This window comes from Xyrauchen texanus, chromosome 2 (genome assembly GCF_025860055.1).
Source record: "Xyrauchen texanus isolate HMW12.3.18 chromosome 2, RBS_HiC_50CHRs, whole genome shotgun sequence".
Lineage (NCBI taxonomy): Eukaryota > Metazoa > Chordata > Actinopteri > Cypriniformes > Catostomidae > Xyrauchen > Xyrauchen texanus.
In genome coordinates, this window is record NC_068277.1 from 7,557,526 (window position 1) to 7,701,704 (window position 144,179).

Sequence of the window (144,179 nt, forward strand, 5' to 3'; positions counted from 1 at the left end):
AAATGCATACGCAACTTGCAATGAAAGTCTATTCAGTGAAAATGTTGACGTCTGTTGCACATTCATGGACGTTATGGGAGCTCGTTCACAATGGAACGTGTTCCTAAAATGTGTAATTTCAAGTGTGCAATTTCAACACCACTAGCGTCACCAAAGATTTCCAAAAATAATCACTGCTTTCAAATTGATTACAGAAAATGTCTTCCATTGGTTGTAGAAACAGACATTCCCAATACAAAGTCTACTACTTTTAACATCAAAAACATTACACATCAGCTTTAACATTAAAAATATATTGAAATACACACAAACACACAAGTAATCTTAAAGCCTTTTATTTCAGAAAATGCAATAACAGTCAATCAGGGAATGATTGCGCAGTTATCGTACTATTAGAGTTGATTCAAGTTCAGCCATCTATTGAATTCACAATTTGCTCTATATGAAGCTATATGCCTCAGTCGATGTGGGGATTCTCTGTTGCTCATCTCTAGACCAGCCTGGCTTTGTTCAGGTCATGCTGGCTGCATTAAACACTTCTTGGCGCTCTGGTGGCTCTGGTTCTCCAGTTTCCCTGTGTGAAAGAATGGGGAGGGGTGAGGTTAATGGTGATTCAAGTTCCAGTGACCTTTTCAAAGCTCCCTGTCAAACAACGAAAAGCTGCCCTGCTGAGGTGAGGGTTGGGATCAGGAAGGGGAATTTATGAATCCGTTTACACACATGCACACACTCCCAACACATGCTCTGTTATCATACATAGAGTGATTGAAATTCTGTAAATGTCATGCTGCCACTTCATTACAATCTAGATGATACATCTGTTACATGTAGTCCATCTGTTACATGTAAAGGGTGCAAGAAATTCTGAGAATATTGATTCAACTAGCATATAGTATATAACAGCAACAGTTTTGAGAATGGTGCATGGGTGGATGGATGGATGGATGGATGGATGAGAGTGGTGGGTGGGTGGATGAATGGATGGATGGACGGATGAGAGTGGTGGGTGGATGGATGGATGGACGGATGAGAGTGGTGGGTGGATGGATGGATGGACGGATGATATTGGTGGGTAGGTGGATGGACGGATGATATTGGTGGGTAGGTGGATGGACGGATGAGAGTGTTGGGTAGGCGGGTGGATGGATGGAGGGTGGATGGATGGATGAGTGGAGGAGGGTGGGTGGATGGATGAGGGTGGGTGGATGGATGGATGAGGGTGGGTGGATGGATGGATAAGAGGAGGGTGGGTGGATGGATGGTTGGATGAGATGAGGGTGGGTGGATGGATAGATGGATGGGATGAGGGTGGGTGGATGGATAGATGGATGGGATGAGGGTGGGTGGATGGATAGATGGATGGGATGAGGGAGGGTGGATGGATGGGATGAGGGAGGGTGGATGGGATGAGGGAGGGTGGATGGATGGATGGATGGATGGGATGAGGGAGGGTGGATGGGATGAGGGAGGGTGGATGGATGGATGGGATGAGGGAGGGTGGATGGATGGGATGAGGGAGGGTGGATGGATGGATGAGATGAGGGTGGGTGGATGGATGGTTGGATGAGATGAGGGTGGGTGGATGGATGGATGAGATGAGGGTGGGTGGATGGATGGATGAGATGAGGGTGGGTGGATGGATGGATGGATGAGATGAGGGAGGGTGGATGGATGGGATGAGGGAGGGTGGATGGATGGATGGATGGGATGAGGGAGGGTGGATGGATGGGATGAGGGAGGGTGGATGGATGGATGAGATGAGGGTGGGTGGGTGGATGGATGGATGTGATGAGGGTGGATGGATGGATGGATAAGAGGAGGTTGGGTGGGTGGATGGATGGATGAGAGTGAAATGTTTCATTTATTTTTAGGACTTGGTATCATGGGTAACATTATGTTGTTGTTTTTTCCCCAGACATGTTATATGGTAATACCATAGTATACTTTGAAGTACCTGGGAGAATGTAAATACCATGGTAAATGAATAAGGAAATCATTCATCAAGATAGTATCTGTCAAAATACCAATATGTTTGGTCCATTTTCCCAGAAGAGAGGGACTGTAAATTTAAATGCATATATCTCCTTAAGGTGTATTTTGTCAACTTTCTGGAGTAAATTCTCATAAAGATAACCTAAAGCTATAAGCTAATGTACTTCAGAGCTAAACCCCACCACAATTTTGATTTCAAAAGGTACCTGTGTGGAGTAGACTAGAACAGGTAAATGCAATTCCATTCACGTGTAGGGGATGTGTATATGCAATTGTTGTGTCTAAAGTAGACCCTCAAGGCATCTCCATTGCAGACTAATATGATCTGAGGGCTCAGGTCAGTTGTCCTCCAACTGTGTATGCTGTCAGATCCTGCAGTGGTGAGACCTGCCTTCACTAATACTGCATTATTGTGTCTAAGAGAGGCCTGTTCAAAGCTTTCAGCAGTCTTCATCTCTGAAAATGGAGCCACAGAATCAATAGCGAGGGAGATGAGGCTGATCTGGCTAGCATCATCATCTCTATTCTGGGAGAAAGCGCACACACTTATTTCCACCCTCAATCTTGGCTGGCTGCCTCCCCCCCCAAAGACAACGCATCAGATGTAAAGCCATAGCATCTGTTGACCTCCGACCACAGAATCTAACCCACACTTATGACATCAAAACTAGCTCATCAGTTGTTTTCTTTTTGTCTACCCAATAAAGCGGAGCTTTAAATAAAAACCAGTAAACAACATTTCAGAAAGATATGAATACAATGTTAAATATATACACTCACAGAGCATTTTATTAGGAACACTAAGGTCCTAATAAAGTGCCAGATGTGGTCTTCTGTTGCTGTAGACCATCTGCCTCAAGGTCAAAATGTTGTGCATTCTGAGATGCTTTTTTGCTCACTACAATTATACAGAGTGGTTATCTGAGTTACCGTAGACTTTCTGCCAGCTCGAACCAGTCTGGCCATTCTCGTTGACCTCTCTCATCAACAAGGTGTTTTCGTTCATAGAACGAAATATAGATCACATATAATAAATAATATATATTTATAAATCCCCAAACAGACTCATTTTTTGTTAAAGAGCAGCCTATCCACTGCATTAAATATGCTGTTGGGTTCGGAACAATATGTAGGTAAGTGAACTATCACTTAAAAATGACGAGAGCGCTTAAATCCAACATCGATGGAAAGACAAAACATTGCTTACTCCATATTAGCACAAAGAAATGTTACAGCACAAATGCAAATTGTCAGCAACCTAACAGGAGATGCACTTCTAGAGCTAATGGTTAGGTTGATTCTGTATTGCCTGGTGAGGCAACTTCTAAGAGGCCAGACATCGATCTGGCAAGATAATTTCCCACTGATTGCTCTGTTTGGGGGCTGCTGTGAAGCAGTTTATTTCACATGCTGCAGCAAGGGAGCCATCCCAATAATAGGCACAGTGTGTCCAGAGTCTTGCCGGGACTCCATCATCCACCTGGCTCTCTCCCAACAGCCTGTACACAGATCAGGCATTGAAATCCAGCCTACATGTAATTTTGCCACCCGATAGAATAACAACCTAGCAAACAGCACTAACATAGACCCAACCTGGTCTCATCTTAAGAGCCGTCACTGTTTGTTGGAGTGTTATTTGAAAGTAGAATGTAGCAGGGTCTCCACTGGAGTTTAAAGGGATTTTGACCCAAAAAATTGTATTCTGTCATCAACTCAACTTCATGTAGTTCAAAGCATATTTTCCCCGTGGAACACAAAATTAGTTATCTAGTAGAATGTCCTCTTTTCCATACAACGAAATGGCGATCAATGGATGGTAATCCCTAAACAGTACCATAAAAGTGGTCCATACCACTTGTGTGCAATATTTAAATTATTTTAGCCATATGATAGCCATGTCTGAGGAACAGGCTGAAATTAAAGTTGTTTAACATATGTCGTACCCTCTATGCTGCATGGTGGCCTGCTTTGTTCTGCATGTACACAGCCCGAATGCTAGTGTATTGGGAGAAAATTCCTTCATTTCTGAAATACAATAATATGTGGATTCAAAAGTATTTACAAAATTATTGCTGCATCAAAATATGACAAAGTTGAGATTTAGATGCATATCATTTAGAATACATGTTGCCTACCATGCAGAGAGAAAATAAATTATACTTGCTTAAATTATTAATAATAATTATGTTGGCATGTGAAAAAATACAATAAAATGAATGAATAACCACTAACTTGACCAACACAAAAAAGGTGTCTTTTTAAAGTGTAGAAGCTGGACTATACATTAACCTGCTGACAAATTAGAAGTGTTCTGTTTTCACAGCAAATATGATTATTTACTGTACACCATACTTGTCAAACATACGATCAAAACAACATACAGTTTGGAAAGGTCAGACTGGAAATATTGTTTTACTCCGACAAATAATATAATTAATATAAAGCTGTGAAAGCACAGAGTATATAAGTTGTAAACATATTTATTGCATGAAACAAACAAAATAAGTAGAATAGAAAAACAGCAGATGCTCCCGAAGAAAACAAGCTCAAATATAACGTGATATGTTTAGATCTTAAAATAATTCAAAGCTACCTCAGATATCCTTTTAATCATGCTGGTGCAGGGTCTCTTACAAAGCGGACCAATCACAGCCGTTGTTGTCTGCGTAGACTTGATGCATTGTTCGATTTTTGTAGAGGTTCGACTCTACGAGAAGTATAAATCGACCTTTAGGTCCATTGTTCTCCGTTTAGGCAATATTATTAGAAAAAATACACAAGCTTAGCTTTCATTGTAATGCTGATGATGCTCTGCTTTATATTTCCTCCAGACTAAATGGAATTTCAATGTGTAGCCAGGTTCACAATGTACGATTTTGGCCACGATTTTGCCATGTGAAAAAATTCAGGGATTTTAAAAGATTTCTCTTGTGGTATCATCAGTCAAACAGCTATTCCCCAAAAAGCAGCTCTACAGGAGAGAAAACTTGCATTCCTGTTCCTGCTACCGTTCATGTTTGTAGCTTGCTATCCTGCTTAGCATTTCTTTTCTTTCCATTTTCAGCATTTAATCTTTAATCTCCCATTTTTTTTCGCACACATTGTTTTTTCTGCTTTTATACTTTTTAAAGCAATACAACTACATGCCTTATACCGTGCAAGCCCACCTTTCCACTTCTATCAATCTCAAACCACTGGTGATCAGGAACCACATCAACAACAACAATTACGTAAGGGATTCATATCGATCTCAAACCATCGCTGATCAAAAACCACCACCACTACAACAACAACAAATAATTATATAGGCATAGTTATGGCATCTGCTCATATTATCGCTTTGTGCATTGCATTATACATGTTTCCTATAGCTCTTTCCGTCAGAAGTGAAGGATTGTCATGTGATTATTGTAAGGAATTAGTCAGGCTGACAGAGAAGTTCAATGAGTTAGAAACACACATTCGAATGCTAGTGGAGGTCAGGGAGAAAGAGAAGCAAGTGGATACTGTTTCGGATGCGGGTAGTACAGCGAGCAACACACACACACACTTTGATTCCAGCTGTAGAGTCCCCGCAGTAGGGCATCTGAATGATGGCTAAACAGCATACTCGTAAGCAAAGTGACACCACTCTCCCATTCCTGTTAAGATTTCCAATCGATTCTCCCCATTCAGTGATGCACCCACTGAGAATCATAATAAAAGCGCACTTGTTATTGGTGACTATTGTAAGGAACGTGGAAAGAGAGAGACTCTCTTTCAGCCACTATTGTTAAATGCATTTCCGGTGCCAGAGCGACTGACATAAAATTTACAAATGCTGGCTAATGCTAAACATAGATTTTCTAAGTTGGATTTTCATGTTGGCACTAATGATGTTCGGCTTCGCCAGTCAGAGAGCACTAAAGATAATGTTAAAGAGGTGTGTGAACTTGCAAAAACTATGTCAGACTCTGTATGTTCTGGCCCCCTCCCTGATCATCGTGGTGACTAGGTTTATAGCAGATTAGTGTCACTGAATGGCTGGACATTGTCTGGAGAATAGCATTGGATTCATAGACAATTGGAAGACCTGACCTGAAGAAAGACAGACACCAACCCTCCATGGAAGGTGCCGCTATCCTCTCTAGTATTGTGTCTCATAGTCTTAACAGTGAGAGTATTTCACTAACTAGGGCCCAAGTCAGGAAGCAGACAAACTGGCTGATCCGAACGTCTGCTAGCTGCCTTGAGACATCACACAGGTCACATAAACTACAACACATAGAGAATGAATCACCTGTATATCATATAGAGACTGTGTCTGTTCCCCGAACTACCAAACAAAAAACCTATTGCTATTTAGAAACAATTTGCCTAATGTCAAAATTGAAAATAACAAAAATGAAGATAAACATCATATAAATGTAGGATTACTAAACATTAGATTGGTTTCATCCAAATCACTATTTGTAAATTATTACAGATCATAGTTTGGATTCACTTTGTTTGATTGAAATTTGGATAAAAACAGATTAAAATATTAGTTTAAATGAGTTTATTCCCTCATGTTATTGTTATAATCATGAGCCTCGTCTGAAAGGTCAAGGAAGAGGTGTTAATACAATTTACAGTGATATTTTCAGTGTTACTCAGAGGAGAGGATATAAGTTTAATTCTTTTGAACTGATAATGCTTAATGTGACATTGGTCAGATATAAATAAAAAAATCTTTGTAGTCATTTGTTCTGGCAACAGTATATAGACCACCAGGGCAATATTCCGAATTCCTTCGAGAATTTGCTGATTTTCTGTCAGTTCTAGATGGTTGCTGTGGATAGAGCTTTAATCATCGGTGACTTAAACATCCACATAGATAATTAAAATGATACACTGGAATTAGCATTTATCGATATTCTCAACTCTGTTGGGGTTAGACAAAATGTGACGGGTCCAACCCATCTGCAAAACAATACGCTAGATCTAATTATGTCATATGGAATTGATGTTGATAATATAGAAATTCTGCCACAGAGCGATGATATCTCAGATCATTACCTCACCGCTAGTATGCTGCGCTTAGCAAAGGTATCTCAATCTACGCAACATTATAGTTCAGGTAGAACTATTCTTTTAACTACTAAAGATGGATATTCCATCACAGCATAGTATTAATGACATTATGAATTTCTTTACTGACAAAATGGAAATCATTAGAAACAAAATTGGAATTATGCATCCGTCTGCCACAGCACCCCAGAACACAAAAAAAATTTGGTCGATAAATACCAAACCGTCCCAAAACAGTGACCCTAGAACCATGAGAAATTTGAACCGTTACACCCCTAGTACAGTGACTGCATTTATCAGAGTTACAAATGACTTGCTCTTATCATCTCATTGCAGCTGCATTTCTCTTCTAGTGCTTTTAGATCATAGTGCTGCATTCGACACCATAGATCATGACATTCTCTTGGATAAGCTTGAGAATTATGTTGGCATTTGTGGACAAGCATTAGCTTGGTTTTGGACCTATCTCTCTGACCGTTACCACTTTGTGTAAATGAGGAACAGCCAGATCAAATTAAAGTTAAGTATGTAGTGTCACAGGGATCAATTATAGGGCCTCTGATTTTCTCCCTATATATGCTACCCCTGGGAGACATTATCAGGATACACAACTGTATATTTCTTTGAAACCCGACGAAATTTCATAATTTTCCAAATGAACAGTGTATAAATTATATCAAAAAGCAGATGGCTAAAAATGTCCTTCTATTCAATTCTGATAAAACAGAAGTACTAATTATTGGACCCAAACCTCAAAACATCATATGAAAAAATATAATCTGACTCTTGATATACTGTAACATCAACTTCGACAGCAAAAACGTAGGTGTTACAGTATATATGATCGCAACATAACCTTTTAAATTTTTTTTAAATATTTGTAGAACTGCATACTTCCACCTCAGAAATATCGCCAATTATTAATTTGCCAATTGCCAAAACTAATTAATGCGTTCTTGACCTCAAGACAAGACTTCTGCAGGTTTAGTAAATAAACTTCAGTTGGTTCAAAATGCAGCAGCGAGAGTGTCAACAAGAAATACGATCATATCAGCCCCATTTTATCAGCGTTACATTGACTACCTGTTAAGTTTCGTATTAATTAAATTCTGCTAATTACTTAAAGCTTTGAACGGTCTTGCTCCAACATATTTAAAAGACATTCTGTCACGCTATAATCCATCAAGCTCATTAAAATGGAAAAACTCCGGCCTGTTAACAATACAGAGAATATAAAATTCCACAAAAGGAGGGAGATCCTTGTCATATTTGGCTGGAATGGATTATATTTTAAAGGTGTTCAGAACTCAGACACACTCTCTCAGTTCAAGGCTAGACTAAAGATGTATCTATTCATCCAGGCATACACCTAATTTATCCCTAAATTTATAGATATGCTGCTTTAGTTAGGTCTGCCCAAACCGAAAACACTTATTCTTCAATTCAATTCTTTACTTCATTGCCATACCAAAGTAGCTGTCTGGAATTTTTCTTGGTGAGTAGGGCTGGGATAAACGATTATTTTTTAAACGATTAATCTAGCGATTTATTTTTTCGATGCATTGATTAATCTAACGATTCATTTTTTTCAGTCCGATTCGATTTCGATTCGATTAATCGACTTGTGACAACACCGGTAATACCAGTTTCATCGGGGGTGGGGGTGTATAAAATGTAAAAAAAAAAAACATTTGCCGGGAGTTTGATTGACTGGCGATCTGATCAATCAACCATAATACGCCATTTTTGTCCGACAAAGTAGTCAGGAGAGAGAAGATTAACGTCGGTGGATCTGAATTTGAATAATGGATTGTAGGCTACCGTACTGACGTCTTTCCGCGGTTAAAACAACAGTCCTTCTGATGTAGGCTACATTCATGTTTAGCCTATTTGATGCTATAAATTAACCAAGGAAAAGATGATCGGTTCACGAGCAGCTTTAACTGAGGCAATCTGTCACGACACATTAAAGAGCCACAAAATAGTAGGCTATTTATGGTTTAATTTTCTTTGAATGACCAAATTTGAAAGTTGAGACTTTATTAAATGTTACCTGCTTGGTCCTGTCTGTCAGCGCGTTGTCAGTGTCCTCTATGTATTTTTCACGACATTCATAGCTATAAGCGCATTATTAATAGCTATAAGTGAAAACTTTAGGAGTCGACAACGTATTATAGCCTACTCCAACATCGAGTGCAAAGTGGGGAGTTGAAAAAAAACTTACGGTGCTCTGTCATCTGCAGCTGCAACCGGGTGGCGCCTCTTCAGATGCTGGTGCATTGCCGTGGTGCTAGAATGGAAGGCCATCTCCATTTTGCAAAGACGACATATCACGGAATTGTTTCCTTTTAAATTAAAGAATTCCCATACTTTAGAGGAACGAGTGCATGCCGCCTTGCACTTCTGATAGTCTGAGGAGCCACTCGTGTTGCTACTACTCGCCGGCGCCGCCATCTTTGTTTTGGGTCCGACGAATCGACGCGCATATTTTGCGTCTAAGTATTTTTTGCGTCGACGTCATCGATGACGTCGACACGTTGTCCCAGCCCTATTGGTGAGCTCATAACAAAGATAATAGGGTACACATAAATTACAACAGATATTATATCAGCAACATTGATAACAACAATAGCAGTAAGAGCATCAGCATCAATGCAAAATAAGGACCAGCATCATCATAAAGGATCAAGATACCAAGTACTAAATACAACACAAAATCATACAGTCCATCTTTGTAAAGTGTTAGATGTAGTGTTGCCACCTGTCCCGGTTTTACCGGGATTGTCCTTCTTTTTAATAACCTGTCCCGGGAAATTTATCCACTCAAGGCTACGTGAATATGTATATTCAACTATCTATTTTCTCTCCACTTGAAATAGCCTATGCGTTGTGCACAGAGTGGTCCGTGTCTCTTGTGTATAGAATCCGCTATCATTGGCTCTGGGACGTGTGACGTGACGTAGGCTACGTCATCTAGCGCGTCTGTCTTCTTGGTAGCTAGCCAGTACAGGCGGCAATTTGAGAAGCAGTGTGAAGATCGTCGTTCGTTAGCGTTAACATGGGTGGCGACGAGACGGAAGACGAAGATGACAGTGTGTTCACAAAGACGAACAGGCCAGTAAAAAAGAAAATGAAACGTTCGACATACTTTAATAATGACTCCACATGGCTAAAGCCAACACCAGGCGACCCACTTTATGCTACCTGCTCCGTATGCCCAGTTAAAATTCTGGTTAAACATGAAGGCAAAACTGCTTTGGATGACCATGCTAAAATGTGGACTGTACTTTAGCTGAATGCATCCTGGCATTCATGCACAATGTGATGCAAGAATTTGATTCATCTATTACGGTGCTTGAGAGTGACAGTGCTACTGTGATTGACGTTTACTCTGTGATGAACCGATTGCGCAGTCAGCTTATCGCAAGGCGCACAGACAAATTCTATGGCAGCAAAGCAAAACAAATACTGAGGAGCCTTTTACCCCAGCAACAGGAACAGTTCAGGAGCCTGGTAGACAGATTTTTTGAGAAGGCAGTGCTGTATCTTGAGGATAAATTTGACTTCAATGACCAGGTTCTTGCACACATTGGCTGTCTCAGCCTTCACGGAGGACAATCACTCCAGTGGTCAGAGCTGGAAGTTTTAGTGGAAAAACTGGCCTTGGATGTTGAAGAAGACAAGCTGTATGGTGATGTAGTCATTCTGAATGAGGCATTACACACCATTCCAACAGACCTTACCCCAGACAGAAAGTGGGCCTATTTTTTTAGCAAGGCAACTGAATCCACTGAGCTGTTGAAAGTAGTTGCTTTTGTTTTTCCATACCAGTCAGTAATGCCTATGCAGAAAGAGTGTTCAGTCATATGGAGCGATGTTTGGTCCGATAAAAGAAACAGACTGTCAGTTGCAATGGTGAAGTCTGAGCTTCAGGTCAGATTGAATTTCAAATTGTCATGCACTGAATTCAAGACATTCATTGAAGAACAGAAACCACTGATAGCTGCAGCAAAGGAAACGCCAAGTATAAATGGAAGACTAGGTAAGCTAAGGCCCATTTATGTATGATTTTGTTATTCCAATGTCTGATTGAGACATACTAAATAAAAGTGGCTATAGATGTGGCTAAGGTATGGTAAATGCAAATCTAATGTCATCCCTCTACTTATTTCTTTAGCAAAGCAAAAGCAAGCACAAGCACCAGTATCTAAGCAACCAGGTAAGCTATAAGTCAAGTAAGATAAGTGAGAATACTTGAGATGTTTAAAATATTCACGACTATGCACAATCTTACTGCACAACGACCAATTGTGTCTTCTGAGTCTAATGTCTAATGGACATTTTGAGCAAAGCGGTGGCCGGGTCATTGATTTGTCCAGGTTTTTTATCAGACATAGGTGGCAACCCTAGTTAGATGCAGATATATAAATGCCAGAGGAATTAAGTATGCAAATAATATTACAGTAAGTACAATCAAGGAAACTTGTGGACTTCGATGTAATAGCTCTAAGACGTTTTCCTGAGGGAAGAGGGGTTTTTGAGGTTATTGGCAGGATGAGTAGGATCTTGCAGAATTTTCTTTCCTTTGCGCTACATATGGGCCACATAATGGTCAGAAATGGCAGTGAGATTGCATCCAATAATTCTTGAGGCAGAGTGTACAATGCCACTAATTAGCTTCCTCTGCTGAGCTGTTGGAGTTGCCAAACCACACTGTGATTGAGAAAGTTAGTGCGCTTTAGATTACTGCCCTATAGAAATTAAGCATACCATCCTTTGATACTCCAAATGTTGAGTTTTCTAAGGAAAAAGAGTCTTAGGTGATCTTTTTTGATATGGGTTAAATTGTCATCCCATTTCAGAGATGCAGAAATTTCAGAGATGCTTTCAACTCAAGGTCATTTATGGTCAGTGGCAGATGGACATTTTGTCGCCGCTGCAGGTCAATCGCCATTTCTTTTAATAACCTCAGTGTGAGGTTATTAACACAGCACCAGTCAGTCAGGAAGAACACCTCATTCCTGTAGGCTGATTTGCTGTTATCCATGATCAAACCAAACAGAATCCATTGAGCAAGGGAGTGATGAACCTCCAGTTGACTTATCAAACAGTTTGAATGGGTTGATTGTATTAAACGCTGAGCCTCATAGTCCACAAAGAGAACAAACGCATAGGTGCCAGGATCTTCTAATTATTGCAGAATATAGTGGAGGCACAGAGACATAGCATCATCCACAGGCCTATTAGCAGATTCCTGACTTCATATTCCTCAATTTTGAAAGGAGTCGGAGAACTGGTCAACATTGGCTGACCGACCGAGCTTTGGGTTTTGTTGTCAAATCAACAGTATCACACAATGAGATCATCCGGCAGTGACAGGTTATCAGAGATGACTGATGCTCTGGACTTATGGCGTGTGATCTGCTGCAGGCCTTTCCATACGTCCCTCAGGGGGTACAAACTATTCATGCGCCCATGCTCATCAAAAACCACTCTATGCGCGACACACATCAGGTTCACAGCGCAACAGCAGAGGGTCGTGTGAGTCGACGCGTCTGTCGCATTGTGCGGTTGAGCAGATGACATCCTACAGTTTCTTTTAATATTAGTTGCGTTTTGCTTTCAGAACAATAGCCTACTTGTCTGTAAATAAACTTTTTATTATAAAGAGATTATAAAGCTGGCATACATGGTCTTTAACATTCCACACAGCACTTCATATCACTGAACCTGCTGTACATTATTTTAATGATTACTTCAAAAGCTTTGCAATATAAACATCTTAAAAGTATGCACATACAATAATATGGTAGCCTACCAAACACGTTTTTATAGGCATTAAACGCAACACTCAATTTTATGCAATATGTAACAGGGGTCCCAGCTCTGTCTCTCTACCCACCAAGGGGTCTTTGGTCCAAACATGGTTGAAGACCCCTGCCATACACCATGAGTATCACTGGCCTTGAGTTTACTTTCCATCTTGTTCTTATAGTTAAGTTTTGGTTTAGATTTAGTTTCCTTTTTGATAGCTCTTACAAACTCGTATTTGGTAGCTTTGTACAATTCCTTCACTCCTGAATGTATTATATCTGAGTGATGATGACCAACTGCAGCACGTGCCAGACAGACTTCACTTCAATCTACTAAGACAGACTTCACAGAGGATGAATTGATGCAAACTCCAACATGGGATTCTTCATGAGCCGCTGTCTGAAGCATGGGCTCAGGATGGAGTTCACCAAAATGACATGCCATAAGCTTCCAGCCAGACTGCAATGCTCCTCACTTAATGATACCTATATCATCTTGGTCAAAGGAGAGACAACACTCTCTAAAGCTAGAAAATGAATTAACCACTAAAAAAAATAAAGCCTTCATCAGGCAAAATCAAAGGACAATGCATCTACGTGTATATCCTCTGTTAATTCGGGATGACTTTAAGGACTTTAACACTAAAATGTATTCATATTAAATCATTTTGTTTAATCATTGACCACAACACTAAGTTTACTCATTTTAACCACTAATAGTTCTAAACATAAATAACTAATATTGGCATTATATTCATTAATTTTCTGTTATAGCATAATTTCATGTACAGCTGCTCTGAAACTACACCTGTTGTGAAAAGCGCTATACAAATAAATTTGACTTGACTTGCCTCTTTATTGTATTGTCAAATTGTGTCTTCAGAAAAGGCTATTTTTCTTGAAGACGTGAGCAGTGAAGGGCTTTTTAAAGAGGGGTATCAACAAATGCACTCAATTTGGGGCAATAAACCGACAGCTGGTTTGTTGTGATGTAGCTCTAGAAGTATTATCCAGGTTAATGAGTTAAGTTGGCTTTGAATAAATGACTAGGCATAATAATGTGAGAAAGACAGGCTTTGTTGTGTTTATGAGATTGTCAAGTCAAAGCCTAATCACACACATCAGACAAACTCAGTTTCAATCATGGATGACGCACAGCAGAGCCAAGGGAGAAATCGCACTATCGTCTGGAGAAATCCATCTCATTTTCCCCAATCTAACTCTTAAGTACCTTAATGATTAGAGCATGTAACGAATGCTCATACACACTCACCGCTCCCTCAGTGCAGAAAATTCAACGTGCAAAAATCTCCTAAAAGGAAAAGCTGGTTTAATCGTAGGGAATTTATTGAACTTCCTCTTTCCTAGCAGCAAGACTGGACCACAAATGAAAGGGGAAAAGGCCACACAGAATGTGCACTTTTTGTTTTTCGTTTTCTATGCTGAGCATGCAGGAAAATCTACAGAATTCTTAAAATGGATTTAAGTATAGTGTGGTAAAGAATTAAATGAAGCTAAGAGTACTACACCGCCTTACGTAACAACACAAACGCTGAAACTGAGAAAAATAGATTCAATTTTGTTTGGTTGTCCAACAAAAATTTAGCATAACCCATCCAAATAAATGGGGTTGCATCCTGTCTCACCCATGCATGGTCGCAAATTCTAGTATGGAAATTACTGAATGCACAGTGTCAAATAAAAAAATGCATCTCAAGGCACCTGCATTCTGCATATATTTTTTTTAATGCAAGAATGCGTTCTGTCCAAATGGCTCCTATAAGACCTGATTTCAGTCATAACTCAATTTGTACAAACTGTGACATGAAATATGCTCAAATTAGTCAAAATATCTGGGTATGATGACTTCCAGAGTCTTAAATAGCTTGTTCCATAAAGCCCAATACAATTTCCCATTTTAGAAGCACACACATACATAATTCAGTACAGGTATGCAGGGGAATAGCAGTGCCTGGACATTTAAAACAGGGACACACTGTGTTTTATAGCACTATCTAAAACGCTGTGACATTAATCAATTCCACATGCCACAGAGAGTTTGGAGTTTGCCAAAATGTCAAGTAGAGGATGGGAATTTTCCAGACACATAAAGAGAAAAGGAAGAACAGAGAGTGATAAAAAGAAACATTGAGTTCAGTTGTGCAAGCTGCCAGGGAGCTCCAGACCGGGAGAAAAATCTGAGCCACCAGGGTCGCCCATACTAATGGGCCAAACAGAGAAAACAGATTAATCCTGCAGCCATTAATAATTCTTGCAACTGTTCCCTGCGAGGCAATTAATCAGCTCCCCTCTCTGACAGCAGCAGAGCCTGGGGCTAAGCACTGATCAAGGGCTACTGCTGGAGACACGACTAAACTCATTCACAATCACAATCATACCCGCACGGATCCCTGGAGCAATGTAGACATCATGAAAAAAGAAATCTTCTCAGATAAATGTACAAAACATCACTTCTGAAATAAAAAACATAACATACTTTTATCTTTGCAACGTATATCCATCTATCAAATCTATTCATCTATAAGGATGGCAATACCATGGAACAGTGATGATATCAGATGGTATATTTACACATACTATATAACACTGGATGATTACCGTAATCATTTACCATGGCATTTATATGCTCCAAGGTACATCAAAGAAAACCACAGTATTGCCATGCTACATGTCCAAAGAAACGTGGCACGACCATGATACCATGTCCAAAAGAAACATTTTCACCATGGTGCCATGTCCAAAAAACATGGTATTAACAAGATATCATACCCAAAACAAGGTTTTACAATGTAAAACTAAATGGTTTCGTCATAATAGCATGTTCAAAAACATGATATTAACAGGATATCATATCTGGTATTAACAAATGCCATGTCCAAAGCAAAAGTAGAAGCATAATATAATATCCAAAAATAAATGATTACCATGTTGAAAAAGAAACCCCATGGTATTACCATGATACCACATCCCAAAAAGTTTTAACCATAACACAAAAATAGTATTAACATGATATCACATCCAAAAATATGGTTTTACCATGGTACAGGGTCAAAAAAAACATGGTATTTTCATGGTACCATGTTCAAAAAACATTGTATTTAACATTACATCATATCCAAAAAACACTGTTTTACCATGAAAACCATCTAAAAATGGTTTCACAATGGGAGCATATAAAAAAACATGGTTTTAAAATGGTATAATGTTGAAAACAATGATATTTCCATGATATCATGACCAAAAAAATTAAATAAATTGTATTACCATGGTACCAATTCCAAAACAAAAACATAATGGCATAATATAACATCTAAAACACTGGGGGGGGGGGCATATTACCATGGTACCATGTCCCAAAAAGCCATGGAACAAAGTTTAAAAACCATGGTTTTAGCACAATGCCACGAACAACAACCAAAAAAAGGTTAAATCATCATATCCAAGTTTTTACCATGGTCCTGTGTCGAACCCCCGGTATTATTATGGTACCACGTCCAAAAAAAACTTTAATAAACATATCATATCCCCCCCAAAAAACAACATTTTACAAAGCTATCATCTCCAAGAATAATATACTAACATGGTACCATGTCCAAAAAACATGGTAATATCAATGTGCTTTTTATTTGTGAACAATCTACAGCTACCACCATGTTTAATATCATAAAGATTAAAATATCATTCATATAAAATCATGAAACAAATGCTAATTAGGCAAGTGCCTAAATGTTTCAATGGCAGTTGCTCTCTTTAAAGGACAATCTCAGAAAACTGTTATTCAAATCAAAAACCAGGTGAGAAAATCTTACATAAATGTGTTGTGGACAGTGACTCACTAAAGTCTTTGCAATGGAAATGAGGCAGATCCTCAGAGCAAACAGGGTAGCACAATTAGTCACCGCGCTCTTTACATGGGATATGATGGCTCCATTATCATTCATTAATGAGCACATAGGAGAACACAAGTGCTCCCCCACACTCAAACACACTGCTCAGCTCTTTGTTCCGCTCTCCTGCAAGGGGGATGGATGAAGGGAGGGCAGGAGAATGTTCATTAGCAGTGCAGTGGCAGAAGAAAAAGGAATGAGAGAAAGGGGAATACATTGAGGCTGATCTGGTGTAATATATTTCGAGGCACTGAGATCTGCAAATATGTGAGGTAGATATGTGACAGCACTGAGAGCTTCCTGAGAATGTTTAAGCTCAGTGTGGGCGACTCACAAACCACAGGAGCCCTGCTAACAGCCGTTAGGGGGTCAGGATGAGTGCTTTTTTTGCTCAGCCATCCTATAGCAACCCAGCAAAGCATGTTTAACGGTCAACTCAAGTGCAAAGCTGCTCTCTGGGGGGGGGAACCTTCCTGCTGCAAGGGCAAATGGACATATGTGAGCGTGGGTCAGAAACAGAGAAAAATGGCTTTTCTTTTAGTTTAAGTGTGGATTTAGCCGTTAATGCAACGGCTACGCTCAGAGAGACTCTATTTCGGTCATAACTCAATCTTAACCTCCTATAATGTTCGGGTCATTTTCTTTACCTGCTTAAAATGTAAAAACTGTGATAAATCAATCTTACCAAAATGCCTTTGGAGTCTTCACAAGTAAAAAGAATATATTACATTGCAATGTCAGAGTGGTTGATCACTAGGGTGTTGCTAGGTGGTTATTTACTAGCCCAAGTCAAAAGAGACCATCCCAAAGTCTCTATGACTCAGTTTCCACCTGGTATTACGATGTGTTCCGGGTGATCTGATCACATGTGGTTGTTAACACCTGTTCACTTAAATGCATCTCATGTGGCCACTTGTGTTCTGATTTGGAGGGGTGGGTCTCAGTTTCATGATGACACACATCAATCACTATGTTAGTGTGTTACTGCATGATAATGAAGCGCAACGATTTCAGAAAAGACAAAGCAAGCAAGAAAAAAAACGGCACGCTGTTCCTCCCAGATGCGGTTGAAATGTAATCTAAGCACAAATGTCAAGAACTATCCATTATTTTATAATATTACCTTGTAGAGCGGAGGAGGGCAGGGCCGGCCTGGAACAATGCACGCCCGGTCCCCAATCAGCCTGATGGGGGCGCGTGAGGAATAAAGGCGGCCGGTTGGAGAGAGAGAGAGAATGACACGCAGCTGCTCCATGTGTGTTTTTAGTTCAGTTTATTATTAAAACTATTATTTATATTGCCAAGCCAGTTCTCGCCTCCTCCATGCCCATTAACTACTTTACATTAGTGCCGAAACCCGGGAAGGAGGAGGGATGCCTCGTGGAGTCCTCGACAATGCCGACCACCCAGGGGAGCGCCGCTGCCGTCCGCTGGGGGACGGAGTAGCCCGACCGCGTTAAACGGCCCCCGTCCGCGAGGCGAGTGGGGACTGGACTCCACGACAGCCTGGTCAAAATAAGCCTATGGGATTTTTTGCTCCATTTTCATCCATCAGGCCGACCTTTATATTATAAGATAAACATGTTTTTGAATAAAAAACATGATTCTGTATTTTTGTCAAGCAGATACAATTTGTAAGTATTCTAATTATCTTTTTTTTATACTAAAAATGACACATCCACACTTATCCAAGTTTGAAACCACTTCTTTCAGTTTCCTAACATCTTCATTTTCCAAAATACGTGCTTTTGGTGAACACTTTCATCCCATTGATCCCATCTGAATAGGCTCCAGTTCGCTTTGTAAAAGAGCATCTTCTATATAACAATGTAAATGACTAAACGTTTTCAAAAGTCTCCGTTTTCGGTTGAGAAAAACTCCAGTGTGGATAAGAAAACGTAAATGTAGCAAAATCAATGAACACAGCCAAAATGAAGGGGTTACTGTATATTTACTCTAAAAGAATAGTGGTGTGTATATATAATAGGGAGTGGTGGTGGCGTAGTGGACTAAAGCACATAACTGGCAATCAGAAGGTCGCTGGTTCGATCCCCACAGCCACCACCATTGTGTCCTTGAGCAAGACACTTCATCCAGGTTGCTCCGGGGGGACCCATGTAGGTGGTTCTGTAATACAAGCGTTAAAATGCATAGTTTTTCAAATGATGGGTTAAAGTGTTTTGAAAGAATAACATTGCAGTGTGTAAGTAATAGTGTGAAAAATAAGTCTTTCTAAAGCCATAATCAGCCATAGTACCCATGATTTGTGCGAAAGTAAATAAAATGCACAGTTGTTGTAGTGCAGCAAAATGTAGAAAGTGGCACGTAAAACTTATTGTGCAAAAATGTAGTTATAGTAACGTTCATTCTGAGACTAGGTTGCCAAAATGACAATTCTGTCATCAATTACAATTGTCATTTGAATCCCATATGAGTTTCTTTGGAGTCAGATCTTTTCTGATCGATTTAGTTCACAAAACCAATCTGATTCAAACATAGCTATTTCTCTCACGAATGTGTTAAGGAGATCTAGAAGGGATGTCAAGGGTGTGTTTCACACCCAAACATTGCTTAGCAAAATCGAATGAGTTCAGAAAACTTGGAATATAGCACACAAGTCATATGGACCACTTTTATGATACATTTATGGTACGTTTGCATCCTTTTTAAAGCGTGAAAGGTACAGTTCCCATTCATTGATGGCTGGGTAAAGACGGCAAACCAGAATGATTTTTACAGAATTCCTGTAATCTAAACCTCTTCCAAAGATCCCATGAGTCCTGTGTCATATAGAAACCACACAAAGAGAGAGTAGTAAAGCTCAGCATTCGGAAGAAGTCACAGTCCTACTCAAGTCCCACAAGATGATGAAGAGAGCCCAGTGCATGCACGCAAGCCTCTGAAAAACACTCTGATCTAAATCCATCATTGTGAATGCAAAATCCATCACGGCTTATCCCGGTTACAGTTTGAGACATCTGAGAAAATATATTTTGGGGAGAGCCAACCCAACTTACTACCAGGGGTCCTCGTCTCGCTGGCATATGTGAACACAAATCAAATAGCAGCAGGAGAAGTTTTCCAAACACTTCTCCAACTGTTCGCTTTTCTGGGGTAATTTCTGTCAAGCATGAAAACTACACCATGTTGTTCCAAACCCATATGAATTTCTCCCATGGAACACAAAACATTATGTTTGGCAGAACGATCGCCTCAGTCACCATTTACTGTCATTATATGGAGAAAAACAAACATCAATGTAAGTGAATGGTGACTGAATCTAAAATCCTGCCTAACATCTCCTCTTGTGTTCCATAAAAAAAAAGAAGTTAATTGAGCTTGGAACGAAATCAGGGTGAGTAAATTATTTTCCATTTTTGAGTGAACTATCCCTTTTGGGTTTGTTCAAATTCAAAGTATAAACAATAATAACAGTGATGACTGCCATAGATGAGTGCAAGCAGCACTAATTAAATTAATTGCAAGTACGGGAGTAATCAGTTACCTGCAGAGAAGAAATCACTTTGTAGTGGCTATTAAATGCTATTGCTTCTTTGAGAAGACCTTGAGAAAGGTAACATGCAGTATTTATAGCGCTTCCTGTTGGGAAGTGTAGGGCAGGAAGCAGTTAACGGTGTGCTTGTGGTGGCTCTTTGGCATGCTGGAGGCAGAGTGACATTGATCCACCGGCTGCCGTCCATCCGTCTCCCTGACAGAGGTAACAGGATTGTTAATAAAAATGGAAATTGAGCTGCACTACCCCCTCTCTCTCTCACATACACACACACACACTCTTTGACCACATCCAGGGCTCGTGCTCAGCTGGCCTGCTCTGCCTGACATCTCCTTGCAGTGGCTAATCACTGGTTGCACTCTCTGCCGTGCAATGCCACTGAGCCAGAGATTGGATGCACACGCACATACACACACTATATAACCTGGCAATGGTGGAGAGGCGGGTCCCACTGATAAATGTTTGGTTATCACTACACTTATTAAAACATTTAAGGATAACAATTCAATCCAGCAGTGGAATATTACTCGTGGAATTCGATTAGGTTAACCCTGTTAACACAGGGTTAGCGAAAAAGAGTTAAAATTAGTGGAAACCGATGGGATTTGTAATGTCTGTTGCTGATATCTAGAAATCAAGGTAGCTGATGGCTGATATAATGATGATGCATTTGCAGTATATAAAAAAAATAAAAACAGTGAGATATACAACAACAGAAATAAAATAATTAAAATGTGCATTATGTTTTGATTAGGCTGGTTGGAGCTTTGGGAACTGACAGAAGTTGGGTTAACACTTCTGTTTATCATCCAGGCAGGAGCCGTAATTAACTGATGCGATATCAACACCAAAATGGCCATATATTAGCCAATTAATTGGAATGCCAGTCTTGCACTAGTTCAAATCAGAAAATGTATTAACAGCTGTGATGACCCTGTGTCTCCTCCTGATTCTATTGGGGCAGAGCTTGGGAGATTTGTATTGGTTTTCCTCATGTTAATTGATAATTAGTTAGAGTATATTAGAGTGTTGTGTGTTATTTGGGGGGAACACTCTCTGTGGGATAGTTATTCTCAGGATATGTAAGAGCTGACTGACTGATGTTTTTCTTATATCTTGTAGCTTAAAGATTTTGTCATGGTTATTTTGTTTATTGTTTCTTTGTTTTTCCTTCAGTATCCCTAGACTTATGTTTAATAATTTTATGGTTGTTGTGGTATTTGTTTAATTAAAATAAAACAACTTGTATTGATTTCGATTTTGTTGTCTGATCCCTCTCATGTTGCGGCTTGAAACGAGCTGGTCGTGACATAAAATTGGGGGCTCGTCCGGGATTGCTACATGTGTAGGTAAATGCATAATGTTAGAGTGTCCTCAGCTGTGTTTAAAATCCTTCCATTGAGACACTGTTTGTTATTTTGCCTTTCTTATTTTTTTTAAGGTTATTCTGGACGGAGGTTTTAAATCTCTGTCGGGGGGACGCTATGGGCTTTTGGTCTGAAATGCCAATTGTCTTCGAGTTCAGCGTTTAAATGCCGCCCCAAGTCCGGTACACCTTTGAACATTAGGTAGGTTTAGTTTGTTTAGTTTATAGTTAGGAACTGGAGTCTCTCATTTTTATTTAAGGTGACACTTTGTTGTTTTTCCAAATCTGTGTTGTTTGACGCCTGCTGGGTATGTAGATAATTTGAGGAATGACTTGTGGCAAGTCTTTATCTCATAACTAAGGTGGTGTTTGCACCCGGAGCGTGTATGTGTGGCGATCCCTCGCAAAGTGGCTGATGGTTGTATTTCCAACGCTCTAGTTTAGCATGTTTGTATAGTTGTGTTTGCTCTGTTGCCTCTTTTAGCAGAAATCGAGGATTTCTTTGCATTTCCTTCCAAAAATATGATTGTGTCACATATACAGTGCTTTGATGTGGAGGTAACGAGTAATGATAAGAAGCTTAAAGAAACAGTGAAAGGCGCACTTTTCCAGCGGGGTGTTTTAGAGGTAAGAGCTCAAGTTATTCATTCTGAAGTGTCTTTAGACTCTCCTCTTTATGATTCTGACAAGTTTAGTGAGGTGTCTTTGCAAGAGAAACAGTTATGTGTTGATGCGGATAAACTTCGTGCTGAGCGTGATGCTTGTACACCTGAAAGAGAAAGGGTTACGTAAACTGGAGTTACAGTTTGAAAAAGGGATGAAAGAGTATCAGCTGAGGAAACCGGAATTAGAGCTGAATGCACAAACAGGCCTCGTTTTAGCAGTTCAACATTTTGAGGTATATGCTAGTTCGGTCTGTGGTCCTATTATTGTATATACGGACCATAATCAGTTGACATTCTAGCTCGAATGTGTGGTAAGAATCAAAGAATTATGAGATGGAGCCTTGTTTTACAACCTTTCCACTTACAGATTAAACACATACGTGGCAAGGATAACATAATTTGCTGATGGTCTCTCACGGGTGTAAGATGTCCCATTAGTGTTGGGCATCTTTTATTATCTCCATTCTTTCTTTCTCTCTCTCTCTCCCTCTCTCTCTCTCATGTCCTAGGGCCCAGTATTCTGAGAGCGAAATGGAGTGGGATTTATGGAGATAAGTACCAATGCTATTGTATATTCATATTTAAACAGTTGTTTTGTATGTGTACTATGTTTGTTTTGTTTTTTCTTCTTTTTCTTTAGAGAACCTCCTTTTGGAGTGGGAGGTGTGACAACCTTGAGTCTCCTGATTAAATTGGGGCAGAGCATGGGAGATTTTGATTGGTTTTCCCCATGTTAATTGATAATTAGATTCATCTTAAGGAGACAGTAGTACAAAACGTGCTCCATTACAAAGTTTCAACTGCATCAGAATAATAGTATCCAAGACAGATTAGAGTGCAACAAGAATATATACACTGGTGGCCAAAAGTTTTGAATGATGTACAGATTTTGCTGTTTCGGAAGGAAATTGGTACTTTTATTCACCAACGAGGCCTTCAACTGATCACAAAGTATAGTCAGGACCATCACTATATTCAAAAACTATTTTTTTTTTTTTTTTAAATCTAGACACAAATTTTAACTATTTCGCTAACCCTGTGTTAACAAAGCCTAATGAAATTCCACAAGTAATATTCCACTGCTGGATTGAACTGTTATCCTTAAATGTTTTAATACGTGTAGTGACAACCAACCATTTATCAGCGGGACCCGCCTCTTCACAATTGCCATGTTATATAGTGTGTGTATGTGCAAGTGTGCATCCAATCTTTGGCTGAGTGGCACTGCATGACAGAGTACAACCAGTGCCCCATTTCCAGCAGCCATCACTCAAGTCAAGTCAAGTGGTTTTTATTGTCGTTTCAACCATATACAGTTAGTACAGTACACAGCAAAACGAGACAACGTTCCTCCAGGACCATGGTGCTACATAAAAACAACAAAGGACCAACATAGGACCACATGAGACTACACAACGAAATAAAATACCTATATAAACTACCTATATATACCTATATAAAGTGCACGTGCAAACATGTGCAAAAAGTACAGGACAGTACAACAAATTACTGACAATGAACAGGACAATAGACAGTGCAGCGCCGACCAGTACTCAGTAGTGCAAAAAGATGACAGTTTCTAAAAATGTAAACATAACATACTATGAGATAATGTTCTATGCACATAGCAGTTATTGAGGTAGCAGACAGTTATAAAGTGACAGTTATTAAAGTGCAACTCAGGACACGTGTGTGTGTCAAACCAGTCTCTGAGTATTGAGAAGTCTGATGGCTTGGGGAAGAAGCTGTTACACAGTCTGGCCGTGAGGGCCTGAATGCTTCGGTACCTCTTGCCAGACGGGAGGAGGGTAAAGAGTTTGTGTGAGGGTGTGTGGGGTCAGTCCACAATGCTGGTTGCTTTTGTGGATACAGTGTTTTTTGAAAATGTCTTTGATGGAGGGAAGAGAGACCCCAATGATCTTCTCAGCTGTCCTCACTATCCTCTGCAGGGCTTTGCGGTCCGAAACGGTGCAAGTCCCAAACCAGGCAGTGATGCAGCTGCTCAGGATGCTCTCAATAGTCCCTCTATAGAATGTAGTGAGGATGGGGGTGGGAGATGTGCTTTCCTCAGCCTTCGAAGAAAGTAGAGACGCTGCTGGGCTTTCTTGGTGATAGAGCTGGTGTTGAGGGACCAGGTGAGGTTCTCCGCCAGGTGAACACCAAGAAATTTGGTGCTCTTGACGATCTCCACAGAGGAGCCGTCGATGTTCAGCGGAGTGTGTTCACCTTGTGCTCTCCTAAAGTCAACAACCATCTCTTTTGTTTTGTCGACATTCAGGGACAGGTTGTTGGCTCTACACCAGTTCGTCAGCCGCTGCACCTCCTCTCTGTATGCTGACTCGTTGTTCTTGCTGATGAGACCCACCACGGTCGTGTCATCGGCGAACTTGATGATGTGATTCGAGCTGTGCATTGCTGCACAGTCGTGAGTCAGCAGAGTGAACAGCAGTGGACTGAGCACACAGCCCTGGGGGCCCCAGTGTTCAGTGTGGTGGTGGTGGAGATGCTGTTCCCGATCCGGACTGACTGAGGTCTCCCAGTCAGGAAGTCCAGGATCCAGTTGCAGAGGGAGGTGTCCAGGCCCAGCAGGTTCAGCTTTCCAATCAGGTGCTGGGGAATGATTGTGTTGAATGCTGAGCTGAAATCTATGAACAGCATTCGAACGTATGAGTCCTTATTGTCTAGGTGGGTGAGGGCCAGATGGAGGGTTGTGGTGATGGCATCGTCCGTTGAACGGTTTGAACGATCACGCAAACTGCAGTGGGTCTAGTGAGGGGGCAGCTGGGTCTTAATCTGCCTCATGACGAGCCTCTCGAAGCACTTCATGATGATGGGTGTAAGTGCGACGGGACGATAGTCGTTGAGGCAGGACACTGAAGACTTCTTTGGCATGGGGATGATGGTGGTGGCCTTGAAGCACGTTGGAACGACGGCGCTGCTCAGAGAGATGTTGAAGATGTCGGTAAGAACATCTGCTAGCTGGTCTGCACATCCTCTGAGCACTCTGCCAGGAATGTTGTCTGGTCCAGCAGCCTTCCGTGGGTTGACTCTACGTAGAGTTTTCCTCACATCTGCCGTGGTAAGACAGAGCACCTGGTCGTTGGGAGGAGGGGTGGACTTCCTCGCCATCACGTCGTTCTGCACTTCAAACCGAGCGTAGAAGTCGTTCAGCGCATCTGGAAGGGAAGCATCTTTGTCACAGGCAACTGATGTTGTCCTGTAGTTGGTGATGGCCTAGATGCCCTGCCACATGCGCCGCGTGTCACCGCTGTCCTGGAAGTGACTGTGGATTCTCTGGGCGTGTGCGCGCTTTGCCTCTCTGATTGCCCGTGACAGTTTGGCCCTAGCTGTTCTTAGGGCTGCCTTATCGCCTGCTCTGAAGGCAGAGTCTCGGGACCTCAGCAGCGTGCGCACCTCCGCAGTCATCCACGGCTTCTGGTTGGAGCGTGTGGTGATGGTCTTGGAGAAAGTGACATCATCAATGCACTTGCTGATGTAGCTGGTCACTGATGCTGTGTATTCCTCCAAGTTGGTAGAATCGCCATATGTTGCAGCCTCCCTGAACATGTGCCAGTCAGTACACTCAAAACAGTCCTGAAGAGCAGAGATGGCTCCTGCTGGCCAGGTTTTCACCTGCTTCTGAAGCGGTTTTGTGCGTCTGACGAGCGGTCTGTATACTGGAATTAACATAACAGAGATGTGGTCTGAGTAGCCGAGGTGGGGCGGGGCTCCGCCCGGTACGCGCCTGGGATGTTTGTGTAAACAAGATCAAGCGCGTTAGCCCCTCTCGTTGCAAAGTCCACATACTGATGGAATTTAGGGAGCACTGTCTTGAGATTTGCATGGTTGAAATCTCCGGTGACAATAAACAGTCCGTCGGGGTGAGCGTTCTGCAGTTCAGCTCATAGCCCCATACAGTTCACAGAGCGCTTCCTTAGCGTTAGCGCTGGGGGAATGTAAACTCGGTTATGCAAACAGTGGTGAATTCCCGTGGTAGATAAAAAGGTCTGCATCTAACAGTCACAAGCTCCAACAGCGATGAACAGTAACTAGAGACTAGCATAGAGTTCTTGCACCATTCCGTGTTGATGTAAACACACAAGCCACCACCGCGAGTCTTACCGCGAGAGAGCTGTATTTCTGTCGGCACGAAACGAGGCGAGCCCGTCTAGCTGAATGGCGGCATCCGAACTCTGTCGCTGAGCCACGTCTCCGTGAAAACAAAGACGCAGCAGTCTCTAAACTCACGCTGCGTAGCCTGCTGGAGTCGGATATAGTCCAGTTTATTGTCCAGGGAGCAAACATTTGAGAGCAGGATAGACGGGAGAGCCGGCCGGCTAGGGTTTGTTTTTAGCCTAGCATGGACCCCGCCCTCTTTCCGCTTCCGCTTTCGCACACCGCTTACGACGTCCTCTCCCCGGCCACCGGCATCAGGCGACGCCGAGGGCTGGAGGCCTGGTCTCCGCAGCAAGCCGAGTACGCGTAGCGCCTCCTGCAGGTCATCATGCAGCTTGGTTTTTGCATGAGTCTTATATTTGAGTAGTGTCTGGCGATGGTAGACACGAACACTGGTTGCTCCGATGTCCATGTGTTGCAAAAGTCGGGCTTTTTTAACAAAAATAGCACCATTGTGGATCCGGAGTGGCCGCTGCGTGCTACCGCGCCGCCATCTTGGATATTCATCTTGGATACTCCAACACCTTATCCTTGAGTAATCATGCTAAATTGCTACTTTGGTACTAGAAAATCACTTGCCATTATATCAAACACTGCTGAAAGCTATTTGGTTTGTAAAACGAAGCTTAACATTGTCTTTGTGTTTGTCTTTGAGTTGCCATAGTATGCAATAGACTGGCATGTGTTAAGGTCAATATTAGGTCCAAAATGGCAAAAAAGAAACTCAGTCAATCATTGTTTTGAGGAACTATGCTTGAAATTGCCAAAAAAGATTTCATACAAAATGTGTACACTACAGTCTACAAAGACAAAGGACAACTGGTCTCTAGTTTGAGAAATAGACGCCTCACGTGTCCTCCGCTGACAGCTTCATTGAATTCTACCCGCTAAACACCAGTTTCACGTAAAACAGTAAAGAGAAGACTCAGGGGTGGAGCCTTATGGGAAGAATTGCAAAGAAAAAGACACTTTTGAAACAGAAAAAAAAAAGAAAATGTTAAAGATAATTGGAAAAGAGTGTTATGTATCTTAACCCCATTGAGCTTTTATGTTATCTATTAGACTGTAAGGTGCGTGAGAAGCCCGACAAGACAGACACATCTATGGCAAGTGCTACAGGAAGTGTGGGGTGACATGTCACCTGAGTATCTGGACAAACTAGTTTAAGGAGTTCTGAAATTATTTTTTTCAAATTGTAATAGTAATGTTTCATGTTATTAATGTCCTGACTATATATTGTGATCAGTTGAATGCCACTCTCCAAACTTTTGTCCGCCAGTGCACATATGTGTATATATATGTGCATGGTCAAGTGCTCATGGAAAAGATGTGTCTTTAGCTGTTTTTTAAGACAGAGAGTGAGTCTGCTTCACAGATGGAGTTGGGAAAGTCCTTCCACCAAGGAGGTACAGTGAAGCCGAATGTCCGGGAAACAGCTCAGATCAATCGTACAATGGTAGCAATGGGCCAGCACGATTGGACTGATATCTCAGCCTGGCCGATTAATCTGCCGGTATTTGGCAATGTTGATATTATCGTATCGGCCAGACTGAGATATCAGTCCATCATTAGCTAAAACACTTCTGAAAATTTATTTACCAAGAAGTCACCATTAACAGCTTATTTGACCATATAAAATACCATCTACTATCATTAGTAAAAAAAAAAAACTTCAGACAATATATTAACAACATAGATGCAAAAGTAGATTATTGAAAAACAGTTACTGTGGCTGATGGGATAGTATCAAAATTACCAAAGATATACAAAGCGAACAAACTCCAACCACAATATCTTTGGTTTACTTCATCTGTCAAACGCCGATATGGTGGAATAAGTCCCGCTTCCTAAATAAAAGACCCAATCGTCAATTGGTAAAGTCATCACATCACTACAGATGTTAAACAGAAAAAGGACCTGAAGTACAAGAATGGGACCCGACCCGGACCCGGCTGACCATTTAAAATATGGACCCGGGTCCTCGGGTTTGGGTGGAACTGTGAAGACCTCTACTGCAAGGCATTATTGGGTCATGACCCACCAGTTGAGAACAACTGGGTTAGTATATACTGGTTATCAGCCATAATAAAGACAATTATGGTTACCGTTGTTGGACAAAACAGTGCATCACTATAAACAAAACTAATGTTTTCGTTTTAAAAAGCACTATAAGCCTTGCATTAAATGTAGGAGGCATCAAAGCTTGGTGTCTGTATCATTTGCTTGTTTATCAAGGGGGAGATCAACGAAAGATGATTTTACCCCACAAAGCCAGTCTAAATGTGGATTTACACACAAACTGGGTCAGTTTGGCTCCCCAAAGGCTGTGCGCACAGACAGTGGAATTAAACGCACTTGGTAATCATCAAAATGGACTCTCGGGCTGGAAGGTTACATGTTGTGTGCTAAGTAATTGACTGGCAAGGTAACTATCACAGTCTGCAGAGAAAAGCTAATGGCAGAGTGCAATTCAGAAGCATAGCTGATTTGTTGGGTGGAGAGGAGAATAAACAGAGTGACGTGAGGAGCTCAGCAGACGGTGTGACGCTTCATTGAGCAGCCCTGGAAACCTGCTAGTCTAATGCCACAAAGCATTATTATACACACACAGTCCATGTGAGTAGTGCATTACTAACTACAACACAGTCACTGCTTTTACAAATCAATGTATCTTAAGAGTGCACTCAATGACGTACGGTTACTTTTTAGACATACAGATGGAAACTAAGGCGTGTTTCCAAGAATATTAGCTACATTACTACAGTTTTATTTACCACAAACATCATATTTTATACTTATGAGTATTAAAGCCCATATGACTATGGATGAGTCACCATTCACTTCATTACATCTTTTTCCTTACAATGGAATTAAATGGTGACAGAAGCTAGCACAAAAAACTCTGTGTAATGTGGCCTTCAAGTAAAGTCGGAAAATCTATTATAACTTGCTCTGTCTCCGAAATTACCTTTTTGGCTGAAGGCACCAAGCTGTATAATTTTCACCCAACCCCTCATCCAGCCAAATGTCTCTATATCCTGTTATTTAACACCCACAAAACACATTTTAATCAATTCCCGATAGATAACATGTAGTCCTGACCACGATTGTTTTTATGGATATCCTTAAATTGTAAATATGGCACATTACGGAAGTAAAATGGGATGCGAACGCCGCATCATGTCTACTTTAAAAATTGTTATCGTGAAATGGGGTTTACAAAATGGGTTGCATGACTACTGGCTTTTAATAGTCGACTAGTCGAGCTAATTAGTTGGGTCGAATTCGACTAGTCGTGACATCACACAAAGTTGTGCTGATCATGTTGAAAATTACTAACTCATCTTTATCAAAGAACATTTGAGCCACTTCGCTCTTTCAGTGCAGAGATATCATCCTCCGAACCTGCTGGCATGTTGCCGAAACATAGGATTGCAGGGGAAGTGTCCTTTACAATCACGAGTAAAGCGATAACTGATTGGACGAATCAGTAATATTCATGAGGAAAGCACTACCTGATTGGTCAGGAAAACTATAACCCAACCCCTAACAAATCAGGTAGAGCATTCCTCATTAAAATGAACGCGCCTTCCCTAGCCATCCTATGTTTCGGAAATCCGCCACTCACTGTATTTCCTACAGAGGTTTCGTAAACCATGTGGAAAGCGACTAGTCGACTTTAGGCTGACAGTCTTGACAACATTAGTAATAGTCGACTAGTCTATGCATCCCTTGGTTTAGAAAAAAGATAAAAAAATCTCAATCTTTCTTAAACATCATGGGAAGCAAAACACATCGGCAACAACAAAAAAATGAAACGTGTCAGAAATCCTCAAACTCTTCAAAACGTAAAATTCCACAAGTGCTGTTTTCAAAGCGTAAATGTTCCAGCCAGAAAACACAAAGCCTGTAGGCAGTATAAACATGAGCACTCAGGGCCTCTTCAGCTGAGAGAACTAGTCCATACATGGGGACACAGAAGCAAGGTCCCCTCCCCCACCCCACTGTATACGCCACAAAGACAGAAAGATCCGGCTGCTATGTAGGGGGTGAGGAGATCAGACTGCAGATTATCCTGCTGAGAGGGGTCTGGGCTGAGCCGAGGTGGCTGCAGACAGCTCTCCGAGTGTAAATACACTTCTTTCAAGGGCACAACAATAAGCTCAACAAGAGCTATGGAGATTAAAACAAGCTCTACACAATGACGGGCCAGAGCTGTGGGAAGCGCTGAAATGTAAAACAAAGAGTCATTCTGAACATGGTGTGGTTTTTATCTGTGCACTTTCAAGGGCACCGAAACGAAACATTGTAGATAAGATCTGATAATTAGCATAGGGAAGTGCGTGCTTGTGTGTAAGCTTAGTCATCAAGATAGCTTTCTTCATGCGGAGTGCATTGGGAAACATCAATAAGAAACTACTCAAATTATGTGATCATTTTTTAAACCCTGAAAGAGTTGAAGAAAATGTAGGTGATAAATTGTTAAAATTGTAAGAACTATAGATTTGCTATATTTCATGACACAAAACATACACACTGCCTGATAATATGTTCATATGAGACATGTCAGAATACATAGTTCACAATTTTAAGGCCCATTTACAATGAGCGCCAATTTTCGCCACAAAAAAAAGACAATCTTGTTTACGTTAGTGCACTTACAAATGGAAGTCTGCTTACAAAAGGAAATTTGACCCAGGTATTTAAGCAATTTAATTCTTCTATACAAAAATGTGTTTTATTTGAGTTGTAATTTCTAAATAGTCGTTTTATCAATGGGACTAAGGTACTGTTCTAGGCGGATGAACTTCTAGGTATACGCTAATGCAATTGCTTGAGCTGAACAACTTTACAACATTGCATGGACAACGTTAGTTACTGATTCTCCACACTAGTATCATGTTAACATGATCTATCTTTATGTCTTGTGACTGTATTTTTCCAGTCTTCAACTGTCCAATTTTGGTGAGCTCTTGCAAATTGTAGCCTCTTTTTCCTATTTGTAGTGGAGATGAGTGGTACCCGGTGGGGTCTTCTGCTGTTGTAGCCCATCCGCCTCAAGGTTGTGCATGTTGTGGCTTCACAAATGCTTTGCTGCATACCTCGGTTGTAACGAGTGGTTATTTCAGGCAAAGTTGCTCTTCTATCAGCTTGAATCAGTCGGCCCATTCTCCTCTGACCTCTAGCATCAACAAGGCATTTTCAGCCCACAGGACTGCCGCATACTGGATGTTTTTCCCTTTTCACACCATTCTTTGTAAACCCTAGAAATGGTTGTGCGTGAAAATCCCAGTAACTGAGCAGATTGTGAAATACTCAGACCGGCCCGTCTGGCACCAACAACCATGCCACGCTCAAAATTGCTTAAATCACCTTTCTTTCCCATTCTGACATTCAGTTTGGAGTTCAGGAGATTGTCTTGACCAGGACCACACCCCTAAATGCATTGAAGCAACTGCCATGTGATTGGTTGATTAAATAATTGCATTAATGAGAAATTGAACAGGTGTTCCTAATAATCCTTTAGGTGAGGGTATATTTATTTTCAACTATTTGTGTATTCATATCATTTTAAATGCAAGTAAACCACTTGCATCTGTGACTACATATATGAGATTTCACTCACCAGTGTTTGAGATCTTTTCACTCTGTGCTGAGAGCAGCCTAAATTTGGTGTGACTCTCACCATGTAACGTGTGTCCAAATACGAGATCCACGCATTTGTCATTGAATAATATCTTTTTTAATATACGTTATGTTCTTTGCAGTCAAAATAATCATTTAATCCTAATCACACACTGCACAGATTCTGTAAAGAAGCTATTCGACCAAAACAAACACTTCTGTCAAAAATCACTGGTCTTAAAGAGAGAGTACCGTTTTAACACTTGTTCTACATATCAATGTAAATACTTGTAAATAGCATAAATGATGCATGTCAACAACAAATACATAACAAATACATAACTAATATATATATATTTATGCCAAAAACTGTAGTGAGCAGAATAGCATCTCAGAATGCATGTCGAACCTTGAGGAGGGTGGGCTACAACAGCTGAAGACCACATCGGGTTCCACTTCTGTCATCCAAGAACAGAATTGTGCATTCCGAGATGCTATTTTGCTCACTACAATTGTACAGAGGGGTTATCTGAGTGACCGTAGCATTTCTGTCAGCTCAAATATATACACCGATCAGCCTCAACATTAAAACCACCTGCCTAATATTGTGTAGGTCCCCCTCATGCTGGCAAACAGCGCCAACCCGCATCTCAGAAAGCATTCAGAGATATTATTCTCTCCACAATTGTACAGATTGGTTATCCGAGTTACTGTAGTCTTAGGTCAGTTTGAGCCATTCTCTGTTGACCTCTCTCATCAACAAGGCATTTCCGTCCGCAGAACTGCAGCTCACTGGATGTTTTTAGTTTTTGGCACCATTCTGAGTAAATTCTAGAGACTGTTGTGCGTGAAAATCCCAGGAGATCAACAGTTACAGAAATACTCAAAGCAGCCCGTCTGGCACCAACAATCACCCATGCGATAATCTAATCAGCCCTAATTTTAACGAGCATTACTTTAAACACAAATTACTTCTTTAATAACTTACGAATTAGGTTGTACTGACCCTGGAACTTCCATCAACTGAATCAGAATGCATTCCGATTCATATCGGAGGACAAACAACATTTGTTTCCTCTTGAAAGTGCATTTGTTACGCTCGGCAAAACAAAACCTCAACCAATAAGATGAGTGTTTGGGTCATGTGCGTAAAACCAGCATTCAAAACAGATGGGGAGCTATTGATATAAGAGTACAAGCGACATAAAAGCCCTAGCATTAACAAACAAGTAACAAATATGGGGGATTGTTTAACAAAAGTTTTGAATATTTTTGGGGTGACAATAAAACAATTTTGAGCATCAATTAGATTCATTTTGTCATTTCGCTCTTGGCGTTATTGCCCTTAACGTGTTTAAAATAGGAGGTGAACAGCTGATGCACAGCAGCAGAGCAGTAGCAGCTCTCCCCTCCAGAGACAAGCATGATTGCATTTCCAAAAATAAAGCAAAAGGCTCTCTAATTACTGCAGTCATGATCTGGACCTGGATCTTCAGTTCAAAATGCTGTTTGATTGCTTAACAAGGACTTATTTTCAAGTCTTCCCTGCCACACTTCAATTATGAGTCTGATTCACATGGAAAACCATGTCTAGTTGCTTTCAACTACTAGAGAGATTCTTGCTGACAGTTTGAGAAAGGATTTCTCTTTGACTGTGAAAGGCCAATTAAAAGAAGGGAATGTCTGCCATGTTGTCTTGTTTACTGCAGCCTTTTGGGGAAATTCCAGCCATATCTCAAGTTCCACAAAGCAATGCATTCCTCTCACAGTCCAGGCAGTGGCTGCTGTCCAGGTAAAAGAGAAATAGTCTAAATTAAATATGACAGCAGAACTACAAGATATTTCGAGCTCCCCAAATGCATCCAATATGTTTTTCCATTGTGTCAAATATGACATGCAACAGTTTATAAGCAAGGAGCTTTTTCACCTATGCAACCAAAGAAGGGGACGAGAATATTACATCGTTTCTCAAACAGACACAACTTGACTATTTTCCAGTGAAAATACATATTTCTGTCCTCACCGATATCGAAATGCTGCATGAAGCGTAAAAATCAAAGCCAATCTAAATGTTTGTTTTTCCTGACGTTTTCTGCAATGTGGAGTGGGATTTTAGACCAATGGAAGCCAAGTGTTATAGGAGTGGTGGTGGCGTATGGGCTAAAGCACATAACTGGTAATCAGAAGGTCGCTGGTTCGATCCCCACAGCCATGTGTCCTTGAGCAAGGCACTTAACTCCAGGTTGCTCCGGAATTGTTTTTATTGGTAAAACTATTAGATATGCACGATAAACTATTATCAAACATAAAATTAACCTAACATGAAAAAGTTCTAGTTTTAACTCATTTCACAGTCAATAGCCGCTTTTCCATTATCGGGCCAGTGAGACAGGGCTACCAACTGATCAGCCGGGGCCAACAGCCTCGGACCTCAAACGGAGAGATCAAAATCGATCTGCATTCTCACCATCGGGCCAATAGCACTGCAGCGGTGCCTTAAAACCCGCCCTTAATATGCCGTCCAGGTGCCAACTTCACACACCCCACCCATTTCACACGCAAGAGGTAAAATCAAACCGAGGGTATCAGACTCTGGAGAAAACTTAGCACACAAAATGAACTTGGCTTTGTACTGTGCCCGCAAAATTATAATTTTTTTCCTTATGTGCTCGATACACAAAACAACTCGGCAATTTCGGCAACAATATACTTAAATCGCGTTTTCGTTCGTCTACTGGCCAGCACTGACGATTCTCCCTTCTCTGTTGAGGTAAGCTGGTAGCTAGATATGAAAAATTGGGGAATGAGTTTCTTGCTGCTGAAACCTCTGACCTGACTCAGCAAAACTTCGTCTTTGACATAGACTCTGCCTCAATCCCTGTTGGGCTTCTTTGGCCCAAGGGTAATTGGCGGGCCAAGGCACTTTGCCGTTGGCCCAGAGGAAGCCCAGAGGCGGCACGATGAAGATCCGGATGTGACAGTGGGAATGCAACTGGCCCTGGCATGCACTACATTTGGCCTCAATTGTGGAAAAGTGGCTAATGTGAAGGTACCTTTATGGATGTTAAAATTAGACAGTGTAGAGTAGGTTTATTCTGAAAGGTAATCTGGAACTTAACAATTACACAACAATTGTAATTATTAACAATCTTTTAGATCACACTTTTTAGATAATCTAATATGATTACTTAGAGCATGTTTGATGAAAACCACAGTTTTTGTGTATTAAGTACCAATTTATACTCATTATACATGAGTAAAAATGAGATCATCAAACAACTATTTTTTTTTTGAGTATCTGAATCCCCATATGTAATCATGTAGCCTATAAAAAGTACCTGTAATCTTATTACACGCATTATAAAATTACTCTTTTTACAAGTACTTTATTTTTTGTAACCTGATTACATATTAAAGATGACATGTAGTCCATTATAACCCGACATGTAGTCCATTATAACCCAACACTGCAAACAGACAGCTGACTTGTTTCTCTGAGTCTCCAGTGAAAACTGGTCCCTGGGTTCATTCAAGCCTGGAGTTTAGAGTGAACAGAAGGGCCAGCTGCTCAGAGATAAGTGCACATTATGGATGGTAATGGACACAAATTTGTTGTGCAATAAAAGACTGTGAAAGTAGCCAAAAGCCCAACTCACTAAGCACGGGGAGCATAGGCATAGTCAGTGCATGAGAGAAGGGGTCAAAACCTCGACTAGACCCGCTTTGAGATTGATAAGAAATAAGCCACAGAAATCGATCAGAGCACGCTAACATTATTGAGACCATAAATCAAATCAGCTGGATGTGTTTGAATATCATCACTTTGGAAATGCCAGGATTTCATTGCAAATAAGAATCTTTTTTTAAATTAAAGCTGACAGAATTAACACGTTAACACATACGATTAATTTAAAAAGCTTAACATGTTAATTTTTCTTAATCGCGATTAACGCATTTATCATTAATGCAGCATAAATGCATATTGGCCAGGGCGTAACCTTTGTAATGTGTACGACTGGAGTCATTACACTGACACACACACACACACACACACACACACACACACACACACACACACACGAAAGCCCCTATACCAAGGTAAGTCTACAAGCTTAGCATAAAATAGTGTAACACGGCGGTCTGTTATGCTCTCTCATTTGACAGAGCCGCGGAGACACAACAGCGCTTCTGTGATAAAAAGATGGAAAAGACCTCTTAATGCTATTTGATGTACAAAACAAGCTTTTTAATTACCACAGAAGTCTTAACTATCATGAACACACAATGATAGCGCTGCTGGCGTTGATGCCCTGACGCAAATCATGAACGCAACTTAACGACTGCTGTAGGAAAACCGATAGCAACAGTCTAACGGCAGATCAACATTGTGGAGGATGAGAATTTAAGAGATGTAAAGCCCATTGCAATGAATATGCAACCTATGGGGAGACTAGTTATTTTAATTAGTCAAACTCGGTTAGACTTTGAGAAATGTTTGATGTTTCTTAAATTGGTGCTATTTTATGGCATTTCTATCTTTATACTGTGGAAGGCTTTGTTTGGAAAATGCCAAAGCATTATATTGTTTCATTTTGTTTTGTTTTCTACCCTAAGAAAATAATTATATATAGTGTCAAATTTCAGCATTTTCAAAATCTGCTTATAAAATCGCAGTTAACTACAAAACATTAGTCACATTTAGTCACGATTAAAATATTTAATCGACTGACAGCATTATGTTTAATTGATTTGTCTGGTTAAATAAAGGTAATAAAAAGAAAAAGTCTGAGGAGTGATTCTTTATAGAAACCATGAAAAGCCTACCGTTACCTTTGAAGTTTCCATTACCGTTTCATGAATAAATTGAGTTTTTAGGAATGGGTAGTTGATGCATAAAATGTCCATGAATTGTTTTTTTTTTTAAATCAATGGTAACACTTTACTATAAGCTTCATTGGTCAACATGCATTAGATATAATAAACAAACAATGATTTAGTTACATGTCATTTATCAAAATACAATAGTTAATTGTATGTTCATGTAAGTTCATATTGCATTAACTAATGATACCATACAAAAGTATATCAAGTATAAATGATATAAAAGTGTATGTAAAAATGAACTTTAACCAGTATTAATAGATGCTGTGAAAATATAGTTCATTGAAGTTCATGTTGACTATTGAATTAATATTAACAAATACAACCTAACAAGTGTAAATGGTAAAACTGATATGAATGTATAAGGGAAAGTGTATATTGCAGGTGCTGTAAGTGGTCACCATTTCTTTTAATCACCATTTTGACTCCCCTAGTTCATTTTAAATGGCTCAGTAGTGTGATATATACATATTAAATGTACTCAATTAGTGAGGTCATAAAATTTTGAATATACAGAATATGAATAAATAACATGTAGAAACTTATATTTCTAAAAAAGTGTGGTAAAATGCTGTCACAATGCAGGAAATGTCAACTTCCCAAAAGTATTTCATGTCATCTTTAACTGCATTTAACTGTGATCTAGGTGCATATTACTCAAAAAGACATAAATCTACATATTCTAATAATTTGCATTAAACCTCAGAGTATGTTTACAGTGTAGACCTGTTGTTGTTGGTAGTTCACATTGCCAGAAAGTTCTGAAATGATGCAGCGACTCTTATTGCATGCTTGAGAGCACATGCAGCAGTAGCCAGGGCACCTAGACTACATTTGGTAGGAAATGTGTTAATGCAATATTCATGGCGTGCATGAGGAGAGAGGAGCACAACGTGGCTTTGAGGACTCTCAAAAGCCTCTTTCACACTCAACAGAACAGAAACTTAGCGTGAAGGAAAGGAACGCATGATGCACCATGCCCTACATTTCACACGAACAGCAGTAAGCTTTACGATGGTAGTCGTGACCTCTGATTACTAAGTAAATTTGTAATTTGACACTGGATTCCATGTACAGATTCCATGTCAGGCATATGGGGTATCGTTTGAAAGCTTAGAATCTGAACATTTAATATTATATAAAATAACAAAATAAGGGCTGAAAACATCCACAAGTAATGTAGTAGGAATATTAATGTGAAAAGTCATTAAAATGGATACATAATGCACTTAAATGGAGAGTATTAAATATAAGTCATATATTAAATGAAAGCTCTCATTTTCATACAAACGTCTTTTTTATGCACTGATCTTAATACAGCTTTAAGCCCCAAGTAGCCAAAAACTTTATATCAGCTTTTATCTTAGACAGCTGTCTACAAAATGAGCAATTTTTTTTTACTTGTCTGTGAGCTTGCTTGGGTGATTAATCCAATTTTATATCCAAGATGTCCAGAACAAAATATGCAGTCCAGCAGGAAATGCATGCTAAACAAATCATGGGAAAAATATGTAAATCGACTATTGGTGATCGCAAAGGGGAGAAACTCAGATTTTTAATGACAACTAGATTGAGCTAATAGTCCACTCGGAGGCCGAGATATTCAATGAAACAATGGGAGTGGTTCAGAAACTGAAAATTAAACAATGTCTATGGACGAGCACATCTGTGAGAGCTAAAATGCGTTAGAGCGCCACCTACATTTCACATCTTTTTCCTAGTACTTGCTGCCATCTAGTGGAAAAAATAAGACCTTTTAAAGGGAGATTAAGTGAACAGAACAAGAATTACATGTTTAAATAGTTAAATTTTTTGCAATTAGTCCACAGTATGTGTGAATGGTGAGCTATTAAATTTGACTGTGAAAAATTGCAGGCGGCAGCCCAAAAATGCACCAGAGTTTAATATATAGCAGAGACAACTAAGCCATTTGTAAGTATGTACTAACATTGTGGCACTGTTTGAGCATTGTGACCAGCCCGACACAGCAACATAGGTTCAACAAATGGCATGAGTTTGGGGCGGGATTATCTGTTTGCTACAACCAATGAAAGAGGGGAGTACTTTTCTAGAATCTGTTAGAAAACAGTGATTATTTTCAGCAATTTTGTGCAGCTAGTGGCACAGAAAATACACACTTCAGCTTTAAAGATACAAGGTGCAAATGGGCAACAACTGTATCCAGAGACCAGCAACTCGACTCTCATCCATACTCAGCCTTTCAGTTTCCTCCTACCTCCATTCTTTTTCTTTCCCTCTCAAAAGCATTAATTTTTAAGAGCTTAAATGGCCACATTGGCAGAGACTAAGGGCACTGAGACAAGGGTTCCTACTTCCAGTAACAAAGTAGTGAATGTATTTGTCGACAGATGAGCCTGTAAAAACACGCTCAACAACACCAGACCGAGACCTTGTAATCTTTATCATCATATGGTTTAGGACTCCAATACTCCCACTCTCTCTGTTGATAATGCGTTATTGCAGTTGGCTGTTGTGTAAATTAGAATTAAATTAAGATAAAGAAGAGGGCTCTCCGCCTCATATCATTATTCAAATGTGCTGCAGTGGGGAAATTAATCTGCAGACAGCATGAGAATCATGGGAGCAGCTGGCAGCCCACACATAGACTCGGTCTCCATCGCTCTTTCAGAGTACTCAAGCTTTTTTAACAGCGCAGTCATTACTGATAACAAATGGAAGGAAACACTATGCTAGACCTGCCACTCGGGACCACTGTGGTGCTGCCATTTTGTTGGGGGACACTTTACAGTTGAAGCGTTTAATTGTTTTTAAATGTAAAATAAATTTTTCCTTTCCGGGGTTGAGGAAGTTGTAATCAAAAATTTGAATCAGATTATGCTACTCATTACATCATGGAAAAAGTAATAACATGACACAACTAGATAGATAAAGCTTCAAGACAAACTTTGATGTTGGCTTGACAAACTCTTTTTCTGAATGTTTAAATTGGTTTTAAAAGCTTAAAGTTTTGGTGAGATTTGATTGTCCGCTATGGGAAAACCGTACACTGGATTAATTTGATAAACAAAAAGAAATTAAGCACGATAAATCAGTAGTCTATGAAGAGTTTGGTGGATGTAGCTTGAAAGCTTTAGGAGTTATTACAGTCAAAGTCAAAGGGAATTTTGGCCTGTTTGGAAGTCCGCTATGGGAAAATCGTAAGTCCGAACAGCTAGAAAAGACATTGCAACCCATTTCAGAACAGTCTGAAGGTCTGTGCTAAGTTTGGTGGATGTAGCTTGAAAGCTCTGAATTATTACTGTACAGTCCGAAAATCTGAATGGAAGTCAATGAGATTTGTGGCCTGTTTGAAAGTCTGCTACAGGAATACTTGATGTCTCATCAGTTAGAAAAGACATTGCAACCAAAGTGAGAACAATCTGAAGGTCTGTGCAAAGTTTGGTGGACGTAGCTTGAAAGCTCTGAGGAACTTGGAAATTAGTTCCTGGTTTAGGGATTTTGGAAAAACCCTAATACGCTTAAAACATAGAACAGGATGTTAGCTTTATCAAACCAACATAATTACTTTACTAATTAAGTTACTTTCTAAAACCCCTTCAAACACTTTTCAAATGGAAAGATTTGGTTTTCCACTTAATTGAAAAAAAAAAAAGTATATTTCTTTCTGCCACAAGTGGCTAAAAGAAATGACACTTCAACTTTAAAGACCCCATGATATCTTTTGACGAGTGCCATTTTCCTTCCTGTGCTGGCATAAATCCTATGAAAACAGAAAGATAGGGCAGGAAATATCCAAGGGCTCATGTAAGAGTCATCATCAGTATTTTTGGTCCATTTCCCCAGTAGAGAAATACTTACATTTTAAGTATATCTGCTCAAAGTTTGCCAACTTTTAGAAGTACACTAGTATACAGATGGCCGCAAAGTAAACCGACACGAACTAAGAGACAAAACTCCAAATTTGATTTCATTGGGTCTTTGATATTTTTGAAATGGAGGTATGAATCCAAAAATGAGCTAAATTAATTTTAATTGTCAATATATTCCCTTTTGCCAAACATGGCTTACTTGGTTATACGAATATGACCTATGAAAATGGGATTTTGCGCTACTAAAAGCAAGCTTATCCAGCTATTTAATTGAATCAACATATCAATCTTCTCAAACCAGTTTTTGCAAGTTAATAATTTAGTACAAATCCCAAATTATATGCAAAGCTTCCCAAAAAGTAATTCAGCTAACCAAGAAAAGCACCTCTGAAAAATAAGACCCGGGTCTCTTTGCATTATTTACTTGCATTTAATGCTTGACTGACCCATGATGGATATGAGGAGCTAAGTCACGGTCTACACCAATTCCCAGCTAAGTGCCAACTGCATTCTTGGGTCATCGCTTGACCGCACAGGACCTTCAAAGGCTTATTTGTTTGGTCTTCTTCGACACTGTAAAATCGCCCGTCTCCACCATTCACTTTTCATGTACACATACTTTTGTGTGTTTATACAGCACACCGTTAAAAAGCCAGCAAGTCTTCTTAGAACTGAATGGTTGTTTCACAGAGACAGATACATACAAGCTCATCAAACCACTTGTGGATATTTTGAACATGCACCATGATACTAGTGAACAGAGCTTAGAAATTAGCAATTGAAAAGGTAAAATAAGTCATTTTAGTGGTAAGCTTGACGTCCATTGCATGTTTATTAAGCACTAAAAACAATCCAAGTTCTAATGTGAAGGACGTCAAGATATTTCCAGTAAAAGGCCTTACATTTTGGGTTGTTTATTACATAAACATATTAGGTAAGAAGATTGGAATATGATGCATAAAATGAATCAACGACTTCTATGACACTTTTGAGTCCTTTTAATAAGTCCTATCAACAGCCATTTTTTTTTAAAGGAATATTCATAAAAATGAATCCTTTCGGTGTTCCACAAAAGAAAAAAGTCATATGGGTTTGGAATGACATAAGGGTGCATAAATGATGACAGAATTTTCATTGATGGGACAAAAATCCCTTTAAAAAGGACAGAAAGGCAGAGAGATCCCTTCCATGAACACTAAAAGTCCTCTTGTTCACTGCATTCTTCTCCTCCACGTTAGTGAAGCAGCCAGCTCCCAGATGCCCATTAGCTGTGTGAAAGATCTGTAATAAACACAGCCTGTCACCTCTGAAGCCTGCTGCACATTTCCTGGGTAATATATAACCCAACCACCACCCCACACACACATATTCACCCTTCCCCCACCACAAGGCTCAATTGACCTGAAACCTGATTTCTGTCGAGCATCTCAGCAGCTGCTGGAGCAAGGAATTCCACCAAAGCCAGATAGCCCTGGAAAATACATGAATATCAAAAAGGAGTCCATGAATAAATCAAAACCTCTCTTTTTACTTTCCCCATGGATGAGGCTGAAAAAAGGTAAAAGAAACATGGGCACAGTAGGGAGAAAAAGAAAGAGCGATAAAAAGACAAGCGATCAATGTGCTCGTTTTCTCAGGCTACTACTGTAGACCCTCAGTATTGAGGTAACTGGTGGGTGATAGCAAAGTTGCTTTCAAGGCAAGTCAATCAACTCGGCGGCCATCTTTGTAACACTCCCGGGCAGACTGGGCAGCTATGTCAACAAGCGGCATAAAAGTACAGCTCCTATCTACTTGACTGAAGAAAGACCGAAATCTCTAAAATGGTTAGACAAGATTACAATCAAAGAAAACATTTCAACTCAGTAGTAAAATCTGAAAGCATTGTGCTTCTTTACCTCAGATCACGATAAGAAAGTGCTATTTTTCAGGCTGGTTCTGCTAAATCGCATGCACGTTCTCAAGTTGATTGACAAGCAATGTCAGTCTCTAAAAGGTGTTTGGCGTGTTTACCTATAAGGCAGGACTTCTTTTGCTACACCTGTTGGCCGTTCCAATTTCTCCCGTTCATTTTAATACAAGTGGTCCTTCTCTGTAAAAACTGTCTCGTTGGGCCATCATCAGGGTCACAAATTAAAGGGGTAGCACCCCAAAATACTGTTCAATTAATTACTCTCATGTTGTTGCAAGTGTTTCTTCAATAAAACACATAATGACAGGTTATCCAGAATAGCAGTATGTATTCACTCAGTATGATAAAAAGATGCACTGAAAGTGTGTTGTTACACAGAAGAATGAAAGTCACACAGCAAACCATCCCTTTGACAAAAATGCCACAGAAATATATCAAGTTTAACTTAAATTCAATACATTTTAAAATAAAATGTCATACATTTCATAATATTACAGATTTACAGCTACTTTTGAATTATATATTTGATTTTAGGAGTAATTATCGCCTTTTAATGCGACATCAACAATGTCGGCAACATTTTTTGTAAACAAATATTTTCTCTGAAAATTGTATCTTATGGGTCATTTCATCTCATGGGACATAACACAAGATCATTTTAAACTGCAATAATTCTGATTCTGATGATGAATATTTAATGACTTGAATTACTCTAACTAATTAAATATTAAAATAATTTAAATATTTATAAATCAAATAATCAATGTACATTTACTTGAAAAGCCTAACTGCATAAGATGTTCATACAAGTACGTATCAAGTGAAAATAAATTTGCCAGTGCCACAAGACAAAAAAAAAAAAAGTATATTCGTAATTATTAATTAAGATACATTCTCTGAAAACAAATCTAAATATATTATGCAGTGTAGCTCCTCAATTAAATTTATATTTTTTAAATTAAAAATAAAATGTTTATATTAAACTTTATAAAAGTGTTCAGTATCATTTTAAAGAAAATGTTGCACATTTTTTAAATTATATACTGTAGATTATAATAAATGGAGACTCTCAGCCTAAGAAACTGCTAAAAATATTTTTTATTCTTATTTTTCTTATAAGGTGGCTTTGAAAAACTGCTTTTGTTTTGTTTCGAATCATGTCACCTGTAGCTGAATAAATTTTTGCGTTGATACGACAAAGCAATATAAAGTTAAAACATTCCAAAAATTATTTATCCTAGTGCACAATAAGGTCTCCAAGTGTCCAAAAGCCTCCAAACAAATAAAACATAATAATTGCACATAATAACTAATTACACATGCACACACAACAATGACTAAAGCGTTTGAATAGCAAGCAGACATGATTTTAGTAATGAGATTTTACAGAAGGAGTTTCATAATGTGCCATTTGAGTCATCATTGAGTCTGTTTCATGTACTTGGCGCAATCTCCTTGTGGCCATTTTTAACAGTCACCAATCACATGTCTCTGTCCAAATATGGATGACTTTTTGCACCGATCTCAACCAATCCGATTGGTTTAGTGTTCCATGGCGCTACATCATTTACGATGACGCTACATCATTTACGGTAGCGCAAAACTGCCAGATAGTCAAATGATGTGTGCATTGTATCAATTATCTATGCATCCGATTACCTTGTGTGTGTGGGCCCATTTGAAAGATAATCGCCTCCTCCAAGTAATGCAATGCATTATGTATATTTTATGTTCTGTTTATTATTTGTGAAGTTATAAGTGAAAACGCATGAAACAAATGTCAAAGACATATAATTTTATTCGCTATATTTTACGCTTTGAATTTAACTTCCCAACAAAATATGACCCAATGGCTATTTGATGAGTTTGATGTTTTTACTTATAAGATGTATAGTGCAAAATTGTTTCATAAATGATTAAAACTGAACACTTCTGATTTGTTTGAAAATGTCAAAGCACTTGTTTATTTTTTGTCATAATATCTACATGCATTGTAAAATTAGAGCTAAGCTTTCAGACGATACCCATTCTGTGTTGGGTGAAGACTGTAGTTATTCATATTTTGACCATTTTTCTCTGGGCAGCCGGCAGGCTTAACTGAGCTTAAAGGGTTAATTGTAAAGATTAATAAATGATCAATTAAGTAAAAAAATGTCACTTAATTGATCGATTCAAATTTCACATAATTAGGCAAGACGCTGTGTGTTTTTATATGATTATAAAAAATATCCAGCCATAATTTAAAAAAAAATTGCCACTGAAAAGTGGACTTCCCACAGCCCATAATAAATGTACAAGCTGAAAAGTGGACCAGGCATGATTCAGATGATTCTGTCTTAAGTCTGGCTACATGATTATCCTCCAGAAATAAGAACTTCAGGCAGTGTGTTTATTAAAAAAGGCTTACACAGTTGGCTGATCCAGACAAAAGAGGTTGCTTTCAAGGAAATGAATAGACCCATCTAATAATTCAAGTCATCAAGGTAGATGTGCTCTGCTTGCTAGAAGCATGCTAGAACTTGCAAGGCATGCTTGTTTGGACACTGAAGCCATATTGATTTGAATAAAGAAGGGAGAGACAACATTTCTCCTTTAAAAGGCTGGCATGTAACAGAATCACAATTGTAAACTTGCAATATTCACACATGGCTGAAGCCACTCGTCAGGATATCTCTGATAGCTCTGTGCGGCAAGAGTGACCTTCAGTGCTCAGACAAGGTTAAAAGATTCAAGCGCCTCATAAGCTGAAACCTTAGCACAGCTTTTAATACAGTGGTTTTAACCAGTAAATGGAAATTTGGTAAATTTCCCACATCTAAATGTCAGCAATTCAACCAACGAGAAGGAGATGGATGGGTTTCTATTATACGAGTCAATTTTAAGTAATAGCATTGTGTTCGGAGATAGGGCTGGGTAATATAACGAATATTTACGATGTTTTCATGAAGATTTTGATGCTGACATTAAATTAAGCAACATATCTCATATTCTCATATATTTAATGTGCTTTTCTGGCTTTTAAGTTTCCTAAGAGTTGCCATCCTTCTTGTTTCTGACTTGCGAGTATGAGAGCAAAAGCATTAAAACAACGTTTTACGGTCAGCTGAATTCATTTCCCTCATTTTTTCATCAATTCATAATTGATTTAGCAATGCATTTGCGTCATCTTTTCAAAAATGTTCAGGAAAAGTCTCAGAATGGGATGTTTCATGTATTAAAATGTTTAGTATTAGAGCTTCAAAACTAATATTTTAAATGGCCTTTAAACTTAAGTAAAAAAACTACTTGTACGATTAAAACATTTATGGAGCAGTTGCATTTAACTTTGCATGCCAAAATTCGGTGGACGAAGGCGAGGGCAAATTTTGAGTGTGTGTGAAACCAGCAAGAAACCAAGCAGCCTTTCTGTTCTGGGAGAGTGAAATTAAAAATAAACTTGCCGCTAAAATAATATCCATTTCTATTGTGATTATTTAATATTGCGGTGTAACTCCGCCCAAGCCCGGCTGAGAAAGGAGGAGGGTTGGTCTCCCGCCAAGAGGCCGTATAACCTGGCAAGAAACCAAATGGAAAATGGATCAAATTCATGTGATCATGCTAACGCATCCGCGGCAACCGATGCACAAGCATTGGGTTCCCAGGGTGCTGGTGAGAAATGAAACGGAAATTCGAACGTACTGACAGGACATCACGTTGGGCAGAAAGAGATCATTGCCCTGTAAAGGCGAATTTTGAGAGTATATTCGTATATCAAGCGTTTCCATTCAGGATTTCTTATACACAATTTCAAAATGTGCAACAACAACAACAAAAGAGCAAAACAAATCAACACAACAAATTTGCCTGCCAAAGTTCAACAAACTTGAACTCATGTGAAATTTGCGAAGGGAATTACTTCCCCACCGGAAATCCAACTTGAGAAATTCACGATTGAGAGGATTCCCATTGTGATGACCATATTTCGGCCGTGTAATTTCGCCATGCAAAGGCAAATATGACCCACCTTTAAAACTCCTTGCATTTTATCTAGAGTTCATGTTTCCTAAAGAGTGTGTCAATAGTGTAGTTTTGCAACTTGCAAGTATGAGTATTAAGAAAGATAATTTAGTAGCGCCTATAAGTAGTAAAAATGGTGTCAGAGTTGGTAAGTTTGATTCATTACTGTGAATCTGTTTAAACTGTCAATTTCAATGAATCGACTCATAACTCTGATACATCGATTTGTAGGCATCATCACTGAATGTTCACCGAAGTCTTCCTTTTAGTGACATTTTGATTAATTTTAACTAGAATTTTTCTGTATTTTAATTACATGCTTTTTTTTATTAAAACATTATATTAAACATTTTAACATCTATATGACAACATTAGCTGTTTGGGTGAAATGACGGTTCTGATTAAAAACAAAATCACAGTTTTAAGCCATTTCAGAGCAAATACCTAAATACTGAGCTGTTTGTTAAATGGTCCAAAAATATCTAGATATAATCTGTTTAGCTATATCACCCAACCTTACTCAGAGACCTTAAGCATAATTTGTTTTTTATCACTAATCCATACATTGTCCTGCTTTTGGGACAAGAAAACCATAGTCATTTAAACCATAGACTGTAAAAAGATGGACGACGCCCCTTCGCTCTTTTCCATTGGTGAGAACTGAAGCCGCCAGTGTCCCGATATGGCGCTGACATCTTGGGACTTGAGTCTGCGCAGTTGCGATTTCGGGACCAGACCTGCGCAGTAGTGAGCAGGAAGTAAAGCCGCGAAATCAAGGCCCCGCCCTCACTCTCGCTGAATCAATCGCAAGCACACGCCCCTGCACTTTTGACTTTTGTGAAATAATGTGTGAAATAATTAATTATAGAAATGTAGATATTACATTTAAAGCTCCAATCTCCTCAGTCCTCCGAAGATCCCGAAAAATAGTCAGTTGGTGCTTCAGTGACTACTTCGCTCAGAGAACCTGTCAATCACAGCTGTCAATCATGATGTCACAGTGCCATTTTTATAGCATCAAATAACTAACTAAAAACAAACACTTGAAATTACATCAACGTGATAGAAACTACAGTAAATGACAGAAACTATCTTTGGAAAAAAGATATGCGAAGTGTAATTTAATTGTTTAGTTGGTCTCACGTCCCGTTGAATAACATGGGGTTTATGACCTATACTAGGACCAGTCACCGAGGGGCGATCGAGATGTTTTGGCTTCACTTTTGAGGGCTTGTGTGGCACACTTGATTTAAACCAAGACAAGGATACTACCCTGACCCTATGTTGGATAAACCATGGAAAAGACATGGGGGAGGTAAAGGGCAGGCCATCTCAGTGGTTTCTTCTCACTCTTAACTACCCCACCAGCTTATCAGTCCATATCCACCCCACCCCCCATTCACCCCATGAGGAGTTCACAGAGGTCGGATCTCCCGAGAGCTCGAGAGAATGGGAGAATGAAAATGAATGGAAAACGTTGGCAAGACACAAGGTCAAAATGGATATAAAATTCTCTATTATGATATGAAAAGCGAGAGGAGAATGGAGGGAGCTTCCAACGTTAGAGGGAAGGATTGCTTCTGAGGGTCTGGCTTTGTGGTCCTTTTATGTGAAAACAAAAGTACTCGAACAGTGAGCCGCCAGGGCTCTTGTAAAAGCAATCACCCATGCTTGTCAAGGATGCTTTCCACCCAAGAATTCACGCGTTTCACTATCGTTGAAGTTGCAGGATTAATTGATAGATGATGTTTATCTGAGAAGCTAAGCAGGTTACATCTAAATGTGATTAAGCAGGAACCGTCACACTGATATTATCCAATGGTAAATTAAATGCTTCCAGTCTTTATGGTGAAATAATACCAGCGTTGACAGTCGTGCTACTGAAGAAACACTGGAAATATCGAACATCCTCTATTTTCCTCAAATTGTTAAGATCACCAGCTTTTAAGTAGTGTTTGGTTTTCTTCTTCTCTGCAGTTTATGGCCAAAGGAAAACCAGCTGAAAGGAACAACGAGCCACCTATGGTACAGCAGTACATTTATGAATCATTCAGTCAGACAAATATTCCTATGGACCTATTCACCCCCCAAATATTCATCCGATGACGAATTATTAAGTTTAATGTTAAAACTTAAGTAGTGTTCTTTTGTTTTTTACTTCACTGCGATTTATGGAAAAGGGCAAACCAGCTGAAATTTACATTGCGACACCTAAAGTACCATAAATTTGCTATCCGTTCAGTCCGACAAATATTAGTTTCACTCTCTTTGGTCCCATTTCCACCTGGTATTATTATTATTATATAATTACTTATTTTTAAACACAGTTCACAATCGTATTTTATCAAACTACACAATGATGACTGACATTATAGATATTACAGTTTTAACTTCTGTTAATGCCTGATCTTTTGTAAAGCTGCTTTGAAACTGTGTGTGTTGTGAAAGAAGCTAAACAAATAAAAATGACTTGGCATTAAGATGCGCTTCAGGTGATCCGATCGCGTGGTCAGCCCTAAATACAGGTCTAAACAGGGTCTAAAATGTTTTGTAATCGAATCACAGAAACCAAATACGAATGTGTTCAAAAACACGTGTCCAAATCGTATTGAAGATGTAAACGCTAATCCATCCTGTATGCGTCTTAGCAGCAGTGAAGCGCCCCCCCTCACCTGTCAATCAACCATTGCACTAAAACAAGAGTTTAAACTTTGCATTTTAAAAGTTGCTTTAAAAGGAAATAATTGTCCGATCGGAAAATTTAAAAAAGCATATACATCCACAATCCCGAGTGCTTCACGGATCTCCTTTAGTGTGTCTGATATCAGCACAGATGTAAAGCACAAACACCTGAAGCTCCTTTAATACAGGTAATCCGCTAAAATAACAGATCATTCTTGACATGTTGCATTTGCGCTTAGATTACATTTCACCCACATCTGGGAGAAACAGCGCGGCCGTTTGTTTTTTCATGATTTCTTTGTCTTTTCTGACAATGTTGTGCTTCAATATCATGCAGTAACACAATGACAGTGATTGATTTATGTCATCATGAAACAGAGACCCTCCCCTGCAAATCCTGACACAAGTGGTCACAGATGATGCATTTAAACAACCAGGTGTAAACAGCCATGTGTCTCACCTGGCCACATGTGATCGGATCACCCGAGACACATCGTAATACCAGGTGGAACAGGGGCCAAAGTGAATACTTTTACAATTCACTTTATTTTTATATTTTGTTCTTGGTGTAAACAGGCTTTTAGCCCAGGTTTCTCAACCACTGGGTCGCGACCCACTTGTCTTCTGGGTAACGAGATCTTTTCTGTCATGAGTACAAATTACCAATTAGTAGGATAGAGTTGTACATTTGCAATGTTTGGGGCAACAGTGACCTCTATTGTCATGTCATGTTAATATACTCAAGGTTTACGTAAACGACCGCAAGTAAGAGGCCGAATTTCTCTGATGTCAATTATTAGCTGTCCAATTACACTAATCCAGCAATGCTACGAATCGTTCTTTTTGGACAAGGTCACTTTACGTAGCATTACATGTGCTAGCTCAACGCATTACCATGCTAGTCTGAATGCAATCCAATCTCTAGACATCATCATTTCAGAGAGGCCGTCCCAAGTAGCCACCCAGTGGTGTAGTAGTGTCTAAAGAGGTAAGCATACGGTGAACTTATGAAGATAATTGATACAATTGATATATACCACTGTTCTGTTTAATTAGTACATTTAATTTTTAATTTTCTCCCCAATTTGGAATGCCCAATTCCCAATGTGCTCCAAGTCCTCGTGGTGGCGTATTAACTCACCTCAATCTGGGTGGCGGAGGACGAATCTCTGTTGCCTCCGCATCCGAGACCCACAATCCACGCATCTTATCATGTGGCTTGTTGAGCGCATTACCATGGATACATAGCACGTGTGGTGGCTTCACACCATTCTCCGTGGCACCCTAGCACAAATCACCATGTGCCCCACTGAGAGCGCAAACCACATTATAGCAACCACAAGGAGATTACCCCATGTCTCTACCCTCTCTAGCAACCGGGCCAATTTGGTTGCTTAGGAGACCTGGTTGGAGTCACTCAGTACACCCTGGATTCGAACTCGTGACTCCAGGGGTGGTAGTCAGTGTCTTTACTCGCTGAGCTACCCAGGCCTCCTAATTAGCATATGTCTTAAAATTGTATTGTAAGGTAGTTCTGTTACCATACCATGGTAGTTTCAAAAAACATGGTATTTGAATGGTATATTGTTATGTTAATACCACATGGTACATTTTTAAAGGGATGTAAAATCAAAGGGGTTTTAGTAAAATATTAAATATTAATTTAATTAAAATGAATTGGACAACCTTTATTAAAAGCCAATAGAATTAACACAGGAACAAACTAAACTAACAGAACGAAGACTAAATTTATGCTAGTGTAATAAATCACATTTGACTGAAACAAAATCACTATTCTTGGACTGATTGTGAATAAGACTGCATACTGAGCATACTGCAGATATTGGCAGTGTCTCAGCTTGCATTTCCAGATGGAGATCACGAACCTCTCAAGTCTACATGTATGCAAGTGTGCACATGCATGCATTTAAAGGGATAGCTCACACAAAAATAAACATTTTGCATAATTTATTCACCCTCATGTTGTTCCAAACCCATATTCCAATTTCTTTTCTTTCTTCCATGGAACATAAAATGACATGGTGATTATATAATGACAGAGATTTCATTTTTTGGGTGAACTAAAAATTAAATGTGCATCTTAAGTGTAGAGAAGGTGTAAAGCCAGAGGAGCACATGAAACGAGGCAGACTGGACTTACAAATCTTGTGCTTTCCTTTCATGGGAAATTTCACCACCAACTCCAGGGGAATGGAGCAAATGAAGACAAATGGAGAAGTCGACTCCTCGCTGATCTGGGGATACTGAAGAGAGAGAGAGAAAACAATGAGCTGTGTTGAGCCACTTGGTTACAGCTCACAGAGAGCACGGCGGCTTTGAAATGCTTCTCTTCTCCATAATTGATAGACAGCACACAGGAGAGGTGAAATTGACTGGCACTTTCATAAGAAAGGTGACATCTATCTTATCTGTCGTGGGAAAGCACAGGTCATCTTATTTCCTCCTGACCATCAGAGAGTGGTATGATTGTATCATGGAATTCAGTAAGCACAAGCTTTTCACAACACCCCCCCCCCCTCCCGCCCAACCCCCCACGCTAAAGGCAAGAGAGAGAGGATGACACAATCAGGGCTTTTAAGGAGGATTGCAGATATGAGCTCCCTGTGCAGACTTGAGTTGTCTCACAGGAGATGTGGATAAATGCAGTCAGTGCAAGATTTACTTGTACTTGCATTGTGATACGCCCACATATCTGATAGCAGTGCTTGAGGAAAAATGTTAATTCAAGATCTAGCTGTTTATTTATATTTCTACATCAACATTTGTTACATATATACATGTATAAGGAAAAGTGTATATTTTTAGATGCTGTGACTGGTTGCCATTTCCTTTTGAATGATACGAACGATATAATCAACGCTTCAGAGCAGTGACGCTAACAATAATGTTAAAGGTGCGATATGTATATATTTACTGTACTAAAGCATAACATAATTATAATATGTTATCAGAGATTTAGGAAACATGCTAAGTTGAAATACTGGCTTCTCCGAAAACAATGCTACAGCCAGTATATTCTACTTCTGAAATGTCTGTTCTGGGCCAGAATATCTAATTGTGTTTTGGCCTGTGTGATCCCGCCCACTGACCATTACCCAATAGTATTTCAACACCCCGGGTTGCCAGATTTGAAATAAGTTAGTGGGCAAACACAGCGTGCTGCAGTCATGGAAGCCAGTAATATATCTACTGTAGCTAAGATGGACAGAGTTACAAAAAACTCCACATGAGCTGGTTTATAATTTGCAAACAATAAAAACATTGCAAACGTATACCTTAACTGATCAGCGTACAGTGTAAGGCTCGTCGCTTGCCATTGTCAGTTTGCTCATTCCTGTTGCGTGTCCTCAACCTGGCAACCCACATGAGCTTTGAGTCTGGGGAGGAGGGGACGGGGTAGACAACTCTCTCCAATATTTAGAATTTGGACAGCAGTAACAATTTTCAACGCTTGATGTCAATGTTACATATTGCTCCTTTAACCTGGATAGTTTAAATTAAAATTCGGTTATCATTAACTCACATTCTTATGTCGTTACAAACCCGTATGACTTCCTTTCTTATGTTTAACAAAAAGAGATGCTTGGCAGAATGTGTATTCTCAGTCAGCTATCACTTTCATTGCATCGGTTTCCAATCAATGAAAGTAAATGGTGACTGAGGCACCAAATGTTCTGACAAACATCTCCTTTTGTGTTTCACATAGGAAAGTAATGTCAACCTGGTCTCATAGCATCATGTTATTATACCTTCATTTTTGCGAACTGATTTTCACATGGCTCGTAAGCGTTGCAGCACTTTCCGGGCGAAGGTGCTACAACAACTTTTCACACAAATCACAATTAAAACAGCAGATTATCATACTGGTTTATCAGATTATTAACACTTTTTGCCCTGTTCCTTACACAATGCTACAGTATATTATGATATCTAAAAACTTTTACTATGCAAACACTTTTGCTAATAACACTTATTCATAAGAAAGGGAAGGACCCTCAACATTATGGGAATTATAGGCCAATTAGTCTTATTAATCAAGACAGTAAAATATTAGCTACATTTTTTGCAACTCGTATTTTAAAATCATTGCCTAAAGTTATTCTTGTAAGGCGATCGATTTTAACAGTTGCAACTACATTTACAAGCTTGTTCTGGCGCAATCAAATTGGCTTAACTGATAAAGCAATGCACTTGCCATGCAACAGACTGGGGTACGAGTCCTGAAGAGCATGCATGTCTACATACGAATTGAAAGTGTCATAAAACAACAAAATATGATACTGAACATTTGTGATTATTAAACCACAAAAGGCAATAATTTTATAAAATAAATTATGTCCTGTTTGTATTGTGTTCGGAGCGGTTCTGTGATCCACAACTCAGTGCTCAGAGTGACGGATGCATTTTGAGTTTCGATTCAGTTTGCTTGCGCTGAGCGAGTTATATTTAAAGCACACCAGATTCACTTTATTTTCACTTTTGCATAGTTTCAAATACGTTTGGCCACTACAAGTTAATATACAAAAATACACACAATGGCATTGGGTATTTGTGGACAGAGGAGCAGATGTTAAAATGAGGAGCATGTAATAAAGCTTCACACAGAAACATTCATGCATTTGTCCGTCAATGGTCCGCTCGATGGTTTACAATTATTTGATTTAATTGGACCACATAGGAATACCCTGTGCAATTAAGATTTATTACAGAAAGATATTACGATTATATAATAATAACACTATATTACGATAATATAATATTCAAGTTGACTGGGCTCCAAAAATATAATGATGTTGAATAAGATGATACTATCACAAAACGGACACTATGGACAAAAACAGGTAAAGAGTGGACAATGTGAAAGCAAAAAATGGCAATGTTTATCCCAAGCCTCTTGGTTTCACTCTTTAATTTATTTATTTATTTGTCTTTTTAAGAGGACACAAGTGTGGTTTTTGGGTTAACTATCCCTTTAAGTGTGTGGGCAGAGACCCATTTGATGGGTGCCAGCGGTCATAAAGAGTCCATTTGGATCTCAAATTAACCAGTGAATAAAAGTAAAAGAGGCGGCGGCTTGTTTGACCAAAGAGATCTTAAATCACAACAATTGAATCTCAAGGTAAAGAATTGGAGAAAACGTATAGACACAATGGAGGGGATTTATATAGAGTATATATGGCTCATGTGCAGAATTGTAATAATCTTGATCAAAGGCTGAACTCAAAAACCTCTCCCTTTCATCCTTGAATGGCTAATTAGGAGTTAATGCTGCAGAACCACTATGGCCGGTTCTCCCCTCCTCCATGTTATAGTTTCAATACCTGGCTAATTGCAAAGGCATGTCACATGCACATCAATCTGCTGAATGAAAGCTTACATTAAAGGCTTCAATTGTACCGAGATGATAAGATACAATTGGAACATCAAGTATTAATTGAATATTCAGAGTTCAACACACGCTCTATTGACAGCATACTGTACGTGGCTCGCACAGAAAATAATGTTGAAACAGTTTGTCAGAAAGTATGGAAAACATTGTTATTAAACAGGAGGGTTTAAGGTAGAAATGTGAAGCTTGTATTTTTATTAAAGCGTTTTTACTCTTCAATAAAAATAAATCAAATGAAATAAAGTTTTTTTGAGATGTAAAGCTGTAAATTGTCTTTTTGAGGTGGGACAGTTGGCAGTGACTCACTTTAAAGCTTATAAAAGGACCCAAAAATGTCATAAAAGTAGTCTGTGCGGCTCGTGGTCCATATTCCAATTCTATTCTCTCATTGCGCTCATGAATGCGCAACGGGCATCAAGATATTCGGTGAAAATGACTTCAATTTCAGTTTCTTAACCAAACCTGTAGTATGGCTTAAGACAACTTGTAGTCACACGGACTACTTTCATGATATTTTGGGCACGTTTTTAAGCTTTAAAATGACACTATCAACAGCCATTGTATTGAAAAGACAGACCGGAGTACTCATTAAAACATCTATTTTTGTGTTCCGCATAGGAAAGGTCATACAGGTAAATTAGGGATGGGCAATTTTTTGTCCTTTTGTAGTCGAGTAGACTAACCCACAAAAACAACAAGTAATCGATTACTCGTTGTGGCAGGGCGGATGGCGGGCCGGGTCGTGATCATACACACCCGGTCCCGTATTAGGCTAATGAAGCCTCCGAGGTATAAAGGTCGACTGCAGGGTGTCGTGCGGGAGAGAGAGATCGTTAGCGGACATGTCCGTCGTGAGTGTATGATCACGACCCGGCCCCGCCCTCCACCCTGCCACACTCGTTAATTAAAATGTAAGTTAAAAATACCAAGTTTCACACATGTGAAATTAATATTTTGTTTAAATCACAAATGTTACCAATTATTAACTGTGCAATATAAAAATAAAATACAAATTAAGTAAAACACATTTATACTCCCCTGGAGCTTACATCCTGTATGCACCAATGCTGCATACATTAGAGTATTACACATATATAAACTCAGTGTCTTCATAGTATAAAGGCTATCACATTTGTATTATTTCACATGTTAATATTCAATATTCTTTTTATCAAATGTGCTCTGCCAATGTTCAGATGTTTAACACACATACCGGTCTGATAAGCTTCAGAGTTTCTCGTACCGCTTCACCTTTCTTTCCAACCATAAAAGCAGATCCTCATCAGTTCATATGCATGACTCCATCAAGAACCAAATACCAATAGAGTATTGCTTGAAAGCACACAAAGATGCCACCATGTCTCCTCCTCTCATCCAACACCTTGAGAACACATATCCACAGCGCCCCCAGAGGACTCAATTGTAACTGCGATATTTGGCGAGAGATCCATAGGGAAAATACAGGATAATTCAGCATTGCCCACAACAGGCAAATGCGCAAAGGAAAATACATTTGCGATATTCAAGTAGTGATTTTAATAGTTGACTAGCTTGTGCAAAACATCCCTAGTGAGAGTTATGACAGAATATTCCTTTAAAGAGCCAAACAAGATATAAAGTATTTCACTGACAAGCAATGTACTTCAAAATGCTGACAAACCAGCAGAATGTGAAATGTGATCGCAGCCACAACAATCTGCTGACAAGGTGCCAGATGAGTGGAAAGGCCTTATTATTTCACTGGGCTGGGATTCTGCCAGTGTGTCACAGCAATAAGCACTGTGATGAGAGATTCAGATTGTCCAGCACAGAGGAGGGCATCATAGGGTGAGCAGCCCTTGCCAGGGAACATTACAAGATTAGTGAGCAGACACAGCCCACCACAGCCTATAAGCCTCCCAATGTCCCCAAACAAAAGCCCGGTGCTTTAACCAGCGAAGAAATTAATGTGAGACGGCCGTCTGCTCATCACTGCAGAGCTGCAGCCTTTCAGCAGATGTCTGCAATTAGACTGCCGAGGCAGGCAATCTCCTGCACTGTGGCGCAGTGGTAATAGGGCCTGCCTGCTTGGCTGCACCCAATCTAAGCCAAATAAAGAGGCTTCATTGGCACAGACGTCCTGATAAAGGAGGCGCACTAAGGAAGAGGTCCTTAAAAAGAAAAATGGAGAAAAAGCCAGGCCTTTTCACTGCTTTCATACTCAATTTCAACATAATTAAAATGTACTTCACAAGCACAAACCAATGACTTGATGGAAAATAAAAAGCTTAGCAGCCTTTTCAAAAACAAAACAAAACTGTAAACCCCTGCAAGCCAAAGACCATCTGGGAGCTACACTGAGAAAAAATGCCTGAGCTGCATTCCAGCTTCATGACAGCTAACAGTGAATAATAAATCATGTAATTGAGATGAATATTTCTAAGCTCTTTACTGCTTTTACACCTCAATATTAGTGATAGACAAGTTCCAAAAACTACAAGTAACTAGGGATGCACGGATACCACTTTGTCTCTTCCGATCCGATTCCGATACTGGAAATCTCAGTATCGGCCGATACCGATCCCAAGCCGATATGGTGGTTTTTTATTTATTATTTGCATAATCAGTTTAGAATATCTTTATATTATTGTGTGGAACTAATTGGGAGTCCTCTTAAATATATAAAGAAACAAAAACCTCTAACTACAATTTATATTCAATGTATATTTATATCTTAATAAGAAACACTTTATTGTTAACTAGTATACTGGATAATGTAGCAGCAAAATTAACAGTAATTCCAGTCTTCAGTAGAAAAGAACAAGTGTTTAATTTTTGCCTTTGTAATACAGTAATACATCTCAATCGTGCACCTTTAACTTTTAAACCCTCATGCTTTTATTTTGATACTCTGAACTCTCCAGGACGTCCTGTATGGGTCTTTTGTAGGCAAGTTCACAGTAGTTTAATTCGCTTCTTATTCAATTTCTGGTAAAATGCACCTCCGGTGCCGTTCTAAATGTATATTATAAGTGAACCGAACTATTGAGCATCTAAACCTGAGATGTTGTTCTTGAGTAACGCTCAAATATTGCGCACCGTGTGAAGGCTAAAAAAAGCCGCGAGTTTGTGTGCGCGTGTGTGTGTGTGTGTGTGTGTGTGTGTAAACAGAGCAGTGCCATTCAATAACGCGCTGGACCTGCACGTGTATTTTATATATTTATTAAACACAGCCTATTGTGATTCACAGAGGTATTATGTAAGAGGGAAGCCCCACTATTACAGCGCAATTCTGCTGCAGATTGCGATAGAAAGTTAAGGAAAAAACAGCAACTCTGGAATATAACTCTGGAAGCAACTGAGAATAAAAAAGCAAAGTCTTGCTATTATTATAAAGATGCTATATTTGTTAATTACACGACCGTTGTGGGGAAATTAAGTTGTGTTGAAAACGTTGATTACAGACCGAGCCGCATATACACAGGAGTAAAGAGTATGCCGCTTATACATTGCATGTACATAGGAAAGCCACTTTCTCGCAAAAAGCCACTTTTTGGTGTCTATGTATACATAGTCTATTTTTATTAAAATCTATTCCTACACACATTTCATTAAGCATAAGCAAACAACAATTTGCAGAATTTCCCCTTTGGCAATTTTTTAAGTCAAGACTGATAGGTAATGTAATCGATATCTAATAATGCAATCCATAAACATTCATTGTAATCTGATTATGCACAATTAAACATGTAATGTTATAAAAGTACATGATTTTTATAATCTGTTTATATTAATACAAATGACATGTAGTCCATTACAACTCATCATGAAACACTCACAGACCATTCACATAATCAGATGATTTGTACTCCTGTCGAACTCTAAATTGAGAAACCACCGTGGACAAAAAACAACAACAAATAAAGTTATGGAAACGCACTAATTTAGATTTATGGCAGGCAGCGCTAGTCTCCTTCCAATTTGAGGGTTCGACAGTGATTAATATTTAAACATACTCCTCCACACACAAACACAACTGGTGTCAAGTAGGAGTGCAAATTAATAATATAGCACTGTCCGACACTGCCACTAGTTTTTACATAATTTATGTCCCAGCCACAAGAAAATTCATGTTCGGCTATTACCATTCCACAGGCTGCCTCTCTGTCAATCAAGCCGATGGCAAACACTTACCCTAATGCATAGTGAACAGGTAACATACCTCTTAGAGGAACCTGTACAAAACTTCTACAAGCAGTTGAGCAGTAGCCTGGAGGGGTAAAAAAACATTGCGGTAACACAATGATTAGCCTTGTTAAAAGAGTCACTGAATCAGGCTCCTGCTGCAAACCAATAAGCAAAATTAAACACTAGCAGGCTTCCAGTGGAGTTGGCTGAATTGCAGGTTCTATATTATCTTTAGGCAGACCATCAGTTATTGAAAATAAAGGTTTATCTAAAAGGGAAAAAAGTTTTATAGGATGATGATAGATTTTATGATATCATTTATTTCTGTTGGTAAGATTTACATGAGCCACATTTTTTGCTCCGTTACAGGCCCATGAGCTCTGCCTATGACCTCACCTCTGAGAACAAACCACAAGCAACGAGAAAACAAGACCGCCTAAGATTCAGCCAGACGCTACATAGACGCCTACAACGCTTCTGAAACATTCTCACCTCCCATCTGGCTTTATACATTGTGCACGACAATCATTCTGTCAGGGAGGCATGTTAAACTTAATGTGCGTGCACAAAAGGGCAGAAAATATGATTAATGCATGTTAATATTCAGTAAAAGCCAGTATACATGCTATCATGAAAATACAATAATTTTGGTGACTTTAACACACCTTTGAACATCAAAAATGTCATTTTTAAACTTTGTGATTGGTTGCAATAGCAAGAATGGAAACGCTTGTAGCTGCATACATAATTAGTGAAACACAGTCTTCTGTGTTCAGTTTTCTTGTGACACATTTCTCGTTTTGGCAAGCAACATTATGAAATGTATTTTTGCGTTACAAAACCAGAAAAGTGTCCGAATATAATTCAGTACGCATTGCATTCTCAACGTTGCCACAAGGGGTGCTACAGTGGGAATTAAGCCCAAAGTATACTTCGGTCAGACTACGGGATGCGTGACGCAAATTTCGCCATAAGCAGAGTGCTCGAGCACTGAACGCACATACAACGATTTTTCTAACCCTGCGTCTTTGAACGTGCAGGTACCTGGAACTTTTTGCACTTAGTGGGTCCAAAAGGTGGCAACACTCACATTCGAGCTGTTGAAGCCACGAAGAAGTGGTAGAAGATGTAATCTCCGCTGAAGATCAGGAGACGAATATGGAAACAACAACATTTGCATTTGTATAACTCGAGTCCGTAGAATATAAAAGACATCTTTATGTGTCCAAACTCCTGAGGAGAAATAGTCCAGTATCTCATAGCAGCCGTAGCGTGCATGCGCCAACTGTCTGTGCATACAAGCTCAGTAAAATGAAGTATATTTTGACAGGCTCTCATTTGGCTGTATGCAGACATTAAGCGTTTGAGTCCAAACTGAAGTATACTTTGAGTGTAGAAGACAGACTATAACCCAGTGTTCTCATGATGTATTTCACATTTCGACATGCAACAACGTAAAACTCATTCCTGCATTTCGAAACCAGATATATGTCAGAATGCAATTAATAATGCAACACAAGTACACATTGCATTCTCAGCATTACCGTAAGGGGTGCTCTAGCGGGAATTAGTGTAGTGTAGCACTTGAGCAGAACAGAAATGCCCACCAGCTTTCCACTGGAAAAACTGCAAAGCTAGCATCAGAATAACTGTCAGAATCTTTCTTTCAAGGCACGACAGCAGCAAAACTCAAAACACAACAAACCTCAAGCCTCTAAAAGGGCTTCACATCGAGATCCAATAAAAATCACAGCATGGGTTTTCTCAAGAGTATTATTAACGGGTAGTCTTTCCATCTGGATCAAAGCTCTGCAGGCAGTTTTGCTATTAAACTTAATGCATGTTTGAAACAAATCTTATCAGCCCCACAAATCTCTGCTCATCTGTCAGCATGGACTTTGTCAATAAGTACCACTTAACAACAACATTTTGGTCCAAAAGAGTGGCCTTTTTTTAGGGTCTCACCTTGAAGTCTCAACACGAAATAACAGATAGGGTTGAGGTTGTCAGTAAGCAGAAGTGTACGTTTGCTTTGATTGTGGCTCTTGTCTAAAGCCCATATGTGTCCATTGAGAACTGCTGGAAGCCGTAGCCCCCGTGAACTTCCGGCTGCTCCCACAAAGCCCCAAAAGAGGTAGAGTAACTGTCCACGAGAGGATGCCTTTCATCCACATCCCCCATGGCTCGGTTGACACCTCATTAAATAGAACTGGAGAAAATTGGGCAAAAGAGCAGGGATGGTTTGGCAACAACCATCAACAATCAGCTGAACAGGGAAACAGTTTGAGGTCTGCACATGCATTAAGTTTAAGCCTAAGCCTGAACCTGGCTCGTATTTGAGTCTGTGGGACCCAACCCAACTGGTACGGTCAAATTATCAGCACAATGAAAAAAGGAAAAAGTATTATTTATTAGAATAATTCTGTCAATAGATCACAAAAAATAATCATGACAAACCTCGTGATTTTTTGGTGTAGTTAAGAAGGATAGTTCGCCCAAAAATGAAAATCTGGCAACCCTGAGCATGTTAAACGCTTGTGGAGACGCGTTAGGTCCCAATGCAAGTTAACTGAAATATCCAATGAAAAATAAAAACGCTTTTACGATAAATGAGCCGCGGGCCACATTAAACCATGTGGAGGGCCCGATACGGCTCCCGGGCCTGTTCTAAACCCATGATTTTCTTTCTTCCATGAAACACAAAAGGAGATATTAAAACAGAAAGTTAGCCTCAGTCACTTTTCACTTTCTTTGCATCTTTTGTCCAAACAGTGAACGTGAATGGTGACTGGAACTGTCATTCTGTTGAACATGTCCTTTTAAGTCCCATGGAAGAAAAAAAAAAAATACAAGTTTTGAACAATGTGAAAGTGAGTAAATCATGATAAAAATGTTGTAATATTTTGGGAAATACTGATAAAGGCACTTACAAATGGAAGGAAATGAGGCCAATCCATAAACATTCAAATACTCAACGTTTCAAAAGTATAACCACACGACATAAACAATGTGTGTGTTAACATGATTTTAGTGTGATAAAATGTCTTACTAACCTTTTCTTTGTAAAGCTATAGGCAATTTTGCAACTTTGTTGCCATGACGACGTAATGCATAGATTTAAACAACTTCACAGCTCAAATAAAACACAAATTGTAACAGGAAAAATGTATGCAAGGGCATTTATAAAATTATAAGCTTCAGATTTCTGCTTTTAAATGCTCTAAAAATTTCCTCCATTGACTTCCATTGTAAGTGTCTACCTGTGGTAATCAACATTGTCACAAATGCTGCCGATTGAACATGCATTGAACCCTTAATCTACTGTCCTTACTTTGGATTTAGTGTTAACATTTTTTTCTCCCCAATTTGGAATGCCCATTTCCCAATGCGCTCCATGTCCTCAGTGTGGCGTAGTGACTCACTTCAATCCGGGTGATGGAGGATGAATCTCAGTTGCCTCCGCATCTGAGACCATCAATCCGTGCATCTTATCATGTGGCTTGTTGAGCATGTTACCACGGCAATCTGGTTGCTTAGAAGGCTCGCTTGAGTCACTCAGCACACCTTGGTTACAAACTCACTACTCAAGGGGTGGTAGTCAGCATCAATACTTGCTGAGCTACCCAGGCCCCTCTTAACAGCGATTATTAGCACTTTGTTATCAGTGAATGTGGTTTCATTTGATTTTTCTTAAACATTCAAATCAATCAACGTTCATTTATAAAGCATGTTTAAACACAACATAAGTTATTCCAAAGTGCTCTACAATAGAGAAAATGAAACTATAATAAAGAGGCAAAATATCAAGAATAAAAACAATAAAACACCAAATGCATAAGAATCACAATTAATAAACATCCACCATTTAAACATTTTCAAAAGCAAAAGAATACAAATATGGTCTGCTTCATCTAATGATGAAGCAGACCTCACAAGATAGGGGAGACTATTCCAAAGTTTGGGTCCAGCCCACTGATCTATATATATAACTGGATAGCTCATGACGTCACAACAGTGAAGCTACTGCGCCGCCATCTTGGTATTCCCTAACGTTCTGTATTCCTATGGGTCTCAATGGGAAATCGTCTGTTTTGGTGAGTAATTTTTACCTATCCAGTCACATAAAAAAAATGTTTTATGTCTGCATACACTGTATCACAATGCAATCTTCCTAAATATGTAATTCATTATTTATTTTGACTTTCATTTTTCCCCTGCTTATTCTAAATGTGAGTGTGTTATGTTACTCTTTATTGCAGCAGCATTACGTTCAGCGGCGCACGTGATACGTGTTCTCAATAGAAACAAGTTTAAGAAACTTGAGGTAAGATATCAGTAGACATTTTCAAACATATTTTTAGCAGGCTTTAAAGTTTTTATTCTGAATACATAATTATGTTTTGTAGCTTTTGTTTACGTTGAACGTGCATTGTGGTTATTTTCTTAGGATAAATGAATATTAGCTATGCAGCTAACGTTAACTTAGGAAAATAACCACAATGAATAACAGTATAACTCACTAAGTTAGCTTTTTTGGTCAAGTTGAATATCTAATTGCAGATCAACACCGGTTACATATGACAAATATAATGTGGGCTTTCATTAATTCTCTGTGTGTGATTTGTACTTTTTGCAGTGCAGGCCTGAATACGGTCCAGCTCACGGGCATCATTTATAAAGTGATCAATTGGAATAGACGACGAGGAGCAGGGCTGGACTGGTAATCTGGCCTACCGGACATTTTTCCGGTGGACCGACGCACTTTGGGGCCGATCAGGGTGGACTAGCCATCGGGAGAACCGAGCGGGCCGCTGTGTCGTCTGCGATAAGCTAAAACGAGCCGCCGCCGAACACTCTCCCCCCCAACACATTTTTGGCCAGTTATGTCAAATCCCGGGCCGATTTCTCTTCCCAGTCCAGCCCTGACAAGGAGCACATGGATATTGTTGAAAATAAACAAGGTAAGAAACATATTTTGATAATTAAGATATTATTTTAATTATTTAACATTTTATACTTTTATATTTGACTGTCATTCATATGATTTTGAAGCCTGAAAAGGAAATCATACCCTTATTTTATTATATGACTCAAGCTTGTAAAAATGTGTATAAATGAATTAGTTAGTTTGTATGGTAATTATTCATCATATTTATGAAACACCTAAAACAGGCAATTAATTGTCATAATCACAATTATTTGATTGATGCCTGTCATGCAAAACATGAGCTTATTGATGTCATAAAAGATCAGTCTTCTTTTTTATTCCATTAGTTACACCTGCTCTGAGTCTTCTGTAAATTTTTAGTTTATATGTAGGGTTACGTCGTACTGAAGTTTAATGGTGCAATGCTCAAATATTTAGTAGTGCGTAAATTGTGACTTCATGCCCATTTACGCCACAACTAGGCTAAGTTTAAACTTTTGTATAGCTGGTGCAACCGGCCGCTGATCTTTATATCAAACTTTTCTTTTTTCTTCAATTTTGCAGTACAAGCTTGCCCAGAGTTTTCTTAAGCCGTTTGGAGTGTGATGCAGCACATGTTTCCTTGGCAATGAAGTGGAGGCTGATGTTTGTGCAGCTTTCTGCAATGCACTGAGTATGAAGATGTGATTGTTGTATGGTTCTAGGTTGAACATGTTTGCCTCAAGTTCCTTGAATGCAGAACCACCATGGAGATCCAGAACCTTTGTGGGGACAGAGATGGGCCTTGTGAGTGTGTGCTGTTGAAGAAATCTCTCAGCTGTCTTGCAGACTTTCAGGACGCTGTCTGACGGTCTTATAAATCCACCTCAGGACTTCATGTCGATCAGTGTGTTCATCTTGGGAAGAGCTCTCGACACTGAGTGCTGATAAACAGGTAGTGCACAGAATCATCTTCATAGTTGTTTTAACTGCAAAGCCTGCTATGTGCCCTACCACAGCCTCTTTGAACATGGGCAAGCTGGGAAGAAATACAGTGATGTTTTTCTCTGTGTCTTCTGTTTCAGGCTGAACGTCACTGCCTGAAATGCCAGCATATCAGAAGATGTTGCCTCCAGTGTCACTGTGCTATCCGGTGGAGAACTGTTGCCACTAGCTCTGATGGCATGTCTTGCTACCATTCTTTTGAAAGCTGAATAATGTGGGATTGTTGTTAAATCCATTGGCAGATTTGTTCCCACATATCTGCACATTTTTATTGTATTGTTCAGTTTAAGTCAATTTTGTGTGTACTTGGAAGCTTTTGTTATTGAACAAATAAATATGTATGATTTCCTTGTGTGCATATGTCAATAAACTTATTTCTAATTATGATTTAAAAGATCAGGGGATTGTTGAAATAATTAAATTCTCACAAGCTGGTATGTACATATTCCAGAAATGAATGCAAATGGATAATTCCATTAAGTAAAGGTAAATTAATTTATGTGTGTGTGTGTGTGTGTGTGTGTGTGTGTGTATATATATATACACATACATACACACACATACTGTATATGAACTTGTGTGTATACTACGTTTCTATATTTGATTCTTCTGGATTTAATCTGAAGAGGTACTGTCTAGTTACAATAACAACACAAAGCTAGTCGTTTTTATTAACAACTTTAAAATTTGTTGATGTGCATGCCCCCTAAATTAGTTCACATTTACTATATAATCTAGTCAAAAATGGTTAATAATGTTGGCAAATTATGCAGATGTATAATTTGTCAACATTATGAACAATGAGCATCAACAGATTTAAACTATGAAGGCAGAGAAACATTGCATCCTGTAACAATCTGCAGATGGATAACTTTGCTTTAAAAGGGGTATTAATACACTCTGGTGTTGTATTTTTACTGTTGATTATTAAAGATTATGATGGTTATGCCCACTCTACATGGGGATAACGACTAATGTGTGCTTAATATGTACATAGTCATAAATTACAACCTGTGGGCACTTTAGCCGCATCCTTAAGTGAGTGTTGTTTCGCGGTTAAACGCTGCACATGCCGCGATGCCCTCTGTCAGTAGGGAATAGTAAGATGGCCGCCAGAGCACTTCCGGTAGCTTCACCTACTGCTGGCAGTTTAGAATTCTATGAGCAATCCAGTTATATATATATATAGATCAGTGGTCCAGCCACAGAAAAGGCCCAATCACCCTTGGATTTACATCGACAATGGGAGACAGACAAAAATAATTGATTGGACGATCTGAGCACTCTGGCTGGAGAAGGTCAGAAATCTGTTTTGGTGCAAGACCAAACAATGCTTATTAAACAAAAAGGATTTTAAAATGAACCCTGAACTTTACAGGAAGCCAGTGAAGATATGCCAATATGGGGGGAAATATGAACCCTCTATTTTGAGCCTGTTAAAAACCTGACTGCCACATTTTGATCAATTTGTAAGCAAGATTAAGCAGATTGAGAAAGGCCAATGTACACTGGAAGAAAGTGGACCTAACTATGCTTCCAAGACAGGAACTGAAGACACGGGACAGCCTAAAATCAACACTTCAGTTTTACCTTCATTTAACTGCAAAACATTATTCACCATCCAACTTTTAATGTCTTCTAGGCACTTTAGCAGATTCTCAAATGGGCAATTAGTGTCTGGTCTAGCTGGAAGGTAAACTTGAAGTCATCAGCATAGCAGTGGTTGCTTGTTATGCTTAGTAAAGGGTCGTTTTTCACCTGTACCATGAATGGAGGCTGTATGGAATCCAACAGTTTTTCAGCTGGGTCTGTTAAAGAACTGTGGCCCAGTCCCCAACCCAAGAGCTCAATCACCAAAAGCAGGTGTCAGCCTCGACCACAGCCACTGAAACGAGGCGCTGTTAATGCACCTGACATTCTCCCGTTTTATTCCAGCCAGCCTGGTGTAGGAAGCCTGAAGCTGTCGGTCAGAGGAAGACACAGGCTGTGCAGGGCTCACCTCATCATCCAGTCACTGCAGTGCTATTCCATCAGCATCTGTCTTCCTGACAGGCTGAGCAGAGATACCTGCTGAGGGTGCCGTGCGTCAGAGTGTACAAACTCCACTGTGTTATTCGGAGTAGGCATGTCCCACTCAGCCAATCCCACACTGGTGGATCAAAGACGCAGGGCTGCTTTCATCCAATGTCTTGATTCTTGTCAGGGATACACCTTTTTCAGGAAGGGATGTCACACCCCCTTAGACACTATTCCTTAAAATACACCTATTAACCCTCTGGGGTCGACGGACGCGCCGGAGCGTCCTGCTGGATATTTTCGTCATTACAGCAGAAACAACTTAAAATACTCCATCATGTTTGGATATACAGATAAGTTTAAGACATCATTAGAGACTATAAAGGGTCTACTTTTATTTGTGTACACTCACAATAACAACAAAACCGTGTGCTTTTGTAAAATAAATTAAATAAAAAGGGTGAGCTTTCAGCTGTCTCGGTGTTCACGAGCATATTTCAGAAACATGTCACTAAAATGAACTGAAACTCCGCGAATATTTATCACACAAACATAAAACATATGTCTAAAGAAAGCTTAAAATGTCTACTTTTAAATAAAACTATTCAACTTTTTTAGGTGCTACTAGTTACAAATCAAAAAGGGAAATTGCAAATGCACGCAGCAGTCTCGTTCGGGTCTCAGGAGGTTAAATACAAGGCTACGGTTGCTGTGTGCACAACACAACCAAATTAGCAGAGCAAATAAAAGCTGAAAACACCAAGGAAATAAGCCACAACAAAACAAAAAGCCACAGCACATCGACATTGACTTCCACACGACTTAAAATACAGTGCTTAAAAATATTTATTTTCAGTTAGACGCAATGCACGAGAGATCAGGAGGCTGTTCGGAAGATGCAAAGAGATGCTCGTCCCACTGCAAGTCACTACAAGAGATCCTCGGTCAACACATCACACGAGAGCATTGACCAGGGGACTAAGCATTTCCCATAAGCGCTTCGCCATCCATGCGGGGACTACAGCAAGAATACAGACAATTTCCGTGGGAGCAAGACATCTAATAAGTGCTTCCAATACTCAAGAATAGCTGAAGGTACTGTGGTGTCATTATCCGTTTCAGATTCGAGTTATGTGCAATGAGTCTTGTTGTGTTGTGGCTTATATCCGGTGTGTTTTCAGCTTGTATTTGCTTTGCTAATTCACTCCTCGGCCAACGCACATGAAACACTGAAACTAAGTGACACTACCAAAACGTAATCCAGTTTAACATACTGTGTTCAAATTCCAGTATTAGGGTTATAAAAAGACTCAACCATTTTAAAACTATATTGGTTGACTACTAATTTGAATATTGGGCAGGGGACAGAAGGGTGCTGTGGTCATGAGTCTGGTAGACATCCTGTGGCTAGCTGAGCTTGTCATTGAGTGCGTCAAGACTCCTGCTGGCTACAATATACACAGTGCTGCGGAGTCACATGCTGCCTGAACTCTCCAGCATGGCAAAACGCCTAGCATGGGAAGAGGGAGGGGGTGTCAAAGCAAGTCTCCACACAGCAGATAATGAAGGCAGCTCCTGGAGAAATTGAATTCCTAACAACCACATCCTTCCACATTACACTGACAGGGGAAAACAATGACAGCAGGGGGAGGATGGGTAGGGCGATAAAGAGCACCGAGAGTTAGAGAGAGAGAATAAGAGCGAGAGAGAAATAGGGCTGTCTCGATTTGGCTTGGATCCAGTTTAGTCACTCCGGGTGTCTCTCCCAATGAAGGAGGGCTTTTCACCATATAAATATCACATTACCACACAAGGAAACAGAAGCATGAGCTGGCCTTCTAACCTGCACTAACGAGGGTTGCAAAAGCTCTGCCAACCAGTCTGCTGGTCTGCTAATAAGCAGCAGCTTAACAGTTTTGGTACAGTACAATCTTTTCCATAGAACCAAATAGGGCAGTCAATAAATTGAAGAATTCATTTTGATTATTATCATGATTTTCTGTAGTTAACATGATTATCTCTAATTTTGAGTTTGCTGAAATGTGTGTAACCTATAAGATTTGTTTTCTTTTTAAATGCAGTGTATTCAGCATTAAACCTCAGAGACTCAAGCATTGATATTGATGGTATGTATACATTTTCTCCTCCTTGAAAGGTCTTTTAGGAATCCACCATTTATAAAAAACGGTTACATAATTTTTTATGCATATTTTGTTTTGGAGTGAAACTATTGAGGACAATTCATATTGAGGATATATTTGCTGGTGTAATCAAAATAATATTAATAAAAAAAATACATCAATGTAATGTTGTAGTGCACCATGATTAACATAAAATAAAGTTTTTTTTTTGTTTTTTTTTAAATGGCAAAACAGAGAACATCTGAAAATCACGATATAAATAACATTATGATTTACTGCATAGACTCCACCATGACCAGCGTTGCACTTTTGCTACACTTGCAAAAATGTCTTTAAACGTATAAAGCCAATATTTGAGGTATTTGATTTCTTAATCATTAAACATGTTGAGAATTAAGAAGCCAAGCACGCTGACACATGAGACACATAAGCAAAACAAAATGACATGGTTGCTTCAGAAAATGTGCTTCACATGTCGCATTTGCTTTATTGGACACTATTGGTTATAGGTTTAGGTGTGGATTTAGGGCATGTATGTTCTGTTCTGCTAGGCTGGATCTAATAAGGGTTAATGCATTCAGCTCCACTTTTAAAGGGGTCAATTTGACATGAGGAATCAAATTATCCTTGATCTTTTGAAATATAATTTGTGCTATAAAAACATACTGTAGGTTTCAGAACTGAAAACTTCCTCCTTAATAGAAAAAGAGATTTCATTTTAACCAAGCTGCAAAAACGTCCCCTTTGTTATTTGTGAAACTTGTGATGTCACAAGAACCAAATACATCTGCCTCTTCAGGAAGACATCAACGCCCATTTTCGTCATTGCACCCTTGGCCCCGCCCACTGCTTCTCAGTCAGTCACACAGGTGAGAGGAGAGAAATTGGACTGTCATGGGAGATTCATCCAAAGGGGACTTACACAGGACAGCTTCATATGCCTATCTGGATTAAACGTGCACTAGAGGAAAGTCTTTGACCATTTTCATGCATCTCGCACTGCTTTTAAAATACGTGATGTTAAGTTATATCTCTTAAAAGAAAACCCCCCATTCTGTTTCAGCCGTTTTGCTGTTGTTCGGTTTAGAAGGCATCCTGAACCGTTATTGCACCCATCTGTGCCATTTTTAATTGTTGGTCTTCTGTAAACATGCACTAGATGGACATCTTTGATCATTTTGAAGCATTTCTGGCCATGTGCGCCCCGTTTTCAGAGCGGTACAAGCACAACTTTTAAAAACGGTCTCATTCTGCAGCTTCCACTGACTGGGAGAACCACATGAAGATATGAGATGTGAAGAGCAGCATCTCTGCTTCTGCCTGTTGATGCCAGCTGAAGCATCACTGTGGATTGGTTTACGTTTGTGTATTTAGAACAGCGTCTCATGAAGGAAATGTTACTGAAAGCTGGGGCTGTTAAAACACAATTGGACTGCAAAACCGTAAGTAAACAATTGAATTCATAAATATTTTATATGTCATGACCGTTTGATAGTTTATGCTGCTGCTTGAGTGAACGGTTTAACATATTCAGATGAAATGTGTTGGATGTCCATTATATGTTAATCCTGAAATATAGTTTAATAAATGTTGTGGTCTTGTGGAATTTGTTCATTTTCTTCAGATTGCATTTCAAATATGGCTGCATTGAAAAGGCTGCACGATGTAAGCCAATCATAACAGTGGGCGTTTACATTGAAGTCTAAAAGAAGCTTAAACTGAGCATTTCAGACAGAGGGCCAGAGACAGAGTGGAAAATGATTAGATATTACTAATATTTTTGGTGCAAAAATGTTTGACTAACATTATAAGTGGACCTCAGTGAGAAAATTATATTTATAAATGGTATGTCATGACCCCTTTAAGAAAACTAAAATATACATTACAAGGCCACAACTACATTAATACTTTTGATCATGTTATCGTTTCTATATGGCGTACTAGAGAGCATTTTTCAAAAGTCAATTTCAATGCCCATGAGAGTTGTAAACGTAGCAAAATCAGTGTTTAACCGAAAACGCATTAAAGGCCATTCACACTTAACATATTTTTGCAACCATCTGAACCATTCGAAATTGTTGTTTTTTTTCCTATGTAAAGATTTATTGAAAAAACATTTTTTTCCAGCATCTCGTAAAGGACTACCACGTTTGTAAAATGCGCCGTCAGGTTAAAATGAATGCCAGCATTATGTTCTATTTGTTGCGATCAATCTAGCTTTTGTTAATGCAAGAGCACTTTTAACCAGAGAAGCCTAAATGGCCTAAACTGGAAAGTTACAACTTTAAATTCTGATTGGATGAGCCAAATTATTATAAACGCACACCTATCAATGCACATTTAATATCAACACTAATGTTGCTTAGCAAATGCAATTTCCAACAGTTAGGGTAATGAACTATATTGCATGGAGGGAAAATTGCTATTATTAATGATAAATTTAACCGTTCCGTTTATTGACAAATTTACTGCAACAGTTTATTTAACATTGGTGTCTTTTATTATATTGCTGCCACTGTTTTATAAAAGGAACAAGCCAATCAATCTGTGCGTTACAGTGATTTTTACCATGGTAAGGGTGTTTTAGGTACTTCACTTGACATTGTGCATAATTTCACCCTTATCTGTGGTAAAATCTGTATAATGCACAACCATGGCTTACCGTTTATTGGAAAACTGATTATTCGCCACTAAATTATAATTGGATGAATCATGTTTGAAGCTGTTGTTAAATGGGCTATAAATGCTGCACATTCTACAATTTTCAGGTTTCAATGACCATAGCAACACTAATGCAAGAAAGCCCTGTAACAAATTCATTTATAGTATATCAGATATTATGCCAATAAAACAAAAATCTACTTTCAACACACTCTTTCATTCTATGCCTTAAGTGACTGCTTTTTAATCAACCCATTAAAGCAATGGAGAGCCAAGATCTTAGATTGACACCTTGCGTGCGCGACACACACACTCAATGATGGAGTACTACAGAAATAGCACAGCCTGCCAGCCTGCTCAGTCAATACAGATCAATACAGCACTCAGCTACAGTGGAGGGGAAATTGGTTCTTTTTTATGCTCATATGTGACTGAAAACAAAAGTACCATGTTGACAGACAAATGAAGGTGTCTGTTAGGCCCTTGACAAACCAGCCAACAAAGTGACATTGGACTGACAGATATTAAGGGCTTTTTTTCCTCCTTTAGATTGATACCATCAAACTGAACAGAGTATCAGATGTAGAAATGAATGGTTATCAAGAGAAGCTGCTTATTGCAATATTTAGGGCCCGAGCACCGATGGTGCGACGACACTATTGTTCTCCTAGGCGTTTATAATTTTTTTCTCAAATGAAAAATCGCATTTTTGAGGGCCTAAACATACTCGAAAACTCATGAAACTTTACACACGCATCAGTACTGGCGAAAATGTACATCTGATAGGTATGGAAAAATGGCTCGATAGCGCCACCTACAAACATTCAACTATATGCGCTTTACGTTACGTTTCAACTACATGTAAGAAAATCGGTACACATGTGTAACATGACAATACCTACAAAAAAGTCTCTTGGACCCATGACCTAAACTCAATATTATATTTGGGTATTCTAATCTAAAGGCCTTGGCGATGCTAAATTGCGAAGCTTTTGAGTTTTCAATGCACAGTGTGGCCGTGACTTTCTGACAAAGTTCGATGTTTAACAATGAAACAGGTAGTTGTTATAACTCATACATACAATGTCCAATCTGCCCCAAAATTCACATGTTTGATAATAATCCCGACCTGAATACATCTACGTGCCAATATTCAGTTATAGTCATAGTGCCACCTACTGGCAACAGCCAATTCCAGAACTTGTACTTAAACTCCTCCCAGAGATTTAATCAGATCAACATTATATTTAGTCAGTCTTAATCGAAAGGACTTGGTGATGTTAAATTGCAAAGATTTTGAGTTTTCGTTGAAGGGCGTGTCCGTGGGGCTTGACAAATTCGGTATAAAACGAGTCACATTTTTGAAGCCTAAACATGCTCAAAAACTCATGAAACTTTGCACACATCTTAAAAGTGGGGAAAATTGACATCTGACACTGGTTTTCGAATTAATGGTAGCAAAATGGCTCAATAGCGCCACCTACAAAATTTCTACGAAGCAGCCCTCACGCCACGTTTCACCCACACGTAAATTGGTAGGCATATGTAACATGTCAACACGTACCAAAAAGTCTCTCAGAACAATATCCTAAACCCAACAGGAAGTCAGCCATTGTGATTTTTCCCAGTTTCTGCCATTTCTAGGCCTCGTACTTTAACAAACTCCTAGAGATTAAATATTGGCGATGCTAAATTGCGTGTCCGTGGCGGCCTGACAAAGTTCGATGTTTCACCATGAAACAGGAAGTTGTCATAACTCAAACATAAAATATCCAATCTGCTCCCAACTTAATATGTTTTATAAGAGTCCCGGCCTGAACACTTCAATATGCCAATATTCAATTATAGTCATAGCGCCACCTACTGGCAACAGCAAATTACATGTTTTACATGGTGATACACACTTAAAAACATTTAAGTGCTAAAAAAATAAAAATTAAAAAATTAAATTGGAGTGACATTCCCTTGGCACAGCAGCCCCAACATCCACCAGGGTGCGAGGGCCCGTTCATCACTGATTGAAGCTTTAATTGTTTTTTGTTTTTCTTGAATGGAGGATGGATGGTCTTTTCACCAACAACCTTTGGTTTTGTTTGTTGTGTTTGGAAGCAAATATATATATAAAAAAAAAAAAACATACATGAGTTTCTATGGTTAAAAAACCCCAGTTATTCGGTGTTTGGAGTTCCTGTAGGCAGAGTCCAAAATTAACATTCACCAAGTGCCAAAAGACCCCAAAAACTGCCTTTGGTGGGTTACATCATCACTGGGCAGCTCAACATAATACACTGTTTAAACCGCAATCTAAGAACAATAGCCTGATCCTCACTGAAATAAGCTAATTATAATCAGAGCCAAACACTCCACTAAAAGAAAATCTCAGTGAAAGTCAACTTCTTCAAATTATCTTTACTTTCCTCATCGGAAAATGATGCTTGGCTTTGTTTCTTTCATCGTTGTAACTGCGGAACTCTTTGTGGCAAGACATTCTTGCATTAAGCACCAAAACAAACAAGGAACAAAATCACTACTTTTTGTGATATATTGACATAGACACTGGTGTCTAAATCACTGCACCAAGAGAATAAAACACACCATTTAGCACCCTTATCTCATGAACATTTTGTGACCGTGAAAACATTCTAGCGAAACAAAATTACATGTTCAATTTAGTTGTAAGACATCAGCTCACTTTTCATTCAAAGTTATTTTTGGAACCCTTTCAACTTAAATATTGTTATAAATTGCAAACAAATACTGATGACAATAATAATAATAATAATAATAATAATAATAATAATAAATTATTATTATTATTATTATTATTATTATTGAATTTTAAATACAACTGTAATACATTTAAATCGTGCACATTTTAAACCCTCATGCTTTTATTTTGACACTCTGAACTCTTCAGGACGTCCTGTGTGTCTGTTTGTAGGCAAGTTTACAGTAGTTTAATTTGCCAAATTCTGGTAAAGCACCTCCGGTGCCGTTCTAAATGCATATTATAAGTGAACCGAACTATTGAGCATCTACATTGGAGATGTAGCGCTGAAATATTGCGCACCGCTATGAAGGCTAAAAATTGCCGTGAGTGCATCACCAGCCTGTGCGTGCGTGTCAACAGAGCAGCACCATTCACTAACGTGCCGCACATACTATATATTTACTTATTAAACACAGCCTTTTGTGATTCACAGAGCTATCGCACGTCTTCAAGTGGCTTTGAATAAAATGCACGAGTCATATGAACTGCTTTAATGGTGTTTTTATGGCTCTTTTAAGTCATTTTTGGAGCTTGACAGTAACAAAAATGACTAACACACAGTATCGGATTTGGATCGGGATCATCAGACCGATACCTGATCCATTTAAAAGCTTCAGTATCGGAGCCGATACCGATCCAAGTAATCAGACTAGGTTTTTTAGGGGAATATTAGATGGAGGTTTTAATGAGTAAAACGTACCTCCTTAGCCTAAAACTTAAATCTAAACCTAACTGATAGTGTTCTAAAAGCAAATGAGAAGTACATAAAACAGACATCCTTACCCTAAACAACACCTAAACCTAAACTGTCCTAAAAGCAAATGCAACAAGAAAAACACCTTTTCTGAAGCAACCACGACATTACATGTCACCTCGATGACACTTTTGTCCAACACTATCAGTTAAGCTACTACAGAGGCTAAGAAGTATGAAACAACAAAGTGATTGTCAGCAGTGTAAATCTCGTAATTTAAATCACTGACGAAATGATTGTTGACGAAGGGTTTTTATTTCGTCAACATTATCAAATATGAGACGAAAAAAAGAGGCATCTGTAATGTTTAGGCAGGCTCAGGAGCAGGAACAAGAATGAAAACAATGACAAAGATGATGTGGAACCCAAGTGCAGTTTATTTGCAATCCAAACGTGAAATAAAAACAGAAAGAAATCAGAACCTAGACTTGACTAATAGAAAGAACAATGGCACAACGTTACACCAACAACAGCTACAAATAATCAACACACGACGTCCCAAGAAAACTCACCACTCTCTACAGCCTCTCTTCAAAGCTAACCCCATAATTCATACAGACAAAATCATCACTCATACAGAGATACAAAACATTGATGAAACGCACATTCGACCAAGAACCAAGCAACACAAAGAACGCAAGGAAACACCAAAGACACGCAAGTACATCTCCAATATTGTGCTCAAAGTGATGATGTATTAATTAAATAATTTGGGTAATCTGATAGCAAATCTATGTAGACTCAAATAAGTATAAATGGTTCTTAAGGTATTGTCAACAGACTCCATAAAGTTCATTTTCACTGTACTGAACATTTATTTCACATTCTGTCATCTTTTCACCAACCTGTCTCATGTATACATGTGTTAGATTAGATTTATGTTTAGAATAGTAATAAAGTTTGTCTGTGTTCAAAGACGATTTGACTGTGGTATATTTTGATAAATAATCTCATCCCTCTTTCTAAAATATTTAGCTTCAAAGCTGTACCTAAATACGTGTGATATTTTCAATAAGCCATGAGAATAATATCACTCCAATAAGGGAATTAATCATAATCCCCTTATTAAAGCTAATTCCTTACAGTAGAATTTGTGAGCTGAAACTAGACGTTGCTAGACGATTTAAATGGTGGAGAATCTATTAAGACCTAGTTAATAATCTAGTTATTTGTCATTTATCTAATTTATAATGGTTGTTGAACGAGACTAATTCCATGATATATTTCATTACCTAATAAGGTACAATAAGGACAGTTTAATTTAGTCCATAGCTCACATATTTCGAGACCCTAAAATTCCCTCTTGAATGTCGCATACCAAATATCCTTACATATAAGGGTGTGAGAACGAGGGCAATTTAAAGTCGCATTTCCTTTATTCCCAACATATGTGCCCTTTATTCCCTTGCATTGTGTAATGCAGTTTCCATAAAAAAAAATACACGATACACGCAATGCAATATCCTAAACGGTCAAAACATGGAAAATTAAAAACAGTATCTAAAGCATGAAGAATTCAGAATACAGTAGGCTAACTTCTGAAGAGCAGCATTACATTTATCTCTGATTTATAATACCTGATCTGTTCTAATCTGAAATTCTCTCATCTTCTGGCAACATACTGCTGAAGCCAGTGAATGCAATAAAAATGAATTATTTCCAAATATTTCTTCCTCAAATGTAAAAAACGTTAATTGAATCATTAAGGAATAGAAAACATTTGATATTTACTTCCTTATGATTCCCATCCCTAGTCCGATTAGACACTTAGAGAGGTGTTTCAATTAAATCTAAGACTAACCTCACTCCCCAGGTCAGACACATCATTTATGTCTTGATCTCTGAAATAAAGAAGGCGCAGGCACGAGCAGATGATGTGCACTACCAGTAATCCTGAGAGCTGGGGGGGCTCATTGATCAATATCCCAGTGCGCTCTAATTCTGCAAGACTGTTATATTGCCTCTAAACAGATGGGCCATGGTGTAGGCTTGTCTCTGAAAAACAACCCCCACCAGCAGCCTTCCTCTCTCCCCTTCCTCCAGGCTACCCACTGCAGCTACAAAAGCCAGTCAAGCCTATTTTCCTTGAGTGGGAGGGGGAACAAACTACAACCAGAGAGGCCACAGAGTCCACGCTAATTCTCTTTCAGAAAGGGGGTGGAGGGGGACAGGATGGAGGGATCCACACTTCTCGTTCAAGCTTTTATGGGAGGCTTTATTTATACCCACCCTCTCTCTCTCACTCTCTTTCACTAGCTCTCTCTCTCCAACCACTATTTCTGCTTCTCAGACAGGATTTATGGTTGGCCTCTGAGCTGTGAGCACTCAAACAGAGGAAAAAAAGGCGCTCACACCGCCTGCACCTCCAACACATCTTTTATGACACTCCAGCGGATCAGTGCGGGAAAAAAACCCCAGAAAACATCCACTGAGCAAACACAAGAGAGAGGATTCCAGCAGATTCCATTCGCCGATTATTACCACGGCCAAGAACGCAAGCCCAAGGCTGAAAAAAAGCAGACGGGGAGCGACTCTATAGGAATTGTCCGACAACTCTCTCGGAGCTCTACATAATCGTCCTGTGAGTGATCTAAAGGAGAGCAATTACATTTCATCAGTGCTATTTATACATCAGCGGAAAACGAGTGTGCATAATTTAGACACCAGTGTCTGTGTCAATATCTCATTAAAGCTAATGAGACTAAGAGGGTGTGGGAACACTGGCGGTGGCAGTCACAGATGTTTGTGCTGTCAATTTTGGCTCCAAATAAAACACAGAGACAAAAGAGAGGCGCTACCACTCATGCTCAAAGCCTGTCATGAATTCCAATTATAGTAATCTAAAGACATTGAAACAGTAACCAAAGCACCACTACCAAATGATTTAACCCAACAAATTGTGAAACTAGTCGCACTTAGCCGTAATTTTAACTATCAGAATAAAGTCTGGTCCATATTCTAGCTTGTTCTTGCCATTTAAAAACCACCCACACTTAAGCCTAGTATGCACTACATGAATCAAGCTCGTCTGCATTGATGTCTCGAGTCGGCGACTGGTCTGTGACAAGAAGTCTCGAATCTTTCGACAAGCGGTCTTGTTGTGCGCGCCCTCCTGCGACATGCTGAAAGTAGTCCCAGACGCTTCGACAGTTTTCAAAACTGTTTGATACCTAGACGTTTTGTCGTGAGGTTTGCACACTGTCCTGACGAGCGAGAGACTATGAGCCACAGCCAACGAAATACAAAGAGAGTGCAAGAGGAGGGCAAGGAATTAGGAAGCATAAGACCAAAAATATTTGGAAAACAAAATGAAACTTCACCCACATCTCCCTACATGCTGTCTTTATTATTTTTAGCTGTTTTTATTTAAAATAATTCCTTTGCAAATTAGCACATATACACGTAAAAACGGGCGAGAGCCATTCTTTCATGTTTGTTGAAAGATGAGACAAAAATAATAAGAAAATAAAAAATGGAACCTCACCCACATCTCCCTAATCGCTGTTTTTATTATTATCAGCTGTTTTTATCCTTTTTTTCCTTTGCAAATGGTGCCAATAACGAGCGAAATCTCTTTCATGTTTGTTGACATGTTATCAAGAATAAACTGCTCAAGTTTGTGAATGAATTTAGTTATCATCATTTTAAGAACCCGTTTGAAACGGGATGTAATGGCCGGCTTTTCGCCAGTTCCGTGCAGATTTAAAGAGAAATAAGAGTACGCTAGGAACATTTCAAAACGCGAATGCATGAACATGTACAATAGGGACACAGATATGAGCAGCATGCACATTAGAAGCTCAAATACAGATGTTGCACTAAAATAACTTTGCTCTTCTTAATTCTGCTCTAAATGTCATGTTTGCGAATTATTAATAGTTAAGAGAATAATTACTCTTTTGTGCTTTTTATCATTCAGTAAAACACAGACGTATTGATTGATGTACATCCTCATGAAACCAAAAACTATCTCCTCGAAAATCTAACACAAGTGGTCAAAAATGGTCTGCACTTATATAGCGCCTTTTTATACGGTAGTCAAAGCGCTTTTCACTGTGACTGTTTCACCCATTCATACACCAATGACGACAGAGCTGCCATGCAAGGCACTAGCCAACCATTGGGAGCAACTTGGGGTTCAGTGTCTTGCCCAAGGACACTTTGACATGTGAACTCGTGTTGACAGGTGGACCTGCGATTCGTGGCTGACCCGCTCTACCACCTGAGCCACAGCAATATTAGCACACAGTTTTGAAAGTATACCTATATAAGCAAAAAAAAAATTATCAATAGAGCACATAATTGAATGCACGTAAATCAATGGGAAAATATAAAACGATTGATCTGATGTCGTTTATAATCAATATATAATCAGTATAGAATCAATATACAGTATTTCAATTATATTGCATCAGATACTATTTATGCAAATATACAAGTAGTTTGAGAGTGTATAGAGACAGACTTGATTGCATCATTCGTAGTGCGTCAAGTGAGAGATCAGTTTGTGCTGAGCTTGTTTAGCATGTTTTGTGAAGTTGAAATAATGAACTTATGGCTTCAAAAGAAACATACACCATCGATTTACAAGCTCAGAGCTCACAGCAGATTGGGCTTTCAAGCTTTCAAAGTTGCTGTTAAAAATCCGCTCCCCTATGGAGAAAATAAGATGGATTTTTAATTCGGAACCAGACTGTTTCGCTCTATTCATATACTAACTTCCATGTTGTTCCCAACCCGTATTAATTATTTTCTTCCGTGGAACACAAAGGGAGATGTTATGCAGAATGCTAGCAACATTCACCATTCACTTTCATTGCATCTTTTTTCCCCATTCGTAACTCAATGGTGACTATGGCTGTCAGTCTCTAACATTCTTAGGATGGTAAATGAAGACCGAATTTTCATTTTTGGGTGAACTATCCCTTAAACTTGCATTGAACACAGTACATCAAGCATCTGCAGCCTGATCAGTGCATCAACCAGCCCATATGACAGAATCATTCACCTCTCCATTCAAAAACAGATGTAAAATCATTCAATGCATGGTGGACTTTGCCAATTGATGTTTGGTTTGGAGTTAGACAGACTCTGTGAGGTTCATGCAGACAGAGTAGCTGAGTCTGGCTGACATTTACCCCTGAATAAAAGGGAAAAGATCAGAGCCTGAGCTGCAGTAGACTTCATTGATTTATAATTAATCAAGGGCAGAGCTGGCTTTCAATATTGCACCTGGACATAACCCTCTTTTCAATCCCCTATTTGACATCACTATGATAATGGATGTTCGCTTCAAACATGCAGCTATCAATGTTAGTTAAGTGTGTCATACGAAAGTAACTGCATGAGATGAATTAGCACAGAAGGATTTGCTTCAGTGTGGCAACAGTCAAAATGGTAGTAGCGAGCTGCCTGAGGTTAGGGAGACAGTGGTGCATTGCAGCATCTACTGGCCGAGCAGCGAACAACATCCTATAACTATTTAACATGCACTAAAGACACAAATTAATGAGTTTGTGTGGCTTTTAGTCCACATCTGGTTTGCTTTGAAGCCACATATAAGCTAGTGTACTCAAAAAATTTTAAGTAACTAAAATGCACACATCTAAAATGTATAGTCAGTCTCTTTTAGAGAAATGGAGCAAAACATTGATGACTCATCTTGTTCGCAGGGGCATATAGAGGTGAGTTTTGCCCAATAAAGTTCAATTCCCCCTCCCTTTTATGGAGTCTTTAAAAGCAGTGAATCGAAACGAATGTTCTTCGAGAGAACATCAAGTACATTTGTAAGAAATATCTGCAATTGTATCCTCATGGACAAACACAATTTTAAATGTTTGAAGTCAGCAAAACCAGCATCTCTCAAAAAGAGTGGATGACTCAAGCTTATACATCTCGATTCCCCACAATAGAAAAAAATATATTATTCAAAAAGAAAAGGAAGCCTTTTCTAAGAACCATTAGGATGTTTTGCATTGTGACATTATATTCATGAGAACTTTCAGTATATATTATTTCCAATGCAAAGTATTTATACACCAAGGTAATATTGTTTGCACTGCCTTATCTGTCATTGTCATTACTAGATTACACTAATGAGAATTTGGGGTGAAAATGTGCTTAACTGTAGGGGTGGGTAAAATATAGCTTTTCCAATGCATCGCAATATTCGCTTGAATCTATTCTTGAATCCCAAGATAGATATTTCACTGTATGCCAAACCCTCTACTACAATTGAGAAAATAGCTACTTTCACGGCATATTGAGAGTAAAAGTTGTTTTCTGTGTAATGCGCGTCCAAAGACGAGATCCACGCGACCCATTTCTCACTGAATAATGTCTCTTAATACTCCTGTTCTCTACGGTCAGATGTTTGTCAAAAACAACAGAAAATAAACATTTTAAATCTAATCACCCGTAGGACAGACGAGATGAAGCCATTCGAGTCTCGAACATGCACTCGTTTACAGAAGCTCTTTAGAGAAATGCAGTCCTCTTAAAGAGACGGTACCGGTTTTTAAACACGTGTTCAACAAAACAATGTAAGTGCCTGTAAACAGAACAAAATACACGATTAAACAATAAACATGTAACAATTAATAATATATGCAATATATTTATTGATTGAAAACATGGATTGTCAATTTAAAAGAGCCAAAATGATGGAAAAGGAATAATTAATACAATTTATATTTTCGTATTGTACCTGGTTAGAAGGTCCCCTGTATAATTCACAGTATTAGCTGGGAGAGAGAGTTGATTTAATATGAAGGCAAAAGAGACATTATAACTGAAATATACCCTTATGAATCGATATTGAATTAAATCGAGAGCTTGTGAATCGGAAAATCTATATCAACACCGGCCCTACTTAACTTCAACTTGGTCCTTAAACAGGCAAAATATAATGTCTTGTTTTTTTTTAATCATTTGCTGCAAAAAAAAAAAAACTACAATATTTAGATTCTGGGGTGATTCATGACACCGAACCATGCAGTATGCACTCAAAAAAATGTTTTCATGCATGTTCACTTCACTTAATTGAAAGTAAACTAATGCAACACAATTATAGAACATTTTATCACAATTTATATTCATTGTGTTCTATTCATTTAAAGTTGTAAAATGGAAGTTTACTTAATCCATTTGAGTTGGGAATACACTTTTTTGGTGTTAATATAGCATTGATGACCATTCCATTTCCCAGCATGCTTTACATGGGACACGATAGGGACAGCAAACGTAAAAATTGTGTGTAATTTATGCATTTTTGTGCAAGATGAATTTAAAGAGGGACACTTGTTAATATTTTGTTTTGAGGGTTACCATTAAGGTGAAGAGTGGAGCTTCAGGTAGATGTCGCACATAAAATCGATTGCTTGCTTTGATGTTGTGCTAACCAAAACATAGTTACTACACTACACTCTGTAGTGCGTCCTAGCAGCATGCATTTACAATGCTAATATTCACTTTCACTAGTTAGTACATAAAGAAATAAACACGATTGTGGCAGGGCTCTCCTCCGCCCCTGGCAGCGGCTCCAACGCTCCAGGCGGTCAGGGAGTCCAGTCCCCACTCGCCTCACGGACGGCGGCCGTTCTCCGCGTCCGGTCTACTCCCTCCCCCAGTGGATGGCAGCGGCGCTCCCCTGGGGGAACGGCAGTGTCGAGGACTCCGCGACGGGCATCCCTCCTCCTTCCCGGGCTTCGGCACCAGTGTAAAGGGGTCAATGGAAAGGAGGCGGCGAGAACCGGCTTGGCAATATAAATAATATTTTAATGAATAACTTAAACCAAAAGACAAACACACACGACGGACATGTCCTTAAACTATCTCTCGTTGCACCACCGTCTGCCGTCGGCCTTTATCCCTCTTGAAGGCTTAATTAGCCTTATAAGGGACCGGGTGTGTATAATCACAACCTGGCCCCGCCCTCCGACAAAGATTTATTTGAGTTACAATGACATGTCTAATTTTGTTGATTTTACCCAATGCAACTAGGTTATTTTTATACAAAGTGTTTGTGTTGAGAGTGCATAGTAATTTTAAGTTAAGAAAACTCATTTCAAACAATGTCCACGATTGAATTAAGTTCAGCCAAAGAGCTATTTTAGAGTGTGAAGTACAGCAGAAGCGACCTCATGATAATGGCAGACAGTTCTACAGCAGAACTAATTACACCTCTATTACATGGAGACTGCGACGCAGGGAGAACAGGAAATGAGGCGGGACGTGTACTGTAGGCTACAGAAGAAGACTGCTGGGGAAGCAGACACAGACAGAGAGAGAAAAATGCTTTGTGTGCCAGAATACTGCTGTGTGCTGCTCACTATAAGTGCACTGTGAGCATTCACAAATGTGTTTGAGGGAGAGAGAGAATATTGAGCATGATAAATGAAGAAACATACTAAATTAAATTGAGAAACAGTGGGTGAACAAAAACAAAATAGGGCACGTTACTACTGCTGCCATGATCAGTAGAACTGGAACTCAAACATCGCTTCTAAAAACAATTCAGCTTAACGCCTGATTTCTTCGGAAGACAGTTAGTGAATAAGATGCATGTTTTTGTATTGAAATACCATGTGTTAACGTGGCACAATTTATTCATTTTTATCCCCTTTTCTCCCAATTTGGAATGCCCAAATCCCACTACTTAGTAGGTCCACGTGGCAGCGCGGTTACGCACCTCAATCCGGGTGGCGGAGGACAAGTCTCAGTTGCCTCCGCTTCTGAGACCGTCAATCCGTGCATCTTATCACGTGGCTCGTTGTGCATGAAAAAACACTGTATCCGCAAAGCAACCAGCATTGTGGACGACCCCACACACCCCTCACACAAACTCTTTACCCTCCTCCCGTCTGGCAAGAGGTACCGAAGCATTCGGGCCCTCACGGCCAGACTGTGTAACAGCTTCTTCCCCCAAGCCATCAGACTCCTCAATACTCAGAGACTGGTTTGACACACACACGTGTCCTGAGTTGCACTTTAATAACTGTCACTTTATAACTGTCTGCTACCTCAATAACTGCTATGTGCATAGAACATTATCTCATAGTATGTTATGTTTACATTTTAGAAACTGTCATCTTTTTGCACTACTGAGTACCGGTCGGCGCTGCACTGTCTATTGTCCTGTTCATTGTCAGTAATTTGTTGTACTGTCCAGTACTTTTTGCACATGTTTGCACGTGCACTTTATATAGGTATATATAGGTACTTTATATAGGTATTTTATTTCGTTGTGTAGTCTCATGTGGTCCTATGTTGGTCCTTTGTTGTTTTTATGTAGCACCATGGTCCTGGAGGAACGTTGTCTCGTTTTGCTGTGTACTGTACTAACTGTATATGGTTGAAACGACAATAAAAACCACTTGACTTGATGACACCGCAGAGACTCACAGCATTTAGAGGCTCATGCTACTCTCCGCGATCCACGGTCAACTTAACACACGCCCCATTGAGAGTGAGAACCACTAAATCGCGACCACGAGCAGGTTACCCCATGTGACTCTACCCTCCATAGCAACCGGGCCAATTTGTTTGCTTAGGAGACCTGGCTTGTGTCACTCAGCATGCCTTGGATACGAACATGCGACTCCAGGGGTGGTAGTCAGCGTCAATACTCGCTGAGCTACCCAGGCCCACACATGGAGCCCAAAGGAGTTTAAAAGATTTATAGTAGGTATATAATTACAGTGATTAATAATCAAAATACTAATGAAAAAGTCGTCTGCCATGTAATGCAGTTCATTAGCCTAACTGTATGTGATATTGTAGATATGCAGACTTGCTGTCATAATATAGAATTAAACTAATGTGGATTAGAATGAATCTGTTAGGGAAAGGAAGTGTTTTGTGTGGTTGAATGGAGACGGATACTAACCTGCTCTCTAAACTGCTCTTGAGAAAGACAATCTGTGACATTGACACATCCTAATAGACAGCCTGTAGGATACTCTGTAGGAAACTGGGGCACTGAACAATAAAACAAGACAGATATTAGAATGAATTGACAAATGCCTTTTTCCACCACACTTTTCAAAACGCAACTTCTTTTAGGTCTAACAGCTTTAGAGAGTATCATGAGCATTTATCTGAAGATATTAAACTTACCATCTTTGTAAATGTGGCGGTACATGGCCTCCACTTGTGTTATCTCCTGAGGAGTGGGTTTGTTAGCAGCAGCAGCGATCCAAAGGCGCCCCCTGTGGGATGTGTACCATGTTCTGCCTTCTACCCTGCACAAACACAAGAAACAGACTTTGGGATGAATTGTGCAATGCTAAATATACATAAAGGCTCACATTGCAAGAAAAGACAAACAAAAATATCATCATAAAGCTAATTAAACGGGCAGACAACACATAACGAAAAGACCCAATTGCAATTTTCTTACCAACATTGACACTTCCAATTGAAACAGGACATTTAAAATGGCTCGTCTTTTTTTTGCCAATAGCCTTTAGTTTAGTTAATATACATTGACTAAAAGCCACAAACCAATTTTGATTTCAACCGTTTAAAGCACATGCGTGTAATTTTATGGAATGGAATTATTTTCCTCATTTTAATATGCAAAGTCAACAAAAAGTAAGCCGTTTTTAGTGCTATTAAAGCCTGGTTTATACTCAACGCAGCGCTTATTTGCTAGGATTAATGATGTCATTAATGATGTCATCGCGGCTGATGCCTGGGCTTCGTGAGGCTCCGTTTTGCGCAGTCGTGCACATGCCAATGTTTTTAACTTTACGGGCGGTACGCAGTGCTTCAATTCCGTTGGACGATTTCGAGGAAAGCAGTAAAGGCACATGTGCCTGTTCTTTTAAGGCAGATTAAATGAATTATCTGTGGCAGCTCCTCAGTTCTTGTTTAAAAAGACAAGTTTGTTGATCCACACCTTTAGCATACTGAATAAAAAAAAGTCTAAACCAGTCACTAGGGTTTAGTTTTATTCAAATATAATTGAAAAGCACTTGTTATTTTATACTTTGTAAAATAAAGGTATCTTTATTAACCCATGTATAAATGTAACAGAGTTCATACCATTATTTTCTCTTGATTTGGCAAAAACAACAAAAGGTAACTGTAAACATCCTTGACGCGCTGCGGTGCCAGACGAAAGTATAAACAAGGCTTAAAACATTGCTGTTTGTTTGAGCGGCCTGACCAGCCCAACATCGCAACATTGGCTTGACCAATGGTGCGAGTTTGGGGCGGGACTATCTTTTTGATGTGGTCTTGCGGTCTCATGCCCTTCATTTTTCTGACCCTGTGAAGTCCACGAGATCGTAGGGTGTCCCATTTCACATTTTAGCCCTCAGATAGGTGCTCATGGGGGCCTCCTTTTTGGCTTCTGTTGGCCCTACAGCTGAGCCTGCACCGGTGCGAGCTCCTAGCGGTCTACTTCCCAACAGTCCCGCAGCTGATCCTCTTGACCAATCACAGCAGACTGGAGTTTCAGATTTACGACAGTGTATGACCCATGTTCTCCTTTCCATGCATTTGAGTTCTAAGCACCTGACTGCAACCACCCAGGTGTCTGAATAATGTTTATTTGTTCTCTAAATATTGAAAACGCTTTGTAGTTGTTGTTATATGCACACTTTGATTTTGATTACATTTTCACGTGTTCCTTATATATTAATGTCATGACTTTTCAAATACTAATTTGTAAAACTGTATGTATATCTGTCCCAAATGCATGCTTTGCAACATATGCACCCCGTAGCGTCCCATCTGTCTACACTCGCTTAAACCACTTAAATCCGGACTCGGAGGAGGACCACAAGAGCTTAAGGACTGTTCATACCAAACGTGTTACTTCCGAATGAGCTTCTGAATGGGAACAATGCATTCCTATGGTGCCATTCACCTCGGGTCCGACAATTCGTCTGCCGACAATCCAAATGTTTTCTTTTACATAGTGGTCCGATTTAATTTTGTCTGCATGTGATGAAAACTGGCTGACCAATGAGATAACAGCTTTTCGTAATTTTTCCAGAGTCGCTGCAGCTGCTCAATCCAGTGTGTTGGTGGTGCTAATGATTTGGCAAACAACGGCATTGTAAAACTGTATGGCTAGGAAGCCTTCATCAGGGTGTGTTGGTGATGCGCCCTGATGAAGGCTTTCTAGCTGCAACACGTTGGTTCGTGGTTTTTAATTATTTTGGCCATTGTTTAATAAAGGCTTTCTTAAATGTTATACTCAAGTCTGAGTGCATTGGATATATCCTGTTCAATGAGATAGATCATTACAGTATGCTTTTAAATATCACAAACCTCTGTGCAGAAGATGCATTAAATGAAAAATATATACACTATAATAAGAGAACAGCTACAATGTACTTTACTGGAAGCAAGAGCGCCTCCTCCTGTACAAAGGTGAAATAATTTTTCATTTCATTTTATTTATAGACTCTGTGTGAACTTTAGAAAGTTAGTCTTGCAAAATCGTCACGGTTGTGGTGTGGACAGGCCTTTAGGTTCCCATTTGGGACAGTGCATAATGACACTTCTGTTTTAAATCTGAACTGTACCTTTTAATGCCCTTGACAAGCAGTGAAGCCCACGGCTGATGCATGCTGAGACACCAGCCTCCGTCTGCGATCTCCTGCAGCTCTCTGTCCTGCAGTCGAAGTCTGCTGCGCTCACTTTTCTGCGCACTGCTCACGACCTTTGATGAAGACTTCCGTGAGGTGTCGCTACCGCTCATATGAACCCACTAACATTCAACAAAAACACACATGAGCAAATGCACATATACACAGACCAACGCAAATACAAATAGCACTCTTTGCAGTTAAAGGGCCCCCCAATAGTATTTAGACACTTAAGCCGCACTTAAAAATGAGTGTCATTGCAATAATAATAAAAACACATTAATGCCAACAAAGACAAATATTACACCAAGTGGCATCTGTAAATAAATGATGCTAGAGCTTGTTTCAGAACTCTAACATCAGTTTCCTGAGCCAATTTTGCAGTGATTTTTAGTGGACGTACGAAGTCCACTTTAATTAAATGCCACTTGGTATAATGTTTTGATATCTAAAGACATTCATAAATTTTTGGGGCAACTGTTACCATCATAAGGTAATAAGATACATGTGAGCAGTTTGTTTGCACCCACCTCTGGTGCTGCCTGCCCAATGTTGGGGTTGACAAGCTCTCTGAAGTGCTGTCGATCAGTGGCAACAGAATTCTTTGGTGTCTGAACAAATGACCCAGTGTTGATGGCTTTGACTGTCTCATCAAACCTTTTACAACCAAAATAATGACAATGATATTGTGCCTCGTCAATCATACATTGTAATCCATGCTGCCTTAAAGTCAAGTCAATATTATCATATTTATGAGTTGAGTGAACATATGTTGTAATTGCAAGTGGAAAATTTTGGATTTTCTGTTAACCTTAAAGGGACGGTTCACCCAAATATGAAAATCATCTCATCATTTACTCATGGCACCATCATGCCATTCCAGATGTGTCTGACTTCCTTTTTTCTCCTGAATACAAACAATTTTTGGAAGAATATTTCAGCTCTGTCAGCTCCTAACCATACAATGCAAGTCAACAGGTTCCAAAACGTTGAAGCTCCAAAAAGCACATAAAGGCAGCATAAAAGTAATCCATGAGACTCCAGTGGTTAAATACATATCTTCAGAAGAGATATGATAGGTGTGGGTGAGAAACAGATCAATATTCAAGTCAGTTTTTACTATAAATTCTCCTCCCTGCCCAGTAGGTGGCAGGATGCAAGAGGAACGCCAAAGTAGCCAAAAACAAAAGACCTCTTAAGAGAGCAGAGTGCTTAGGGGGGCTGTTTGACAGTGGAGATTTATAGTAAAAAAAAGGTCTTATTTATTGATCTGTTTCTCACCCACACCTATCATATATCTTCTAAAGACATGGATTAAACCAATAAAGTCATATGCGCTAATTTTATGCTGCTTTTATTTGTTTTTTGAGCTGTCTCGGACCCTGTTGACTTGCATTGTGTGGATCAACAGAGCTGAAATATTCTTCTAAAAATCTTCGATTGTGTTCGGCAGAAGAAAGTCAGTCATACATATCTGGGATGGCATGAGGATGAATAAATAATGACAGAATTAAAATTTTTGAACTGGGGCATGTCAAGCAATTCTTTCAATTTATTTATTTTTTCTCCCCAATTTGGAACGCCTCAATCCATGTGGTGGAGGACAAATCTCAGTTGCCTCCGCGTCCGAGACAGTCAATATACGCATCTTATCCCGTGGCTTGTTGAGCACGTTACCACGGAGACATAGCGCGTGTGGAGGCTTCACGCTATTCTCCGCAGCATCCACGCACAACTCACCACGCGCCCCACTGAGAGCGAGAACCACACATTATAGCGACCACGAGGAGGTTACCCCATGTGACTCTACCCCCCCCTAGCAACCGGGCCATATTGGTTGCTTAGGAGACCTGGCTGGAGTCACTCAGCACGCCCTGGATTCAAACTCATAACTCCAGGGGTGGTAGTCACCGTCATTACTCGCTGTGCTACCTAGGTCCCCATGTCAAGCAATTCTTTAACAGTACACAAAATTTACAGAAAGCTTGCAAGAACACACTAGATATTTAGACAGTTTATGAGGGTGAGCATGACAAAACTACATTTCCCATCATTCTCTGTGGCAGCAGAACATAAACAGACATATTTAGCAAACTCACACAATGACAGATAGTATCTTACTTTTGATAGTATGGACTCAAATTCTCCCCCTCATTCAAAACTCGTCGGCCTGCGAAGTCGAGCGTGATCTTTCTGTCTTTGCGGGATGCGTGCCGAAGCTCCCTAAGTTCCTCATCCCGTTTGCGCAATGCTTCTCGCTCACCTGGTGACAGCCATTGGTTGGAATCCGTCGCAAAGTAATCTGACTCATCATCCAAGACTTGTGTTCTCTTAACACTAAGAAAGAGAAAGAGGTGTCATAACAGATTGTGTACCATAACTGTAGCCCTAATCTCAAAAATAAGCATCAAGTCTGACACACTTAGACAGGAAGGGGTCATCTGATTGACCAATATTTGAGTGCAACCTTCATCAGATGGTCTGAAGTTGAGACTAGAATAACCCTTGCGATCAGATCAATTGACTAATATCACAGTGTACTGCATTTCGACAGGCAGACCTGTTCTTGTCATACTCCAGAAGTTTGTCTTTGTGCTGTAGAGCTTTCTCCAAACCGGCCTTCATTTTGGCTTCTTGGTGGGGCAGAAACTCCCTCTCAGATCCCTCTGGGTCAATACAATTTGAAAATGAACATTGACAAATGGAGAGACTTGTTATAACTCAAAGAAATGCTGTTTATTATTCATTTCTCTAAGATCATTTCTCACCTCCCATGAGTTTTTTACGGAGCTTTTGGCTTTTGTTGGAGTCCCGCTGCAGTATCTCCTGTTCCTCTTTAGTACAGACCTGAATTAAATGTTAAAAGCATTCATAATTTAATTAGTTGTCCATCAGACTCTCAAAATCAGATTTACAAGGTCCATAATATATATTAGTCAAGATACAGACCTCATGCATATGATGAATACATAACTAAGTGTATTACAATGAGACATTAGCTGAAATTAAATCAACAAATTTTATTTTTTATTTTTTTAGAGGTGAATCTCACGAGTCTTATTTCATTCCTAAATCACAAAAACAAAAGATAGAGAATGTTTTTAGGGTCATTTAAATTTTTAAGTATTGTCTCATCTTAATATATTTACAACATTTTCCTTTCCAGTTTTCATTATTGCGATGCAAAAAAATTTTATTTAATTCCAGCTATTATTACAGTAATGCAAATAATAAATATATATATATATAAAATAAAAATAATTATGTAATCATTATAGGTAAGTAAATTAAATGTAAAATATTTTAAATTTAAAAACTGTATAAATGTACTTCTAATTATCTATATTATAAAGTAGTTTATACTTCATTGTAGTTTTAATTATGCTGATTTTATTCAAAAGCAAATCATAGATACAGGATGATTTCCATTACTCTGTATTTCAACAATATAAATCTACAATGATGACCATCATTTTTAATAATGACAATAACAAACAAACTGCAAGGTAACTGGTAAAAGATCCTGAAGCATTAAGGTAATGAGCATTGTGCTTAAAGGGACAGTTCACCCAAAAATGAAAAATCTCTCATTATTTACTCACCCTCATGCCATCCCAGATGGGTAAGACTTTCTTTATTCTGCTTAACACAAACTGAGATTTTTAGAAGAATACTTCAACTCTACAGGTCCATACAATGCAAGTAAACAGGGTGCAAAACTTGGCAACTGATAAAAAGCACATAAAGGCAGCATAAAAGTAATCCATATGACTCCAGTGGTTTAATCCATGTCTTCAGAAGTGATATGATAGGTGTGGATGAGAAACAGATCAACATATAAGTCCTTTTTTTACCATAAATATCAACTTTGACTTTCAAAATTAAAATTTGAAAGAATGTGAAAGTGAAAGTGGGGATTGATAGTAAAAAAGGACTTCAACATTGATCCGTTTCATATAATTTCTGAAGATTTGGATTTAAACTCTGAAAACTTATGGATTTGTTTTTTGTGGCCTTTGCAATTTTTGGAGCTTCAAAGGTCTGGTCACCATTCACTTGAATTGTATGGACCTACAAAGCTGAGTAATTATTCTAAAAATCTTCATTTGTGTTCACCTGAAGACAGAAAGTCATACACATCTGGGATGGTATGAGGGTGAATAAATGATGAGAGAATTTTCATTTTTGGGTGAACTGTCCCTTTAAGCATAGCAATGCAAAATAACCGTAATGGTCCTAAAACATGCCTCATTTATCAAAAATATGCATGCAAAATATATATATGGGTCTATCACTAATACAGACGGTTTTGTTGAGAAAGAGACCATGCTCACCAGACTGCCACAGAACATACAGGGTCCTGACCCCTCCTGCTCACACACTATACGACCACAGCTCAGACAGTTATTGATGAGGGAGTGTTTCTGACCCAAACAATCGCAGGGTTGCCGGCCAGGAAGTAAGATAGCCAGATGATCACTACCCTCTTTGGCATACAGATTCACAAACTTGTTCTTCTTTTTCACCGATGAAGAGCCGCTGTTCTCGTGTGCCTAAAAGCAAACACACCTCTCTGTAATTCTTTCTGCCCAATCAGCCTGAAATAAATAAAGCATTTTAGGTGCTTAAATAAGGTCACACACCTTCATCATGTCAATGGGGGTTTTCACAGGCTCTGGCTCTGGTTGAGAGACAGTCACAAACTCTTGCTTATTCCTTCCCTTTCGTTTTGTTTTCTTCTGGGTGTCTTTGGGTATCATATCCAAACCTTCTGGAGTAGAAAAATAAAATATATATATTTAATTGACAATGACACAAAATTACAGTGGGGTGAAAAAGTCCCAATATTTACCCATCACTGCCTCCTTCATGAGGACGAGCTCTGGACCGTCAGGTTCTGGTGTCCGACAAGACTGCCATCTCAGCACCAGCTCATCCACAAACTCTTTCTTCTTTCCCTCAGTTCCTTGTAAGAGATCCCCAAGATATTCCACAATTTCATCAGCATTGTCAATGGATAGGATGTACCTGAAACCATGAAGTTTAGCTCAATTTATTGACTTTTCGTACAGTGCTCAATTATTAGCAAAGAAAAGACACATATGAAAATGTATAAAAGGCACACATCACACATCTACTGTAGGTTTCACATGAAAGTGTTTCATGAAAGTGGCCCATATAATGGTATGAATAAAACTTGTGAAAGATAAATACAGGCTTGCAACATGCTGTATCTCATCAATCATTACAAGAAGACATGCATCTAATATAACAGAATATTATGATATACATTGATGTCATATACATTGGCGGCCAAAAGTTTGGAATAATGTACAGATTTTGCTCTTATGGAAAGAAATTGGTACTTTTATTCACCAAAGTGGCATTCGACCATTCACAATGTATAGTCGGGATATTAATAATGTGAAAAATTACTATTACAATTTGAAAAACAAAAATGCTCAGAACTTCTTAAACTACTTCAAAGATTTCTCATTAAAAAATCCTCCATGTGCAGCAATGACAGCTTTGTAGATCCTTGACATTCCAGCGGTCAGTTTGTCCAGAAACTCAGGAGACATTTCACCCCACACTTCCTGTAGTACTTGACCCTTCACCCCACACTTCCTGTAGCACTTGCCATAGATGTGTCTGTCTTGTCGGGCTTCTCACACACCTTACAGTCTAACTGATCCCACAAAAGCTCAATGGGGTTAAGATCCATAACACTCTTTTCCAATTATCTGTTGTCCAATGTCTTTGCCCACTCGAACCTTTTCTTTTTCTTTTTCTGTTTCAAAAGTGGCTTTTTCTTTGCAGTTCTTCCCATAAGGCCTCTTGAGTCTTCTCTTTACTGTTGCACATGAAACTGGTGTTGAGCGGGTAGAATTCAATGAAGCTGTCAGCGGAGGACATGTGAGGCATCTATATCTCAAACTAGAGACTCTGATGTGCTTATCCTCTTGTTTAGTTGTACATCTGGTCTTCCACATCTCTTTCTGTCCTTGTTAGAGTCAGTTGTCCTTTGAAGACTGTAGTGTACACCTTTGTATGACATCTTCAGTTTCTTTTGGCAATTTCGATCATTGTATATCCTTCATCCCTCAAAACAATGATTGACTGATGAGGTTCTAGAGAAAGCCGTTTCTTTTTGTTGCCATGTTTGACCTAATATTGACCTTAAGACATGCCAGTCTATTGCACACTGTGGGAACATGAATTTAGCATGATCACTCAAGGATAAGGTGTTGGAGTGATGGCAGCTGGAAATGGGGTCTTTCTAGATTTTATCAAAAATGACTTTTTTCAAATAGTAATGGTGCTGTTTTTTTTTACATCAGTAATGTCCTGACTATACTTTGTGATCGGTTGAACGCCACTTTGGTGAATTAAAGTACCAATTTCCTTCCGAAACAGCAAAATCTGTACATTATTCCAAACTTTTAGCTGCCAGTGTATTAGAAAAAACACACATTCATCCATTTCTGATTATTGACTACCCAAGCATACAAATCAGGCTACTATTAAATTTGTTTATAAAATTATCACCACATATATCTAACCATTCTTACACGTATTAAAATGTACTATGGTCATACCATGGTACTTTGATGTACAACACGGCACTGAATGATCATGGCATTCACATGATACTGTTCAAGAATACCATTTTGTTAAATGAACATGGTTATTATGCTAAATAAAAAAATAATAAACTTGATTATACCATGGTACTTTCGGAAACTTTTATTGTTGTTGGGGCAGGCCCACAATTATTAATTCATACAGCACTCTACAAATAAAAAGCTTTGTTGTTTAATTTTTGATTCCCTGCCCAAGACGTCAGTTTGCACACTTTCCGGTATGTGACATATGAGCTGGCAACTGATAAACGTCAAGAGAATTCGCCTTCAAAATTCATAAACATTCATTAAAATGTACTTACCGTACAATGTCGTCGCTTACATCCAAACCAAATCTATTTCTTAACGTATCAACAGCCCAGCGAAGCAAAGAGTCAGTCATGATGAAGTTATTAAAGCAATAATGCACTGCAGTTTATGTTTTATACAGCTACCGCACGCAGCTACAGTCACTTCCGGTCTGTGTTTTTAAAATAAAAGTCTCCATGCATTAAAAGTCCTCAGTGCGCCGTCATATTTGGCAAGTACGGAATTGCACTTGCGGTTTTGTTCCAGTACGAACGAATTTGGTCTTGTCTATTTTGTGTATACTTAAAGATGTTGGTGCTGGTTGCAACAGCTGTTTTTGTATTATTACTCAACTAAAGACTGATTGTTTTTGGTAGCAGTGACTGCTATAGCCTACTTAAAATAATAAATAACTTAACATTTTCCCCATCTTTTCATGGTTTCTTTGTATTGTGCTGTAGGAAATATGGAAAAAAAAATATATATATATACATAATTAGCACATTATATATATATATATATATATATATATATATATATATATATATATATATATATATATATATATATATATATAAAATGCATCATCCATAACTGTTGTGATATATGAAATATAAGCTAATTCTTCCTACTTTGTTTCTCAATACACTGCATAAAATGTAATAATAATAATAATAAAAAACTTTATTCTATAAACCTGTGTGATCCATTAACAGGGTTGGGAGCAGGGCTGGACTGGTAATCTGGCATACCGGGCATTTTCCCGGTGGGCCGACGCACTTTTGGGCAGATCAGGGGCGGACTGGCCATCGGGAGAACCGAGCGGGCCGGTGGGTGAAAACGGCGCCACGATATACAGGAAATACCCCCACTCAACAGTTGGGCCAGTAGCTATGTAAAATTCTGGGCCGATTTCTCTTCCCAGTCCAGCCCTGGTTGGGAGGGTTACTTTTGAAATGTATTACACTACAGATTACAGAATACATGCTGTAAAATGTAATTTGTAATGTATTCCGTTAGATTACTCAAGGTCAGTAACGTAATCTAAATACTTTGGATTACTTCTTCAGCACTGGTAGATTTTTTCACTTGTTTTGACTATAAAAACTCTGTCAGTACAGTAAGACAAAATACACATGTTGAAAATACAGGTGAAACTCGAAAAATTAGAATATCGTGCAAAAGTTCATTCATTTCAGTAATTCAACTTAAAAGGTGAAACTAATATATTATATAGACTCATTACAAGCAAAGTAAGATATTTCAAGCCTTTATTTGATATAATTTTGATGATTATGGCTTACAGCTTATGAAAACCCCAAATTCACAATCTCAGAAAATTAGAATATTATGAAAAGGTTCAGTATTGTAGGCTCAAATTGTCACACTCTAATCAGCTAAACACCTGCAAAGGGTTCCTGAGCCTTTAAATGGTCTCTCAGTCTGGTTCAGCTGAATTCACAATCATGGGGAAGACTGCTGACCTGACAGTTGTGCAGAAAACCATCATTGACACCCTCCACAAGGAGGGAAAGCCTCAAAAGGTAATTGCAAAAGAAGTTGGATGTTCTCAAAGTGCTGTATCAAAGCACATTAATAGAAAGTTAAGTGGAAGGGAAAAGTGTGGAAGAAAAAGGTGCACAAGCAGCAGGGATGACCGTAGCCTGGAGAGGATTGTCAGGAAAAGGCCATTCAAATGTGTGGGGAGCTTCACAAGGAGTGGACTGAGGCTTCAAATGCATCAAGTATTCCTCTTGTCAAGCCACTCCTGAACATGACAAACAAACGTCAGAAGCGTCTTACCTGGGCTAAAGAAAAAAGAACTGGTCTGTTGCTCAGTGGTCCAAAGTCCTCTTTTCTGATGAGAGCAAATTTTGCATCTCATTTGGAAACCAAGGTCCCAGAGTCTGGAGGAAGAATGGAGAGGCACACAATCCAAGATGCTTGAAGTCCAGTGTGAAGTTTCCACAGTCTGTGTTGATTTGGGGAGCCATGTCATCGGCTGGTGTTGGTTCACTGTGCTTTATTAAGTCCAGAGTCAACGCAGCCGTCTACCGGGACATTTTAGAGCACTTCATGCTTCCTTCAGCAGACAAGCTTTATGGAGATGCTGACTTCATTTTCCAGCAGGACTTGGCACCTGCCCACACTGCCAAAAGTACCAAAACCTGGTTCAATGACCATGGTATTACTGTGCTTGATTGGCCAGCAAACTCGCCTGACCTGAACCCCATAGAGAATCTATGGGGCATTGCCAAGAGAAAGATGAGAGACATGAGACCAAACAATGCAGAAGAGCTGAAGGCCGCTATTGAAGCATCTTGGTCTTCCATAACACCTCAGCAGTGCCACAGGCTGATAGCATCCATGCCACGCCGCATTGAGGCAGTAATGTATGCAAAAGGGGCCCAAACCAAGTACTGAGTACATATGCATGATTATACTTTTCAGAGGACCGACATTTCTGTATTTAAAATCCTTTTTTTTTATTGATTTCATGTAATATTTTCTGAGATTGTGAATTTGGGGTTTTCATAAGCTGTAAGCCATAATCATCAAAATTATATCAAATAAAGGCTTGAAATATCTTACTTTGCTTGTAATGAGTCTATATAATATATTAGTTTCACCTTTTAAGTTGAATTACTGAAATTAATGAACTTTTGCACGATATTCTAATTTTTCGAGTTTCACCTGTACATTCTCTGAAAAACCTAAAAATCTGATGCAGTGTTGTTTCTAATACAAGATAAATCAAACTGATCTTGTTTGAATGTTTTTTAGATATTTTTACAGGAAAACAATACAAAAATTATTATCAAGAATATGATTTTTGCCCTAATATCAAAGATCTTACTAGAAAAAAGAAATTATGATCCAACGTGAATTTTCTTGATAAGTAAATATGATCGTGTCTGGTAACATGTGCATGTAAAATGGCTAAAAATAGCATTTTAGCTTAGCGTAAAGCTAACAATTTACACAAGAATTATTTATATTTCTTCTGCTCCAAACTTACTTCAAACGTACTTCTCTGTCTGCTCGTATGAATGTAACACATCATAAGAAAGTGTTTCACCGCTGTTCAAATGCACTTTGGATCGCATCATTTATATGTATAAATGTTTTCCATAATGAGAGATGGCCAGGGTCCCTGATCGTCTGCGTGAACATGCCTTTTGGATGCTGCATGGAGACATGAGGACTGCAGATGTGGCCAGGGCAATAAATGACGATGTCCGTACTGTGAGACGCCTAAGACAATAGGGAGAGAAGGAGGACACCTGATCGTCTTTGCAGTGGCAGACCACGTTTAACAACACCTGCACAGGATCGGAACATCTGAAAATCACACCTGCAGGTATGCGTGTGTACCTGCAGGTACAAGATGGCAACAACAACTGCCCGAGTTACACCAGGAATGCACAATCCCTCCATCAGTGCTCAGACTGTCCTCAATAGGCTGAGAGAGGCTGGACTGAGGGCTTGTAGGCCTGTTGTAAGGCAGGTCCTACCAGACATCACCGGCAACAATGTCGCCTATGGGCACAAACCCACCTTCGCTGGACCAGACAGGACTGGCAAAAAGTGCTCTCCCTGATGAGTCGCGGTTTTGTCTCACCAGGTGTGATGGTCGGACTCGCATTTAATGTCGAAGGAATGAGCGTTACACCGAGGCCTGTACTCTGGACCGGGAACGATTTGGAGGAGGAGGGTCCGTCATGGTCTGGGGCGGTGTGGCTGTGTGTCACAGCATCATCGGACTGAGCTTGTTGTCATTGCAGGCAATCTCAACGCTGTGTTACAGGGAAGACATCCTCCTCCCTCATGTGGTACCCTTCATCCTGACATGACCCTCCAGCATGTCAATGCCACCTGCTATACTGCTCCTTCTGTTTGTGTGATTCCCTGCAAGACAGGAAGGTCAGTGTTCTACCATGACCAGCGAAGAGCCCGGATCTCAGTCCCATTGAGCACGTCTGGGACCTGTTGGATTGGAGGGTGAGGGTTAGGGTCATTCCCCCCAGAAATGTCCGGGAACTTGCAAGTGCCTTGGTGGAAGAGTGGGGTAACATCTCACAGCAAGAACTGGCAAATCTGGTACTTTTGATTTTGACCCCCCTTTGTTCAGGGACACATTATTCAATTTCTGTTAGTCACATGTCTGTGAAACTTGTTCAGTTTATGTCTTAGTTGTTGAATCTTTTTATGTTCATACAAATACAGTATTTACACATGTTAAGTTTGCTGAAAATTAAAGGAGTTGAAAGTGTGAGGACGTTATAGCATTTAAAGGCAGCATAAAAGTAACCCATGAGACTCCAGTGGTTAAATCAATCTTCAGAAGAGATATGATAGGTGTGGATGAGAAACAGATCAATATTTAAGTCCTTTTTTATTATAAAGTCTCCTCCCTGCCCAGTAGGTGGCAATATGCACAAAGAATGCACATTTTCTCAAACAAAAGAAGAAGAATGTGACCGGGAAAGTAAAGGTGTGGGGATTGATAGTAAAAAAGGTCTTAAATATTGATCAGTTTCTCACCCAAACCTATCATATCACTTCTGAAGACATGGATTAAACCACTGGAGTCTCATGGGTTACTTTTATGCTGCCTTTAAATGCTATTTGGACCTTTCAAAATGTTAGTACAAATCACTTGCACTGTGTGGATCAACAGAGCTGAGATATTCTCCTAAAAATCTTCATTTGTGTTCAGCAGAAGAAAATAAGTCAAACACATCTGGGACAGCATGAGGGTGAGTAAATGATGAGAGAATTTTTATTTTTGGGTGAACTGTTTCTTTAAGAGCTCTTTAATCTAAATATTAAAAGATAAGATGAACTACAGTATGCATTTTGAAGCCATTTTTTTTTTTTGTAAATTTAGACAAAAACTTTTGATAAATTATTTAATAATATAACATTTTAAAATTATACATATAATAATTCTACTTTAACATTAATTAAAAAAAAATATATTTCCCCATAATTAATCTCCATGTGGCTGGGTAGAGATGCTGTTTCGGGTCCAAGAACATAAAAACGTACATTTTGGTCTGTAAATCACATATAGGGATTGTATAACTTCAGAAGACGTGATATATTGCATGAGTCGTATTGACCACTTGTACTGTTGTTGAATGATGTTTTTTGTCCTTTTAGTGCTTGACAGCCTGGAGTCACTTTTCAGGGTGAATAAATTCTCATTTTTGGGCAAGTGTTCCTTTAAAGATGTTAAAGCCTGTTGGCAAAAACGTATTTCTTATACAAAGTATTTAATTTAAGCAGTATGGTATTAGAGTCCTTGTCATGACTAAGGGATGTTAGGAACGATGCACAGCTGAGTGACTTAATATTTTTATCATTAGCAATTACTGTATATTATTATAATTTATCATAACGATTACAATGAGCACAAATTAATGTTATTGTGTTGAATTAATCGTCATCTATAATGAAAGCATTTTGTGTTCCAAACAGCATCTGAAATCTTGAATCTGTTTGACAAACCAGCACATATTAAAAATATAATTATAGCACATCTAAATAAGTCTGACTATTTTTTTCAAGTCCTACAAAAATATGTTTATTTGTTAATATACAGCAATATTTTAAAAGAAAAAAAAGCTCCACTTCTAATGATATCACATACTGTACACTGACTGATTTACCAGCAGTTCAGAATGAATATGCATCGAAGTAATTTGAGTATGACAGACTACAGTGATAACCACAGATCAAAAAAGACAGGACATATAACTGGTACACATTTTTTCTTCTGTGAATAGGACTAAAAAAACAACACAAAAAAGACTAGAATTATTTTATCCGCATTTATAAAGTGCTCAGAAGGTTACAATTCTGTCTCTGGTGCACACTTTAAAGGGAAAGTTCACCTAAAAATAAAAATTCTGTCATCACTTTCTCACACTCTTGTCATTCCAAACCCTACATACTGGGTGGAGACTGGAGAGCTTCAAAATGGACACAAAAGCACCATCGTGACTTTGGTTTCAGTCTCACGCAAAGCTACTGGATCTTATGACTTCAGAAGGCACAATATCACATGAACCGCTTTTGATACTGCTTTTATGGTACTTTTGTATCCTTTTTGAAGCTTGAAGCATTATGCTAAACATCTCCTTTTGTGTTCTATGGAAGAAATGGAGTCAAACAGGTTTGGAAAGACATGTGGGCGAATAAATAATGACAGAATTTTCATTTAAGCCGAATTCAACGTGACCTCTCTACATCAATTTTAGAGAAATACATTAATACATAATGAACTGTATTGTTACATATATTACAACACACTCTAAGAAGTAAGAACTAACGACATATAGGGTGTGCAAATGCCTCAGTTGAAGAAATCTTTAGATATGGCCTCTACAAAGTTGGGGGCTGACATTAAGATGCCAATGGTACAGAGGATGGTGAACAGAGAAAAGGCCATGAGACAAAGACGATCGATGACAGATGCAGCAAACTTCCACTCATTACACACAGTCTCTTCCTCATCCTGGTCCCGAAAGTGTCCGGCAATGTACCGAACCTCTTCCAAGATTTTGGACAGTTCACTATCTCCATGACCGCTGCTTACGGAGGGCGCCTGAGCCCCAGGGAGAAGCATATCCTCCTCACCTGTGCCGACAATTCGACTGCAGATGACCCCTGAGTCCGGTGAAGTGGCGTAGTGAATAGTGTCCAATCCACGGAAGCCGATGTACAGCAGGTTTCCGTTGGTGGATTGAGCTGCTCCTGTGCTGATGTTCAGATCCACACTGGAAATGCTGCTGCGCGGCTTTGTGTTGTGGCAAGCTGAGCGAACTTTATCCTCGCCGGGCCTCTTCATCCGCAGGAACCACGCGCACCAGTTTAATAGCACCACTCGTGTCTAAGAGGAACAACCAAGCACATTCAAACTTCAAGTTCAAGTTCAATAATGATTTTAAGTCATCTACATGCTTGTATGACAATTGGTTTAATTTAATCAAAAGCAAAACATATTTTTTTCCCATTTGAAAAAGGTGTTTCGCCAATCATGCAAGCTCAGTTTCATTGCTGCAGGCCCAAGATCTCCAATTAGGGGTGGAACCTCTGAAAGAGGGCAGGGTATCTCCAGACAGGGTTAGGGTTAAGTTAGGGGCTCTGTATACCTTTACTGGTGGTTTGGAGCTTGGCCTGCAGTTTCATCCTTCTCAAATAATGTTTAGTTGCTTTCACCTAAATACCAAATCAGATCATATGGTAAGTAGAAATAAAACAATCTTAAGGGGCTTACCCATTTCGGCATTTTTCCTCCATCAGGATCATGGTAGTGGTATTGTAATACCCAAACTGTAGCTATCACAGACAATCCAACAATAACCATAGTGGTGGCAAAATACTGGGCTGGTAAGAGGGAAGAGAGAATTACATTAACATACTAACATACTAGAGAAAAACTTCCCTGAAGAAACAACTACAGACAAATAGCATAATAGCAAGTATTAGACATTGTCTTTAACCTCCTGAGAGCCCCTGCATGACTGCTGTGTGCATTTTCTGTTTCCCTTTTTGATTTTGTAACTAGAAGCACCTAATTAACAAGAAAAAAAATTAATAATTTCTATTTAGTTTTCCTAAAAATTAATGTCAACATATGTGGACACTGGGACTACATTGTGAAATTCTAATTAACACTAAGCTATAGAAAGTATGATTTTTTTCATCAAATCCAGGAGTGTTGGTTATTCATGTTTTTGAGACGTTACAGACATTACAGCTGATTTTCTGTAAAGATGAATAAATAATTGTTTTTCAAAGTAATGTCCAGCATCATCCAATCACAGCCAACCATGTTAAAATAAACAGTAGCATTATACAATTCTGAATCTATGTACTGGTTACCATCGTCCCATGTCTGTCAAACATGTCGAGTGATCCAAACATCATCTGCAGTGTGAAACTGAACTTTTGGTCGGATTTTAGGATTGAATGCACTTAGCCGCATAGAAAGATATAGGATACTCCCTTGCTCCCTATCTAGTGAATGACTAAACCTCCAGTGTGCTGTCTGTTTTCACTGGTCTCAGAACAGTTGGAAATGCACCTTATTTTCTTCCAACTCCATATAAAACCTCTGAAAGCAACATTTTTCAGCTTTTGGATAAACTAATTTATTCTCAATGTGAAAATGCACAGTAAATATATAGGAACGCATTTACTAATGTAAGGTGATAACAAAATTAAATAACAAAATGTATATTTTAAATTAAGCGGAATGACCCACAGATGTATTAAGGTTTATAGCAAAATAACTAAAAAGAAATTCTTCTTCTGAGGAAATGCAGTTGCAGTTTCCACATATGTGGACATCGTGTTTATCAGGCCGCTGACGCACGACAAAATAAACAATTTCTTATAGCGGCATATCAAACGAAACTAGAGACTCCACTCTATACAACCAAACAGGTTTCAATGAAAAAAACATTGAGATTTCTTACAAGAGGCACTTTTGTTGGCGCTACATCCATAGGAACACTACATGGAAATCGACGGCATGCTGTTGTGTCACGTGACTCGGTGTGGCAGAAGTTAACCCTTTAAATGACAGTCTAGAGTCTTGTGAACAGTATTCAGTCGGTTTTTATTCATGCGTTGCATACAGCGAAGTCCACGCATGTGAATGCGGGGTCGCTAGAGGTTAAAAGGGTCATGACATGAGGAATATCATTTTTTTGATCTTTTGACATGTAAGAGTGCATTGCACTTAAAAACATACTGTAAGTTTCTGATCTCAAAACTTCATTTAAACTTTATTTAAACCAAGAAACTGCTTGTTTGGATTTTCCCTAATTTGTGACTTCACACAGACGTATAACTCAGCACATGACTGTCTCTACAGCAAAACAGCAATGCCTACTTTTACATCATCGTACCCTTGGCCGGCCCACTGGCGTTTGGACAGAAAGCTGAAGAGTAGAGAATGAGGGCCTAATATTCCTGCATTTTATGGTTATGACTCATTAGCGTGTATTATAGAGTATGTGTTTTCAGCTCATATCAGCGTGGATTGCTTGTGATCATGTCACAATATGATTCAAGCTTTGCAAAGGAACTGTTATTAAAAGATGTGGCAGTTAAAAACACTTTGGATCACAAAACCGCAAGAAAGCAATTCCAGGGGGCCTGTGTTGCTCAGTGAGTAAAGACACTGACTACCACACCTGGAGTCAGACGTTTGAATCCAGGGAATGCTGAGTGACTCCAGTCAGGCTTCCTAAGCAACCAATTGGCCCGGTTGCTAGGGTGGGTAGAGTCACCTTGGGTTCACCCCACCCTCGGTGGGGTGCGTGGATGCCACGGAGAATAGCATGAGCCTCCACACGTGCTAGGTCTCCGCGGTAACGCGCTCAACAAGCCACTTGATAAGATGCGTGGATAGACTATCTCAGACGCAGGGGCAAATTAGATTTATCCTCCGCCATCTGGATTGAAGTGAGTCACTATGCCACCATGAGGACTTAGGGCACATTGGGAATTGGATCGGATGCAATGTTTTGGGTGGGCCTTGTGTAAATCCTGCATTTTATTCCTTTTATTATTATTGTTGTGCTTGTTCATTCTCGGTCTAATGAACGAAAGAACTAGGTCGCGAGTACAAGCGGCCGAAATGGGCTTCCTCAGAAGGGTGGCGGGCTTCTCTCTTAGAGATAGGGTGAGGAGCTCAGTCATCCGTGAGGAGCTCGGAGTAGAGCCGCTGCTCCTTTGCGTTGAAAGGAGTCAGTTGAGGTGGTTTGGGAATCTGGTAAGGATGCCCCCTGGCCGCCTCCCTAGGGAGATGTTTCAGGCACGTCCAGCTGGGAGGAGGCCTCGGGGCAAGACCCAGGATTAGGTGGAGAGATTACTTCTCCACACTGGCCTGGGAACGCCTCGGGGTCCCCCAGTCAGAGCTGGTTAATGTGGCTCGGGATAGGGAAGTTTAGGGCCCCCTGCTGGAGCTGCTGCCCCCGCGACCCGACTTCGGATAAGCAGTTGAAGATGGATGGATGGATGGATGGATTGATTGTTCATTCTCTTCTGATTGAGTTTAAATATATATACTGGATGTTAGCAATCATAACAGTGGGTGTTTACATTGAAGTTTAAAGGAGAAGCCGGGGTGAAAACTGAGAGTTTTAGACAGGATGGAAAATTATCATATGTTACTACATTTGGACTGTTTTGATGCAGAAATTACTTAACTAACATTATAAGTTAGTAAAGGTCAAATAAATGAACCTCTGGGAAAATAATAAAATGGTTAAAAAACTAAAAACTCATGTCATGACCCTTTTAACGAATGTTGCAGTTTATACACAAGATAAGCTCTGTTGACAGTATCTGTAGCATTATTACCACAGACTGTTATTTCAAAATACCTCAGAAAGAAAAAAGACCTTTTCAAAGAAATGCATTACAGTGCAAGTCAATGGGGAACTAGCTACATTTTGTTTTGTTTTACAAACAGAGCTATGAGTCAGACTTATTTTCTGCTTTATAGGGGACGTTAAATTCATATTAGTCAACTGGTTTATTTAGATGAATCAATGTTTCAATGAACCAATTAAAAAAAAATATTCACCAATTTATATGAGTTATGACTCATACTGTACGTTTCCCAGGAATCCCCATGAAGATTTATTTTTTATTAAATATTGCTGCTAATCAAAATGTCTTCAGTTAAGTTATAAGATGTATAGATTATATATATATATATATATATATATATATATATATATATATATATATATATATATATTTAGATATATAGATTGTCAAACATTAAGTCACAGACTATGCAAATCGGTTCAACTGAATCATTAAAAACACAACTGTATACAGGAATGATTTTCTACCGATCATACATCATTACAGGTTGCACTTACCTATTAAAGGCACAGAATCTGATGTTGCTGGCATTATCTCTGCTACCAGAAGCATAAAAACTGTCAATGAGAGCAGGACAGTGATCCCTGTCGATAAAATAAATTATTACACTCTGCAAGATATAAAACCATGACACTGGAGGAATAGATATAGGGGAGACCAAAGTAAGGTGACACAAGTGATATATCTGAGACAAAAGTCCAATGGCACATGTGCTTGTTTTTAATGTTTAATTGTTATCTATTTAACACTTTCTTAAATCAGGATATTTTGTGTGAATGTATCCTCCAAACTAATATCGCATCCCCCAAAAAATAAAAAATATGTAAACATCCTCAAACAAGATATCTGCAATTCACCAAGACAAAACACACATATATTACACACAATGTATGAAATTACAGACATACATTCTCAGAAAACAAGCCACACACCAACAAATTTCAATTCAAATATATATTTTCTTATTGAAGCAAAAAGTTATCCAACTCCTGTATCACTCATGGGAAAAACAAACTGCCCCCTAAACTTAATAGCTGGCTGTGCTACTTTCAGCAGCAACAACTGCAACCAATCGCTTCAGATAAATGGAGATCAGTCTTTCACAACGCTGTGGTGTAATTGTGGCCCACTCTTCTTTTCAGAACCGCTTTAGTTCAGCCACATTGGAAGGTTTTCAAGGATGAACTGCCCGTTTAAGGTCCTGCCACAGCATCTCCATTGGGTTCAAGTCAGGACTTTGACTAGGCCACTCCAAAACGTTATTTGAGCCATTCAGAGGAGGACTTACACCTGTGCTTTGGATCATTGTCTTGCTGCATAATCCAGTTGTGCATGAGCTCCAACTCACGGACTGATGACCGGACGTTCTCCTTTAGGATTTTCTGGTAGAGAGCAGAATTCATGTTTCCCTCAATTCTTGCTAATCGCCCTGAAGCAACAAAGCGCCCCCACACCAAAGTTATAACCGTAGTTATGATGTTCTTTTTGTGGAATTCTGTGTTTGATTTGCACCAGATGTAACGGGACACCTGTCTTCCAAACAGTTCCACTTTCGACTCATCAGTCCACAGAACATTCTCCCAAAAGGTTTGAGGATCATCGAGGTGTGTTTTGGCAAAATTCAGACGTGCTTTAATGTTCTTCTGGGTTAGCAGTGGTTTTCGCTTCACCACTCTTCCAATGGATGATATTTTTGGCCAGTGACTTTCTGATATTGGAGTCATGAACAGTGACATTTATTGATGCGAAAGAGGCCTGCAGTTCCTTGGATGTTGTCCTTTTCTTTTTGTAACTTCCTGAAGGAATTTTGGAAGGTCGGCCACTTCTGGGAAGGTTCACTACTGTGCCAAGGTTTCTGCATTTGGAGATAATGGCACTCACGGTGGTTCTTTGGAGTCCCAGAGTCTTTGAAATAGCTTTGTAACCCTTCCCAGACTGATGATTCAATCACCTTTTTTCTCAATTTCTGGAATTTCCTTTGATCTTGGCATAGTGTGCTATTAGGTGAGACCTTTAAGCCAACTTCATGCTGCTGAAAGTTATATTTATGTGTTGATTTGATTGAACAGGGCTGGCAGATACTTTTTCCACACAGTCCCACTTGGTATTGGATCACTTTTTTGCTTCAATAAATAACAATATCATTTAAAAACTGTATTTTATTGCACTTACTCATATTGCCTTTGCTTTATGTTAGATTTTGTTTGAATTTTTGAAACAATTTAGTATGAGATATACACAAATCAGGATGGGGGCAAATACTTTTTCACACACTGTATATAAAAATGTGAAGAATATAAAATCTTATATATATATATATATATATATATATATATATATATATATATATATATGTGTGTGTGTGTGTGTGTGTGTGTGTATAATATACATATATAAATGACTATATTAGGAAACTAATTCCTAAATAAGCAGTAACAGTTAAGATGAGACCTAAATGTTTCAGACACAGTCAGTTAATCCCTGGTAATTAAAGTATTGATCTTGAACCTTACAGAACAACATCGGCCAATGCCAACGTAATACTGGCAGCCTCAAACTAATACCATTTAGGAATCACAAAATGAAAAGAATAAATTGTGCCCTGCTGTGATTTTAGATTTAGTCTCTTCCAAATGACTCTCTTGTTCACTAAAGCAGGCAGCATCCACTAAATTCAGCGGGCCAGATGAAATAGAGGTATTTGGCCTTCAGAGCTGTCTTGCAGCATTAATCACTAAAGCGATCACTGGCTAGCCATTAATCTCACTACATGCCACTTACAGTAGCTTTCAGGGATGAGGTCACATAAATTGTGTGCCTGTGCTCTTTGTGCTGAAGGGAATTTCATATGATGCCTATTTAGATTTATATATTTTACTCAGTCAGCAAAAAAGAAGGACGGTTGCACTGACATGAGTGCAAATATTAATGATTTCTCAAAATGGCATATGTGATATTTATGCAAATCCAGTTATGGCAGAGCTAGAGTGAATCAGGTTAGGCTTAGCTCCCACAAAAAGCCCTTTTGTGTCATTTTTATCCTATCCCAGGCTTATAAGCTGAGACAACTAAGAGTAAACCGGTTGTAGGTTGATTCCCCCAAAAAGTGTAAACACTGTGGGTCTCTGGTGCTATAAAAACATTCCTCTCTTTGTTTGGCACAACCAATGGCATAACCAATGGCACAACCAATGGCATAACCAATGGCATGGTTTGAGGTGAGGCTACCTGCTTGGCTGACCAATGGAAGATGGATTTAGTATAACGGAGACCAATTTGAAAACAGTTAATATGTTTGCAATAGAGCACAATATTGAATGCCCACTTTTTCAGCCATCTTGGATTGTTTTTATTCATCATACTTGCATTCGTTTCAGTTTTATTGCGACATTTAATGGGTGCGGTATAGTATCTGATATAATTATATTAACACGATAGTGGATATATGAGAGATATTTTTCAACTCTCCAAGCACGAGTCTGGTGAAACCAAGAATTGAAAGTTCTACCTGTCAATCAACCGCTGCACTAAAACCAGATTTTTTTTATAAATCACCAATTTGGCATGCCCAATTCCCAAGTCCTTGTGGTGGAGTAGTGACTCGCCTCAATCTGGGTGGTGGAGGACGAATCTCAGTTGCCTCCGCGCTTGAGACCGTCAGTCCACGCATTTTATCATGTGGCTTGTTGAGCGCGTAATGCGGAGACAGAGGTTAAATTGGGCCGGAGCGCATTGGAGCGCAGCTCCGCCTCCTCGGGTCCACAACACACCCTGCCGGAGCTCAGCTCCGTCTCCTTCAGCACCAAATATTGTTATTCCACTTAAATTATTTTTCATCTCCTGACTCCTGGCAAATGCATGGCATATGAGACTGAATAATTAGCAAGACTACACAGAGACACCCAGGCTACATGGAATTATCAGACGTCATAAATGCATTAATCGCTGGTTCAGCACCCCGCCCACAACCATCAAGGGAAAACTGTCACTATTCTATGCATAACAGCGACGTTACCATGTAAACCTGCTAACGGCTAGAATGATCGAATATAAAAATAGCATGTAACTATAACATGTTATATAAATAAAGCATGTTAGTTTATATGTTAAATGAACTACTAAATGAAGAATAACATCAGCTGCGTGAGCATTTAAAGTAATATATTGATTATTAACAGTTTGCATATATTGTAGGTGCACAACAGTGAGGCCAGACTGCTCATGTCTGTACTTATATGAGCCTATTATTATCATCCCATTTGTTACCTAATATTACATATTTATACACATATTACACAGATTACACAGAAGGAAAGGCTCCTCATTACCATGGATAGGTCAGTGTGCTAGTCTTACTAATAATAATAATTATAAATTAATGTATTTATGAAAAATAAATACTAGCTAAAACACATCTTGAAACTTTAAACGGCCACTGTTGATGTCTAATAGATTCTACCTTTAGATTATTTCATATGAAACTGAAACTTTTTGTTAATTTATTATTCAGTTTTACTAATAATAATAAAAAAAAAAACTTTATAGAACGTTTAATGTTTCTCGCAAAGCGGGCGAGTTTACTCTTTTTTTTCTAAAACTTTACCCGTTTACATACGTAGTGTCATAATGTGTTTCTCCTCGATGGTTTTTCAACACTCAACAGAATAACACAGGCTGCATGAATATGATAAATAATTACTGCAAGAGTTACATTTACATACAGGTGCGATTCTAAATTGCACAAATAAAAAATACATTTACATATTCGTCTCTGGCTTGCAATATTTTCAAACATAAATTTTCCGAGGGTGAAATCCGTTGCCTGCCTGTTAACATTCAAGGTAAAAAAAATAATAATAAAATAAGTGAATTGTAAAGTATTTGTCTTTGTTTGAATAACTACTCAACCCTACCTTACACATTAATACTGGAAAAAGAGCCCCTTTGGTGTAAAAACACATTAAGTCATTTTAAGGCGGGATTTAGAATGATGACCATTCACCGTAAATAAGGGCTCCCCCTCCCTACAAAAGCCAATTTAACCACTGTGCGGAGACATAGCGGGTGGAGGCTTCGCGCTATTCTCCACTTCATCCACGCATAACTCGGCACACGCCCCACCGATAGCGAGATCCGCACATTATAGCGACCGTGAGGAGGTTACCCCACATGACTCTACCCTCCCTAGCAACAGGGCCAATTTGGTTGCTTAGGAGACCTTGCTTGAGTTGCTCAGCATGCCCTGAATTCAAACTCATTACTCCAGGGTTGGTACTCAAGATTTTTAAACTTTGCCACATGTGGCTAAATGCTAAAGTGCATTTATATGGACAAAACTTCATCAGGATGTCTGCTATCCAAATGCAAGCAGTGACAGTGTGACACAGATGAGAAGGACACTCTTCCAGACGGCTCACTATAATTAAATGACTGGCCACTTAGGTCACAAAAAGTCTTTGAAATGTATAATGGCCAGTTTCTTTTGGCCGGGCATTCACAGGGACGTTCTTAAGTGGTGTGCGGCGTGCCGGGAATGTCAGTTGGTGAATCCACCGGCCACCCCAAAAGCGTCATTGCGCCCGCTGCCATTGATCGAGATCCCCTTCGAAAGAATTGGAATGGATCTCGTCGGGCCATTATAGAAGACTGCACGCGGGCATCGCTTTGTATTAGGTTCTGGTGGACAATGCAACACGATATCCAGAAGCAGTACCTCTCAGCACGTAGTGTTGCGGAGGGACTCTTCAAAATTATCTCCCGGTTGGCCGATGCACTTTAGGGCCGATCAGGGGCAGACTGGCCATCGGGAGAACTGAGCCGCAGCGTTATGCAGAACGGGCCACAAAACAGCGCCACGGCCGAAGGGGGCAGCGAAATGCTCAACAACTTTTGGGCCGTTTCTATGTAAAATGATGATTTCTCTTCCCAGTCCACCCCTGCTCCCGAGTGTCAGAACTCACACAGTGTACAACCGGCTTAAGCCATGAACCAAACCAACCAGCTCCGAGGTAAATCACAACATAACAAACTTTGATTTGAAGCAAAAACGTTTTTGAAAATCAGACAAAAATACAAAAGGTACAAGACTGCGTGCTCGACGTCTTTCATGAGGGCATGAACTACAGTCCCATTGCGAATGACGAAATAGAATTACAAACAATAGAAACATTTTTAACTTTTGATTTAAGATATTGATTAAAGTATTGAAAATATCTTAATAGTTTGAGAGTGTAGGGAGACCGATTTCGGTTGGTCAGAGCTCTTTTAGTGCACTTTGTTGACCGAGATTCTCTGATTGGTGGATCTGTCTCTGATGGATTATGGGTAGTGTAGTTATTCAACACATATTCCGCTATTAAACAAGATTGTTTAAAAATTAAGTTAAACTAAAGTGGACTGATGGCTTCAACAGAAGCGTATACAATTGAATAACAACCTCAGAAAATTAACAACCTCGTAAAAGAAACCAGAGAAAATAAATGTGATTTATACGTCCTGAACCTGACTTTTGGTGGGACAGTTTCCATTTGGTTTATGCTAGTGGAACAGATATTAAGCACTTCACCTTTAAATGTAAGGTGAATTTTCATCTGAATGATGACTTCATTTTGAAATCACATCTAACAATGACGTTTCAGAATGATGGCAATGACATTAAGCGTTTGGCTTACCAAGCGAGATCTTCTCTCCTGAGTCAGCAGGCAACAGAAAGACCAGCAGGGCCAGTGTAGAGATGAGCACACAGGGGATGAGCAGATTCAGACCATAGTACAGTGTCCGTCTCCGCATTACAACTGTAAATGTCACATCTGGGTATGGCTCCTTACAACAGTCATAGAATCTCTCATTCCGCCGACCTGGAACCTCTGCACATAGAATGTGAATCACCATAAGCAAAAGAAGAAGAATATGAAAGTGAAAGTGGAGATTGATAGTAAAAAAGGACTTAAATATTGATCTGTTTCAAACCAACAAGTATCATATAGCTTCTGAAGACATGGATTTAACCACTGGATTACTTCTGTGCTGCCTTTATGTGCTTTTTGGACCTTCACAGTTTTAGCCACTATTCACTTAAATTGAATGGACCTACAGAGCTGGGATGCTTTTCTAAAAATCTTCTTTTGTGTTCAGCAGAAGAAAGAAAGGCATACACATCTGGAATAACATGAGGGGACTAAATTATGAGGGAATTTTCATTTTTGAGGAAACAAAAGTTCTAGGTTGACTGTTACAAGGTTAAGGGTCAGAGCAAAGATGACTAAGAATGGCTATACCTAGCAAATATCACAACATCCCACCACATTATTCACCATTATATTGTTTGTGCTCAGAAAAAAAAAATCTGTAAAAACTGATCACTGATCACAATACTGTATACTGCAAGTGCAGTCATAAAGAATTATTGTGCTACCAGACGCATCTGTCTAAATACGATGTTATATAGATAAACTTTATATATACATATATATATATATATATATATATATATATATATATATATATATATATATATATATATATATATATATATATATATAGATATATAGATATATATGTAAAGTGTGTATATATATATATATATATATAGATATACTGTATATATATGTAAAGTATATATATATATATATATATATAGATAGATAGATATAGATATTGTATATATATATAAAGTGTATTGTGGCAGCGGGGGCATGGTCAAGCCCGTCCGGGAGAGAAAGCGGTAAGGGCTCACACCTGAGCTAAATTATGTCTAACACCTGTCTCTAATTGCAGTAGAGCGAGGAGAGCGGATAAAAAGCCAGCAGCCACAGAGCAGAGGGAGACCGACCTACATGTATATATATAGATATACTGTATATATATGTAAATATATAGATATAGATATAGATATTGTATATATATGTAAAGTGTATATATATATAGATATACTGTATATATATATTTAAAGTGTATATATATAGATATACTGTATATATATGTAAAGTGTAATATATATATATATATAGATATAGATATACTGTATATATATAAAGTGTGTATATGTAGATATAGATATACTGTATATATATATATATATATATATATATAAGTGTATAAATATAGATATACAGTATATATTTAAAGTGTATATATATATAGATATAGTTATACTGTATATATATATATGTAAAGTGTGTATATATAGATATACTCTATATATATGTAAAGTGTATTGTATATATATATATATATATATATATATATATATATATATACATATAGATATTGTATATATATGTAAAGTGTGTATATATAGATATAGATATACTGTATATATATATAAAGTGTGTATATGTAGATATAGATATACTGTATATATATATAAAGTGTGTATATGTAGATATAGATATACTGTATATATATATAAAGTGTGTATATGTAGATATAGATATACTGTATATATATATAAAGTGTGTATATGTAGATATAGATATACTGTATATATATATAAAGTGTGTATATGTAGATATAGATATACTGTATATATATATAAAGTGTGTATATGTAGATATAGATATACTGTATATATATATATATATATATATATATATATATATATATATATATATATATATATATATATATATATAAAGTGTATAAATATAGATATACAGTACAGACAGTAATAAGCAAGATTCCTGAGAAATGCAAGCTTGTAGTACCACCTGTTTACTCCAGAGGGCAGTAATTGAAATTTCAGCTGTGTGGCAATGTGCATTTTATACAGTGAACAAAACAACCATCCAGCAGACAGAAGAACACAAACATGCGTTACGTTCTTGCGATCAAACACTTGAAGGAGCGCAAATTCGAACTAAGGGATCTCAAGATGTGTTCTAAGTATTAAACTATATTTAACTTGACACAGTGACCTAAAATATTTATATTTATGATGCAACACACCCGAGACGCTAAACAAGTATCTGTCTGACGTAGGTGTACATTGACGGGCTCTTAAACAAGCCCTCATAATAAATCTCCAACTGACTGACAAATTCACTTGTGTAATGGATTGCTGTGAACTGTGTGTCAATGATTGACTTATGATCAATAATATGGTTTATTGTTTCACATAGTTTACACTTTACGTAAAACTGTATGTAAAATAAGATGAAAGTGTAATATTTTTGTAACACCTACCTACGAGGTCCCACTCTCCATTGGCGATATATCCTGTGATGTCCGCCTCAATCATCTGCAGATCCAGAGACCATCCTCCATATGTCCAGGAGCCAAACTTCAAATCACACCTCTGAACATCAAAGGGGAACCAGCGGACATCGATGTGGCAGGTGCTTTTGAATATCCCTGTGAACGTAAATGTGAGTGGACTGGTGTGGAATATACACTGTAACTGTTGGAAGGTAACAGAAGTTACAAAATAAAACAAATTTAAGATAACTTTGTGTCATAATCATAACTACAGCATCAACATCTTCGATAATAACCACACTTTAATAATAACTACTTAAATACCTCTAACCGTGTATAGCAATATTGTGATTCTTGCAAATAATGTACCAAATAATTATAATACTTATCCACTTTATTGATCATTGTTATTGTTATAAAACTATCAATAATGTCTTAATTATTGTTCTAAAATAATTCAATCAGCTTCTTATGGAAAATCTGAGAAAATAAGATATTTGAGCATAAAATTCCATTATGAAACTCAATGGTGATGAAAATGAACCTCTCTAGAGAATCAATCTATGAGATGACTGCCATAAATTGAAGGTGCCGTTAAAGATATACGTTAAAAGATGTAATCTAGCTTTAGGCAGTTGATTGTTCAGGCAATGTCTTACTATTTCACCTTCCATGTTTCATTGCTTTGCCATAAAGCATAACCGGACTTCTGATGAAGCTTTATGGAGGTTCAAGAGCATGCAATCTCTTCAATGTCACCACAAAATGAATGTAGTGCAAACTCAGTGCCAGGAGCACATCTACTCGTGAATCAAATGTTTATCTCGGAATAGAGCCCAGTTCAGCTTTGCACAGCAGGAAATGCGTGGAGCAGAGTCAATGACGCAGTGGAGGTGAATGCTGCACTGGTGAACCTACACCCACATCAAATAATTCAGCAATGAAAATCTCTCTCGGCACCAAAAATAGGGCTGTAAATAATTAATCATTGTGGAACATTAGGTAGATGCCTCTGTGTGTAAATTAGTGAGAATTAGGTGTATGGTTTATTGTCTAAGTTGAAAAGTTATTGTCTACTGATTACAGAAATACTCTATTATTTATGAATGATATTAAGCAATGTAGGGATGGGAAGCATAAGGAATTTAAAGGGACAGTTCACCCAAAAATGAAAATTCTCTCATATTTACATTTACATATTTGGCAGACGCTTTTATCCAAAGCGATTTACAGAGCACTTATTACAGGGACAATCCCCCCGGAGCAACCTGGAGTTAAGTGCCTTGCACAAGGACACAATGGTTGTGGCTGTGGGATTCGAACCAGCAACCTTCTGATTAACAGCCCTGTGCTTTAGCCACTACGCCACCACCACCACTCTCATATTTACTCATCCTCATTTCATCCCAGATGTGTATGACTTTCTTTCTTCAGCAGAATACAAACAGAGGTTTTAGAGGCATATCACAGCTCTGTAGGTCCATACAGTGGACATCAACAGGGTCCAGAACTTTGAAGCTCAAAAAAGCACATAAAGGCAGCATAAAAGTATGTCCTCACAATGCAAGTGAATGGTGATCAGAACTTTGAAAGTCCAGAAAGCACATAAAGGCGGCATAAAAGTAATCCATGTGACTCCAGTGGTTAAATCTATAGCTGTGTCCCAAATGACACACTATGCACTTTTAAAATATACTATGCAGTGTAAATGCAGTAAAATATACTATGTAGTATCGTCCCAAATGGAACACTTTTTTTACTACACGAAAGAGTTGATGTGGTGCCGCTAGCTTTAGTGCATTAGCCACCCTCAGTTCACCACTTGTAGCGTAAACAACATACATATTCACACAGCTCATGGTGATGTAAAGCATTCAACTCACATTGGTAAGGTGCTGTATCCAGTGAAGTTTTGCTAACTGCTACATTCTTCATTATTTACAACTGTTTTGTCAGTCCAGCAGCGCAGCCAGGTAACTCCGCCCCTTCCGCTATCTACGGCAAGCATGAAGTGGCCAACATTCCACACTCCATTTAGATGGTTGAAAAAGTGCATCATCTGAGACGAGTACTCGTAGTACACTTCTTTTTGCTGCATTTCCCATGTTAACTTACTACTCACGCTACTTACACTACAAAATGGCGCAGAATAGTGCAGACGTGTGCGGTTTTGGACGCACCTTGTATCTTCAGAAGTGATATGTTCGGTGTGGGTGAGAAACAGATCAACATTTATCTCCTTATCAATTTAAATTCTCCTCCCTGCCCAGTAAGTGGCGATATGCACAAAGTATGCGAATCGCCAAAAACAAAAGAAGTAGTATGTGAAAGTGAAAGTGGAGATTGATAGTAAAAGGCACTCAAATATTGATCTGTTTCTCTCCCACACCTATCATATCGCATCTGAAGACATGGATTTAACCACTGGAGTCATACTGATTAGTTTTATGCTGCCTTTATGTGCTTTTTGGAGCTTCAAAAGTTCTGACCACAATTCACCTGCATTGTATGGACCTACAGCTGAGAGATGTGTTTTTTTTTGCGAAAGAAAGGACGTCAAACCCATCTGGGATGGCATGAGGGTGAGTAAATGATAAGATCATTTTCATTTTATTATTGTGACACCCTCACAGGAAGGAGGACAAGAAACGGAGGATACAACGTAAGGTAAGGGATTTTTATTCGTCTGTCTGACAACCACTTTATATATACACACACACACACACAAGCGCACTCAGTTGGCTTGCTCTGTTCCCCTCTGTCTCTGCTCTCCGGCTGTTGGCCTTTTAACCGCTCTCCTCACTCTACTGAAATTAGAGACAGGTGTTAGTCATAATTTGGCCCAGGTGTGAGCGCCCTTACCGCTTCTCTCTCCCGGACGGGCGCTTGACCACGCCCCCGCTGCCACAATTATGAACTATCCCTGTAGCAATTCTTGATTCTATATATAACATTGTTTTTTCTTGTTAAAGTACGATTTATCAAATCAAGAACCACTTTGACAATCAGTGTCACCTAATGACCCATCTAATGAGACTTTAAAGTTGGAGTCATTTATTGGTGAATCACGCACAACTATTCATGATGTACCAGGGCTGGACTGGTAATCTGACATACTGGGCATTTTTCAGGCTGGCCGTTGCACTTTGGGGCCGATCAGGGGCGGACTGGCCATCGTTAGAACCAAGCGGGCCGGTGGGTCAGCAGCAAAATAAGCTAGAATGGACCACAAAATGGCACTGCTATAAGCAGAAAAGGACAGCAAACACCCCTCATCCCCCAACCCAAAATAATTTGGTTCCAATATTTGGAACAGGAACTACTTCTTAACTCCCCAGACCTAGTCATTTTGAGGTGTTAAAAATGATTTCAGTAAAACCTTATCTGAAGCGTACCTGGCGGAAGATACTGGCAGGCACCAGACGAGTTCACCAGCACATTAGTATGAAAGGTGGCATCAAACCTTTCATCAGCACTGTAAAAAAACAGACAAATCTTTTTAATTATATAGAGAATGCAACAATTATTTAGTAACACCTAGAGGAACACTTTTACTCCTGAATAGTTTAGTGCAGTTTTGCACCACTGATTATTGTTATGCAGCAAGCACCAGATTGCAGAAAAATGTCCAATCAAAACTGCCTTCAGATACTTGTTCTGATATTATGAATGTATCTCATACATATTAATTCTCAAAGGCTAAATGGACATGAGTGAAGGCCAGTTCAAGATTAACTATATCACTCCCAGGGAAATAGCACAAGCACTGCAGTATTAGCAACTCTTTAGGCTGCATTATAGTAGACAGAGACAAATGAGGGCTCAGACCCTTGTTTTCATTATGGCATAGTGCAAACTCAGTGTCCAGCTCTTTTTCCAGGCCATTTACTATCCTTCCAGAAATCCTCAAAAAACATAGGGTTCAGATTTGAAAAGCTATATCAAGTGCATATAGGAACTTATGTAGAAACTGCAGATCGCTATTAACAAACCTGTTATACAGTAAGATGTCAGGCTTCCAGATTTGATTATCAGGGAATCTTACACTCGCCACACCGGGATATCTAGAAGTGTTCCACTGAAGATAGTAGTCATACCAGTACTGAAAAAAAGAGAAACATGTGTTCATGTTTTATGCCAAACTCATTCAGTTTATACTTCAGTGAGTCAGCACTTCTCTTCATGCACAAAAGCCAATCAGGAAGAATATGGCTATGATTTAGCTGTTCAGTTAACTAAGATGAATTGGCTTACCAGCTGTAACCAAATGTTGGTTGTAAGCACTTGATTCTTCTCATCCTGTAGATGGAGAAATGTGTACTATTATGCAGTACAAGAAAGTGGAAAGCTGTGCGAAGGACCATTCCAGAACCATCCTTAAAGGGACAGTTCACCCAAAAATGAAAATTCTCTCATCATTTACTCGCCCTCATGCCATATCAGATGGGTATGACTTTCTTTCTTCTGCTGAACACAAACTGAGACTTTTAGAAGAATATCACAGCTCTGTAGGTCTATACAATGGAAGTCAACAGGGTCCAGAACTTTGAAGCTCAAAAAAGCACATAAAGGCAGCATAAAAGTAATCCATACGACTCCAGTGGTTAAATTCATGTCTTTAGAAACAATATGATACGTGATGGTAAGAAACAGATTTATAGTCCTTCTTTACTATAAATTTGCCTCCTTGCCCAGTAGGTAGCGAAATGCATGAAGAGTGTGAATCGCCAAAAACAAAAGAAGAAGAACTCTTAGGAGAGAAGAGCGCTTAGGAGGGCTGTTTGAAAATGGAGATTTATATATAAAACAAAAACAGTTGTTGTGTTACACTGGAGTCGTATGGATTACTTTTATGCTGTCTTTATATGCTTTTTTAAGCTTCAAAGTTCTGGCCACCATTCACTTGCATTGTATAGACCTACAGAGCTGAAATATTCTTCTAGAAATATTTGTTTGTGTTCAGCAGAAGAAAGAAAGTCATACATATTTGAGATGACATGAGGGTGAGTAAATGATGAGAGAATTTTCATTTTTGTGTGAACTGTTCCTTTAAATTATCACATGTCACATGCTTTTTAAACAGATTGGCAGTTTACATAGTCAACATAAATAATTTGTGAGGTGATGCATGTAAACCCCAAAATGAAAATTCTGTTATCATTTACTCACTCTCATGTTGTTCCAAACCCATATGACTATCTTTCTTCAGTGGAACATCAAAGGAGATGTTACGCAGAACGTAATTCTGAGTCACCATTCACTTTCATTGTATGGAGAAAAAAAAAAGATGCAATGAAAGTGAATGGTGACTGAGGCTAACATTCTGCCTATCATCTCCTTTTGTGTTTCACGACATGAGGGTGAGTAAATAAGGGTTTGAAATAACATGTGGTCATGTAAATGATGACAGATTTTCATCTTTGGGCGAACAAAACACAACGTGTAGTACCCCCCCAAGCTGAAACAACAAACTTACCACATCCATAATCTGCATGAGACTGAAGCTGAAATGCACAGTGAGGGAGTGAGTGTCATTAAACACGGGTCTCTCCAGTGGGTTATAATCTTTCATCAGATCTCTGTAAAGTCTTCTCTGATGTTCTCCCTGAAGTGTCACTTTCAAAGAAAGAACAGTGTGAATGTAAAACATCCAGCACAACCATTTTAAAACAGGTAGTTTGCCCCAAAATAAAATTCTGCTATTTGCTCACCCTCGTGTCGTTCCAAAATCATGTGAATTTTTCTTTACTGCAATATGAAAGGAGATGTTTGGCAGAAAGTTAGTCTCAGTCACCATTCACTTTCATTGCTATTTTCTATACAGTAAATGTGAATGGTGACTGAGACTGAAAATTCTGCCTAACTTCTCTTTTTCTGTTCCTTGGAGGGTGCGAAATGATGACACGAGGGCGAGTGATTTTCATTTTGAATGAACTGCCCCTTTAAGACGGAGCTGCAGAATTTATCTTGGAGACAATCATTGTGGGCTGCTACTTTAACTGCATGCAGAGGAGATCTGCACTGGCAAGTGAATGGGATATTCAGGTGAATGCTTGCAAATCAACAGAGGCAACCGCTCCAGCTAATTGTATGTACACCCATTGATCTGAAACCCTCATCAAAGCTTTGCTGTTGGATTTCAGCAATTAAACCTCCACCACAAAGTCTGGCTTATTGCTCTGAACCATTTGCCTTAAAGGGACAGTACACCCAAAAATTAAAATTCTGACATTATTTACTCCTCATGGTGTTCCAAAACAGTGAACTCTCATGAACACGCAATGACTTCAAATTTGGTCTGTTACTCACACAAAGTTGACATATGGCTTCAGAACACTTGGATATCTGGACCACTTTTAAATGAATTTTACAGTGTTTTTTTTTTTTTTTGTGATTTTGGAGCTTGATAGCCCCTGTCCTCATTCACTTGCATTATATGGAAAATTAGTGACCAGAATATTCTTAAAACAATTTCCTTTTGTGTTCTATGATAGAGAAAAAGCCAAACTGGTTTGGAACAACAACTGGGTGAGTAAATGATGAAAGAATTTTCATTTTGGGGCGGGTGAACATTTCCTTAAAGCGCGTATCTAAATCCATGTAATTTTTCCAAATAAAATATACCATTTACTTTTACATTTATGCATTTTACAGTGCACTTATTACAAGGACAATCCCCCCGGAACAACCTGGAGTTAAGTGCCTTGCTCAAGGACACAATGGCAATGGCTGTGCGGATCGAACCAGCAACCTCCTGATTAACAATTAAGTGCTTTAGCCCACTACACCACCACTCTACACCACTGTACCAGACTACAGATGTTTAGTATAGACTAAAATACCTTGCAGACAACTTTAAATGTACCTCATGAAGAAATGAAACATATTTGAAAGTTAAATTACGTCCTGTAAGCAGAGAAACAGAACTGCTTAGATAACTCAATCACTGCCGTTCTCATCTGGCTGAATAAAAAATGTCCCTTTTTCTAGTTTAATTCCCTTAAGATCATATCCATTCATAATCTAATTCAACCCAGGCCATCCTCTAGATTACGCTGGGCTTTTACCCTATTCAAAGTGCCGTCTTTTGTTATTGAGTGTCAAAGAGAGCTGAGCTCCCTTGCCAATATCAGAGACAGGATATTGTACACAAAACAAAGCATCCAGTGTAATCTCATATTAAATGTATGCAGCACACTAATGCAAATAAGATGAAAAGTTCAGTCAAATACTTTCTGTAAAATACTAATGAACTATCAGAAGTAAGTAACCCAGGATGAGGCTATCTATTAATTCTGCAAGCCACAGTAATTACATTAATTAAGATAAACAGGCTCCATCAAGCACATTTAGCATATGCTCAATACCTTATACGTAAGCTTATGTCTATTTTGCTTAAACGTCCTATATAGGATTAGGATGAAGAAAGAACACAGTATATATTCTTATTTACTATTAGAAATCATACAGAGGGGCCCTCAAGTCAGAGACCAAATCTGTGATTTAAAATCCCATTTAAACCTGGAAATAAGCTAGTTTTAATATCTGTTAAATCTTTAAAAAGAAGAAGTTATAATGCAAAATGAAGAAGAAATATTTAAGATTCTGCATTTATTCTATAGGTCAAAATTTAAGCAAATTTGCTACTCCTGTTAAAAATAGAATCACATATGATGCTCTACTTAAATCATGTCTTAAGTGCAGTTACATAAACTGACAATATGGATCATGTATATATATATATATATATATATATATATATATATATATATATATATATATATATATATATATATATTGATGTACACATTCCTCTCATAAACAAGTCTAATCAGTAGCTATTGTTTAAATGGGTGTCAGTACAATATACAACTCACATTTAATGGCAGAAGGCATTAAAATGAACTGAAACAACAATTGCTGTCCAAATATATCCAAGTAAGCATGCAACTATGTATCGGAGTTACCTAGAAATGTTATTTAACTTAATATCTTAAGATCCATGCACCATTAAAGCCAACTATTCAAGGCACTCACCACTCCATAAGCAAGTTGTAGTAGTGAAATACAGAGTATATTCCCAAATTCCCATCTTCAAATAAAAAATGAATAGCAGAAATGAGAAGGAATGCTCGGAGGAATTCTAAGTGATTCTTCAGTGTTGTAAAGATGCTCTCTCAGCTTCTTATGAACTGAAGTGAAGAGCTATCAACAACACAGGCGCGATGCTCCGCCTCTTCAGGCTGTTTAAATTTTACAGTGTAATGACGATCAATCTCTCTCTCTCTCTCTCTCACACACACACACACATAATCTTGTGGACATTCCAATGACTTTGTTTTTAAAATAAGTTAATTATATTTCTTACATTTTGTACAAAATCACAAAGGAATGGGTTTTCTAACATAATTTATAAAATATTCTAAAGAGCTCGAGCATCCTCGTATAGGATCAATCTGGATAAAGTATAATTTAGTGCATTTAATGGTATTATACCTTATTTATCTCTCCATTAAAAAAATTACACCATTCCTTATAATATAAAATAACACATTTTATGTTGCCTTCACTAAATACATTCTACAAGTTCATACATGAAGAAAATATAAATTGTGCAGGGTTTGTGGAGTAACAGAATACATGTAATGGGATTCACGTATTTAAAATACAAAATATAAGTAACTGTATTCCACTACAGTTACAATTTAAATCATTGGTATTTAGAATATAGTTACATTCAAAAAGTATTTGGATTACTGAAGAGATTACTTTGCATTTTATTGTCATTTCTTTGATTTAATATTTAGTCCTTTAGATGGAAAACGTTTATACATATAAATGATGCGATCCAAAGTGCATTTGAACAGCGGTGAAACACTTTCTTATGATGTGTTACATTCATACAAGCAGACAGAGAAGTACGTTTGAAGTAAGTTTGGAGTAGAAGAAATAGAAATAAACCTTGTGTAAATTATTAGCTTTATGCTAAGCTAAAATGCTATTTCTAGCCATTTTACATGCACATGTTACCAGACACGATCATATTTACTTATCAAGAAAATTAATGTTAGATCATAATCTCTTATTTTCCAGTAAGACCTTTGATATTAGGGCAAAAATCGTATTCTTGATAATTATTTTTTGTATTGTTTTCCTGTAAAAATATCTAAAAATCCTTAAAACAAGATCAATTTGATTCATCTTGTTTATAGAAACAACACTGCATAAGATATTTAGGTTTATCAGAGAATGTATTTTCAACATGTGTATTTTGTCTTACTGTACTGGCAGAGATTTTATAGTCAAAACAAGTGAAACAATCTACCAGTGCTGAAGAAGTAATCCAAAGTATTTAGATTACATTACTGACCTTGAGTAATCTAATGGAATATATTACAAATTACATTTTACAGCATGTAATCTGTAGTGGAATACATTTCAGAAGTAATCCTCTGCAGGGGAAAAAAAAGAAAATTACTTGTCATCACAAGTATAACCACTAGGTGGCTGCAGAGATCCACAAATACATGCCTGGTTGTAACACAATTAATATGTGTATGTAGTGGATGTTCCTCTGCGTTGTTTTATTTTTATTCTATGATATGTTTAACACACAGTTTTCCACACAAATCTGGTCATGCCAAAGGTGATTTAATTATAGCACCTGTGTGATAAAACACATAAACAGAGAGGCATCGTTATCTGCAACATATTCTCTCTTGCCTGTTAATCACAAAATACATTTTGATTACACCAGATAGTCAATTACAGAACACACAATGAATGCAATAAACATTCTATTAATAAACTAAAGTATATCGTTAGCGTTCCTAGAAAATATATATAATGATACACATATTTTATACATATATATATTTATCTATTAATTAACCGAAATGTTAGCCACAAACACGTCTCACACGTGAAACACACCACGCCGTCATCTCACACAGTACACTATTTACACGTTAACAGCACTCAAATAAACTTTAACAAATTGACAACGCGAACTGACGGTTAAATACAATATCACATTGAATACTTTTTCACATTTGCTCATTTTAACATGCGATGAAGGGAGCTCATGAAATCGCACCTCTCCTCTCTAATAGCATTGCAGGAAAGAGGACGAACTCTGATTTCGCTGCTATTTTAATCTCTCACCTACGTATGACGTCAGCCGACGTGCATACAGAGATCATTACCTTTCATAAGAGCATGCAAAATACTTTCAAAATAAAATACCCCAAAACAAATAATAACAATTAAAAAGGATAACAAAATAAAATAACAAAAATGACTTATAATCTGGTGTAACAACATATCCCTGCTACATGTGAGTGTGTGTGTGTGTGTGTGTGTGTGTGTGTGTGTGTGTGTGTGTGTGTGAGCGTGTATTTATCACTTTGTGGGGACCAAATGTCCCCATAAGGATAGTAAAACCCGAAATTTTTGACCTTGTGGGGACATTTTGTCGGTCCCCATGAGGAAAACAGCTTATAAATCACACTAAATGATGTTTTTTGAAAATGTAAAAATGCAGAAAGTTTTCTGTGAGGGTTAGGTTTAGGGGTAGGGTTAGGTTTAGAGGATAGAATATAAAGTTTGTACAGTATAAAAACCATTATGTCTATGGAAAGTCCCCATAAAACATGGAAACACAACATGTGTGTGTGTGTGTGTGTGTGTGTGTGTGGGTTTATTGATTTTATTTGACAAATTGAAAAAAATTGCTCTGTGTTTTAGTCCCGCCCATTCATTTCCAATCGTCGGTCAAATTTGACCGCAAACAGCACTAGTGTTACTTTAGACACAAAACCTCAACTCATCTAATTCAGTCCAAATTTTTTGGTGTGTTCAGATGACAAATGTAGGAATAGTATCCAAGACTTGGACCACTCAGATGAAAGATACAATTTTTATTAAAGAAACCAAATTTAAATGGGTCACATATTACCCGAAAAATAAATGAGGGTTAAACGGAGAGGCGTTTTTGCCTTTAAAATATGTCAATGGAGTCTAGGTATCAGGCTCTCTCTCAGCTAACATACAATATAAGTAAATACAAATTTCACTCATGCATTATAAAACAATTTTAACATAAACAATCTTTTCACACAATAGAGAAAGTGCTTGTTGCGTCTGCTTGCGCTGTACATGATCGACACATGTGCACATTTACACGCTGTTCGCTTCCCATCCCGCTGATGTTCGCCGGGAGGCTTCATGCAGGCTGTTTCTGTGTAGTGTTCACATAAACTTGTTTTCATAAAAATCAGAAATGTGCTAGTCGCAAATATTGAGACACACGTCAATACGCTGCTCATTCCCCGCCGTAGGTCCCTGGGATGATGTGCAAATGTGTTTCTGTGTGTTGTGTTCACACAACAAATATTCTCACACAAAAGAGAAAGCATTCGCTGTATGAGACACACACACATTCACACGCTGTTCACTCCCCACCAGATTTTTACATGAAATGTTGTTGTGTGTGTGATCTGCATCACCGATTCATTCCTGTGTGTATTTGTGTGTGTGGGTGTGTATGTTCTACATTTTGGATGTGTAATGGTTTCACCCCTTAATTTCTGTCTGTGTGTATTCTGCGTTGCGGCTGATGTCGTGGCAGATTCCCCACAACAGCCATCGAAGCTCAGTCGAGTCAAAGATTTCTCTGAGGCGCAAAGTTCTGATACCAAAAATAGACTTTGTTACAGAGTAACAAAGCCGAGGTGGTCCATGGAGCATCTAAAATAACACTTCAGAATAATGCATTTTATATAAGGTTTCTGTTCCCCCTTATCTCTTTGAGTGATGGCCTCCTCATCCAATGAAATCGTCTTATGCCTCCCTGGTTTCATCTTCGCCGTCTCCCTTCTAGCTGGTCACCCTTGACCCCAATGTGCTTCAATGATGGCAAAAGCATGAGTATTTCATTTTCTATGTATAAAACACACTTTAATCACTTAATGTGGTTACATATTTTATATTGACTAACTATCCTTACTTCGAATAGTATATTAAATGATTTCCCATATCACAGTCGTTTCATCTCATTTCTAGCACTAATCAATGCACATATATCATCTGCCTTTTTTTGGACACCAGGCAGATCCTGTCTCTGACCTTAAGTCATCCTTTTAATATCCACACACGCACACCTCCCTTAAAGTCAAATAAAGTTGAACAAATAAAGGCTGTCCACATACATGTTTTTCATCTCATTTCTAGCACTAATTAACACACATATATCATCTGCCTTTTTTGGACACCAGCTCTGCTCCTTTGGGTCACACAAAGTTTGACAGAAAGAGGCTGTAATTCTCCCTAGAGAATCCAAGCTTCATTTTTCCTTTGTTTTGCACTTTGATTATTAAACTGAGTAAATGATCATTAAATCAATATAGGAATGATTAAATATCTAACATAATGAATGCAATTCACAATGTTATTATTATTAATAGTACATTGATTAAACATTGTCATTTTTAGATCATTGCATACATAATAATTCAGTGATCAAAAATGGATTAACTGAACGATTAAATAAAAATATTCTATACTGACTTTTAAAATGACATTTTACAACATGTAATCTGTAATCTGTAGTGGAATACATTTCAGAAGTAATCCTCCCAAATGTGTCATGCATTGGTGGCAGATTCCTTTCCTCTGCAGGGGTTAAAAAAAAAGAAAATTACTTGTCATCACAAGTATAACCACTAGATGGCTGCAGAGATTCACAAATACATGCCTGGTTGTAACAAAATGAATGTGTGTGTGTGTGTGTGTGTGTGTGTGTGTTTATTGATTTTATTTGACAAATTGAAAAAAATTGCTCTGTGTTTTAGTCCCGTCCATTCATTTCCAATGGTCGGTCAAATTTGACCGCGAACAACACCAGTGACACAAAACCACAACTTATCTAATTCAGTCCAAATTTTTGGGTGTGTTCAGATGACAAATGTAGGAAAAGTAACCAAGACTTGGACCACTCAGATGAAAGATACCATTTCTTTAAAGAAACAATATTGAAATGGGTCATAAATTACCCAAAAATAAATGAGGGTTAAACAGAGAGGCGTTTTTGCCTTATACTGTACAGGCTCTCTCAGCTAATATACAATAAAAGTAAATACAAATTTCACTCCCATGCATTATAAAACAATTTTGTTGCAGCAGGATTTATATAAGAAACAGTCATTGATTAATTCAGTTTTCAATTCACGTTATTGTACACGGGCTTCAACTAAGTCCTTGTCAACTAAGTGGGAGTGGTGGTGGTGTAGTGGTCTAAACCACATAACTAGTAAACTGGTAATCAGAAGGTTGCTATTTTGATCCCCACAGCCACCACCATTGTGTCCTTGAGCAAGGCACTCCAGGTTGTTCCCGGGGGATTGTCCCTGTAATAAGTGCACTGTAAGTCGCTTTGGATAAAAGCGTCTGCCAAATGCATAAATGTAAATGTAAGTCGTCGGAAGGAATCCCCATAGCGATTTTTGCAATGTCTCGTTCCCTTCATCTCAGGGAACCGAGGTTACATGTGTAACCCGAGACATTTCCCTGTGTGTTTATTCCTGTGTCATCTTTTTGTTCTGTCTGTGTTGTGTGTTGTCATGTCAATGTGAAGCACATGGTGGAGTTTGTTTTTGCTAATTGCTTTTTAACTTGTTTCCCCGGCCACACACCCTTGTTTAATTATTGTTTGATTAATTAGGTGCACCTGTCTCTCATGTGTCTGTCTCCCTTTAATATTTTGTCTGTCCTCTATAGTGTGTTTGCCAGTTTGTCTTCAGCGTTCCTTCGGTCGGTTTGTCTCTCAGTCTTATTTTTCCCTCCCGCCCAGCACATGTTCAGCGGCCTGTATCTTGAGAGCAGAGACTTGGCAAATGGCCCACTGCTATGAACGAGCAGCTAAACAGATGTATATATATATATGATGTCACAGCATCTGTGAGCTCGTCCAGATTGGTGTCTGCAGCTTCAAAAACACTCCAATCATTGCAGTCAAAGCAGGCTTGTAGTTTATAGTCTGCTTCATTGGTCCATATCTTTACAGTCCTTACTACAGGTTTAGCTGATTTTATTTTCTGCCTGTAGGTCAGAAGAAGATGAACCAGACAGTGATAAGAGAGTCCCAAAGCTGCTCTTGGGACAGAGCGATATGCATCCTTTACAGTGGTGTTGCAGTGATCCAGTACATTTCTGTCTCTGGTGGGGCATGTAATGTGCTGTCTGTATTTGGGCAGTTCACGGGTGAGGTTGACTTTGTTAAAATCACTGAGAAAAATGATAAGTGAGTCCGTGTATTGTTGTTCCGTGTCTTTGATCTGATCAGCCAGCTGTTGCTGCGCTTACGCACGTGTGTGGCGGGATATAAACACTCACCTGAATAAACGAGGAAATCTCACCCGGCCAGTAGAAAGGCTTACAGTTGATAACGAGTGCTTTCAAATTAGTACAGCATATCTTCTTTAACCTTGTTACATCTGTGCACCAACTTTCATTGATATAAAAGCATGTTCCACCGCTTTTCCCCGTTAACTCCGCAATGCGATTCGCTCTGAACAGCTAAAATCCCGGCAGATGTAACATGCTCTCCAGAATGGATTAACTCAGCCAGGTTTCTATGAAGCACAAGGCATCAGAGTTTGAAAAGTCCTTGTTTGTATGGGTGAGGAGATGTAGTTTGTCCGTTTTGTTAGGAAGAGAGCGGAGATTCGCTAGATGAATACTTGGCAGCGCTGTTCAAAAGCCACGCTGACGGAGCTTGACCAGCGTGCCGGCTAGATTCCCTCGCCTGCATCTCATAGTGCGCTTAAACAACACTGCTGCGGCTCCAATAAAATGTCCAGAAAAACTTCAGAATAGTCCAAATCCGGGAAAAGACTGTCTGGAATGTGCAGTTCGTCCCTGGTAAAACAACAGAAAAACAACAAAACAACAAAAGAATTGGAGAGCTCCACACCGAGGTTGCCATCCATAGTGCCATCTTGAGAAGTAATTAGAATTGGCTGAAAGATTCAGGGGACCTGCCCTCCCAAATAAATCTTATCTTCATATACCACCAAAATTCCCAAAATTCCCTGGTTCATTTCTTAACGCAGCAACACAAGCAGGTGGTGGTATTGGTCAGGTTATTATTTTAGTAGAATTTTGGTGCATCCTTTGTATTAATATTATCGTGTTGATTGGTCCATGCTTCTTGACAGTATGAGATTCTAGTAGTGATTAAAATTCTAGTTTAGTTATAATTATGGTGACGCAATGACAATGTAAACCATTTGCCCTCTTCTTTAACCCTTTAAGCTGTGAAGGTGTTTTTAAAGATTTCCTGTTTCAGTGGCATACCCAAAATTTAAGGCTTTTAACTTGAGAAGAAAAACATGTTTGGTATCATTGAAAAGAAAACTTTAAAAAATATATAGAATTATAATATAGATTATAATACAGTCTGAAACTCTCAGCCTAAGAAACTGCTGAAAATTCCAAAAACATTTAGCCATAAATTTTTAGCTTTTTTTTTTTTCTTCAGATTTTTCAGATTTGACATTATAAATCTCTAGGTGTAAATAAGGTGGCTCCAAAAAGCTGATTTTGTTTTGTTCTCAATCATGTCAATTGTCTCAATCATGTCAATTGTCAAAAAATTGTGTTGATACAACAAAGCAATCAAAAATTATAGCATTACAAATATAATTTATCCTAGTGTACAAAACGTCTCCAAGTGTCCAAAAGCCTCCAAACAAATAAAACATAATAATTGTACATAAGAACTAACTACACATGCAAACACAACAATGACTAAAGGTTTTCATAGCATGCAGACATGATTTTAGTAATTAAATTTGACAGAATTAGTACATTTTGAGAATATATCGAGTTTGTGTAATTTACATGGCACCATCTTCTGGTGGCCATATGTAACATTGTTATCCTAACAGATATTTGACACGCATGGGGCAAGATTGGATCTACTTTTACTGGTCAAGATACATTCAACAACTTACTTTTGTGGCAACAAGATGGATATTGTGTTATCTGTTGAAATGATGTGGGTTTGCAACAGGTTTTAGTGTATCTTTATATTTCCTCTGAACTATAGAGGCCTAGACTGGTCTAGAGATGAATATCAATATATTCTCACGGGTTAGGCTATTTTCTGAGTCTGTTTCCCAGAAGCGGCCAATAAAAATGAATTGATAACAGGCACACGCATTAGTAAACGAACGCCGCGTTCCTGTGGGACTACCTCATCGCAACTCTAACACAATAAAACATCTCCTCCCACTCTGATACATTAGCACTGTCAGATTTCACAAGTATACCCTCACGTCTTCTGCCACTGAGAGAAGCCCAATACCACAGCGAAACAACAGGTTCAAATAGAGGTTGAAATTTGACTGTATACTGCATTCATTTACATACTAACAGATAATCCTACTCTAAAATGTAGGTCAATGGCAAATATGTCTCTGAAAATGAACATTTCTATATCAATATATTTCTCATTATATTTTAGATATTTCAGATTAACTATATTGATATTGCAAACACATAAACGGTTTTCAAACATATTTGACAAGATACTTTTTTTTTAAATTCAGCCTTTTAAAGAGGCATGCCAGTATGTATTCATTTAACGCACACACCAGAGTTAGAGTGGACCCGTCTTCACTAAATTAGGAAAAGTGGACCACAGTCTTGGAAGTGTGTGATTTATATTAATATTTAATATTCTGCTCAGCTTGCTTTTGAGAAGTATCTTAAGTTTTTTTTAAATTGCTGTAATTAATGAATTAAAAAAATTGTAAAAACAATAACAAACAATATATTATGAAATCCCTTGGTTTCATAAAGCTCTAAACTGTACTGGCCTCCCTTGCATTTTAAGGAATTATTTTGTATATGTATCAGAAGTCAGACCCATCACAGTCAGGGTTTGATTAATTCTGGTAAAGGGGAGGGGCTTCTTTTGATCTTGTATTTGCATACAGATGAGCTCATGAAACTGCGAAGCAATCCTTTATGTCCTGAAGACATGTCTGGAATACCAACATCACAAAAATAAATGTCTAAGATACCCAAATCTGCAATTTGGTGTAACTGCTCTTGCTCTATCTACTCCGAGCGGGATTCGAACTGGCGTCTCCGGCATGCGAGGCGGGCACGCTAACAAGGAGGCTAAAGGCTACAACCCTAGACTCAGTCGCTAATGTGCCTCTTGAGGCCAGGGGAGTGAGGTTTATACATTGCACAGCTACCTACCAGTTGTCTACCATTACATTAACCCCCCTAAACCTCACTCCCATCTGGGTCACGGCACCACTGAAACCGGTCCTACTCAACCCGCTCCGAGCAGGTTTTAAACTGGCATCTCTGGCATGGGAGGCGGGCACGCTAATGAGGAGGCTAAAGGCTACAACCCTAGCATTAGTCACTAATGCGCCTCTTGAGGCCAGGGGAGTGAGGTTTATACACTGCACAGCTACCTACCAGCTGTCTACCGTTACACTCACCCCTGAAACCTCACTCCCATCTGGGTCACGGCACCACTGAAACCGGTCCTACTCAACCCGCTCCGTGCGAGTTTTAAACTGGCATCTCTGACATGGGAGGCAGGCAGGCTAATGAGGAGGCTAAAGGCTACAGCCCCTAGCATCAGTCGCTAATGCGCCTCTTGAGGCCAGGGGAGTGAGGTTTATACATTGTACAGCTACCTCCCAGCTGTCTACTGTTACACTGGCACACCGAACAATAGTCTCTACAAGAGTGTGCCGTTTGTTTGTTTTTTTCAGTTCATTGAAGATAAACAGATGCAGAGCTCCAGCCAATCACACTTAGATGAGTGATGGGTACGCAGTTGTTGAATTTACCAGAGCTGATGAACCAGTCAGCAAAGTTGAATTTGTTTTTCAGTTCTGCTCTGCCTCCAGATAACCCTTCCCTGATCAGGATAGCGCTGGCAGCCAGAGGTGGCAGACGCCAGTGTGATCGAGCAACTGAGACTCCCTCCACCTCGCCTTTCTGTTCAGCGTTTAAGTCACAATAATTAGCCTCTTCAGTCTGGACACCTGCACAACTGACACTGTGAGACAAGTGTGAAAGCTGCTGGTCATTTTGACTTTGGGCAGATCAGAGAAGCACAGACTGATGAACACGATGAACACGATTGAGATTTTGCATGTTGATAGTTTGCTATTTTAAAGAAATGTTCCAGGTTCAATACAAGTTAAGCTACATGAACAGGCACAATGTTGATTACCACAAAAATGTATTTTGACTCAATCCCCCTTTTCTTTAAAAAAAACAAAACACTTGGCACTTACAATGGAAGTGAATGGGGCCAATCCGTAAAAGTTAAAATACTCATTGTTTCAAAAGTTTAGCCACAAACCATAAACAATATGCACTTTAACATGATTTTAGTGTGATAAAATCACTTAATAACCTTTTCTGTGTAAAGTTATAGCCAATTCGACAAATTCGTTGCCATGATGATGCTATTACATCAAACCCTAAACCCTAAAACAACTGTAAAAATTACAATTTAAACAACTTTGCAGCTCAAATAATACATGAGTTTGAACAGACGAATTAATGTAAGTGCTTTTATAAGTTATAATCTTCAGATTTCTGCCTTTGAACCCTCTAAAAATTTGCCCCATTCACTTCCATTGTACGCGCCTCACTGTAACCTCGATATTTGCTTCTTATTTTTATTTTTATTTTTTTTAAGAAAAGGAGGGACGAGTCGAATTTAGTTTTTATGGCAATCAACATTAAGACCTTGACTAGTTTTGAGCCCGGAACATTCCATTAAGTAATTTTATAACAGTTTTAGAAACAATATATTTGAGATGTTTTGAGACTACCCTTTGTGAAGAAAAACAATATTTCTTTAATATTTCAGTTGTCTCTCCCAGACAGGTATAATGGAAGAACTAAAAAATAAATAAATGATTAGCTTAATTTAAAAATCTCTTTTTAATTTGACCCATAAATAGGCATTTAAAAATGTATGATAATTGTTTAGAAATGTAGTGAAATATAACAATAGAATAATAAATGTAGAACTCATTTTTAAGTCTAACTTTAAACCTTCAATTTCATTTTGCCAATTGCTTTTTATTGATGCTTTTATTTTGAATAAGCAGAAATGAAATAAAATAATAATCTTTTATAAATACTTCTGACAGACTTGTTATATGTACAACTTTCATTGGTTTTTATTGTAATACAATTTCTTCCAAGAAGTTGTGATGATAAAGCATGTTGAAACAAGCTAAAATAAATCATACTCCACAGTAACCAGCAGAGGGCGATGCTCGATTAATGATTGCACATGGATCCAAATAGTGACATGTTAGAGCAGTTTGATACCATGTGCACCTCATATCAGAAAAAAACATTGTAGTGTTGTAACGTAAAGGTGTCTCTAGCACTGAAGTTTGATTGTTGACTTTACTAAATCATGAGAATATTTGGAGTAACATGGGCCTATATCTACAGTTCACAGCTAACTTTAAAATCATTTTAAATTTGCAATTGAAAGCACTTTAAAATATGAAAGAAGTTATTTTTATCCCATTTATCTTGGCTATTGCTAATGGTGCAACTCATGAGTATCTTTTCAAATCGACCACTGTGTTACGGTCAATGGACTTGTATTGTGCATATTCAATATATTGAGCTTTTTTAATTACTGTTACTATTAGCACATACTGTACATTACAATTATGTTCCTACTACGTGTTTATGCAGCTTTGGCCTCTGTGTACTTCTGGTTTAATTGTGTCTGAACGAGTAATTTGTTTAATTGACTACAAGTGTTGATCTAGCCACTATATCTCAAACATTTGAAACCCCTTCAGCAATGCATAGCAAGTTGTTGTTATTGTTTGAAAATGTTATTGAACAATGCCTGAATTAGCTCATGTAGAATGCAGCTCAGCACTCCTCCGAGACTCATTACATACAAGCAATATAGGAGTATCAGTTTGTTTACTAAATGCATGTTTTGTGAGTTCAGGACTAATTGCATTTTTACATAATCCTTTAGAAAAATAATACACATACAGTACATATGGGTCAATGATGGGACTGTAATTTTTTTTGTCCATGTCTAATTTATATTATAAATGCAATTTACACAAATCAGTTATTTGAATACACCTCTTCTATGATGCACAAGTTTTTAATTACTGAGTTCAGTCATTTTCATATTTTGCTATGGGGGTTTATAGTAAAAAGGGTAATTTGGTGTAACCACCCGGAGACAGTAAACATTTTTTTATTTTAAAATATTTGAAAAACATTTGTGTCACCAAAGTCATGTGCTGTAACCAAGACGTAGGTAGCATTTTTGTTATCATGTGACAAAATTAATTCTGTATGCATGTATGCATGTAAGTATGTATGTATGCATGCACGTTTGTTTGTATGTATGTATGTATGCATGTATGTATGTATATATAAAATATGTATGCATGTATGTATGTATACACTCACCTAAAGGATTATTAGGAACACCTGTTCAATTTCTCATTAATGCAATTATCTAATCAACCAATCACATGGCAGTTGCTTCAATGCATTTAGGGGTGTGGTCCTGGTCAAGACAATCTCCTGAACTCCAAACTGAATGTCAGAATGGGAAAGAAAGGTGATTTAAGCAATTTTGAGCGTGGCATGGTTGTTGGTGCCAGGCGGGCGGTCTGAGTATTTCACAATCTGCTCAGTTACTGGGATTTTCACGCACAACCATTTCTAGGGTTTACAAAGAATGGTGTGAAAAGGGAAAAACATCCAGTATCGCGGCAGTCCTGTGGGCGAAAATGCCTTGTTGATGCTAGAGGTCAGAGGAGAACGGGCCGACTGATTCAAGCTGATAGAAGAGCAACTTTGCCTGAAATAACCACTCGTTACAACCGAGGTATGCAGCAAAGCATTTGTGAAGCCACAACACGCACAACCTTGAGGCGGATGGGCTACAACAGCAGAAGACCCCACCGGGTACCACTCATCTCCACTACAAATAGGAAAAAGAGGCTACAATTGGCAAGAGCTCACCAAAATTGGACAGTTGAAGACTGGAAAAATGTTGCCTGGTCTGATGAGTCTCGATTTCTGTTCAGACATTCAGATGGTAGAGTCAGAATTTGGCGTAAACAGAATGAGAACATGGATCCATCATGCCTTGTTACCACTGTGCAGGCTGGTGGTGGTGGTGTAATGTTGTGGGGGATGTTTTCTTGGCACACTTTAGGCCCCTTAGTGCCAATTGGGCATCGTTTAAATGCCACGGCCTACCTGAGCATTGTTTCTGACCATGTCCATCCCTTTATGGCCACCATGTACCCATCCTCTGATGGCTACTTCCAGCAGGATAATGCACCATGTCACAAAGCTCGAATCATTTCAAATTGGTTTCTTGAACATGACAATGAGTTCACTGTACTAAAATGGCCCCCACAGTCACCAGATCTCAACCCAATAGAGCATCTTTGGGATGTGGTGGAATGGGAGCTTCGTGCCCTGGATGTGCATCCCACAAATCTCCATCAACTGCAAGATGCTATCCTATCAATATGGGCCAACATTTCTAAAGAATGCTTTCAGCACCTTGTTGAATCAATGCCACGTAGAATTAAGGCAGTTCTGAAGGCGAAAGGGGGTCAAACACAGTATTAGTATGGTGTTCCTAATAATCCTTTAGGTGAGTGTATATATAAATATGTATGTATGCATGTACGTACGTATGTATGTATATATATAGCATATATACTGTATATATATATTATACTGTATAAGCGTATACAAATATGCACAAAGCAAACTGGCATGTATTGGCTGCCCAGAGAATACTGGAAAAGAGAAATTATTCTAAACTCATGTATTCTCTCTCTTTCTCTGACAGTAGACAGTCCCATGCTGAGCATTGCATGCATGTCCTGTGTCACTGCACATCAGCTTCTGCAACCTGCAGTCCCCAGTCAAGGCTCAAATCAAATGAATCAGCTGTTTACGATGCACAGACACACATTCATTTCTTATAGGGATAATATGCTTAGTATTCCTTTGAAACATATGAAACATTCAGCAGATTTCTCCCCTTTACACATAATGCAAAAGAGGGCATCCAAATAGAAGTGTGCAACAGATTGTTACAAAAACAGAAAAAGACAAAGACAGAAAGCAAGACTGCTGATCTTTAATAAAACATTTTTTTTAATATATTTGTGTACAAGGAAATAAAGAAGAGAATAGAAAAATGTTGAATGAAAACTGCATTAGAATAGAATATTTAAATAGAATAGAATAGTGTTTTTACCAATATATTGAGAGTGCAATGTTCACGCAATGTTTACAGATTGGTAACTGAAGACAGACTGAGTCTGAAAAACAGTATTTTACTCCTTAGACTCACCGAATGCCATTAATTGATGTGCAAAACACATTAGTGCAGTAGCTTTCCAACCTGGTCTCATTGGAACCCATTACTATACCTACATTTTAGCAAAATTATTTGTGCATAGCTCGCTGTATAATCGCAGCAGTTTCCTGGTGAATTGAACATTAGAGGCATTTCAACAACAATGACAATATTACTGTAATGATAAGATTCAACGTTATTATTATTTGACATTTTCTGAAGAAAATGTGAGTGGTGCTTGCACGTTCAACCTTCACCACTTGCATTTTCTTCTGAAAATTAACTTTGACTTTGAAACTTCACTTCAGTGATATTGTTTAAATAATAAGAATACTGTTATAAATTCATATGTGAAATGTAAAATGTAATAACTTTTCATTTCTCCCAGACAGGAATAATGGAAGAATTGGATCACCTTAAAAAAAAAAAAAAAAAAAAAAAATATATATATATATAAATATGCATTACCAAACAAAAATGTTTGATAATTTTTTTTATAAATGTAGTGAAATGTAAAAGTACAATAATAAATTAATACCTCATTTTTATGTCCAACTTTAAACCTTCAATTTAATTTTGCCAATTACTTTTTATTGATCTCTTTGATAGTTAAGTTAAAATAATTTCAACATCTTTAACTCAACTTCAACTTGTTGCAGAGGCACCATCATTCTTTTGAATAAGCAAAAATCTATTTTTTTTAAATAATAAAAAATTAAAATAACATAAAAACGAATTACATAATAAATAAATAAATAATTAAATTAATCTTTTTATAGACACCCTTAACTTCTGAAAAACTTTCATTGATCTTCATTGTAATAACATTTCTTTCAAGAAGTTGTGATGATAAATCAAGTTGTAACAAGTTAAACGAGCCATACACCATAGCATGCAGGGTGTTGTTGGTGGTTGCCAGGGTATTGCTATGCGGTTGATAAGGTGTTCATAGTGTTTATACTGTAGTGTGTTGCTATGCGGTTGATAAGGTGTTCACGGTGTTTATACTGTAGTGTGTTGCTATGCGGTTGATAAGGTGTTCACGGTGTTTATACTGTAGTGTGTTGCTATGCGGTTGATAAGGTGTTCACGGTGTTTATACTGTAGTGTGTTGCTATGCGGTTACTAAGGTGTTCACGGTGTTTATACTGTAGTGTGTTGCTATGCGGTTGATAAGGTGTTCACGGTGTTTATACTGTAGTGTGTTGCTATGCGGTTACTAAGGTGTTCACGGTGTTTATACTGTAGTGTGTTGCTATGCTGTTGATAAGGTGTTCACGGTGTTTATACTGTAGTGTGTTGCTATGCGGTTGATAAGGTGTTCACGGTGTTTATACTGTAGTGTGTTGCTATCGCGGTTGATAAGGTGTTCCACGGTGTTTATACTGTAGTGTGTTGCTATCGCGGTTGATAAGGTGTTCACGGTGTTTATACTGTAGTGTGTTGCTATCGCGGTTGATAAGGTGTTCACGGTGTTTATACTGTAGTGTGTTGCTATCGCGGTTGATAAGGTGTTCACGGTGTTTATACTGTAGTGTGTTGCTATCGCGGTTGATAAGGTGTTCCACGGTGTTTATAACTGTAGTGTGTTGCTATCGCGGTTGACTAAGGTGTTCCACGGTGTTTATACTGTAGTGTGTTGCTATCGCGGTTGACTAAGGTGTTCACGGTGTTTATACTGTAGTGTGTTGCTATCGCGGTTGATAAGGTGTTCACGGTGTTTATACTGTAGTGTGTTGCTATCGCGGTTGATAAGGTGTTCACGGTGTTTATACTGTAGTGTGTTGCTATCGCGGTTGATAAGGTGTTCACGGTGTTTATACTGTAGTGTGTTGCTATCGCGGTTGATAAGGTGTTCACGGTGTTTATACTGTAGTGTGTTGCTATCGCGGTTGATAAGGTGTTCACGGTGTTTATACTGTAGTGTGTTGCTATCGCGGTTGATAAGGTGTTCACGGTGTTTATACTGTAGTGTGTTGCTATCGCGGTTGATAAGGTGTTCACGGTGTTTATACTGTAGTGTGTTGCTATCGCGGTTGATAAGGTGTTCACGGTGTTTATACTGTAGTGTGTTGCTATGCGGTTGATAAGGTGTTCACGGTGTTTATACTGTAGTGTGTTGCTATCGCGGTTGATAAGGTGTTCACGGTGTTTATACTGTAGTGTGTTGCTATCGCGGTTGACTAAGGTGTTCACGGTGTTTATACTGTAGTGTGTTGCTATCGCGGTTGATAAGGTGTTCACGGTGTTTATACTGTAGTGTGTTGCTATCGCGGTTGATAAGGTGTTCACGGTGTTTATACTGTAGTGTGTTGCTATCGCGGTTGATAAGGTGTTCCACGGTGTTTATACTGTAGTGTGTTGCTATCGCGGTTGATAAGGTGTTCACGGTGTTTATACTGTAGTGTGTTGCTATCGCGGTTGATAAGGTGTTCACGGTGTTTATACTGTAGTGTGTTGCTATCGCGGTTGATAAGGTGTTCACGGTGTTTATACTGTAGTGTGTTGCTATCGCGGTTGATAAGGTGTTCACGGTGTTTATACTGTAGTGTGTTGCTATGCGGTTGATAAGGTGTTCACGGTGTTTATACTGTAGTGTGTTGCTATCGCGGTTGATAAGGTGTTCACGGTGTTTATACTGTAGTGTGTTGCTATCGCGGTTGACTAAGGTGTTCACGGTGTTTATACTGTAGTGTGTTGCTATCGCGGTTGATAAGGTGTTCCACGGTGTTTATACTGTAGTGTGTTGCTATCGCGGTTGATAAGGTGTTCACGGTGTTTATACTGTAGTGTGTTGCTATGCGGTTGATAAGGTGTTCACGGTGTTTATACTGTAGTGTGTTGCTATGCGGTTGATAAGGTGTTCACGGTGTTTATACTGTAGTGTGTTGCTATACAAACTCTCATTATAAGCTGAAGTGTTGGCATGGGTTGTGCTGAATTATCTTTTATTATTATTTCATAAAAAATAAGTTATAATTTATTTTAAAGTATGATTAATATTTGAAAAACTTTGGTCCACCAAATCAAAGTCATGTGGTGTAACCAATATGCAGGTAACAATTTTGTTTTCATGTGACAAAAACAATAAAACAGAGAAATTTTTTTAAGACTCTTTAGATACAAGACTGTGTGTGAAGTTTTTAAAAACGAATCACTATTTTGTCATATCATTACATATCAATATTTTGACATTTTTATGAAAAGGTAAATTCTGTTCAGGTCATTTGGTGTAAACATTAGAAAACACCTTGAAACATTCTGTTTGTTGGAAAACGTTTTTGAATTGAATGATTAAGTTCTGTACACTCTGATGTATTCAATGAGCAAGGAAAGTATTTTATTACCTTTTATTTGATGGTTACACCCCATGACATTTTTCAGTCATTAAATATTATTATAATTTTGTATTACGTATTTTTGTGGAAAATGTTATAAATTATTTTCCAAAATGTGTCGATGTGACACATATTACTGCACATTTTTGGAATTACTTTTAACCAGCTGGTCGTTAGGTACTTTACGAGTCCATTGTATGGCACAATAATGAAGCAGAAAAAGACGTTGTTTACTTCATAAAAAAGGTTTCACTTCATAAATGTGCTTTAAAGTGACACACTGCATACACAGCATGGTTCTGTCCTCCCTCTGGAAGATCTGCAGTATTGTGGGAGAGGGGTTCTGACCCTTGGCTGGGAGAATGAGGGCACCACCTAACATTCACACTTCAGGTGTTGGAAAACATGGGGAGCTGTGGCAGCAGATGGGGAGGCCTTGACCTGAGACTGCAGGGACAGCTGGAAGCCTCACACCCCCTCTAGCCCACACACCTGTTACATATTATGTTCAATACATCACACTTGCCCTAGGGTCTTTATTTTGCAAGAAGCATTGTAAAACATGTCTGTAATTTTAACGATAAAAGAATGTAAAAATACTACAGAAAAAAAGTAAATGGGTTTAACGCTGTAAAGCCTGAAATATGAAAGAAATGTCAGAAAATTAAAATGTTTGACATTAAGCTGTTTTTAGAACCATTATATAAACTATAAAAAATAATAATAATAATAATTTTGCATGTGTTGTCATGATGCTACTAATTAAAACGTAGTTTATTCTAGTTGTGGCTAGTCATGACAGTCTCATCTGCCCATTGGTTACGTTTGTACATGCGCTTGTGTTTTCTCTCTCCTTCGTGTCTCCCTCATCTCCTTTTTCCCTTTTTATACTCCTCTCGTTTTCAGTCTTGTGCCAGATTGTATTTGTGTCAGTCATAGTCAGTCAGTTCCGGTTCAGTTCTGTCTCCGGTTGGTTTAGGTTTTTGCTTTCTGTTTGTTCTCCCAATGAGTTTTTGTTTCAGTTTTCTTTCTTGTTGGTTTTTGTATTTTCAGTGTCCCTTCCTTGTAAGAGGTTATGTTTTTTTCTTTATGTTTTCTTTTAAATAAAGCCCATTACACTTGCCTCCTGCATTTGGGTCCTTCCCTCACTTCACGCTTTTGCGTATGTGACGCATGCTTTAGGCTTTAAAGTTCATCATCCTCCCGAGGCCCAGAAATTCATCCCCGTCCACCTGGATGAGGGCGGGGACAAGAGGAGGGAAACAGAAATATAAAAAATGGGGGGGCACTTCCTGTTCGCCACATTCTTGGGGAACAGAAGTGGTCTCCCCCGCCCCTGGCAGCGGTTTTTCCACTCCAGGCGGTCGGCAGCGAGCCCCTCCCCGCTCGCGGTCAGCGGTCTCAGACCTCGCCGCGTTTCAGCGGCTGGTAGGGGACTCCTCCGCCCCTGGCAGCAGCCCTGACCACTCCAGGCGGTCGGTTAGGAGCCCCTTCTCCCCTCGTGGTCGGCGGTCGTCCTCCGCTTCCAAGCGGCCGGGCTCCTCGTCCCCCGGTAGATGGCCGCGGCTGCTCCGTTGGGGTGGACAGTAGTGGAAAGAACTCTACTATGGCGTATCCCTCCTCCTTCCCGGATTTCGGCACCAGTGTAACGTAGTTCAATGGAAAGGAGGAGGTGAGAACCGGCTTGTCAATATAAATAATATTTTAATAATAAACTTAAACAAAAGACAAAACACACACGACGGATATGCCTGTAAATGATCTCTCTCTCTCTCTCTCTCGCACAATTCTTCGCAGTCGACCTTTATCCCTCTCGGAGGCTTGATTAGCCTGATAAGGGACCGGGTGTGTAGAATCACCCCCGCCCTCCACCCTGCCACAGAAACTTTTAAAGTTTCAGAAGGTTAGTACATGGGGAAGAAAAGACAAAGAGTTAGAGGGGGGGCCTCAGGGGTCTCTTACCATGAGGCAATTCTTTTGGGGGAGTCACTGTGAATGTTTGCATAAACAGTGTTTGAAGCTAGCAATTAAAGGCTGTCTTTCATTCCTGAGATTGGAAAAGGGGCTTCACAGATAAAAGAGAGGTAAAGGTAAATACAAAAACACTATTAACAAATGCCAGAGCAAACATGCTTTCAGAGATGAAGACATTCGAAGTGACTGAGGAAACAGTAATGCTCGTTACACCCTTCCCATAGTGATCATCTGTCTCCATTTTTAGAAGAGGCTGTCAAGCAACTGAAATTGATACTGTTGTTGCCATCCAAGCATAACAGCTTTTTATTGAGTGATAAAAGTTAATAAAATACTCAAAAATGTACTTGTGTATACTCCAGTGATGGCCAATCTTTAGGTTTCAAGTGGTCAAAATAAATTATTCCAAATCCAGACTCTCTCGAACTACTTAAAAATCACTCAGGTGGGGAAAATACCCACCTCGGTCGGTCGGTCGGTCTGTGTGTCTCTTTCAACCTCTGGTGTTAGTGTTGACTGTTTTCTGCCATCCCAAGCATTCCTCCCCAGACCCAGTCACCAGTTCTTACTGTGTTTTGCCAGGGTTTCTCTCAGCCCTCTCGGATTAGTCCCTGTGTTTTACATACCCTTTTCCACCTGCCTGGAATCTTCTGTCATTGTACAACGCTGTGTAAGTGCTTGCTGCCATATTTGACTATCAGCCTACCAGACTGCCCTCCTAGAGACTTCCAGGTCCTTCTCCTTGGCGTGGTATGAGTTGTTTCCCCTCAGCTCTCAACCTCAGTACTCCATCTCCACTCTCCAGATCACCCAATCTCTGATTTCATCCTTTACCTTTCCCGTTGCTCTCCATGGCATTGCTGTGAATTCTGTCCTGATTCCAGCTCTCCTGACTCCCGACGGATGCCCTCAAATAACCAGTCTGCTTCATGGTTTATCCAGTATTTTCCCTGTGTTTGAGTCTTCAATAAATCTGGTTTATTTTGACACTTTTGGATTTGCTTAGCAAGACCTGCTTTTGAAACGTCATGGCATGGTGTCCTATTTCTATGGAAAATAACTAATTGTACTCTGCGCCACTTCATTAACATACAATAAACCCACATTTCGCATGTATACAGCCACAGATAGCACAAACACTCCCACCCACGTCCACTTGCACTTTGCGTTGACACTAAATTGGCACTTTTAACGCTGTCGAGAATTGGATAAGACATTGCGCTTGGTAGGACCGTAGTATTGCACTCACGAAAATAGAGCCCAACATGTTTGTCACCATTCACTTTCATTGTAAGGAAAAAAGATGCAATTACAGTGAATAGTGACTGAGGCTAACATCTCCTTTTGTGTTCCATGAAAGAAAGTCATGCTTGTATGGAACAACATGAGTGTGAGTAAATGATGACAGAACTTTAATTTTTGGGATGAATTATCCCTTTAATGTTCGTCCACATATTGTGCACTGTAAAAAAAATCTTATGGTTCTCATATTTGTGTTATTGCATACTTGTCATACCAGAGGTGAAAAAAAACATTGAGACCGGGTGACTTCCCATCAATTTCTGTAATCCTAGGTGTATCATGGTTTTCCATTGTGGAAGTAAGTAATATGTTTGGAAGTAAACAACTGCGCTGGCTGAAAATATGATTTTTAGAATTAAAACCTGGTCATTTTAAGAGTTCTCAGCACTAATTCTGCTAATATAAGCAGCAGAACAAAAGCTTAAAGAGAGAAAGGACAGGAGAGAAAGTGAAACAAACGGTAAACGGTTAGTGATAGCAATCTCTTATTTGAATACAATTACTTGAATTTACATACAGTACATTTAATCCTTTCATCTCTTTCTTTCACAAGAAGAGCCTCAGACTCTATTCACTTCTCTTACATCTTTTTTCCAATACAATGAAAGTGGATGGTGACTTCACTCACATTCTAATTATTCCGACTTCTCTAGAAGGCTCCATATGGTTTTGGAACAACACAAGAATGTGTAAATGTTAACAGATTTTTCACTTTTGAATGA

The 144,179-nt window shown here is 38.8% G+C and overlaps 2 protein-coding genes across 3 annotated transcripts; both read right to left on the reverse strand.

Annotated features, from left to right (window-relative positions):
* Nucleotides 1–310: 310 nt before the first annotated feature.
* trip4 (thyroid hormone receptor interactor 4) lies at nt 311–94,956 on the reverse strand. 2 transcript variants are annotated; one of them, XM_052146394.1, is made up of 13 exons: nt 94,809–94,956; nt 92,715–92,890; nt 92,506–92,630; nt 92,197–92,415; nt 90,631–90,709; nt 90,423–90,528; nt 89,984–90,199; nt 88,393–88,519; nt 87,800–87,984; nt 85,377–85,501; nt 85,147–85,238; nt 51,592–51,694; nt 311–574 (listed from the first exon to the last, which is right to left on the reverse strand). In XM_052146394.1, exons 1-13 carry the CDS (start codon nt 94,886–94,888, stop codon nt 516–518), a joined length of 1,692 nt encoding a protein of 563 aa, XP_052002354.1. In that variant the 5' UTR covers nt 94,889–94,956; the 3' UTR covers nt 311–515. The 2 variants fall into 2 exon arrangements, with proteins under 2 accessions (XP_052002354.1, XP_052002347.1); XM_052146387.1 differs by having other exon boundaries at nt 92,506–92,633.
* A 6,199-nt stretch (nt 94,957–101,155) lies between these two features.
* Nucleotides 101,156–122,577, reverse strand: LOC127657552 (neuronal acetylcholine receptor subunit alpha-7-like). Its single transcript, XM_052146407.1, has 10 exons — nt 122,443–122,577; nt 119,882–120,021; nt 118,660–118,704; nt 118,398–118,507; nt 117,801–117,880; nt 114,394–114,561; nt 111,882–112,076; nt 105,708–105,794; nt 102,080–102,189; nt 101,156–101,692 (listed from the first exon to the last, which is right to left on the reverse strand). Exons 1-10 carry the CDS (start codon nt 122,495–122,497, stop codon nt 101,156–101,158), a joined length of 1,527 nt encoding a protein of 508 aa, XP_052002367.1. The 5' UTR covers nt 122,498–122,577.
* Between the last annotated feature and the right edge of the window lie 21,602 nt (nt 122,578–144,179).

What these genes read in the sequence shown, in the direction of transcription:
- trip4 (XM_052146387.1), bottom strand. Translation starts at nt 94,888, where the DNA reads ATGACTGACTCTTTGCTTCGCTGGGCTGTTGATACGTTAAGAAATAGA. An exon ending in CTTGTCAAGGGCATTAAAAG is followed by an intron (nt 85,502 to 87,799) that starts GTACAGTTCAGA and finishes GTGTTTGTGCAG; the next exon opens with GGTAGAAGGCAGAACATGGT. An exon ending in GAAAGGAAAGCACAAGATTT is followed by an intron (nt 575 to 51,591) that starts GTAAGTCCAGTC and finishes TCTTTCACACAG; the next exon opens with GGAAACTGGAGAACCAGAGC.
- LOC127657552 (XM_052146407.1), bottom strand. Translation starts at nt 122,497, where the DNA reads ATGGGAATTTGGGAATATACTCTGTATTTCACTACTACAACTTGCTTA. An exon ending in TCATGCAGATTATGGATGTG is followed by an intron (nt 118,705 to 119,881) that starts GTAAGTTTGTTG and finishes CTCCATCTACAG; the next exon opens with GATGAGAAGAATCAAGTGCT. An exon ending in GACATCTTACTGTATAACAG is followed by an intron (nt 117,881 to 118,397) that starts GTTTGTTAATAG and finishes GTTTTTTTACAG; the next exon opens with TGCTGATGAAAGGTTTGATG.